Source organism: Spermophilus citellus (assembly GCF_964194105.1).
Source record: "Spermophilus citellus genome assembly, chromosome: 1".
NCBI lineage: Eukaryota > Metazoa > Chordata > Mammalia > Rodentia > Sciuridae > Spermophilus > Spermophilus citellus.
Genome location: NC_138182.1, coordinates 198,906,890 through 199,051,068, shown reverse-complemented (window position 1 = coordinate 199,051,068; position 144,179 = coordinate 198,906,890). Strand labels below are relative to the sequence as shown.

The window sequence follows — 144,179 nt, the reverse complement described above, 5'->3', positions numbered from 1 at the left end:
ATAGTTTTCTTGAATTTCATTACTGGACAGTGAGAAAAATTTTAAAATCAGATGCTCTTCTGGAACATTTAAGTTGCATCAAGAAAAGTATATTTTCTCTTTCAAAGGATCTATATAGTGTTCTATTGCTTGTCTCATTCAATTATCTTTTTTTTCCAAAACACTCTAATCTGTTAATTCAAATGGGAATCCAGGTTAGATCATTTCTCAAGTAGCAATCCATATGAAAATAGTGCCAATTTAAAAGGGTTAAATCACTTTGATGTATAATAAATAAATAAAATAATGAGAAAAATTAATAAAAGCATTTTAAATTTTAAGAAGATGAAAAACATGGGCTGGGGTTGTGGCTCGGCATTAGAGTGCTCGCCTAGCATGTATGAGGCCCTGGGTTTGAGCCTTAGCACCACATATACATAAATAAGTAAAATAGAGTCTCAGGGTAACACAACTAAAAAATATTAAAACACAAGAAGATGACAAACACAAGAACACCACAAAATAGAACAAAAATATAGCCCACATTCTGGGACACATATTTTTTTCTATTTTTCCCCACAGTATTGTTGGTGCATTATAATTACACATAATGATAGGATTTGTTGTTAGATATTCATACATGCACATAATATAACAATATATTTTGACTGATATGACTCCCTAGCATTTCTCCCTTCCATCTCCTCCTTTCACTCCTTGGTCCATTTCCTCTACTGATCTCCCTTTGATTTTGGGAAGTTTCATCCCCAATTTTGCTTTCCCTTTTCCTCTCTGGATTCCATATATGAGAGGAAACAAATGACCCTTCACCCTCTGAATCTGACTATTTCACTTAATATTATGATCTCTAGTTCCACCCATTTTCCTGAAAATGACATAATTTAATTTTTCTTTATGGCTGAATAAAACTCCAAATACCACATTTTCTTTATCCATTCATCTGTTGACAGACACCTAGTCTGGTTCCATGTTTTGGCTATTAGAAATTGTTCTGTGATAAATATGAGTATGCATATATCACTATAGTAACATTATTTTAATTCTTAGGAGGAGTAGAGCATATATTCTAAGTAGTAGAACTGGGTCATATATTGTTTCCATGCCTAGACTTTCTGAGCAACCTTCATACTGATTTCCATAATGGTCATACGAATTGGCAGTCCCACCAATAGTTTTAAAGTGTTTTTTTCCTCTCATATCCTCTCCAACATTGATTATTGTTTGTATTCTTTTTAAAAAATATTTTTAGTTATTGATGGACCTTTATCTTTGTTTATTTATTTATATGCAGTGCTGGGAATCAAACCCAGTGCCTCACACGGGCTAGGCAACTGCTCTACCAATGAGCTACAACACTGGTCCCTATTTGTATTCTTAACCACTGCCAGTCTGACTGTTGTGAGATTAAATCTCAAAGTAGTATTGATTTGCATTTCCCTAATTGCTAATGATGTTGACCATTTTCCATGCATTTGTAGGTCATTTATTTTTTACACTTAATTTTTAGTAATGGGGATTGAACTAGAGGTGTTTTACTACTGAGCCTCATTCCTGGCCCTTTTTACTTTTTTTTTAAATTTTGAGACAGGATCTTGTTAAGTTGATAGGATCACTCTAAGTTGCCCAACCTTGCCCGGAACTTGGGATTCTCCTGTCTCAGCCTCCCAAGTCATTGAGATTACAGGCAAGTGTTTGGCTGATGCCAAGTATTTTAAAAAAATCTTTATCTGTCATTGTTCAGAGTATCATATAATATGTTTTCTTGTTTGTTTGTTTTCCCATATTTCAGTTTCTGGGAACCGAACCCAGGGCTTTACGCATGCTAAGCCCATGCATGCACTCTACCTTATGCTCCTAGTCCTCATGACATTATATTTTCTTTTGTGAATTTTGAGTAGTTGATGCAGGTTGAGAGAAGTTTTTCAGACAGCTACATGGGGATAAATAACAATAATTTTACTCTGTGTACAAGTGACAATTAAACATTTGAATCTTCTTTCTTAGATGGACCCCAAAATATTTGTGGCCACTAAAATAGCATGACAGGAAATGAGAGAGGAATAAAAAACAGTGTTCTTTACTAAGTGGATGTTAGAATGGAAAGACATACCAGTTTTACTTCTGCCCATTTTACCAAAATGAAATGACCAATAAAATCCATGAATGGTCTTCTTTTAGGACTTTAGTAGGTATCTCAGACAACTGAAGGGCATTAGGTGGGTGGAGGCCTGGAAACTGAAGGGTCTTTATTTTCCCAGTAAATCTCCCTCTCACTACCTTCATCTTACTCACTGTACATGTCATGATTGGTTTGTGGTAAATAAAATCAAATGACAGTAATGTCTTCTTACCCCATTCCCTTAGTGTACCTGTTATATAAAACCCATAGTGGTTAAACACTAAAGTCAAAATCAGAACAGTTGTTATTTTAAGGTGATGCTGTAGGGAATTTGCTTTTCCCAGTAGACAGTTTTGTGGTTTAATGACTCATGCAAACATAGAGACAGGTTGAAAATAGTTTGCTCTTCTTAAATCACTGCTTTATACAAGAGATTTTTAAAAGAATACAAATTGTGAAGTAACACAATACATTTATGTATTAGTTTTCTCTCCATTTATTTCTGGTATAATTCTAAATCAACAGTAACATAAATAGAAACACACACACACACACACACACACACACACACAAGCTAAAGAACTGTGCCACAGATTTATCCTTAAAAAACTTTGCTTGATTGTGTTAGTCTCTAGAGCACAAAAGACCCAAATCCTCACCCTACTCCACTCAATTCTGAATCCCAATTGACTCATTTAAAAGATAGCCATCCTTTTAAGAGCTGGAACTAGACTCAAAACAGGTACTTATTTCTGAGTCCCAAAGCTATTTTCACCTCTGGGTCTTACTGAATAAAACACTGATGAAATCCATTGAAACTAATGACAAAGCCTGAGTTTGTTTACTATGCATATATTAGCTTTAATGGCCATGGATAAAATAATTTGTTAAGTAAAACCAGAAATTTGCAAGTCAATAAACAAAGAAAATAATTTTAGAATGTTTGCTAATTAATAACACTGGTATATTTGTCCCTTCCTCTCATAAGAATACTCAAGAATTCCAAGAATTGATTTTTCCTTTTTTTAAAGGCATCATGTAATTATTTTTATAATTTAGTTTTGCCTCAGACAACTTATATTATAATCTTCTAAGAATGTCTACTCTGACACATTTTGAATTCTTACACATTCTATGTATTAACAACCTGAAAATTGCTCCAATATAGTTATTTGCTTTCTTAACCAGCACAAGAAAACTGTATTCATACAAGATATTTTTAGCACTCGGATTTAGGAATTTCTATCTTAGGTTCTATTTAAGAGTTTCTAATTAACAAACTCACTGACACAATGTTTCTGAGAGGGAAAATTAAGAAAGCAAATGTTGAGGAATTATTCTTATGAATGCTTTATATTTCTTGCATGTATTATTATTGAGGCACCAATTGCATTTTTGTTCCCAACTATTGTTTCCAAGATCATTGCACTGCCAATAGTTCAGAAGGTAGAGACAGTGTCTTCTTCCAAAGCCAAGGACATGATATTTGTTTTCAATTATAAAACATTCATCTTCCCTAAGGGCAGGATTCCTCTTCTCTAACACAATCCACTGTGTATGGAAGAGTTGTCTTGCCCAGTTCAAATGTTCCTGTGGGAATCAGAGCTCTTTCAGGATTGTCCTTTCCTCCACTAACATCCATTAAACAGTGGCAGGCTACCTTATTGAGATAATTTTGTTGAAAAATCAAAACCAAATTTTTAATAAGAGGATGGTGGACAAAAATACATAAACTCAACAAACTATGCTTTATAAAATATTATTGCTACTGAATGTAACAATTGGAAGGTAATCCTGAATAAGAACACAAGGAGATACTAAAAATCAAAATTCAGTTTTTTAGATGAGTAATGAATTTCACAACAGAGCTAATACCTTATGACATTTGTTTGCTAAGCCAACTCTGAGGGCAAATGATTTTTAAAATAAAAAAAAAATTAACAACTGCTTCTAGCGAGTTTACATTGATTCATTGAAGAGTTTTGATGAGAAGAATAACTATTTTCCCTCTTATTTCATCATTATCATGTACTCTTTTATACTCAAAAGAAAGGAGAGGAAAACAGCAAAACTTTTTTACTTGTAAAATTTCACATGGCCTGTACCAAAAAATCAATGTGTACAATGCACACAGACATAAAAAATATACACAGAGACACAAAATTTACACACTCATGCAAACAAATACTCACAGAGTAGTGGAATTATTCATTATAACCTCCTAGGCACGATATTTGTCTTCCCATCATAACAAAGATGATAGTGAATAAACATAAGCTTTCCTACAAACACATAATTGCTTTTTAAATTTTAGTTTTAAAACTTAAAAAGTATTTATGTGCTACCTCTCATTCCCATTTATGATGATAAATACTACTCAGCTAAGCCAATATTATTCTATATCCCAACATGCGTATAACAATTGATAATGCCAACTGATCCTTTCTTACTGTCTTCTGTGGTAACAATATTATTTTATCTTTCAATTAACAAATATTTGGTCCCATTTATCATGGAAGCCATCTAGTGGCACAGAAAGTATCATGCCATCATAGAGGTTTATCTTAGGCCTGGAGATTTAATTAGGCTGGCTTGTCATTTAACCAGAGAATCCTCAGCCCATCAGTCCATTTCTTGGCTTCTTCTGGCTAAATATACCAATTCACCCAATTGGGAAAAAGATCAACTGGAAAGCATGCACAAAACGTCTTCTAGTATCACCATATGTTAGCTCCCATTTTTTATAACAAGTGTCATCTTCCTGTTTGAAAAGTATTTTTCACTAAAAGTAATTAATATTCTTCTTTTTATGTTGTAGTTGTTTGCATATAGTCAAATCTTAAGAGAAAATGGAGCCATGCTGGCTGGAGGGAAGGAAGTATGTGGAACATTATGATTCATGTCTATTTAATTAGAAAACAGATTGAATAAGGGAACTGTTTTATGACAAAAGAGATTACCCATGTAAAAGAAGCCTATTCTGTAAGTGACTACACTGAGGACTATTTTTTTAAACCTCATAATAACAAAAATATTGTGCCTGCCTGCCCTTCACTTTTATGCCCATCTATCTCCTCAAAAGCATATGTAAGTAACAAACATCTGATCCCTACTTTATATTGTCTGTATCCTGACCATTTCTTTCTTAATCTTTTACCCTCAGCTATGCCACATAAAATCACTGCAAAGGAAAAGACAAAAACAAAAGAATCAAGTGAGAAAATGTGAGAAATGATCAAATGATTTTCACCATGCAGATATTTGGGTAGTTCCCTTCAGTGACCCACTTTGTTATCTACAGGTGATACCCATGGCTATCCCTTAAGAAATGCTAGATGCCTCTAGATTAGTGAATGTTGCCAAACCTTTCATATTCAATATCAACTAAACATCATATATATATTTTTTTCTTTTAAGTAGGCAAATTGCAATTTCGGATGCTGGGGACTAAATAATTCCCAGCTGAGATGCTTATCTTAATCAGAATTAATTTCATCAGGACACTGAGTAATAATTCGTCAATTGAACCACAAAGAATTAAAGGTCCTTTCAAATCCTAAGATTGAATTAATTTTTATCTACTCTTTAAGAAATAGTAGATTGCCTGTGACAAAGAATAATATACATTTCCATCCTTTATAAGCAATTAGCTCTCAATTTTCAGTGACAATGGATGAGGAAAGTATCAGATAGATAAATGAATATATAAAGAAATAATATGGAAAATAACCAAAAGTCTTTGTTACTGAAGAATAGTATATATTTTTGTTTATGTTATTATAGTTTTCAGCACATGTTTATTTTCCTATTTATGGTTTCCTTAGAGCAATATTAAAATCAATTTACATTTCCTGAGCACCTTTCAATAGGTAACTAGAAATACTCTAAGTGGAATAGATAAAAGACTTTTATTTACAGTGAGTAGGCAAAATTCAATAGACAGTATTTATTGAAGTAAATTCTATGAAACTTATACATTCAAATTACCTTGAGTGCTTACTAAAAATGCAAGCTCTTGGTTAATATCCCAGAATTTCCTTACTGCATTCTCTGGGATTAGGATAAGTAATTTTCATTTTAACTTAATACTCAACCAATCCTGAAACATGCGAAAACTTGGCAACCTGTATATTCTCATAATACAGAATCAATTTCACAACTAGATTGTGCCATTGTTAGTCTAACAGTTAATAAAATTTATAATTATATTCTAAACATGTTTCAACTAACTCAATTCATTTATTCTCTATCATGTTCCTAACACTGTATTAGTCACCAGAATCAAGAAAAGTAATAAAAATAGTGACAATCTTCCAGAAGTTTGCCTTCCTTTTAAGAAGCAGAGCTGTTAGTCAAATATACATAATATCTCAACTTGAATAGTTTCTGTAAGAGCAGGTATATTGTGTTAGAATAATATAAGACAAATAATATGATCTGACCTTGTTGGTGAGGTCATTATAATCTTTCCTATAGAAGTGATGGTTTAACTGAAATATCAAGGATAAATAATGATTAGACAAAAAGTACATGAAGAGACATTTGTTTGGAGAAATTAAAAAAAATGGATTGTGTAAAGGTCGTGTGTAAGCCTTAGAATGGGTAACTTAGAAGAATTTGATCTAGTTTGTTCAGAGACAAGGCAGAGCCTTAGAATGTAGTTGTTTTTCTAAATGTGATTGGTAGTTATTAGAAGATTATGTCCAGATGTTATGACATGACTAAACTGCTCTCCAAAAATTGGCTTTGTGTGAGGAAAAACGTTTAGAAGGCTTGTATCACTAATCTTTTGTTGATCACATATCCTCCTTAAATGGCTAAGAACAACCATCATTTATTTTGCTATTTTGTGCATCAATAATATCCATTAGACTCAGTTGCATGTATATGCATTTAGGTTTGAGTCAGCTCCAGGGATCTATATCTGAATTAGTTGTCTGCTAACCATTGCAGCATGGACTTCTGGGTTATATATTATTCATCATTCAACAAGCTAGGTGGTGCTTATTCACATGGTGTCAGTGACAGGAAACTCAAAAACATAAAGATAAGATAAACCTTACTGTGCCTGTATTTTCCAGCCCTCTTTGTGTGACATTAGGCAACATCCCAGTACCCAAATAAAATCACATGCCAGAAACTCTAGATTGGAATGACTAAGCACAGAAGATTATATGACAAAGGGTAAAAATAGGAAAATCTTCTGTGACCATGTTACTATCTGTCATATTATGATGTAGTGGATATGGTTAATGAGGTAATACCAAAAGTTCACTAAAATGATTTGTTTTGAATAATGATTTATTTTTAGGAGAAAAAGTAGACCAAATTTGATAATAGATTGGTTATAGGGAGAGTGAATGACCCCTGAAGGAGAAAAAAATTATGTTTATATTTTGCAAAACTGAACACATGATTATACCACTCAATGAAATGAAAAAAATCTTGAAATGAGTTAGCTTTGAGATTTTCAAGTGGTCATATTAAATAGGTGTGCATGAAGTGGATCTGAAATTGATATTAGAAGGTCAAATTTTTGATAAAAATTTTGTGATCCATCAGCAGATAGGATGCAATTGAAGCTTTGTATATGCTTGCCATTGTCTAAATTGATAAAATCAATTGAGGAAACCACATTGCATAGATTTACCTCTTGAAGAAATATAATGGTAACTAATTAAGCGATTCTATTACAAAGATCAAAAAGTGGTGAGAAAGAAAGGAGGAAATCCAGACATCTTTGTGTCTTAGAAAGATCCTGATACAGGAGGATATTGGAATATTTCTAAAGTACATGTATGAAGACACAAATTGGTGTGAATATACTATGTATGTAACCAGAGATATGAAAAATTGTGCTTTATATATGTAATAAGAATTGTAATGCATTCTGATGTCATATATAAATTAAAAAAAATAAATAAAAATTTTAAAAAAGAAAAAGAGAAATAATTAACAGGCAGAAATCTACTAAAGTAATCATGTGAGTTGAAGAAAATCTCTTTTGAGTTTAAAATTTGAAATTCTCTTGTGATTTTATCAAAAGCTTCTTTGGTTGAATTTATGAGGCAGAATATGGGTTGTAAAAGACTGAAAAATGAGGATGAGATGAAATATCAGATACAGTTACTTTCAGGAACATTCTGTGTGTGTACACACAGAGACACACACACATACACATACATACACAACGCATGTATCATGGGCTCATGTAGTTGCATAAAGCAATATAAGGAATGGTTGAGGAATCTGAGGAGAATGGATTGAGAGGAGGTGATGAAAGAAGGGACCTAAAACAACAATAATAGTAATAATCACAACAATAATAAAACATACTAATTAAGCATTTACCATGGGTTTTTCATAGATGGAATTTCTTCTTCCCTATAAACCTACACAAGTTGAGAGAGTAAGATTCAGACAAAGTGCTTTTTCCAAGTAGAACAAAACAGATCAATTTCAGAAAGGATGACAGTTAATATTATTAATTATTATTCTGACTAATTACTCATATGTTTTCCTATTATACAGTGTTTTGTATCATGTAAAAACAGCAAACAGAAATAAATAGATGTTGTAAAAAGGTGTTTTCATAAGAAATCAGAAAAAAAAATAGTAGTAGAATGGCTACTTTTCTCTCATTATTGGAAACCTAATGGGCTATGGAGTCAAACAGCCTTCATTCAAATCATGGCTCTGCCCCTTACTGGCTGTGTGGTCTTGGGAAAGATATTCACCTTCTCTCTAAATCTGAGATTTCCCATTTGTATAGTGAGAACAATAGTTGCTTTCTTAGAATAAGTAAGTAAGGCAGCATAATACATTTGTAGCCATGGTATTTTTTTTACACAATAATAAAACTTTATTCAAAGTACTAGACAAAAACGTAGAAAGTCAAATTATTTTAACAAAAAAGAAAAAAAATCATTCATGTTTTGTTTTTCTCAAAGAGTTTTAAATAGGTATGATTTTTATTAATTTATTAACTTATAAATTATATAACAGGTAAGTCATAGAACATAAAATTGTTTCTAAATTTAAAAAATAAATATTTTATCATCAAAGTTCATGGATAATACATAAAAAGGAAGGTTGAATAAGTATTTTTTTTAAAAAATCACAAAATTAAAAATAAAGAGGTGAAGTCATCCCCACGATCATATAGAAGAGTATAAACAAAATTCAAAGAAGGAAACACAAGCGTCTTCACCAGTAAAGCTCCCTTTCCAAACCATGCATGAGATGAATTTGTTAACAAGAAATGTTAAAGGTTTATAATAGAAAAACTAGTAATACAGGAGCACAGGTAATAAGATAAAAGTAAAGCAGTATCTTACTTTTACTTTAGTATAGACAAATATACCTTTTCTTGGGCTGACCTCAACTAATCTCAGTGAAATTTTCCAATACCAAGGACATCTGGTTTCCAATCCCAAATCACTTTAAGCTCTTACTTTGGATTATATCAAATGACTAGAATAATTCCATAGTGTTAAGTTAGCATAAAATACCATTCATAATGGTGGATTTGTCAAAAATACTTCTTGAATAAAAGTTGGTAACTAAAGGTATGAAACATGTTGAAAGAATTCTCAAAATACATATATTTTACAGATAATAATTGTCTTTATTACTACTATATTTAGATTTTTTATTATTATAAATGTCTCATCTCATTGAACCATAAGAAATCTCTGGATTGATTATCATTTTTCAATGAGGAAATTCAAACTCCATTTCATTAAGCCCTGGTTACATTTATTCAGATAGAAAAAAGATTCAATATTGTAGTAGGGCATTCTGTTCCTGAACATGTCTTTTCAAAATTTTTTTTCTTAAACAATTGTAGGATTACATTTTGGAGTTTTTGTGTGCTTTGTTTCTTTTTTCCCTCTAATGTAGTTTGCTAGATTACCATGCTATGATGGTATCTTGTTCTAGAAGGCAGAGATGGCTTCTCTACTTTGTCCCTGTCACATATTAATAAAATGACACAGGAAGGGAGCCTCAGTTTACTTATATGTAACAAAAAATGTTTTATATACACTACACATAGATGTTACTAGAATATATTGACACTTGAGTAAAAGTGACAAATAAAGAACCCTGAGCAATCTTGCTTTAATCAACTCTTCATGTTCAGAATAAAATGTGTGATGTTTCAAGCTTGCTATCTCATTTAGAAATTTAAAGATAAAATCTCATATTTACCTGGGATTACTTGTCAAAGATTTTATTGCTTTTATTGTGAGGATTATGACAAATTTATTTGCTCATTAACAATATCAAAGATTCAGAAACACTTCTAATCTGTGGCAATCACGGTACAACCCCAGGAAGAGGAACCCAGACCTCTCATTTGGCATTAAGGGGTCATCCTGTCTGATCTTCAGCTGGGTGCATGATGGAATGTAAAGGACAGTTCCAAAATATCCATGGTCTCCTTTCCCAGCCCTTGGTTTTCTAAACCAGTATAACTTCAGGCTTTCCACATCATTTGACTGATCCCTAAGGAGCCAGATTCAAAGTCTGCAGGAAGAGCCTTGGTCACAAGAATTTACCTGAGGGAAGAAGGGAAAGGGAAGGAAAGGATTGAAGAGACCTTGCTTAAGGAAAAAAAAAAAAAGGCAGAATTAACTTTATAGGCTATATTTTATGGCATCTGGACAGCAACAATTGTTCCTTGGTTGCATGCTTCCCAGGAAGCCAAGTAAAGTATTTGTAGGAAAATTTCCCTTGTTAGCTTGTTTTTCCAAAGTAGAAAGTTCAACAAATGACCTCTTTCTGTGTCTGCCTTCATTTTAAAGAATTTTTTCCCTCTAAACTTTACTATTTTCTGTCATGTCCTCCTCTCCATGAGTCTCTCTCTCTGTTGCCCTCCCCTTTCCCTCCCCAACACCAACTCACAATCTGTTTATTTAAAGATAGCAAAGTTCTTTGAATTTAACAGAAAAAAATATGCCATGTAAATGGAAACAACAGCAAAAAACTCTTCTCCCTGGGAGCCCCAATTATACCATAAGGCAGTAGGTTTCTATAATAAGCTATAAATGTCTTTGTTAAATAATGTTAAGTATTTACTGTAAAGCCACATGATCATGGGAACATGCAATATTTGTTTGATTGTCTGTATTACATTGCACCCATGAAGAAAGGGTAAAAAGGTGGGAAAAAGTTATCCAGTAAAATAAGCCTTAATTGTTGCATTTACTTTGATTTTCCAGCCTCAACAAGTACAAAACATTACATATCAGCAGGGTTTTTTTTTTTTTAAATTTGTCTCCCTTTAAAAAAAAAAAAAAATGAGCAGCAGTGTATGAGTGGGAATGACAATTTGACATTTTATGATATACTCCAAACTAGGAAGAGTTCAGAATAAAATTCAGAGTTTAAATACATAATTTCCAGATGTCATAGAGTCAAATTTGACAGCTAATAAGTTGATGAATACAGTCACCCCAAATTCCTCCCTACATTGCTACCAATTAGGGCAAATAAAATTAATTCCGGAACTACGTGTTAAGTTTATTAATAAGAAAATTAAATTGTTTCTGTTTTTGTTAAACTATATAATTAGTAAAAAGGCACTAATATGCAATATTTTGTACATATTGTTGAGTGTATATGGAGCAAAGGACTTTCACCTGAAGGATATTTGGGACTACCTGGTAAAATGTTTGGTTGTCAACAATAAATAGGAATGCTGCTAGCATTTAGTCATACCAACAGTAGTTGTGCTAAACACACTAAATTAAGAAGACTGTACCCCATAGCCATTATCCAAGCAAAAATGTCAATCATTAGGGCTAGGGACAAGAACCCAGCTAAATTAGTTTATAGACAAATGCAGTTAGCTAAATGTAATGTATCACTTCTTTAGACTTGAAGAATTGCCAGAATGTTAGAACATTAATATGTTTTTAAATTAAGGTGCTAATATACTTCTCATTCCATAGTCAGGCTCCCAGGAAGAGTGAAGCTGGGTTTGGATTTGGCAATGACAATTCGGGAGCAGAATAAATTATAAAATGTTGAAGTGAATTAGAATTTTGGAGTTCATTGAGAACTTAGATATCATCTAATATAGTGTCCACATTTTGCAGATCAGGAATACGAGAGTTTAAAAGATAGACATGTAATATCATAATATTAAGTAGTAAAGTTAGTATAAATCACATACCTCCTACTTGTCCAACTATCTCTTTAATAGTACAAAAATTTTAATCATATATTTTTTTATAAAAACGTACATTGTAAGGATTCTAAAGTTAAAGGACATTAGAAACAAAAATATGGAGATTTGACATATGGACAATTTTAAAAAGTGTCTTTGGATGAGGTATTGAAATTCTCTTGACCTCATCTAAAAATTAGAAAAAAAATAAAACTTAAAAATAAGATAATACACCTTTTTGGACAAAAGAGAACAGAACAGAATTCACGTAGGTTCACTACAGGCCTAGAATGGAGTAACCTTGACATTATATTAACAATATATTGCAATTATAGCTCTCATAAATCTCATCTATGTACCCAGTGTACATTAGATACCAGTATTCACATCTGTTTGGTTGTGACTCCAGGCATGTTGATTAACCTCTGACATATCATTAAAAAATAATAAGATGTTCAATACTGACATGTACATTGAGTATTATACAGACTAACCTAAAGCCACAAATACTGAATTTGGGGATAATAATCAAAAAGGATTTTAGTGATTGAAAATAATCTCCAAGAGATCATCAACATAAAAATAAATAGAGTAATCACTTTAGAAGTGATAATTTATTCTTAGAAGAGGAAGCAGACTAAAGTTACAGTAAACAATTGGTGTAAAAATACAAATAAAAAATTGCCAAAGTTCTATGAATGTTCATATCACACACTGGATGAAATAGTAAATCAGCATTTCAGAAAAATATATATCATCAGACAGAAAATTCTGTTTTTTTAATTTGACTTTGTGTGACCACAAAGAACAGTTCAGCAAGGTAAGAGAATGTCATTTCCTCCTGCCAATAACTGCAAAACAGATTGATTTATATTATGCATATGACTCATGATCAAAGTCAGCTCATTTGAGAGCAAACACATCATTGTGCTGACAGAAGAGTAACAACCTCATCATTTACACTATTGCCTCAAATCATTTATTTTGCGCACATGCACACATCTATTTCAGACAACATACTATGTGAGTTTCTATAGCAAAAACATTACCATTATGCAATTATCAACATTCCATACACCTGAAACATCATGGGATTTTGTGTTCATCAATGTGTACTTATATTCACATTTCTAAAAGAATATTATTAAATATATATTCAAGAAAAGATAGAAAGTTAAATTTGGAGTAGTAGGCTTTCTTCTTCCCTTTCACTAGAAAACAAATGAGAAGTCCATAAAAATCACTTTTTTTTTAAAGGCCATCGAAGAAATTTGTGGGGTTTTTTTGCTTCTCTAATAGTGCCTTAACTGATAGAGCAAGAACTAAGATATTCATCTTTATAGATTAAAACAAAACAAAACATTCACAAAACACCATATGTGCTTTTCAATTGAATGCATTTCAATGTTTGATATACTGTAACGTGATAAGTAGTGCCAAAAGAATCCAAGAAGATCAATGATTATCACACAACCTTTTTTTCCATTCATTGTTGTGCATCTACCCCTGCCTATGTTCTGTGGTGGGATTGGTGTTTTCTGTGGGTTAGACACAAGTATACTGAATATTAATGTACAAGAAAGGTAGATTGTGGTCACAATGAACATTTAAAATTTGAAAAGGCTAATAATTGCTTAATACATTTTAATTATTTTTAATTAAATGTAATATTTATGTAATTCTAAATACTCTACAAAAATGAAGTAGTCTAAGATTTGGTTGATGAAGTAGCTTATTTTCTTATCCTTGAGATAATAGTTTTGTCATTCTCTGTTTACAGAAATGAAAATGGAAACAAATAGAGAGCTAATAAATTATCTAAGATCACATGGTATGTAAGGAATCCTCATCAGGTCCAGATTATACCACCTAGAAGTGCAGCTATATTTCTTTTTATACATCTTATGAGGAATTCTTTGTTCTGTTGAACCATGCCCAAAGGAAGGCATAAGTCATACTAAAACTGATTTTTTTCTGTTATCATTAAATATTTCAGTCTCTATTCACATAGAAATTACTATTCCAGACAAACCATCATAATTTAGTGATCCCAATGTGAAGTGGAAGAGACAGCTTTTGTTAGACTCACAAAAGTTAACCAGGAGGTTATCAGACTGTGAGTTAAAAATATGAAATAAAACCACATTTATTATCTAACCTCAGAAAATTGTGATTTCATAAAATAAAAGATTAATATATTTTCTTATCTTTCCAAGCTATTAAGCCCCCTTTCTATTTCATTAGTCAATTTTGAAGGGGTTTTGTATTCCCCATCTTAAATGTTAATCTGTGGTATGTAATTTTGTCAAAGCAAATGATAAAACAAAAGAAGATATAGAATATGTATTTTTTATTCAATTCAATGAATTTCTATCTTTGTAAAATTTCAGTATTACTGAACATTTATGCACTGCTATCCACAATTCCTGGAAAATAGTAGACAAAATTTGAAAACTTATCAGTCTCTGACATTCATGACTTTTAATCGGAAATCTCCTTCCAACAAATATAAATAGCCAGAGAACACATACCTGTATAATTAGAGGGTACAAAACTATCTGGAAAAATTATATAGGCACAGCAAAAATTTCTGCCATTCATCAAATCCCTACCCTTAATATTAATTGTTCACTGTTGGCTCAGGGCTCAGTGAACTCTGATTGAAAGGCACATGACATTTCTGATAAAAAGGAACACATATGTAAATTAGGAGTAGAAACAAAATTGCTGCATCCAGTTTCTGGGATTTTCTAGTATGTTTTTGGAAAAATTAAAGAATCTGGCCATGAACATTTCTCCAATCTCTCCCTTTCTTCCCATTTGTATGTATGTGTGGTTGTATATGTGTATGTATGTATATATGTACTAGACATATATATATATATATATATATATTTATATAAACACAGATATCTATATATAAACACACACACACACACACACACACACGTGATTGGAAGAAGGTAAAGCTCTGGGCATAGACAATAAATCGATATACTGAGCCCATGTCAATCAGGTTCTCTTGTGAGAAAATGTGAGGTCATGTTTAAATCATATGAATAAGGGTATTAGCACAATGTCCATCAAATTCTCCTGTAAATATACCTTGAATTGGCATATATCACAAGGGTTTTTATACCCTTTTAAATTTCTTTTCATTCTGAGTGATCTACATTCTTATAATAAAGTCTATTACCCCTCCATCCCCTCCCTTTAAGCTAAATTGTTTCTTGCATCCAGAGTTTCCTAAATTAGACTCCTGTGAATATTTTGAGAATGTGAAAAGAAGGTGGCAGCATTTGAACCAAGTAATCCAACAAGTGCACTCATATAAATGAAAACTCTCCCTCTGTTAATTTTCTTTTTATTTAACATACAAAAAGAGATGGAATTATGACTTTGATAGTCAGTTAATTGTAGTCCAACAATTTACAGAAGTGAGAATGAGGAGACTACTTTTTTTATGGTAGCAGACTATTATCTCTGAATCCCTAATTTGCATTTTATTCATTTCATTTTTATCATTATATCCAAGTTGTATGATGCATTTTCTTCCACCCTAATTGTTGCTATATCTGTATTGGTTCAGTAGATATTTGAACTCTTGGTTATTTAATTCTCCTTGTCTCTTTGTCCAGCATATTGCTCTTGTTGTCCTCGCCTGATAGAGAATAGTTGCATGGCTGCATACTGTGTTTCTGTGCCCCAAATATAAAATACCAAATTACAAAAATTAAGAAAAGAAAGTCTTTTGTGTTTAGTGAGCAGCTTTCACAGTCTCTGGATTAATGTTAGCTTTGAAGCTGCGTGATGAGCAATACAGTTTTCTCACCAGGATACTCATTAGCATCCCTTTGTGACTTGTAAGAAATAATTTTCACAGTACCAAGTTTAATGCTAACCCAAAGCTGCCTTGTCCAGTGATAGCTTTCTAATCACAATAAACTCATTTGCTTTTCTTTGATTGACAAGCAGGGTGCAAAAGAGATGCCCATTTCCTCCTTCTTTTTTTTTTCCTTCTGTTTCTCCTTGTTAGAATATCAGCTTGAAATAAGATATAGTTACTTGATTGGTTTACCTAGTACTTGACAATATTTTTTTAGATTGAAAATATATTTTTCAGAAACCAACCTTAGCTGTTTCACATTTGAGTATGTTATTATCTTTAAAAAATGACACAAAGCTGAAGCTTTTACCAGGCTACTGTTCACAATCATAGGACGTTTTACAAGATCACTTGCATGTCCCCCTTTTCTCTTCCCAGTCCATTATTCTCTCTTCTTCTTAGGTAAAACAATATAGACTTGTGTGTCCCCAACTTGCCTCTCCTTTCCTACTCTGAATTGATGAATTGCTCATTATTTGCATCTGTAATTGTTTGCGTGAAAAACCCAAAAGGGATTTAAAAATCTAATCAGATAGAATGAGGGAATATAATATCAATGCTTATAGTAACATTATTATAAAAAGCCAAGTAGCTTTTAATATTTAATCCATTTTAATCAGAAAATATGCAAAAATGCAAGAGTAACAACAATGATTATAATAAATCTAAAAAAACAAATACAAGAACAAGCTTATATTTTAAGATAGTACACTGGGCTCAGTGTGATCATACTTAGTAGGTATATATGTTAGTCTCCCTTTATGGCTTTTATACAATATCCAGATTTTTTTAATTAAAATGTTTAATTAATTATAAAATTAAAATAGGATAGAATAGATATGGAAGACTTTGTCTTTTACTTTTAACATTTACCATGTCCTAGAAATATGTATAGTATATCTACAGTGAACAGAATTGTCACTTTAGCATGCCATAGGATCTGAAGAAAGACACAGGACAATCCATGTCTCTTTTCTGACATCAAATACCTTCCTGTCCAAGATGAAGGAGAATGTAACCCTGCTGTCCCTTGCAGACACTTATGTAAGTGCCAGTTACACTGTGGCATTGTGAGAGACACATGAAGCAGCCAATCAGTTGTGCTTAAAGGATTCAGGGGTGAATGTGGCAATTCAAAGGTTAGGTGTTTGTGAGCAATGTGTGGAAAACAAGTTCCAATTCTTGCAAAAGAACTTACAGAAAAAATTAAGAGAGTGCTCTTACATGCCACAACATGGATGAACTCAAAAATCTTAGTGTAGTGGAAGGTACAGAGGAAAACATTGAAGCAGAGATAGAACAGGAACTCCCAATGACAACCTTAACAGAACTCATCAGGCACATATGCAAACAGTAGGAGCAGCTATAATGGAACAGCAAGAAAGCCACCCAAGTGTTACCTTTTTTGTCCTTAGATCCATGCAGAGCACAGTGGATTCCAGTTTCTATATCCTGGTACAATATCGAGAGCTCTACTTTAAAGAAATTAAGGAATCTTTCAAAGACACCTGAGGATCTAATATGGAACTGACATCCCATGTTTCATCCTCTTTTGTATTGTTGCATCTCAAGAAATACCCATCTCAAGGTAACATCTATAGAGAAAATTTTGCTTCCACATATATTGTAGAATAACACAAACTTCCATCAGCTATTCATAAGAATAAAATTTGGCTTTCATTCTTAAATATGGGTAGAAATCAAAGAGTTGCCAAAAATTCTGTAAAATCAAGCACCAATAAAAATTTCAGGGTAAAGAAAACAACTAATCTTGAAGAAACCCACTTTATAGAATATAGAACCTAAAATTTTTCTAAGTAATATTTTTAAAAAGTAAGAATATTGCACAAAAATTTAAAAAGTTCATTAAAAATAATAGCACTATTCTACAAATTGTATGTGAATATAATTATGTGTGATGTGGTCAATTACATTGTATATAAACATTTTATACATATAATGTTCAATGAATTCTCCCTGTCTGTGCAACAAGTAGAATAAAAGGTAACATATATGATTGCAAAGACAAAAGCATAACATAGAATGTCTAATGTCAAATTAGATATTATAAATAGAAATTTTTTAAAAAAGTGAAAATGATAATAAAATAAAAAGAACATATCTCAGGGCTAAAGAAAAACTAGAGTTTGGAAATTGAAGAATTCACAAAAGTGCATGCCTAAAATGGAATATTCAGCAATAACAATGGCCAGGTTACCAGTGCACACAGTAATATAGATCAATCTGAAAAGCATTATGTTAGGTAAAAGACATAACTTACCATATCATTCCATTTATTGGTCATTTGGGAAAAGTAAATATATAGAAAGACATCAGTGGTTACCAAGGGATAAGAGTAAAAGGAGGGCATGAATATAAAAGAGAAAATCCAAACAAAAGTAAAACCAGGCAAACTCTGCATGATGTTAGGAACTCTCCTGAAGGCTGGCATGAGTTACCAAGATTATGGTTTTTTTCCAAAATATGAATAACATCAATAGTCTTTTTGTGCTGAAAATTCAGTACCAACCACTAGAGGCCATCCAGTGACCTGTACTTGGCTGAAATATAACTGCAACCTTCCTAGTTTGAATTGCAATATTTCATTGCCTATGATCAAGGGTGATTTGGAATCAGTAACTATCTTTTTCCTCATACACCAAAAGCTAAATTCCTGCAAATAATCCAAGGTCTAAACCTATGCAACACCCATCTATTATAACATCTATAGAACTAAGACAACCTTTGAACACATACCATCTTTTCCCCAAATTCTATGTCTATGATAATCCAGTTATAAAAGTGAAATGCCATCACAAGCCCCTTTTCTTTACTTTTCAGTGAAGACATGTTATGACAAGACAGGGTGTTTATATTTACAGTTGTCTGTTCTATTATGATGTTGATATCTAAAAATGTGCCTTAGTGATTGGGCACACTGTCTTTGAAAGTCAGTTGATGTGTTATAAGGGACTAGTACCAAATGACACTGTGTAATATCTAAAGGAAATCTAATGATCACTGACTGTAAATTTAAATGGCATCATTAGCAAATTATAGGTAAGTGTTTGAGCCACTCCATGAAGTGTCTAATGATATAAGAGGCAATACAGGGCCCAGCATTGTGGCTCAATGGTAGATTGCTTTCTTAGCACACGTGAGACACTGGGTTCAATCCTCTGCACCACATAAAAATAATTAAATAAACAAATTAACAAAGAAATAAATAAATTAAATAAAGTTATTGTGTCCAACTACAACTAAAAACTATTTTTTTTAAAAAAAAAGCAATTCAGGCATTGTGAACTGAGATCTTCTGTGTAACTTAGGTAAAATTAGCACAAACCAGAATTGAAAGGCAAATAGCCAGGAAAGTAAAGGACAAAAAAAAAAAAAAAAAAGTAGATTACAGCATGACAGTCTGTGGTCTTGTTCCATTGATCTCTGGCAGAAGCTCATAGTATCCTCTTTTCCAATCATTTACTTGACCCAATGTTCTTGGACGCAATTTGTTTCTTCCAAAGACTGCTCAAGTGGAGTGTGTGTGTGTGTGTGTGTGTGTGTGTAAGGGGGCTTAAAAGAACCTTCAGCTTATTATCTCAGATATACACAATTTTGAAGGACAGCAATATGAATATATTTTATGTTTCTTTAATAGAGAGGCACAAATGTGTAGATAAAACCTTTGGATTTTCACTGATATTCTGCTTGTTAATACTACCTAATAATATCCTTCCCATCAGGAATCAAAAGCAGAGTTTTTCTGGTGTATTCAGAAAATTTAAGTCTCCAAGTTTTAGGTCTTTCAAAGATTATTTAGAAGAAATTTGAGAAGAAATTTCTTACAGCCAATGAAAATGAAACTGTATATTATGTTAAGTCTTTTGCAATATTTAATAATATTAGCAGGTAATAAGGTAGAATGTTGGGTTAGGGGAGACATTATTAGTCACATTGGACATTCAGTTATCAGTTTATGGGAAAAGCTACTAAGGATATATGAGGGAATCAACCTTATTGCTATTAAAGCAAATGAATAAAAAAAAACCCGGAAACTATGATATAAGCATAAATGATGAACTATCTGGCAATAAGAAAAAATAAAACACAGATAGACACTTTAATAAATTAATGAATATAATTACACTGAGTAATAAAATCTAGACAAAACATAGGACATACTGTGCAATCTGAAAAATTCTAAAAACTTAAGATGTTGTGATAAAAGTCTAGTGATTTTCTGAAGTGAAGAGTGAAATATGAAAAGGAAAGAAGGAAAGTTTAATATCAGGAATAAGAAAATCTTTGTAGGTGTTATAACTGTTCTCTATTTTATTTTTGTACCATTTCATGGGTATATACTTAAGAGCAAATATGTCAAAAGTCATGTTTTAAATGTGTACAATTTATTGTGTATTATAATACAATAATTTTTAATTAAAATATTAAAAAGACATCCATTATTATAATTTAGTTTAATATACTTTTCTAGCTCATAATAATATTTTTTTAAAAAAACTGTTTAGAACTTTAAATCATGAGAAATTTAAATTTAGTTTTATTTAGACAAGAAGAGGAGGTATGTTATCAAAGATTACAAACTCATTTCAATTAGTGCAAAGTTGTGCATATTTATTAGATATATTACATAAACTTAAAAATAAAATTTACAAATCTGAAGCTCATTGAAGAATCTTTAAGTCATTTGGGGATGTACCTCTTTTACCTTGAACCAAGGCTTTTTCTTCTTATCTTGTAACTATAGTAACAAAAACTATTATTGAAATTTACCTATTCACATTTATAAAGTGAAGAAAACACAATTAATATTTTTCATCTTTTTAGACATTTAAAACTGTTTGTCTGATTATATATGCCAGGAGTGTTCATAGAATGACAAAATGATTGCCTTTTCTGATCAATTTATCTTTAAAATTTCCTGAGAGAAAAAAAAAAAAAGAAATGACACAAGATCTTTTGGTTTTAGACAAAAAAAAAAAAAAAAAAAAAAAAGAAAGAAAAAGAAACAAACAAACAAACTGAATTTGCATGGATTTTCAGGAATAATTGAAAGAGGCGAAGAGTCTGTGGAGACTCATCTTGGCCGGAGATTGAGGAGAAGCCTTGAGGAGAAACCTTAAGGGGAAGCTGAAAAGCCAGGCAAGGTTATGTTGGATAAAGGCAAGGAGGAGGAGAAGGATTTAGGATGATCCCTAAAGAGAAGCTGTCTCAAACTTTTCACATTTTCCATTTACCTGCTTTGTGTCCTAGGGCATATGTAACAGATAGCTATGAACTATGTGGCTTAAAATAATGGAATTTCTCAAAGTTCTGGAGGCTTGAAATCCAAACCAGGGTGTCTGCAGAGCCATGCTCCACTACGGGGTGGGGGTGGGGCTTCCTGAAAACCCCTTTCCTACCCTTCCTGCTTCTCGTAGTTACCCACAATCTTTGGCAACCCCATTCATAGCTTCATTCCTTCAAACTTTGCTTTCATCTTCACAAGCTTGTCTTCCCTCTGTGTATCTTTGAATCCAATTCTCACTCTCTTCCCTAATGAACATACTAACTAATATATTTAGGGCACAGTATGACCTCACTTAACTTGATTGCATCTTTTATATATAAAGTCACATTTACAGATATCAGAGGTTAAGACCGAAAAACCTCCTTTGGGGGACTCATTTCAACCTGCCATACCTTGGCTAGGACTCTTAAGAAACCAGTGTTAGAATTTGAGTTGTTTCAGAAACTGTACCATACCATTAAGGAAAGTAGACATGATTTTAATTATAATGTTACTGTATTTCTCTTCTAAGGCATCCTATAAATGGACAATCTTGTTCTATACCGAAAATTTCCCCAAAAGGACACAATAATTCCAATTGCCCTTGACTGGATCATGCCATTTAGAAAGGTGAAGAAACAAATTAGCATAGCTGCATGAATACTGACAAAGGTAATTTTCCCATCCAGTGATGGGCAGGGCTGGGAGTGAAATACATAATGATAACAATGATTCTTAAAAAATTAACATACAGAATATAGTTGTTGTTGGTGATTTTTTTTTTTTAATAATCATCCCTAAAAAGTTTATGTCAGAACACTGAGCTAAACAAAATTTTTCAACCAAGGGGAGGTCTTACATGGTTTTGAATAAGTGACCCGAACCAAGTTTCCACATAGGTTTCCTGTCTAAAGAGAATGTATGAGCTGCTCACTTTCTAAAGCCTGATAAATGCTGATTATCAGACTCTGATGTATATTCCTTCTAATAGACAGTATATAAGATAAATGTGTACAACCAGAGCTTTATAGGACAAAATTCACAAGAGGACACCAAAAATGATCAAAACACCATATACTTTGAAACAAATAGTAAATATGACATGAAAGGGTCCATTGAAATCTTCAAAGCCCCAGTGAAGCATGATAATTAATCATATTAGAGACCCAGCATACCTCAATCAGCAGAGACACAAAGGAACTTAGACACACACACACACACACACACACACACACACACACACACTTACATAGTTCAGAGTCCTGGTAAACAGCAATAACAGCCTCAGGCAAATATTTGTGGGGCTTCCAAATTATTAAAACCGAATCATACAAAGACTACCAAGAACCAGCCAGCAGTCACACATGGGAGGTCTTTCCATTTTCTAAGGTCTTCTTCAATTTCTTTCTTTAGTGTTCTATAGTTTTCATCATAGAGGTCCTGTACCTCTTTTGTTAGTTTGATTCTCAAATACTTTATTTTTTAAGGCTGCTGTGACTGATATAGTTTCTTAATTTCTTTTCCTTAATAAAATTCAAGATAATCATTTTTGTTTTATGAGTTAGCATCCACATATCAGAGAAAACATTTGACTATTGGTTTTTTGGAATTAGCTTACTTCACTTAGCACAATAGTGATCCATTCACTATTTTTTGTTTTAGTGTTTAGAATTATAATCATTTTTAGGAAGATAATTAATATCAAATAAAGTACCAGAGTTAGAATAATGTTTGCAAAGGAGAATGAATAGATTATAAATCTAAACATAAAATATGTTACTGGGAAGATACAATAGAAATAGAGAGGCAGCAGATGAAGCAATCACAAAAGCACTAACAAATATTATAAAATCATTGGCTTTTAGAATTAAAAATTAGTTGAAAGGAGGAATATTGTAATGTCCTTCCTAAAACAAGATGAGGGACCCATAGAACATTACTCAGCTAGTGAGAGGAAAGAAACTGTTTTTACAAAATCTAAATTTCTGCTGAAGGATATTAGAAAAGATTTTATACTCCATTATTATTTTTATTATTCTATTATCTATTATTCTGTTATTTCTATTCTATTAAAATGAAAATCGGTTCTGAATTGATTTTTCTTCTTAAAATGGGACTGGGAGAAGTGGAGAGTAGGAATTTTGTGCTGGCATGAGGTAAGAACAGTTTAAAAATTGGATATCCCTGGGAATAAGTGGAAATAGCAAAGGGAGTCCAGCCTTGTTTGATTTGGAAGGAGTCCCTCAAGGAAGATAGTTAAGGTATCCTCAGCTTTACATTGTTGCCCAATCTGGTTTAAGGGAAGGATTGCTTTCTCTTTTTTGAGTTTGAGCTGATTTTCTTTTGTTCAATTCCAGAGAATTTTGGCTCTTTCAATTCATACTACAAAAAATAACAATTGGTAGAATTTTTTTAGATTTTTAAAATCATAATCATTTTTAGAAAGATAATCAATATTAAATAAAGAACCAGAGTTAGAATAATGTTTGCAAAAGAGAATGAACAGATTATAAATCTAATGATAAAATATGTTACTGTGAAGACATAATAGAAATAGGCAGCAGATGAAGCAATCACAACAGAATTAATGTCTTCAGTAAGGGACACAATAAATAAAGTTTTAGTTCTATTACTAAAATTCACAGTGTTAATAAGAATTTATATGAAGATAATACACATGGGGAAAGGAGAATTAAAGAATATATTTTACTTAGTTGAATCCACTAACTTTCATATCTGAAAAAAGAAGTATTAAGATTGATTAATTTATTTATGGCAAAGTGCATATTATAGCTACTTCAACCAGAAACTGACAGCTGAAATACTTACAGAAACTTGTGTTTGCCTTTGGGGCTTAAAACTACTGGAGAGTCTATATGGCATGAGACTTTTGCCTTTCTGAAGTTAAGAGTTTGTTGTGGTAATAGCTGCTTTCTATTGATTAACCCAATAATGTAGACTTTAATAATTTTTACAAAATAATATGAAAGAATTAGGTTTGACATTTCACTGAATGATTTAAATGGCAATTTGCATAAATTGGAAAAAAAGATTATTGTTAGATTTAAAACATCATTACTGAAAGATGTCAATTCTTTATATACTTATGTAAGCAGATAGAGTCCTAGACGCTCCTGAAAAATAATGACTTTTTATAAATATGTTTGTATAGCTTATAAATACTAAGCTGTATTAATAAAAATACATGTGTAGATACCAATAGGAGAAAATGTTAAAAAAGTGGATAGTTTTCCAAAATCAATATTAAACTTATACTGATTGAAAATATTTACTGTATTGGCACAGATGTTAATAAAAAATAAGGGTGTAAGAAAAAAGAACAGATCTTAAAAAAGATAAGGGGGTAAGAAAAAACCTATTAATATTCATATGTTCAACTTGCATTTCAAAATCACTACAGAAAAAAAATATGTTGTTTTCTAAATAGTGTTGTGATAAGTTCCTAGCCTTCATTAAATAATGACAATTGATAATTTTCTGAACTATTAACTATTATGATAAACAGGTTCAAAGAGTTCAATAGTCTAGATTTAAAGGAAAGAAAATATGAAAGCACTGCAGGAATATAATCAATTTTCTTGCACACAATCAGAGTATGATGGGTTTTGTAAATCTGCAATAAAATTCAAGACAATCATTTTTGTTTAAAAAGTGTTAAACAGCTTTTATTCTCCTCCTAATACACACACCATTCACATATCAGAGTAAACATTTGACCATTGTTTTTTGTGTGTGTGTGTGTGATTCGCTTGTTTCACTTAGCATGATAGTAATCCATTCTCTATTTTTTTCTTAGTTTTTAGAATTATAATCATTTTTAGGAAGAAAATCAATATCAAAATCAATATCAAATAACATACCAGAATTACAATAATGTTTGAAAAAGAGAATGAACAGATTATAAATCTAATGATAAAATATGTTACTATGAACATATAATAGAAACAGAGAGACAACAGATGAAGCAATCACAAATGTACAAACAAATATTATAAAACCACATGCCCTTGGAAAGAATGTGTTGTGCTATTGCTCGATGAGATGTTCAATAAATGTCATTGAAACCAAAAAAAAAAAAAGTGGCTCATACTTATATCCCCCCCCAAAAAAAAACATTGGTATTTGAATTAAAAATTCAGTATGAACAAAGAAAAAAAAAGGCTAAAATGGAAACATAAATTCCAGGAAAACTTTGTCACATTTATTTCAGAAATTACTTTTGGAAATCATCTATCTGTAATAAAAATGAGGAAAATAATAAGTGAAGGAGAAACATGACTTAGAAAAACTATTTGAAGTGCATGAAAGGGAAAAAAAAATACCTTGAAAGTAAATTTATTTTATTTACCATACAAATAGGAAAAGTAATTCACTTAGAATTTTAGGAAAGATAAAAATGTCATGATAGTAAATGGAACCTTACAAAATAGCGGATATCCAACCACTTTTAATCTATATATTTGCATTTTATAGGACTGAATCTAAATATCATTAGTTTTTGGAGCACAATAGAAATAGAAACACTAAGTTGTAATAAACAGTTTTTTAGAGAAAATTTGGCAGTATCTATTAGACTCAAAAATTATGGAATCCACAACCAAGAAATGAAAAAATTGGGGGTATGAATTCACTATTTATATATTTATTTACAAAAATTACTATATAGTACTTCACAGCAAAATAAAAATCAATTTTGGAATAATTTAATGCATGTGTCTAATAGGAATATTATTTTTAAAAAATAATGAGGTAAACTATAGATAGTTGGATAGTTATTCCTATATGAGAGAATTATAAAGTTTATAAAACATGATGTCAATATAAAATAATGTAACAAATATTTGTTTCATATACATTTATTTTCCTGGGGAATATTTGAAATTGAAAAGATGTGAGATTATCAGGTGACATTTTTTTTGTCTCTGAGGCAAGGGATTCAAACTTTTCAGTTTAAGTTATTTGGTACTATTTATTTTAATGATTGTATATAATTTTCATATTTTAAATCTTGAATTTTAAAGGTGTTATACTTATAAAGTTGAATCAGTTGCTATTTCTAGAATATCTGTGTTATCCCTTAAGTTGCAGCCTTTATTGATACAACATCCTCCAATTCTGATGTTATTTACAGAGTTCCTATTTTCTAATTCATCTTTTGAATCTGAAGTTATGTGTTACTTTCTCTAGGAAGGCTTCTATCACCCCTACATATTTATTCCACCACCCCCTACTTCTTGCTTAAATACATACTGTATGAAACATTGTATCCTTGTTGAATTTATATTTTTCCTAAATAAAACCTCTCTTTAAGAAAACTGTATTGCCATATTTGGAAATGTAATTCTAGCACTTAAAATAAATTTTAGAATATTATTTATGTTCAATAAAATATGCAGTAGTGATAAGAGAATTATGAAAAAAATATAAATGAGATCTGCAAACTATAATTAGAATGAGGAAAAAGGTAAAGGTCAGAAGAACCTAAAAAGTTAAATTGTCAAATTCATAATTTTGGCCAGAACTTGATTTTATTCTTAATTGCTAATGTAGGATTTTCTCACTCTCTGAAACACCATTACCAATAGAATAGTGAAAGCATTTTCAAAGATATGCCTTAAGAAATGTACCATAAAATGAGGCAAAAGAATATGTCAAGTATTTGGGAATATTGTTAATTATGAGAAATAAATTATTATGACAATCTTTGATTAAGTTATGTTGCAACAATTCTATATGGAAAGTAAAACACCTGGTTTAATAGAAATCTAGGTTCATTTTAGAAGAAATCCAGACTCTACAAAAAGAAATATACTCTATAAAAGAGTGGGAAGTAGCCTCTAGTGTGTAATTTTAATGTCTTCAACTATAATTTATGTCACTTCAGTGAAGCCATTACTCCATAATCAAAAATTCTTCCTTTTTTGTTTTACAGGAAGATTGAAATTGAAATTAATACCTTAATGTAGAAGCATGATGAACTACCTGTCAGTGAGGTCTGTGCTTGTACTTTTACAAAGTTCAATATCTAGTTCTTCTTGGGTACTATGACTCATCTTCATGGAAATCATTTGTGGCATTACAGAAAGAAAAGAGATGGCATCCTCTTAGTAGTCTATGAAATTTCTTGTAGGTTCACATAATATCTTCTGCAACTTTACAGCCTAAGACAATTTAATGTTCACAGTTATATCATTTATTAACCAATAATAAGAAGGCTAAATGAAAAAAAATGGATGTAACAAGCAAGTAAAAGAACATTTTTTAGGCTACATGAAGCTGATTTCCAAACCTGGATACAGATACTCTGATGCTACAGCCTATATCCTGTTTAATAGTACTCAAGTCAATATTTAATATTCTTGTCATCATTTTTTTTCTCAAGATTGGTGTTGCGATTGTTCAGAAATTTAAAGATGAAAATTTTAGTTGCCTATGCTAAATGAAATAACTATTCCTCCTGCAATATTGCCTTTTGAGGTGTTCTATCCCAGGTCTTCATCAAAACAAAGATGAAAACAGAGATTTTCCAATGCTTTATATATGTTTTCCTTAATATAGGGGCATAGTTTCTGGTACTTCTTTACTAGTTTCTAGCTAGGAAGGGATAGAGAGATGTTTTATGATTGGAAAGAAAATGCAGGAATAAAAATCTAGGTTTCCATTTATTTATTAATGAAAGTTGTAGACAACTTCTTTATATAAAGATAAAATGAGATGACATATGAAAAGTATAATCTACACCCATGTTTGTGTCTGTGTGTTTGTATAACTGTATATACATAAATGTGTATCTACACACATACCCCAACATTACCAGGCATATAAACTTCATAATTATTCAGAATCACTATTGATCATCTGGAATAATAGGCTTAAAGTGATGCCATCTTTTTTGTTTCCTCTAACCTTCTCTTTTTCATTGTGATTTTTTTTATCTTCTCCCTAAACTAAATAAAGACCCAAAGAAAGAACACATGTATCCCATTCTTCAAGTAGTACTACTTCTCAAAGTCTTATTAATCCCTTTATGTAGTTGTAGAGATTAGGGGTGGGGGAATAGGCTTCAAGGAAGGATATTTGGCTTTCCATTTACTGCTTTGTTCACATCACAAAATAAATTTCCCAAATATTAGCTATATCAGTTTTTTCCCCAAGGTTTTCTGAAATTATCACATAAAGAGGGTGTAGTACATTTAGTAAGATGAAACTGCAACCCTATGTACCTGCTATAATATGCCATGGGCACACACCTCTGTTCAAAGCATCTCTTCTTTAAGAAATATTGTCACATATCACCTGCATTAGAATTACCCCAGCTGTTAAGTTCCCACTACATATTGATAGCAATAGAAATAACAGAAATAGAAACTTGAATGCCATTTTAGTATGTTTTCTGAAATAGAAACCTGGTGTTGTCTTGTTCATTTTCTATTGTTAAAGCAAATCCTGAGTACTTTATAATTCAAACAGGTGTATTTAGCTCACAACTTTGGAGGTTGAAAGTCTACTATCAAGTTGCTTATTTATTTGTTCTCTGGTGAAGGTATCATTGCAGATGGCATCACAATGGCAGAAGCACTCACAAGAGCAATCACATGATGGGGTTGGAAGCCAGAGTCCTGAGGAGTCAGTCTTGCTCTTCTATAACAACTACTGTCACTAAAACTCTCCCTGTCCAAGAGACTAGCATTTTTCCCTGTCAAGGTCGGTGCCCCTGGTGACCTAATTACCTCCCACTAGGCCTCACCTCTTAAAGATTCCACCTCCTTGATATCCCCATACTAAAGAGTAATCTTTTAACACAGGAAACTTTGGAGAAAAAAATCAAAAACCATAATAGACATTAAGTAAAATATTGGCTAAACCACTTTAACGAACATAATTAGCATCCCAAAGTCATTACAAATGTAGTTTCCAACTACACTCCAGAAATTTCTTATCTAACAACAGAAAAAATTGATGATATTGATGGTGATGATGATAATGCTTCTAAATTAGTACATTTTGTTGTTAAGGATGAAAATATTACCAACTAGCATTTTGAATAGTATTTATTAGTGATACTAGATTTGAAATATATTTTCTAACTATGACTGCTGTCAAAATAGTACAAAGGTATGCTACACCCCAGATTGAATGCAAATGTCCATACCTTATGTTTGGAAATTTATCTCCTAACAACAGAAGCATGGCCTCACCCTGGCATCTCATTGAATCACAGTTAAGGCAAGAGCAATCCAACATTAGTACATTTCCCAGTATAAAGATTATTCAGGATCACACACATGTTCTGAGTTGAATTTCACCCGTTTTATAATTGTTATTCTGAAATGAGATGAAACTTATGTCTGTCTTATATTGGCTTATGGAAAAGTAGAAAAGACCTCCAAAATACAAATGAGAATTTACAGATTCCAAACACCAAAGAAAACCTTTTCTCATTCCCTGAACAAAACTACAAGCCAAATAACCAGAAAGGAATATTTTCAGAGATTCATCTCTGATGCAATTATTTTACTGAGGATTGAATTCAAGAACATTTTATCACTAAGCTCCTTCCCCAACCCTTTATTTTTATATTTTCAGACAGAGTCTCCCTCCCTAAGATATCGAGGTTGGCCTTGAGCTTGTGATCTTCCTGCCTCAGCTTTCGGAATACTGCATTACAGATATCAGACATGCAGAACTGTGCCTGCCTACACATTTTAATAGATTTCTTTTCTTTCTTTTTTTTTTTTATTTAGAGTTTTTCACTCAGCGGCAAGTGCTTAGGCATTTATTTTAATTTGTGAAAATACAGGGTACTGGCATCTTATTTCCCCAAAGACAGAGAAACAATGATCATTTCTATTTCTCTTACTCTACCTTTTTTCTGTTTATCTATATGCTTTTTTATTTTATTTTTAATCTTATATTATATCATATAGGTTATATAATCTTACATGGGTTATCCCTAGCACTCTCTAATAGTTAATACATATCAAAAGCAAATGATACATTAACAAATTCAAACATTTAATACAAAGAGAATGGAATACAAAATGTAAGTAATTATCAAAAATTATGTTATCATAAAAATAAAGGACAACCTCTTTTTATTCTAGGAACTCTTGAGATATAAGTCACATTCATAGTTGACATTACAATGGACTGTCCCAAGAGTAAAATTAGTATGTAATATAAGTGGATATAACTTGAAGAATAGAGATTATTAAAATGTGATTTGGAAATTCTTAGTTACTGGAATGCTACTTTAAAATATTAAGTTCCAAACTCAAAACAAAGGAAACATAGGCCTGTCTTTGACCTTATACATTTACCATAAGCATCTCAACATTTGCTTTAAACAAGAAACTCTTCAATTAAAATAAAGCCTGTCTTATGACAATACATAAAATATAATTCTGTTTTTATGTGCATATCATATGCCTCTAGTGTTTTTCAGAGTCTCACTAAACTTTCTTAGTAGTTAATTATAAATTATTAACATATAAGGATATTTAATGTGGAAGGCTCATGGGATGAATTCTAAAATAATTTCTAAAGAAAATTGTCTAACTTTTTATAGTGACATGAGTTCTATGAGACCCATAGGAAATGAAACTTTAAATTGAATATATATGCATTTATAAAATTGGAAAGATCAAATTCTATGTGTTCTCAATATGCTATATTATTTGAAAAATTTATCTTTCTTACACTATGAAAATAGGTACAGTAAGTACTCAGTTCATTTCTGTTTTCAATAAAATGAAAATATCTCAAAATGACTCCAGAAAAAAAAAATGTCCATTTTTTTATAACCTTGATATAAGTATATTGCTTCTGTTTAGGCCCAAGATGCATTGAAAAGACTAGAAAAACCTAAATATAGCCAAAGGAAAAAGTATAATTTTTCAGACAGTAATATAGAAAAAAACATTATTAATTATTATTATATTAACATTCAATACATTAACTCATTTATGTGAGATAACAAAATCATCTATAATTACATAACTGTATACTACATCATATAATTTCATATATTTCTGAATTTACTATTCTTTTTCTAGTAAATTCACACCACTTTCTCACCTAGCAAGTACAAATTTGAATTTTCATTGAAAGGAACATGAATAAATATTTTAAAACATTAGAGATCCCAAAATGTTGCAAATTTTTATAGAGCTCAAATGTAATTTGCCCATTCTTCTCATATTATGGGTGCATAATACATTTTCTTATAATGTTTTAAAATTAATTTAGCACTAAATAGTAATTTGGGCTATATTCAATTTTCTTTTAATTGTTGAGTCTTCTGAAATTGGAATATGTATGCTAATCATAAAAATAGTTTTTAAAAACCATAAATCACAGAAATGGAGAAACTATTTTAATGCCACAGAGCTAAATATACAGAGTTATATTTAATGGAAGTTTTTGGTGAATATGGAAGGAAACAATCCATCTACCCATTACTTATTAATAACTACTTTCTTTCCCTTTTAATAAATTTATGTTAAGGAATTAGCATAATGTTACCAATTACATCCCAGATCACTGCCTTTTTTAGCCTGGGAAACTATTTTTTTTTTATTTAAGGAAGGTATGCATTTATTATGATCCTTTGGAAACAAAAAGCACTTTTTTGGAGGCTGGGGTTGTGTCCCAGTGGTAGAGCACTTGCCTTGCACATGTGAGGCATTTGGTTCAATCCTCAGCAAGACATAAAAAAAAATCAATAAAATAAAGGCATTTTGTCTGTGTACAACTAAAAAAAGATTAAAAGAAAAAACACAAACATTTGTTTTATAATTGCTCCAATAAGAGGAATGCCATGTGGATTTTAACAAGGATTCCATTCCATTAATTTTTTGTGGAGAATATCCTGCAAGAAAACATCATCTTTGAACCAAAACTCTATGCCTAGACTCAAGGAATAAACTGTGGCTCACAGAAGCATATGCTGCATTTTATTAGCATTCCATACCAACCTGAAAATCCTAGGGTCGTTGGTGATTGCTTTCCTCCCTATTATACCACAACATTATAGAAACCATGTTCAGGATGGTTGAGTGATGATGAACACGTGGATTATCAACGTATGGGTAAGTATATCATGCAGTTGGACTGCAGTGCCACACTGAGAGGAAAACTAAGAAAATAAATGCTGGAAAGCATATAAACAGCAGGGTGTCTGAGTATAGTGCCAGTGAAGAGATCTAAAGAGGAAATCAAAATAAGTAGACAAAAGCAGACATCAGTCTATGTCTTTTAATCAGATGCCAGGAGCCAAACCACTGCAGGAGATAGAAATCTATGTCCATTTAATGATACACAGGGATCTCTGCATTCAATCAGGTCAGTCTTTATATTAACTGTTGTGGAAATCATTGAGGATGCACATTTAACCCTGGAATATGTATCAGCATATAAGAAAGTGTATTTAATTTATATTCACTCAAAGCACATATTCACCCAAACCAGAAAAGTGGAAAATGACAGCAAAAAAATTTAGTGCCTAATTGTTTGATTTTTTAGATAAGGTGATTTAAATTATATTCAGTATTTTAATGTCTTACACAAAACATAACTTAAACATAATGTTATTGCTTAAAACTGAGTTTTAAGGCAGCATAAAAAACTGCATTCCACAGAAGACATCCAGTGCTCAGTTTAAAAAGTATACAAGAGGAACTGGGGATGTAACTCAGTGGTAGAGTGCTTGATTGGCATGTAGGAGGGCCTGGGTTCAATGCCTGCACCATATAAATAAATAAATAAACAAATAAATAAATAAATTGATTGATTGATTGATTGAAAGTAGTTCAATAATATTGATGAATAAAACAACCATTTTTTAAAAATTTATGCAAGAGAAATATTAGAGAACAATTTCCCAAGGTGGAAGAAACAAGTCATAAACCCTCACTTGATCACCTTACCTACATTTTTTCCAGGGTAAAAGAAAGTTTAAATTCTCTGTTTAGTGAAAACCACATATAAGAAAGCTGCTTTTGACATAAGAGATCACATTGTTTTCCTCCAGGACTATGGTTTTGAAGCTTCTAGGTTTTCTATCATGCTTTTTCTATTATACATGATCCATTAACATAACATGATTCTCTTCTGGCATAAACTTCCTTTAATCTACAGTGTTAAGATGAAAATTGGAGTTTCAATTTTATTCTGGTGGAAAATGAAATAATCAGAAAATATAGTGAATTGTCAAACAATATAAATCTCTTATTTGTTAAAGATTTTTATGAAGAAAATTAATAAAGAGTAAAGAATAACAGTTGCAAAACTATTTCTACAGAGAAAATTATTCAGGTTCCATCAATGAAGTATGGAGTTGGAGTCCACAAAGTGCATTAAATGTAGTTGTAGTTTCATTATTTTATTGGCAAAAGTATAATGTTTACCTTGAGCAAACTGTCCAGGGAATATGTCTTACAAATTTGACCAATGTACAAAAATCTCATGGTAACCTGAATAGTTGAGTGCTTGGAAGACACAAGACCAATTATAGTATTTGATTAACATTTCCAAAATTTCAGCCAGCAATCCAGGCAAATTAACACTCACTTTTTATTTGAAAAGTAGATGAAGTTAACACTGCAAAAAACCATTTTTTCCTGTTTTTCATGTGGCTTATTTGAATGGCTGGAGACAACTGAATAATTCTTTTGACATAATTATCCAACTAAAGATGCTTCTGTGCTTGAACATTAAAGAATATATTGAATGACTAGAGAGATTGACACGTGTCATTTACCAATTCACAATGAAAATTTAACCCAATACACTTTAGCTTTATTGTTATCAACATAAAAATCTAGAAAATTAAGTTGAATCAAAGCATTTCTTGCACCTGCATTTACAGCTCCTCATTTGACTTAACCAGTATTGTCACTCTCTCTCTCTCTCTCTGGGACACATAAACTGATTCACAGGATGCTGAACACTGAGGATAGAAGGCTACTCTCTAGCAAATTAGCAAACATTTCCAAAATAAACTCCCCCTATCTTTTATTTGTCTTCTATGGTTTCCTTTTGTTTCAAAGCCACTTAATATTTTATTAAATTATCAAATCTTCCCCAAATTTATTGCTTCTTGTGTTTATGTTTCACAAATTTACTTGGAATTCATCTTTTCTTGTGAAATATTGAACAATTTTCACTATATTACATCATATTTTGGAATAGTGAGGAAAGGACACAGAATGCAATAAGTCTATAAGGCACACTAAGTAAATAAGTGGCATTTATTTTATTTATCTGTGTTACTCCTTTCTTTGCATTTCCTATGTATTTATCCAATTGATGCTCCCATTTTTATCTGCAAGATGATCATACTTTTTCCATCTTGACTTATTCTTTTTCTTTGAGTGTGTTTAAGAATAGTTCCCCAATAGGAAAGTTTGAATGCTAATTTCTCTGCTTTACTTTCATATGGCTCATCCTCAATCACCCTCTGGAGCTTAAATGGTTAATACAGTCTCAAGGAATGTTTCCCCACCCTACATTCTGGATCAGTCTTTTGTTTTATACATTCCCTTATCCATCAGAATATCTTTTAATTATATAATTATGGACATTATCAATATTTGTATCTTTATTATTTTAAGGTTCTTTGGAAGGGAGGAAGTAGTGGCTGAGATTTGAAAAGGCACTCCTAAAATATTCACTTTCTGGTGTCACTTTTATCTCCCAGAGCTGATATCACTGCTCCATACCCAGGGTTTTCTTCCATCATAGTGGAGACAGGGCCCAACCCTGCCAAAAGGCTGACACAATTATTTTTAAACATTCCTCTACCCCACTAAGTAATTTTTCTCATCATCATATCTCCATCTGGCAGTCAATATATTCTCCTGATAATACATGAGTGAAACAAATCAATATAAGCCTGGCACAAGAAGGGTTTAATTTTAGGCAACTTTCCAATGTGTCTTTACATTGCTAACAAAGATAATGTCAACAAAGTGTATCTCTCATTCAAACACTTTCCATGACACTGCTGGCTTGATGCATCTACTTTCTTTGGAAACACTTTTTATTTTTTTGTGATCTGGATGGGGAGCATGTTTCTCTCTTATAGGAGACTCTTTCATAAAGCAGAGTTTTCCAAATTTATTTATAAATCAAAATCACGAAAGCAGTTAAAAATTCAACTTCCAAATGTTCAGTGGCAGAGAACCTGCCTAGCAAGTGTGAGTCCTAGATCTGATCACTTGATCACTTGCTCTGATAAAATAAAAAAATACAATAATAATAAAATATAAATCTGACACAGGTGAACCAGAATTATAGTACTCAGTTTCTTGTTAAATGTCCTTATGAACTAAAAGACTATCTTATTCTACACCCTAATTTTAGTATTTCCAAAATATAGAAATCACACAGCTTTGACTCTTAAACTACAAAAATTTATATTTTTAAAACTGACAAAGCAGATGGTTTAAAGGGTTTTGTTTTTGTTTTTGTTTTAATGTAGCTAGCATCTCCTCACAAATCTATAAACTAACAAATTACTCTTTGGATTATTTTTATTACTTTGACTAGCATATAATATTGATAATATTATAATGTCTATTACCCCATACAAATGCAGACATATACTACACACATGTGTGCTTGCTTTAACTTATCTGTGCAATGGACATTCTGGTTGCAATTTATATATTTAAGCACACACATGTATACACACATACTTTTATAAATTATTTTTTTAATTGACAATAAATGTACATGTTTATGGGGTATACCATGATAACTTGACACATGTATGCAATGTGTCTTGATCAAATCATTTACTGTCATTTTTCATGTCTTCAAAAATTTAGCTTTCCTTTGTACTGTGAAACTTAAAACTGCTTTCTTCTAGTTATTTATAAAATATACAATAAATTATTATTACCTATAGCCACCCTATTGAGTTTTGGTAATTTATAATTCATTCCTCCTATGTAATTGTATTTTAGTGCTCATTATCCAACTGTTTGTAGTATTTTGGGAGAAAAGTGTTAGCTTCTATGATGCACATTAATTTAATATGATATTCTAAGGCTTCAAACTTTATTATAATATCAAGGAAAGAGATCACACTTTATAAAAAAAATAATTAATTCAAAGTAAAATGCAAGTCAAAGTTATTTTCCAGAGATTAATATCCAAGTCTAGATATCAGTTACATTTACTAGCTCCCAGGAGAAGGAGGCACTGACTTGTAAGACTTTTGTACCCATCTGCAGTCATTAAATGCAAGTAATAAACATGAATATGCACCAAAGCACATTTCAGAATTAGCAATCAAATTAGTGCCACTTGCATTCATAGCAGATTTTTAAATGCCTTGAATTCTATTAGACATAAAGAAGAATAGTTTAACGCTGCTATGAATGTCCCTTTAGGATGTAAAGCTGAAATGGAATTCCGGTGATGAGGCAGACTCCAAATTGTCTAAATCTGTAGTCCTCAAATCATTGTATCCAAATCATTGTATACAAATCATTTAGAAATGGAGTTAACCTATAGCTCTTCATATTCAAATGCTCCTCCTAGAAAGTGTGAATTCTAGCATTGGGTGTCAATATACTTTCACACCAAAAGTTTTAAAGTCAAAGAAAAAAATATATGCAAAAATGAATTCTGAGCTTTCACATTTGAAGAATCAAAATATGATTAAACATTTTTTTCAAGCAAAGCTTTATGAATGTAATGTTGTACTACAGTAATTAAAATCCTAATTACTAATATTGTAATTATAAAAAATTGTTTCTTTAGATATAAATTTTCTTAGAATAAATTAAACAAGACACTTTTAATATTTCCAAAAGTGTAAAGTAGCAAGTCTAGGAAAGGTACATAGCTATCTTGCAAGTAATTAAGAAAGGTGAATGCAGACAAAAAGAAGACAGATGTATTACTTTGAGGGAGGTAATTTGGAATTGAAATTTGAAGTAAGGGAATGTTCCTTCTGTCAAGAATGTGCAGAGCCTGAGATTTTACCTGACTTGGCAAGCTAACAAGTTAATCTATGTGAGTTTGATGAACTTTGGCAGAAGACATGAGACTCCTGGATCAGAGACAAAGGACTGTTTATTAATCATAGTAATAGCCATAATCAGAGTTTTAGAATTTCCTATCCTGATTTCCCAAATCCCTAATTTTTAGGAAAGTAAAAAGAAGGCCAGATGTTATCCATATAGGCAGTGGGGGTTGCTATGACAGTAAGCATATTTGTCTTCTCACTGGAAAATATCAAGCAAACTACTCAGAGAGAGACAAAAAAATGTGCCTATCTTTCAAAGCTATAAGCAAACCTGTCCCATGTTCTGAAGGGTGACAATTACCCTGTATTCCAAGGCTATTCATTATATCCCCTTTCTCAAACAGATATTCCAGAAAAAAAAAAAAAAAAAAAAAAAAAAAAAAAACAGTGCCTCTACTACCAAAGCATTCAGAGTTGTGACAGAATTTATGGAGAATTTTTCCTCAGTACTCATGAACTTAAAGTTCATATTCAACCTAGAGCCAAAGTAGGTAAATATGTAACCCCTGATCACTTTTCCAAAACACTGATGCTCTGAAAGGAAGGAGCAAGAAATAATCTGTAGTTCTCAAGGTATCCTTAACATATAAGCTTACCATACTTTCTCTGGTACAAGTCCATGAAACTATTGCTATTTAAGTAATTACTGTTTTGACATAAATGACCTGTTGACTTCTCTATACTTCTGCCATAGGTTTAAGGGCATAAACATGTTTTAAAAGAAAATAAAAATTTCAGATCACTCTTGTCTATCTCACTCAGTAATTTATCAGAAAAATTTGATTTACAGCACATTATGCATAAAAAAATTAATAAAACACCACCTCTTTAAAAGCCTAATAATATGGGTTCAGGTTGTAGATCAGTGGTAGAGTGCTTGCCTAACACATGTGAGGCACTGGGTTCAATCCTCACCACTGCATAAAAATAAATAAAATACAATAAAGGTATTGTGTCCATCTACAACTAAAATGTTCTTTAAAATAAATAAATAAATAATCCTAGTAATCTGATTGACTTAGAAACAAAAAAATCACAACACCCAGATAGAGCTCAGTACAGCCAGTATACTTAATATTATTCAACACTGTAAAGAATGTTAGGGTCACTATTTCCTTGGTCTAATTTGGAATATCTGGATAAATATGAAGCTGTTATCCAAATTAAAAAAAATATTTTGCTATTATGAGACAATCCATATAAAATTGGATTGTACACTTTTCTCTATTTTAGAAAAACAAAATAAAAACTATCCAAGAAACATATTTTATGCCATAAGTAATTAATCACTGTGGAATGATATCAGCTAAAAAATTATTCCCAACTGCAAGTGTTATGGAAAAACCTATGAAGTTCTGAATCAGAATCTTCCATTACTTGAGTCTATCATGCTGCACAGAATAATACTTAACTGCCCATGCTAACAGACTCTGAAAAAATTCAACAATTATTATGTCATACTTAAACTATGAAGCATATTGTGGTATATTAAGGCCATGAAGATTCATATAATATAAATAAAAGATTATTCAGAATTCAGATTTTGAAATAAAGAAGCATTGTTATGAATTCTTCTAACAGGTTTCTTTGGTTCTGAATGAGTATAAGAAAAAATATAAGAAGTCTCAGTTGTTTGGACACTTTAGGTAAAGTTTTTTTTTTCCTTCTGACCAAATATATGTTTATTGTATTATTAAAATCTATGAATATTTATTAACTTCAGAATATTTCAGCTTTCAGACATTTATGATGTCTCATAATGCACAAGATTCAGTAAATCGTTGAAGACAAGACTGTAAATTTTATAGGTGCAGTTTATCAATTTTCAAAAACAGGCTTGGTGTAAAAATATATTGCCTACATATGGTAAAAGAAAGTTGTTAAACTTTGATTTATTAGTGGCATATGCACTTTTTGTGCTTCTGTTTATTCAGTACTGTTATCAGTTATATTAATTTATTTTTAATGCGAATATATATCCTCAATTATTTAAAAAAATTTAAAAATAAAATTTATTTCACAAAGAAATACTGGTATAAAAATTAGTAAAAATATTATATAGTTAACATCAATCTTACAAAACACTACATTCTATGGATTTTAAGTACATCTAGTTTACCTATCTCTCATCTCAATAATCTAAAGCTACAGAGTAAATGAACATAGTTTCAATGTGACTGTGCTTAGCAAATATAATAATGCCACCTTATAGAAAATATGTATATAGAATACAGATCATTGACACATTACATTTATGAAATCTCAATGAAACAACAGTGAAACAATTAAAAATTTATGAGTGAGAACAGAATACTTGACAACTGTTGACGACAAGTTGAAGAAATGAAAGACAAATGGTAACCAAATTTTAGACTGAAGGACATTGAAGTCTAACAGGCAGTGGCACAAGAAATTGTAAAGAGAGAGAGAGAGAGAGAGAGAGAGAGAGAGAGAGAGAGAGAGAGAGAGAGAGAGAAGAGAGAGAGAGAGAGAAAGCAATTAATGTCACTAAAACTGAAATATCCCAGGTATTAGAAGTCCTTGGTATTGGTGAAGGCCATGGTATAGGGATTGGTAAACAGAATTATTATGTAGAAGCTGGAAGGCAAATTTGATCCCTTTTCCTGGAATATGCAAAAGGAAACTGGCCTCCCTTTTTCCATCACAGATGAGAGGCAGGACTCAAAGTAGGGACTAGGAGCATTCAAAAAACATCTGGTGAAAATAGAGTAGTGAGAATACCTGACAATTTACCTTATTCATTCTACTCCCATAATCCCTGAGAACCTAACTACAATTACCCCAATTCTCCTACCATCTCTCATACAAGCAGCATATCACAGGACTTCTCTTCTCTGGATAAACTGCCAGAGAAGTTTAAATTGCCTGAGAGGCAATACGAGAAACAAATGACATTTTTTCACTCCCCATTCAAAGAGCTTGAGTCCTACAACACAGGACCACAAATGGGATGCACTGATCATAAAACAAAACTTCCTGAGATCTATTGAAGTGGTGGTTTCCAGGGCTTCAAATTTGAATGTGAAGTAACAGCAAATATTCTATACAGTTGAACAAACTCTCAAGGATTAAAAAAAAAAAAGGTGGAGGGGACAAACAAATGCAGAGGGTAAGAAAAGGCAGATTCACAAAATCCTCAAAGGGTATAGAGTAAAAAAAAAAAGCATTCATATATTCATATATATGTTTTTGCAATATAGTCACTCTCCATGCCCATTGATTCTGCATCCATGATTCCATCAATACTGGAACAAAAATATTTAAACTAAACATCATGTCTGTACTGACCATATATAGACTTTTTCTCATTGCTATCCCTGAACAATACAATCACCATTTGAGACACCATTTTATAGTATATTATATATTGTAAGTAACTGGAGAGTGTTCAAAATTTATAAGAGGCTATCTGTAAGTTATCAAGTTCTAACCTATTTGAGTATCTGTGGATTTTCATATTGGTTGGGGGTCCTGGAACAAATCCTCCAAGAATATCAAGATATATATAATATATATATTCTATATAGTATGTGATTCCAAAAATGAAGAAGAATGTATTTCTTGTTATAAGAACAAGAATAAAAAATTCTATTTTTTTTTAAATTCAGAGGACAAGAGTACACTTCTGGAAACTAAAAATACTATGAAAGAAATAAAATTTTAAATTTATACTATGACAGATTATAATATACAGTTGAAGATTTCTCTCCTATAATAGAAAAAAATTAGACTATGAAAGTAAAATAACAGAAAATATATCTACTATTTCATTATAGCAAAAAAAAAAAATAAACAAAATAAAAGAAAGTATAAAGAAGAAGATAAGTTATTCCAGACTAAAAAATATGCATATGAAGACAGAACTTATAGGTTACCAAATTAATGAAAAAAATACTCATATATATATATATATATATATATATATATATATATATATATGAAATTCCATGAATTCAAAAAAATGAAAAAAGCTAAATGTGTTGGGTGGAGAGAGGCTATTTATGAAAGATCCAGACACCATCAGTATTTTCACAAGCAATTCAACAGCTAGAGACAGTAAAGCAAAAGTTAAAAAATAACTGGGAATTTTATTTTCAGTTTGTACCTGTGGGTCCAAATAAGGTTTTCTTTATATAAACACATTTTAAGTCAAGCAAATTCGTTAAAAATAAATAAATAAATATATGAAAAAGACATGTCTTCAAGCATTGGAGGGAAAGGCAGAGTTTTGAATGCTTCAGGAGGAATTTTGGAGTTGGATGAATGTTTTGTGGCTGAATTCAGCTATACTGGGGAGGACAGGCGCATATTTTAATGAAGACAATTGCTTTAGGGTGGAGGGATTGGGAAAGGATATATGGAAGAATCAATTGTGGAAATAATTACATAAATAGAATAATGTGGAAAAAATATCAATATAAGTAGAAAATATGACAGAGTAAAAGGCATGATGTGGGAAGAAAAAGAGTGTGTCCTGAGGGGTGAAGGCAAGAGGACATTAGGAAATAGTGGCACAGACTAACAAAATCCCTTCTTCCTACAGTGGATAACCAACAGGAAATGTCTGATCCCAACTATGAGTAGCAGTATCATCGATGTACTATTTTAAAATAGAGATATGTAGTTGAAGACATAAATATAATTTGAAAATTATGGTACAAATAGTCCATCATGAACTGAAAGACAAGAGGACAGGGATTAAAATTTACATGTTGATTTTATTTCTGAATTGATTTTTCTAATAATATGAGTTTGCTTTTATGTTACCAAGGCAGCTACATTTCTTAATCAAAACCAGATCATACAGATATTTAAGTAAAAGATCATAAATATTACCAAGAATACACTGAGAGGTGGGATGAAGTTTTACTTTTATGATAACATTATTTCACATCATATCTGGAAGAACAGACACACAGAAGGTGGACACAATAGTGTTATGATTTCTATCTGTGGAGTATTTTCTGTATTCCAACACATGGAAAGGAGACATAAATTACTAAAAGATAAAAGACATAGGTAGAATCAGAAGAAAAAAAAAAGATAACATTTCAATAGACCAAAACTCAGTTAGGTTTAAGTTACAGATACAAACAACCATTATGCAGGTCTATAAAGCAGTCAGTGACAATCTAAGTGTCTGAGGAAAAATAAGCCCACTGGTCCATCAGTAGACAAGAGTATGACTGATGAAAGAGGGGTATATCCTGAAAAGTCAAGGATATATCCCTTGACTTTATTATAAGCCAATAAACTCCTATTCTCAAACACATAATTAAATCTAACACTAAGAAGCATAGCCCAAAATTAACTTGAGATGAATTAATTTTATGAAAATGCTTTTATAAAATTCTTAAATGTGCATTAAGGATGAAGAAAATTATAAATGAAATACTTCTATTTATAATACAATGACAAGAATAATAAAACATACATAGGCAAAAATGAAACAATGATAAAGTGATTATAAAATAATCCAAGAGTAGGTGCCATTCGTTTTTGCTCTGTACAGTGTAGTCTCTTTTTTCCAAGAGACGTAGAGAATGTTTGAAACCAAGGGTAGTACTAAACTCTAATTATAGTATGATTTTTCCTATTTATAATGTTATGATTTAGATATGAGTTGTCTCCCTAAAACTCATGTGTGAGATAATGGTTCAGAGTTTAAATGATCAGATTATGAAAGTTATAACCTAACTAGTGTATTAATCTACCATTCTGTATTAACTGAGCAGTAACTGTAGGCAGGTAGGGTGTGGGGAGAGGAAGTAGGTTACTGGGGATATAACTCTGGAATTTACATTTTATCTCTGGTGAGTGGAACTCTCTCTACTTCCTGACTATTGTATCCTGGTTTCCCTCTACCATATCCTAGTACCATATTGTGCCTCACCTTGGGTCAAAAGTTACTACCAACACACCTTGGTATAAACCTCTAAAACTGTGAGTCAAAATAAACTTTTCCTCTTCTAAGTTGTTCCTGTCTGGTCTTTTGATCATAGTAATAAAAGGATGACTAAAACATATGCCTATCTAAGATAAATTTTAATTTATTAATTAGACACAGAAGTTAAGAACAATAATTAGTAATAAAATAGGAGAGCTATAACAATATAATTTAATAAAAGTTACATGAATGTTTTTTTTTTCTCTTGCTTGAAAAAGCCAAGACAAATATTAAAATTTGGACGAGATGGCTTCAAGTAACTGAAATCAGGGTATGTAAAATAACAGATAATGATAATGCAATTCATTATTATAATGTATACAAAATATTTGCATATGAACTTGTAAAAATATCTGTGAATTTATGAAAACTGTGCAAAATACATTAAAACTTAAAAACAAGAAACAGAGTAAAAACTATGGAAAACAGTAGTAATAAATTTAAAAACTAAATAGATTATGTGTTCCCCATTTGACATATTGAGAATTGAAAACACAAAAAAATAATTTTTAAAGACCCTATAGAAAACACAAAAATTTAGCAGTTGGGAATTCAGTAGTGACTGGAATGTATGATGTCAAGTAAGGATTCAAGAAGAATGGAAATAAGGAAAGAGGATAATGCAACAATGATTCATTTTAAGTAAAAATAAAAATACATAAATCAAGGTTAGTTGTGAAAATAAAATAGGCAGAAGTATCATATGAAATTATTATAAGTATCTTCATAAAGAAAAAAATTGAAAACCCAGAGAAAAAGAAATATTAAAAATAATATTCAAATTAGCAAAATTGAAGAATAGATGATCCTAGTAAAAAACACATATTAATAAAATTAAAAGTTTCTCTCTTATATCTAACAACAACAAAAAAAATGGGAAAGATAATGATATGCCAAGGAATCCTTTATTAGGATCTCTAATAGAACTAAGATGTTGCCTAACACATCTTATTGGGATCAAACACCTCTAGAAAGAGCAGTTGGATGGAACACTACTGCCTAATACTGAGGTGATAGTAGGTGAACTATTAAAAGCACTGCCTTCCTGGCTGAACACATATTTAAATAATTCAAATCTTAAAATTATATTTTACCCCAGTGTTTTTTTATTTGTTGTTTTTAGATATACATGGCAGTAGGGTATATTTTCACCCCAACTTTTCATAGATGAAAAAACCAGCCATGAAAATTTCTCAAAGAAATTATTTTCCAAAGACTTCTTCAAGACTTTGTAAAGATAATAAACATCTGAAGAGAATGGTGAACTGGGAAACCACTCTCAGAAAATAAAGAAGACCTCAAAGAAAACAGTATATTCTCACAATGGGGGAATATGAGCTTTCTGTAGCAACATTGCAGAAATGCAAGAGAACTTCTGGTTGTATGTTCCTCTTATTCATCCTTTTCTCAATAGCGGTGCTTCAGTGCTTATAACAATTATCTATGCTGTGTGTGTGTGTGTGTGTGTGTGTGTGTGTGTGTGTGTCTGTATGTGTGTGTGTGTGGGTGTGTGTATTTGGTTTATTATTTGTATTTTTGGTTCATTTGTCAAGGCAGAGGAACCATATCCACATGGACATATGAGATCCTAGATTTCAATCTGATGCTTGAGAATATCAGATAATATTTTATGGATGTCTTGGTGAAGAGTGTGAGATATTCAGAGTAATTGTGCTGGGAAATCAGGAGGGAGGGGCTCTGGTCAATGCATTACATTCATGACTTTGATTCTATACTGCATTCTATATGCACACTCTTTTTTCTAGTTTTTTAATGGTTCTTTTTGGTTATATATATCATTGGGATTCACTTTGACATAATTATAAAAACATAGAGTATAATTTTCTCAAATTCAGCTTTATGCACAATCTTGACATATGACTTTGCAGCTGCTTTCACTACAAGGGTAAAAGACTGTTCTCTGTTCCCTTCACTTTGCTCTGAATTTGAGTATGTGACATATATTGGCTTTACTTAGATAAACTTTGTTTTGATATGCTTGAATTTTTATTCTCAATGAAAAAAACTTTTATGAACTTTCTCTCTACCTCATTTAGAGGCTGAACATGAAAAGTTGTTTTATTTTCTAAGCTATAATATTCTTTTACTTTCCCTCCAATGTCTCCCCACTTCATTCATTTTTCTGAGTTTATATCCTCCAATTAGCAAGAGCACCTGACTCTTTATCATTATTCATGGGAATCTGTTAACTCACAATTCCAAAGTTTATTAGGGATGGTAGGATGGTGCACACCTCTAATATAGTTGACTGAGGTGGCTAAGGCAGAAGAATCACAACTTGAGGTCAGTCTCAGCAACCTAGTGAGATCCTATCTCAAAATTAAAAAAAAAAAGAAAGAAAGAAAGAAAGAAAGAAAGAAAGAAAGAAAGAAAGAAAGAAAGAAAGAAAGAAAGAAAGAAAGAAAGAAAAGAAAAGAAAAGAAATAGGGATATAACTAAATGGCAAAGCTCTGGGCTTTGCCTAGGGCTCAACTCCAATAACAAAAAATAAAATAAAATATTTCAAAAGTTCATTAGATATGTTTCTATTTTTTCCTTTAAAGTTGCTGAGGTAACATTTTTTTATCAACATTTCACATCTTCATGACACAGATTATCATTTTCAGCTATTTTTAGTAACATATATATAATTTGTCCAGTCTAAAGCTAATTCCACATATTTTAGATTTTTGTTACAGTTGCAATTTAGTACAAATATAATAGTTTCACATAATAACACTACTTCAAATAAAACTAAAGATAAATTAATGTGGCTTAAGTTAACATGCAAAAATTGACCATATAATTTTATAAATAAAAAATATGAAGATGAGCTGGGCAAAGTGGTGCATGCCTGTAAGCCCAATGGCTAAGTAGGCTGTGGCAGGATGTTCACAAGTTCAAAGCCAGCCTCAGCAACTGCGTGGTGTGAAGCAACTCAGTGAGAACCTGTCTCTAAATAAAATACAAAATAGGGCTGGAGATGTGCTCAGTGCTCAAGTGCCACTGAGTTCAATCCCCAGTACATATATACATATATATATATATTTTTTTCTCTCTCTTCAAATGTTTACTATCTTTACAAAGTCTTGAAGAAATCTTTGGAAAACAATTTATTTGAGAAATTCATGGCTGGTTTTCATCTATGAAAAGTTCGAGTGAAAATATACCCTACTGCCATATATATCTAAAAACAAAAAATAAAAAACACTGGGGTAAAATATTATTTTAAAATTTGAAAAAATATATATATATATAACTCATAGGAAGGAAATCTGTTTGATCTTTGTAAGTTTAATACACCCATGAAAAACATTCATTCTCTAAAGGAAAAAAATCAAATTATAATAAGGCTCCATCATAAACAAGATTGTCATGAATAATAAATACGTTAAATTTTGAAGAATTTATGACATTCTTCACATATTACAAATACAAGAGAGAAATTATTTTGTAATCTTTTGTTATTATTATTTTGTAAAGAACAATATTGCGGCACCAAATATATAAAATTTCATGTAGTAATTTCACTTCTACTTATTTCACTGAGAGCAATTTTTATACCAAATGCTCAGGAAAATAAATGGAATAATTTCATGTCAAAATTGTTTGTAAAAGGAAAAGAATTAAAATCTACCACTAAATATGAAAACAATAAATTAGTTATTCTGTAATCTCAATATGCTGAATTAAAATAATTAAAATTATGTCTCAATTAAAATTATATATTTCAAAACATTGAACAAAAAGTACTAGCTATGAAATTATATGTACAATAAGCTATACATTTTTAAAATGTATAACTATATTGTGCATTTTTCCTATTTATGAGTCCATGTTTGGTAATTTCAGATAATTTTTATTTTATATATTATATTATTTTGAAATAATTTCCTGTTCTGTTCTTGTTCCATTGAATCAAACTTATTCATAGACTCTACCATGTAAGAAGAGAATCTATCCCAGTTTATATTAGGAATCTCAGGTGACTTGTTTTGTTAATGAAAAACTAATACACATATAATTAGTTTTTCAAACTGAAATTTTAAAAGCTAGTTTCTCTTTTTCCATGTCTTTTTCCCTTCTGTCACAGGACAGGTTTTGTCTCATACAAGAGCTGCTTTTTCTGCCCAGACTCAGTTAACATATCCAAGTAGTACTATGGCTCACCTATGATTAATTTGCAATGTGACAAATAAACTTTTGAGTTATAAGCCACTTACATTACCCATTTGTTATCACTGCATAACTTAGCCTAAGCTGATTGGTATGATTCATGAGAATGATGAAGAGGAAATTCAAAATAATGGTGACCTCATTACAGGGGAAATGAGAAGCGATGACAGGAAAGTTCACAGGGTGCTTTTGCCTCTCTGCTATTTTAATAATTTGAACATTCTGCAATCTGCATTTGGGGTAAAATTGGGGGTTCATAACCCACTTCAATCTAATGTATGAAATATGATATGTCAAGAGCTTTGTAATGTTGTGAACAACCAATAAAAAATTTAAAAAAAAATAATAATTTGAACAAAGCTGTAAGCACATATTACACAATGTCAATATTTTGCAAAACCATAAAATGTTTATCTGAGTCTTTTCATTATGTTATGCTCTATGTTCCTGTTCTAATTATTCTGTAAGAAAACAGTTCTCAAAATAAAATAAAACAGGGCTGGGGATGTTGCTCAAGCGGTAGCGCGCTCGCCTGGCATGCGTGCGGCCCGGGTTCGATCCTCAGCACCACAAACCAACAAAGATGTTGTGTCCGCCGAGAACTAAAAAAAAATAAATAAATATTAAAAAATTCTCTCTCTCCTCTCTCACTCTCTCTTTAAATAAATAAATAAAATAAAATAAAATAAAACAAAACAATAAAAGAGAGGCCCATGAAACCCTACATATCAGCATATTTCTAAATATATTTTGCCATCAATTCATTACTAGAGTGATATATAAGAAATGCCAATTAAGAAAATACCTCCTTTGATCTGCTTTTGTGAAAATTATTAGATTTTTATTAAAAAAACAATTAGAATATTGAATTACAGTAACTTTTTCATTGCCCAAAGTAGCACAAAAGCAAACCTCAGAGTTGAAACACACTGTGTCTTCTCAACTCGGAATGAACTACAGTTATTTCACATTGACTACTGAAAAATATAACTCTGTAAAAATATAAATAAATTAGGTGAATTAAAGCAGGTACAATTTACAGAGCCATTATTATATATCAGTGTTTAAAATTGAGATTAAAAGTTGTCTTGGTGATTATTATTATTGACATTTTTGTCACTTTAATATTTAGCTGATGTCCACAGCAAAGGAACATCTAGTCTGCATTGTATTATACCCACCCTCCAAGAAAGAACAACTAACATTTCTATTTGGGGCAGTATGTAAAAGAAAATGAATGGTTTGTTTAGTGTCATAGTCTCTCATGTAAGTCTCCTAAATGTCTCCTAATTTAGAAAAGAGTTGAAGGTAAGCAATCAGATAAAACAATATTCTATTCTAGAAATAGATATTTCTATTAGTCTACATGATTAACCAGATATGGATTAGAAATATTTTCAGTAGTTAAAAAGGTTGATCTATATTAGTATTATGAGAATATAATTGAAGTGAATGCTTTTTGAATCCATACCCATTTGCACTCCACATTAATAATGCCTTCAATTGACTGAAACCTATCCAAAAAAATGCAATTAAGTGTCATTAGTTGAATTTAACCGAACTGTTTTTTTTTTTAAAGATTGTCTACCAAGATATTGGATTTCACTGAATATACCCTAATATTCTGATTTTAATTTTCAAGTCTTAAATTACTTGGTCATTTGAAATGCAGAATCTTGATAGCTGCCAAATTACATATTTTGTTAAATTCCAAGTAAATAAATAGATGTATGTATAAAAATCAAGGTGACATTGGCCAGAAAAAAAACAATAATCTATCCTAGATTAATTTTAAAAATATTAACATGTAAAATATCCCAAAATTCAAATTATATTCAGTCTTGCTTCTGAATGAACAATGGTTGTAGTAGTTTCAGACAATTTGGCTAGACATTCAGAGACAGTAAAGGGACCAACTTTTTCAGAGTTTCTTAAAGAGAATTGGCATTTCCCTTTGAACTCTCCAGCAGTCTTTTCCTCATATATGAATGCTCAGAAATTAGTAATGTTCTAAACACTCAAGAGTTCACTGAAAGAGAAATAAAATTACCAAAATTCTCTCAGATTTATAAATTTTCATGTGGCCTAGGATCACTGTCCCTGAAGGATGTTTACTTAGACAAATTGTGATTCTGTCTGCAACAAAGAGGGAATTGGTCGATAGATATTGGACCAGTAACCTACATATTTCTATATAAACAGACATGTAGAAACATTCAAACTCCAGTGAAGCAATAATAGTACCTAACACACATAAAAATGTATACATGCACATATACATGTAAACACATACACATTCACACAAAACTGCTTTAAATTAAACTGAACTAACATAAAATAATATAATATTATGAATCTGTGTAAGAACTGTATAATAACTCATGATTTACAACTGTATCAATCAGTGTTCTCCAGTAAAACAACAACCAGAACACACACACATACACACACTCAAACACACACAGGCATATGTACATGCACAGGCTCAAAGAGATTTATGTCAAAGAACTGGTTTACATGATTGATGGGTAAGTCAGCTGGTCAGTCCAACAAGCTAGAGAATCTCAGGCAGGAGGTGATACTATAGTCTTGGGGCATAATTTCTTTTTCCTTCTGAAAGTCTCACTTTTGTTCTTAAATTCTGTCAACTAATTGGATGAGGCCCCACCCATGTTATCCAGAATAAATTTTACTTAATCTTCAGTGACTGTAAATGTTAATAACACCTAAGAAAACCTCCATAGCAATACCTAAACTTTGACACATAAAACTATCACAGATACATTTAAAGAATGGTGGTATTTTGCTTTTTAATTGATGACAGAATGATTAAGTGATATATAAGGAGCTTCTTTGCATTCATAAAAGCATTTTGGTAAGATATGGTTAATTTCTATTGAGAATTATACTGACTGACTATATTTTAAAGTTATTTTAGTTATAAATTTTTTTTATAAAAACAGATAATATGCTAGATACCCGTTTACAATCTAGAACTTTTAATGCCAAAATTTTATTATAATTGATTTTGAATCTTCATTGTTAAATACATGAACTATTACATGTACATTGTGGATCTGTCTGCAACAAAGAGGGAATTGGTGGAACTATTACCCTATGAAGCTGTAATATTTAGACTGTTATATTTCATTCATTTGCATGATACACTATCATCCATATTATGCATGTAATCACATTTACATAGCTCTACATGTAGAATTGTAGACTGTGTTTTAATTTAACATGTTATCATATATATGCATTATCTTGCAACAGTTTGAAATCAGAATTAATTTCCCCAAATGTATTCATGTTGATACATCCATTCATATTATTCTTTTCAATATCTAAACATTATTGACATGTGTGACTATAATACCATAGGAGACTTTATTTCTTTGATTCTCTTTTTATGAAAGTGCCAATTTATGAGACTAGAAAAAAAAACATAGTGATCTTTTTGTACGTGTTGAGGTTCTTTAGTTCTTGTTAGTATAAAAATGTTTTCCTTAGTATAGCAGAAAAAAACATAAAATGAATCATTTTGCTGTCTAAAGTGGTTTGGTTTTATATATTTATTAATCATTCAACTTTCCTACTTGCTCATATTTATTTCCAACTTTTTAATCTATTGTTCCTGTTTTCATACAATATAGGGAGGTTCTCGTACACTTTGTACACAAATAGTTGTTTGGTTACTTCATCGTGTTCTAACTTTCTAACTTTTACTTTTCATATTTACATAATAAATTCACCTGGGCTTTGTTATGGGAAATTGTGTAAAACATGAATCACTTATTCATAGATGTAGCAAAGATACCTATAATATTTATTGCCTATTCTATCCATTCCTCACAAAGTCAGGGCTTTACTGTCATGTATCAAGTTGCTATGTGATTTGGATATCCTTCTGAGCTCTCAATTACATTCAGGTTTTGAATACCTCTACAAACATCATTTGATTCCAGTTACTAAATCTTTACACTACATATCAATATCTGGCATGCCAAGTGAGCCCTTTTCTCCTCTCCAAACAAAATTTCTTCTTCAAAACAGTTAGCTTATATTTGGCCTTTTATTCATCCATATGAAGGACTGGATCAGATTGTCTAATTCTGGATATAATCTTAATTGGGAATTTGATTTAAATTGCAAAGAATTTATAGATTAATTTGAGAAAGGACTGACACCAGTAATACATGTAGTCATCCCATATATGAGTACAGAATACCACTATTTCTGTTAATATGCATGTGTCCTAAAATAAATTTTATAATTTTAGTCATAGTTACATCAAATGTTTGTTTTTTCCAAATACTTTTGTGTCATCCTTATAAAAAAGAGGACAGATAATATGTCACTAAAATGCCCCTTTGTGCTCCCAGGAGCTTAGCCAAGCTTGGGGGACACTAAGAGCCGGCTCAGACCAGCATGTCCAGGTAAATACTATTATAAAAGACACTGACTTTCATATACATGAAAAAGACACATAGGGCAGACTAGTGTTTTCTGTAGCAACTGCTCTCTCGCATGCACAGCAGGACAACTGCTTCTTGGGATGTTGATCATACAAAGTATGAAGCAAACTGCTGCAGTCATTTCTTCTGTGGCCTACCAAACACCTCTTACTAAATAACTGGTGCCCATAAGAGTCCCATGGAAAACAAAGTGTTTGTCCATGGACAAAGCACAAAAAGAGATGGAGGGACTTTCTGGCAAAACACCAAATGAAATGGAGGCTCACCTGTTCAGCCTATCACCATCAGATTTTTATATCTGACCAACTCATTGCTACTGGATCTTCCATATAGACAGTTTTCATTAAGCCTCTTTTCTGTCTCTTATAATGTCTCCAGGTGTGTTTTTTTCTTTCTTTTTTTAAAATTATTTTTCTTTTTTAGTGTTGTTGGCAACCTTTTCCTCTGCCCTAGCACAATATTCTGTGGACCAAACAACCTTAGAAAAATGTATTATTCCGGTCCTCCAATACTACACTTTTAACTGTGTTGTTTTTTTTTTTTTCACAGATATGCATTTGCGTAAAGTTAAGATCAATCAAGTACTGGCTAACTCAAGTTTCTTCTTGCAGGTAAAATATATTAATTACTTTAAACTACTCCTTACATCTTAATTCATTAAATCAACAATTCTAAATTCTAAATTCCAAAATCTAAACAAATATCATCTAAATCAACTATAAGACAGATTTCAGGTACTGTTTATCCTGAAGCAAAATTCCTCTCTATTTGTGAATATGCAGAACTAGACAAGTTACGTGTTTCCAAAACACAATGGAAGTACAGGCATAGGATATATTTTTTCGTTCTTAAAAGAGAAACAGGAAAGAACGAAAAATGACAGCCCCATGCAAATCCCATACCTAATCATGTGAGTAACATCAGATTTAAAGCTCAGAAGTACTCCTCTTTGACTTTGACTTGATGATCTGCCATTTGGACCCCTGGATCAGTAGTCTTACCCACTTATCAGTAGTCTGCTGGGGTGTAGACCCTGTCGGTATGGCTCTGGCAGACAAACCCCCAAGGCTTAGGGTGGAGGCCTGAGACATTTTTAAAGTGAGGCAATGATGTCTTAGTCCACTTGAATTACTGAAAGAAATTACCATAAACTAGGAGTCTGGCAGATACCAGAGCTTCATTATCACAGTTGCAGTGACCCATTACCTATTTTTTAGTGAAAACTCATTTCCTGCCTTCTCCCAGTGTCCTCAAATGTTGTAGGAAGCTAGCTGGCTCTCTGAGATTTCTTTCATAAGGGCAGAGTCCTCAGTGACTTAAATCAAATTCTGAAAACCCCAGCTTCAGATACCACATCGTCTTCAATTAGGATTTCAAACTATGAATTTGGGGGGAACACTGATACTCAGACCCTAAGAAGCCTGATGATCTCAAATCACCTTTGGGGTCTGTTTCTTTTTTTCTCGAAGAAAAGTACATTTTAGTAGCCACAAAGCTCCATCATCCTAATCTGATAAATCCAAAAACCTTTTTTAATTACACTCTTCAGCTCAAACAGGCAATGTTTCTGCTATATAAGTTATAGTGTTTTCACTGTGTAATAGTCCAACCACACTCCTGCTTCTGTCTTTAGAAATGCTCTCTCTCTCTCTCTCTCTCTCTCTCTCTCTCTCTCTCTCTCTCTCTCTCTCTCTTTCAATATAGATAGGCCCAGAATTTTCTAAATACTGAAAAGTATTTATCTTTCCTCTTTGCCTAACAATTCCTTCATCAATTCATCTCTCTTTCTTATACTTTATTATAAGCTATCAGAAAGAATTCAGCCCCTCATTCAATGCTTTGCTTAGTGATATTCTCATTTAGAGGTGACATGGTCAGACTTTTCAAAATTTTTCTGAAGTAGCCTTTGTATTATTTATAATTTATTAGTATTTTTACCAATTACTGTGTGATCATATTTTTCTAGAGTGTTACAGTAAAATGAAAATGGAAGAGAGTAATTATTTCTATGTCCATAAGTAGTCTTCAAGAAATACAGTATTGGATATTAATATGATATACATATAGGTTTTTTTTACTTGACATTTTACCATGTCTATAATTTCAATATTCCTGTGAAATTGTGTTTTGAACATGTTTGCAATTTTTTATTGAAATATTTTAAAAACTTTACTCATTTTGAGTATTTTAGGAGATAATTATTATGTTTTCACAGTTATTATTTCTATTGCATATATACTTTTTTCTCTTTAGGTTTTGCTTCTACTTTATTTTCTTGTTATTTATTGCGTTTTTGTGTGTCAACCATCACATTATTATCTGTACCTTATATAATCTATTCTTGTATTTTAAGACTAGCCTATGTTCATAATATGCCTACCCACAGCATGGAAGTTCTAAAATTGATTATACTTCTATTCTACTACTAAAATTAATCTTTAAAACATTTAAATTACTTCTTACTGCTCTACCCCTGTAACTTAATTTTTTGTTTTGTTTTGTTTTTTTTTTTTTTTTAGAAATGTAACATTTCTCTGTGCCTGTGTATCTGTGTGTATATATGTTTTGAGGATGCTGTGACTTGGAAACACAATGGTGTGTAAATATACAGGTAGAAATAAAAGCTGCAGAGAAGAAAATCGAACTGTGTAAACTGCTATAATATTATTCTAAAAAACTTAAAAATAATTTTAAGAATTTTTCCCTTCACTAAGTCTACTTATTTTATCAAAAACTTGAGTTTTATTAATTTATCATCATGATATTCTCCTGCTATACTTGCCTCCAGCATTTAAGATATGTTCCTTTTTGTCCTGCATACAGAAGGAAAGAAGGCTTCATCCCCAACCCTTTGTACTAATTATTTTGTTGGACTAATTCAGAGAGTAAACAGATGAAGAAACTAGTATCCAGAACAAAACAGTCTTCAGTGGAACTTAAAGATGCCAAACTATAGTAACACTCCATGTATGTTTGCTATGTCAAAATATATTCTACTGTCATGTATAAATAAAAAGAACAAATAAAAAATTTTAAAAAGATGTGCTGCCAGGTAGAGTAGTGCATGTCTGCAATCCCAGAGGCTTGGAAGGCTGAGACAGGAGGATGGTGAGTTCAAAGCCAATCTCAGTAATGGAGAGGCATTAAGCAATCAGTGAGACCTTGTCTAAATAAAACACAAAATAGGGCTGGGAATGCGGCTCAGCAGCCAAGTGCCCCTAAATTCAATCCCTAGTACCCACCCCCTAATTTTTTTTATATAAAAATGCCAAACTATTTACTATTATAATTCTCAACTTGATTTCAAATTGCTATTATTTCCAATATTTTAAAATATACTAAAGCCTGTATCCCAACTCCAAGGATTCTGATTTTATCTATGTCAGTAAAGCCAGGAAATGAAATTCAGGTGATTATAATATGCTGACAAGGTTGAGAGTCATTTATATAATATAAAGGGAAATGAAAGAATCATGCTTTGCTTGACTAGTTGTCTTTATAAAATGATATTGAGTGTCTCCATAGTAGATAATACAAAAAAAAAGTCTTTGTCTAAAGATGTCTTTATTTTACCTTTACTAAATAAATGATAGAAGTCAATGTTAATATGTTTTCTCTGAGTGTAAATAAATGAAGTATCTTTCTTGTCTGGACTTTGGTGTCGCAAAGAACAAGACTGCTGTCAATAAAATTATTGTTCATTTCTACACATTCTTAAATTTCTTTACCTTGTTTCTCTGGTTACCTTTAGGGATGAATTTTTTCATTTTCATTTCAGAATTCCATTATAATTTTTAGATAATATTTCATCATTCTTTATGCTATTATACAATTTTCTTCTGTGATATTAAAACTAATATCTTTATGTCTAGACATCTCTGAAGTTATCTTTACATATTCAAAATTCATATATATATATATATATATATATATATATATATATAAAAGGAAAGTATTACTACTTTTTAATCAACTGTAATCAATAAACAGTGCTGTTATCAATAGCATGTGCATGTTTGTGCAGATTTACTAGGGCCAAATTTAATCCAAATTCAATCCTAAAACTTTATCTGGTTAAGAGAAAGTGTATTGGTTTTGTTGTTGCTTTTAAACAACAACAACAACAAAATCATATAAATTTGAATGATAAGCTACTAGTGTAGTCAAGTTATGAAAACAGCAGATGGCTATTTTTCCTTAAGTCAGAAGTTGTGGGAAAAAAATTGATGGATTATTTTCAAAGTAGAAGAGATGACCATAACTTGCTTTGTCTAGAGTTTTTTGATAAGGTGTGATTCTAAAATTCCAAACAAAACTCCAAAATTCCTTTTTGAAGAAAAGACAAAGTATTTATTCTGGCCAGGTCCAAGGGAGCACAAAGCAGACAGTTCTGCAGCCCAAGACGCTAAATGCAGGTAGAGGGGCCATTTAAACAGAAAAACCTCAAAGGAGCGGATCAGGACAGGCAAGTAGAGGCACAAGTACATTCTCAGAAATTTGCACCTCCTATACCTAGTCAAGAAGTAGGCTAGCACAAGCTCCATGGTTTAAAGAAACTGTGGCCAGGGTGCAAGTGGGTGGGGGTGTCAGCTTCTATGCAAATAGGCTTTTAACAGAAAGGGGACAACTCCCCAAGTAGAGTGAGTTGTTTGAGCAGAATGGGATCAGCCTGACTTGACTTCCAGATCAGCCCATAACATTTTCATGTCAATCCCCAATTACTCACAAAATAATTGTAGTTGTCAGTCCTATTCTTCGATGGAAAGTCAATAATCTTTATTTATATTGTACTTACAAGTTTGGAATAACTAGTCCAAAAACATAGTGGATTTTACTTTTCTCAAATTATTTGAAACATAAAATGCCTACATTGCACTCAACCTATCATGGTTTGCATATCTAGTGAATGGATCAGTGATATTCCATCATTCTGAATCCATGAGATTAGTTTGTACATTACAAACTTTTGTAGCAATTCTCTGATGTAAGCTTAGAGGAATTCTAAATTGGTCTTTTCATATGATTCAAACTCATGCAAAATTCCTTGAGTATCTATGCAAGAAATTTTCTGTATTACTTTCCAAGCTTCTGTCCTAAAATTGAAGCCTTAAATCATGAGGGATTCATTAGCTTGGGTTGAAAATAAAGATTAAAAGGGCCAAGTATAATGTGAATATTTTTCAGAACCCTGAACCATTCAGTGAACTTATAAAGTTAACTTTTGCTCTCTCTTCCTAGCCAAGACTATTTTGAAACCAATTTTTGTGGTTTGATTTGGGATCAGTGTCTAACACTAATGCCAGTTGGTAAGAAGGAAGAAATGAACTAAATCCTAGAGAAGTTTCCAAACCCACAGAGCTGAGCAAAGGGTAGAGATTTTATTTTGAGTTTCAGGTTTCCTAGGGTTTCAAATGAAAGGAAACCAAAGGCAAAATGCAGTGGACATGACATTTGTGAACAAAGGCCAATATAAAGTTTGCTTTAACTGATTTGGCATGGCTGGAATTACCTTCATCCTTGTTTCAGGAGAGCTTGATTTTCTTCTGTATTATCTGCTCTCCACAGGAATGAAAGGAAACCATGTTTCATTTAGCAACTCAGAAGGCCTAGCTTTTAAAACAATGATTCATTTGGCTCCTATGTTTATTCATTAAAACTACTTTAAACATTGTTGTTAGTTTTCTAGACTCGTAATCTTCTTCCTCTCTTGTCTTGTACTATAAATTTAAAATTCATAAATATCCAGCAATTTCATAAAATCTTATCTACTCATTTTCTAAAATATTAAAACACTTTAAATTACAGAAGGAAAGTTTTATAGAAAGAAATGTAAATATAGTTTTTACTTAATGAAAATAAAGAACCAAACAAAACATATGAAGCTTTGGCATATCAATTTCACACATATATTATACAAATAATACTTTGTCTTTATCTTTTGGGTGGTCTTTATGACACTCATCTTAATTAAAATCAAGGAAGATTACAAAAAAATCTGAAAATATGCATAAAGATATAATGAAAGATGAATCAATACACTGAAATTATGATATTTAAGTTCTTAAACATGGCAGAAAATTGCATTATCATTTTGATCATTGAAGAAGAGAGGTTACCTGTTGATAGGTCTCCTACAAACTGCTTAAAATACATCCTTGAGTAAAAGAAAGGCTTGTCCAAATTGATCTATTGTAGATTAACAGGTTTTTATTTAAAAATCAAAAATTTGTTTTAAAAAAATATACCTCAAATCAATTCAGTTTCTTTGGGAATCTAAGAGAATAAAGCAGAGTTATCAGCTGCCTCTAACAGCTGCTTCTTTCCTGTCATTTTTAGCTTTGTATTTTGTTGTTGTATGTTTTAACTTGTCTCCTTTGTAAATATCACACAACTTATTATTCAGACACTGACATAATATTCAAAAATTTGTCTTAGATATTTTTGGATTAGCTTGGCAGATTGAAGTTCCTTAGTAAACATTTTTTAAACACAGATGCTCTACTCAGGTCACATTAAATAACAGTCTTACCTTGAGCCCAGGGCAAATTATGTTTCTCTACATATGTAGATAAACTATTCCTTTTTAACCTGAAATTTCCAATCTACAAAATTGATTTTCCCCTCCCTAGTTTATTTTATTTTATTTTATTATAGTTTCCAAATCAGGGTTTTCTGTTTTGTTTTGTTTTGTTTTGGTGTTTTCATTAGAAATTTGTGATTTTTATCATTCATTGTCAACATTGATTCATGGATTTAAGAACTACTAGTCATGAATACTGAATTGGAAGTTTTGTTTGCTGTGTAGGCTGGCTTTCAGAAAGACAACATTTTCCTCAAAAAGGCTATAATTATACAATACCTCACTTTGTTTTTCCCTCTATCTGTTAGCAGGGAATTTAACTTGTCTTTGAGGCCTGTCAAATCAAAAACATAAACACTGTTTGCTTTTAACTTTGTTTTTTAATTTAAAGGTCAACTTGTATTTTTTCCACTAGAAAGAAATAAGCAAAAGATAATATCAAATGACATTTTTAAACTTTGCAAAATACACAGATATTTTATACAAAGTACACAAGGTCTAAATGCTAACAATGAAATATTGAAACAAAAATATATATTTCAAAAAACTTATTTGCATCTTTTAGTTTGACTACAATCCACTCTTGCATGATTTCCAAGAAAATTGAATTGAGCCTAATTTCTAAATTAACACAATTAGCATACTTGTTAATTAAATCTTGTTGGTATTTTAAACAATTAAGCTTGTATATTATATCAGACTTGAATTGAAACTAATTATGTAAATATATTTAAGAGATTTCTATGTATACTTTAAAATAATATGAAAGTCAAGCAAGCCTTACAAATTCAAATACATTATTTTATAACAGACACTAAAAACTGTATACAAGTCACCATGACAATTTTACTAAAGGGAAATGTTTAATTGGAAATAGGAATATTACAAGACTTTCCCAATTAAATAACTATTTTCTAGTCATTAAGCAAGCTGAGAGAAAAGGATTAGCTGTCAAATACACTAACATTTTCAGAAATTTGTGATTTTTTTGTGTGTGTGTGTCCAATTCCTAGGCTCTATTTTAAAGCACGGGAAATACACACACACACACACACACACACACACACACACACACACATATATATATATATATATATATATATATATATATATATATATATATATCCTTGATTCAAAATAGTGTAAATGAAAGAGATGTCATCTGGCAAAATGAGCTGATTATCCCAGCAACCAAACCCTGAGTTATTGTGCCTCTTTACTTTTTACTACTTTCCTAGGCTTTAATTTTCCTTTCTATTAAGGAATGACACCTGATCAGTTGACTTTTTTTTCTAAGAAGTATGTGCTTGACCTTCCAAATTTTTTCATTTTTTATTGCTGACATGATTTCAAACTCATAAATAAGTTGCAAAATATACAAAAAAAATCCTTTATACCACTTATCTTTCAGGTACCCTCAATTACACAAGTATGTGTAAGTTTGTAAAGATAAGTGTGCACATATTGAAATTTGGCATTTATATGGATATTTTATAATTTATATTCTGTATACTTAACATATGACTATTTTTTCCATAATCATTGGACAGTAACCTGAAATATCTCATAACGGCAATACTATTATAAATGTCAGATAATTAAATTGATGCAACACCTATGCTTTAACTGGCAGCCACAATTTAAATTTCATCAATTTATTAATTATAATTATATTGTTTATAGTAAAATTAAAATATTTGGTAATTATTGTACCCAACTCTCTTTTTTCTTTAGACTTGTTGAATTTGAAGCAATTCTGTAGCCCTTGAGTCTCAGTATATTGATATTTTTGAAAAATGCTGGACAGTTATTTTGTATCTGTCAATAGGATCCCCTCTTTTTATTTTTTATCATGAAGAGGTTTTGCAATTTAGGCTGGGATACCATGGAAGTGAGATCCTGAAGTGCTGTGGTACCCTCAAAACATAAGGTGGATATGAAGCAATTTTTACTGTTATTGGTAAATATGAACATAGAGACTTTATATAGGGTGGTTCTCTTCAAAGTTTCTGAACTGCTTTCTACACTGCTTTTCTCTTTCTAATTAATAAAGTCATTTGGGAAACTTTGAGACTATATTATTAACTCTTGAGTTAAACTTTCATCTACTTAGTCTCATGTCCTTTCTGTATTTACTACTTGACCATCTACTTGGAGAAAAACTTCCTTGTTTTCCCTAATTATTTTTGTTAATTTATTTCCTTCTTGGTTTATTTATTAAGTACGAGGACACTAAAATAGGACACTAAGTAGGACATTAAATCATATAGGTAGTGCTTTATACTGTGATTTTTACTTAAAAATAAATTCAAAATCACTTCCTGTCTGTTCATAGAACTTTTTATTATTTGTTTACATGGCTCTTTTAACTCTCCTTTGTGAATTTATTCAAGTATTCTATGATTTATTCAAGTATTCTTCTGTGTCTGAGCATATTGACTATTTTCAGTTGTCAGTTATAAATAATGCTACATTCATTTACATGATATATTTTTTCTTAATTTTCTTATATTGTTATGGGTATATATGCAAGATAAAATCCTGGATGTGATTAGGTAAATGTCTTTGTAAATGTGTTAGCTATTTTCAGAGTCCCTTTAATAAGGTAACCTCACTAACAGACTATATTATTAACTATATTATATCATTATCATAGCTAACTATAATAATTATATTTAATTATATAATTAAATATATTTTATAATTATATCTATATTATATAATTATTAACTATATTATTAATTTCTTATTTTTCCAATCAGATAGAGAAAACTGTGCCTCAATTAGTTTAATTTGTAATTCTCAGTTCTCAAGTGAGTTTGTACATCTTTTCATGAGCAATGTGTAAAACTGAATAATCTATGTAAAGGAAAAGGAATAGGGGAGAAAAGAGAGAAAGGAAAGGGGAAATAATGGGGATTGAATTGGAGTAAATTATATTCCAATATTTTGTAATTATGTCAAAATGAAGTCTAATATTGTGTATATCTATAATGAACAAATAAAAGTAAAGATTACAAAGACTGGTCTACAAAAAGTAATCATAAATTTGTTGAATCATAAAAATATACTTTGAATATAAGAAGACAGTCATAATGTAGTATATTATATATTAATCTATTTGCATAAATTACAAAATGCTTCAAACTGCAAGTCAGGACAGCAGATATCTTTGTCAAACCACAGCTACTGTAAGGGATACTTACTGGTGATGGTTTCTGAGATACAGACAATACTCAATTTTTTTGATCTGGGCGCTTGGTACGTAAACTGGTTCAATATTGATGGAAATCTTAGTTCTTTTGCTCAGCCTCAGGGAATTACTGGATTTTCTAGTTCCTAACTTCTCCTTTCAGCTTTTTTGCCCAATAGCTGCTGCCCCAAATCCTTAAATGAAGGTTTGGCTATATATCTGACAACTAGTTTCTGGAATTGAATTCTCAAAAGGCACAAAGAGTGATGCATCTCTCAAACACATGCATATTATGGTAAAGTTTTGTTTTAACAGAGTCCTCACCTTGAGAATTTTCAGGTTCTACTTTTGCTTCTAACTTCCTGATGATCCATTGATTGGCCTTGGGAGCAAAAAGAATTGTATACAAAATGAAGATAAAAAAAGTGTTATGTATAATTCTTAGAATCAAACTAGAATAACAGTAGGTAGCTATCATTTCATGCTTGACGTTGACCTTCTCTATGGCAAAAGATCAGAATATGCTCCTTTGGTGTACAGCCCTGAGTCTAGCAGAGCAGGGACAACAGCAATAAGCAGTGAAGACTCTTGTTGCTAGCAACATGCTTGTCAGCATTACAGAGAGGGATATGGTCATAGCAAATTATTACCTAAGGGAAAAGAAGCAAAAGAAATTACATTCCCAATCTTAGACAGCTGGGAGAGTAAAAGAAAAGGAAGAAGATATTATGAAATCAGGTGACATGGGCAACATCGTTATCTGAATGAGGCCCAAAATTTCTAAACTCAGTCAATTCAATAATATACTCAACAGTAATAACAACATCACCAAGCTCTTTTTATAACCCAAATGTTTTTATGGATGAGTGATATATTTTAGAAATTGCAAATGCATGGAACATGGCTTTTCCCATATAAAATTCCCCAAATCTGTGATTTATTAGACCCCGTTCTCCAACTGTAACTGGAGACCTTGTCATAATATATCCAAACACTACATAAATGCAAAGAAGGGTAGAGTTCCCCTAAAGGAAAAAAAAATATGTAACATATATAATATGACGTAGGTAACATATATAATATGATTTAGGAAAGAAAAATACTCAAAGTAGAGCATGAAATTAATAGCATATTGGCGATAACTAAGGCAACAGTGCATGGTTGTAAGAGCCAGCCTGGACCTGTGGTTCTCCTATCCTAGGTCCTGGGACATTCGGAAGCTGGGGCTGTTATCAGATTATGCCATGTTTTAACTCCAGGAATCACTGTACTTTTAAGAGGAAGACAGCTTATGTTTCCAGAATAGTATAGTTACAGGGTTCTTTTTCCTTTTTATTTCCCTGAGTTTAATTGAATAAATGGTATATTTTATGAAAAATTATTGAATTTCTTTGAAAAAGAAAATGAGTCAAGCAAAACCAAATTAAAGTTCTCACTCTATCCCACTACAGAGAAACTGTGTGTCTCTTCTCTCTCTCTAATATCCTGACTTGTATGTGTGTCTGTGTACGTTTGTTGCTGGGAATTGAACCAGAGACATTGTGCATCCTAAGCAGGTGCTCTATCTTAGAGCCATATCCCCTGCCCTCTGAGTTTTTATAGCCTTGATATATGTATAATCAGAAAAATTTTGAGACACTAGTGTTTCTGCCATTTGGAAATTTTTCCATTTCCAAGAGAACATGTTCAGGTTTCAGGACACTTTTACTGAAGAGCTGTCCTTTATTTTCTAAAGTTTAAAGCCATTGGGAGGGATGAAAATCAGAATAAATGGTGCTTCATTTGCTGAAAGAAATCTTAAAATGGAAATAACAGCCTAAGCCATAGAAGTCAATGAGGTCTGGATACTTTTCTGCCAATGTACTATTGTGAAGTCCAGATATTCTCTGGAGGGGCTGAGATTGTAGCTCAGTGGTAGAGCATTTGCTACAATGTGTGAGGAACTAGATTTGATCCTCAGCACCACAAAAATAAATAAATATAAATATTGTGTTCATCTACAACAACAACAACAACAACAAATCATTCTCTGGAGGCAAGGCTGCTCATTCACCAGGGAGCCAGCCTTTTCAATTTAGTCCTACAGATCAAGATTTTCAGAGTCCCACTGAGGCAGAATAACAGCCTGGAGAGAACCATGTGGCCCAGATCATAGCTGGCATTGAGATAACCAAGCACTGCCAATGATCAGGTGTGTGTTTCTACACTAGTAGCAACCTGGTGGTAAGCAAAGGAACATAGGTGAAAACTAAGACTGAATCTTTCATAAGGACTTTACAACATGAGGGTTTTGGAAGCAAAAATGAGCTAATGTATAGAGAAAGAAGAAATATTATCAGTAGATCAGTATTTCTTGAATGCTATTTATGTACTGGAAATTTTACTTTAAATTGTCTTTTTATTTAATCAGTTAGTATTAAACATATATTACATGCCAAACATTTTGTGTACCATGAGGTAAAAAGGAAAAAAAATTGAACAATTGACTATGAAGTTAAATTAATAACTAGATAATTTCCATAGCCAAATTTTAGTTTATTTCATAGTAAATTTAATATTGGTTTAATATTTAGGTAGTTTCTAACTTTCTTCCTCTATAAAACATTCTCAACTTAATGTATATTATGCAAATATCCTGTTAGTAAAAAGTAATTTAACTAATAAGACTTGGTTTAGTCTATAATCTTTTATTTTCTCAGGAAATCTTACTACCAGGGCATCCTTTTCCCTCAATCACTCTAGATCATTTCCTTCAGGTATATATTCTTTTGGTGTTCATGTACCTTCTGTATTAAAATTTTAAAAAATGACGAGAAAAATATAATCAATCTCCTTCTTCAACCCCACATTCCTTTTAGCAACACAAACATCTTCTTTTCCATTTTATTATTCTCTCTATCATAAAGGACTCCATTTTCAAACCTTTGCTTATTCCTCAACTCACTCCATACATCATGGTTATTCTAGTTCACTGGAACCAGTCATTCCTTGCTTTGACTCAATTGCTAACATTGATAACTTTCTGCTCTTTGGCACTCTCTCCTATGACCTGTATTTTCTCATAAAGTGGGATTTTTTTTTGGTGTTCTTTTAAACCATGGGATAGTTTGTTAGTTTCTGCTGTTCATGTTGGAGTCCTCCAAGAAATTGAGACCTTAGGTTTCTTTCCTTCCATTTTTCCCTTACTGTATATAATTTCAAGAAAACTCTCATTTATGTTCATGACTCTGATAATTATTAAATGCCCAGGAAACATAATTCTATCTTTATAGTAGTACTCTCCTCTGACTTTGAGCATTGCAAACTCAAGTGAACTAACAACATGATCTCTTATAAGTCTTAGAAGCAACTCTTTCATAGCAGTTGCAAAGTCAGCTGTCACACACAAGTTATCACACAGTGTGCCAAAACAATTCCCTCAATCATTGTCCTTTTACTCTTTTGATTGTAATCACTTTCTTCTTACTCATTTCAGCAAAACTTAGAGTAACAAAGAATTCCTCCCTCTCCTTCCTCAGCATTATGCTTTAGATAGTAGATGTTCTCTGAAAGCTCCAATGTAAATTCAGGAATGTTCAGAGGTAAATGATTAGATTTATGAGAGTTGTTACCTCATTGGTGAACTAATCAATTTAATGGATAGATAATTTGAAAGGATCTATACTAGGTGGTATAGACAGGTAGGGAATGGCTAGAGGAGGTGGGTCATTGGATGTGTGCCCTTACTCTCCTGTCCCCTCCTTCCCTTTCTCTGCTTTTGGGTACCATGAGGTGACCAGCTTCCTCTGCTGGGTCCTTCTGCCATGACATTCATTTTGTCTCACCCCTGGCCCAGAGAGATGGAGTCAGCAGCCCATGGACTGACCTCTGAAATTCTGAGCTCAAAATAAACTTTTCCTCCTCTAAGTTGTCCTTGTCAGGTATTTGGTCACAGAGAGCTGTCTAACATACCAGATCCAACAACCCACCCACTATATATATATATATATATATATATATATTTCACTTGAACTCATTTATTTCCATTTACCTGCCATATATAAGCCACAGTCATCTCCAATTTACAGGACAGAATCCACTTCTTAGCTGTTTATTTCAATACTAACTTAAATGTTACATTCTTAGAAGAAGTAATTCTGAAAATAAGTGAAGCAGCTGATATCATTTGTTCTTTAAGCTTATCAGCTCATAAAACTTTATTTGCCCCTGAAAGCATGAACTGTGTTTGACTGTGCTTAAACACATGGCCAGTGACTAGGAAATTATGTGACACAGCAAATGCTTAGTTTTTGTGGATGAGTAATTAATAAATAATGATATCTTTGTTTTTTTCCCAATGATTTCTTTTGAATAAATTTTAAAATTAGATTTACCATTTTAGAGACACTTGACATTTTAAGGCTTCTTACAAATTTTCTATTCTCCCCAATTTTGCCTACCGTTTTTCTTTCCTACATCCTAATGACCATTCTGGAATTATCATGATTATTTAAAAAGAGAAAATGTGTTAGGTTAAAGAAATATATATATATTTCTTTATATATATATATATTTGTATTATTTGTATATAAATATATTTATTTGTATTTGAATACATATAATACTGAATATAGAATTATTCATTTTGCAACTTTGCTCATCTTTTGTAATTTATCTGTATCTCTTACTTTTTTTCATTATTAGTGTCTTTATCTGTTTTTTAACTTTTAAAATTAATTTGTTGACTACTAACAACTGGAAAAGAACCATGAAATAGAATAAGAGCGAATTGAAACCATTTGGTTTTTGTTACAGTTCACAATTCACAAAGAATCAGAGATGCTAGTATTTGTAATCCACTTCCATTTATCTATAGGTTTCATTTAAATATTTATGACTATTAATAATTTCTAATAAAGAAAGGAAGTTAGAATCCAAAGGCAAAGAGGATGTAAGTTATTAAATTAAAGCGGTAAAGTAGATTTCTACATGTGAGTAACTTGTCTTTTCTACTACACATTTTTCTGCTGCATACGAAAAGGAGGAAGGTAGGAAAAAAGGGAGGAAGGAAGAAAGAAAGTAAACCTTCAGTTTCACTCAGTAACTTATTAGAATTCATAGCCACTCCTTGTAAACTTGTCAAGTTCTGGTTTTAAATCCTAGCTCACCTCACAAATGAAAATCACTTAAAAGGTTTGGGCAGCTTGTCCTCCTTTTCATCAGTATATGAAGTAAAAACAATTCCTATTTTGATATACATTGTTCTTATGAGGCGTAGACTGGTGAATACCAAATGAGAAAAAGACATCTGCTATTTTGTCATGAGTCAGACCTTGAATAAGAGAAAAAAGAACTCTGCTATGAAAGAAGATGTAGGTTCTCAACCAAAGTCTAGCACTAACCTGTTTTAGCTTCCTTTCAGTTTACTGGATCTTGTAATTCATTTTTGTACTATATTGACTCTCAAATGTGGGTGTTCCAAAGCAATAACTTGAGAGTATTCTTGCAATCACTACAGCAATAGAATCTCCAAGACATTTTTTGAGATTGCTGGGGTACACACCAGGTGTTTTGAATCAGAATCTCTAGGCAAGAGATTCCCCAGCATCTCACCAACACAAGGGCATTTGTTGACTTCTGGGTTTTTCTCCCAGCTCTAATTCTAAGATTCTAATTATTGGTCAGTTTCAGACAAACATCTAATGAAATTGTAAGAAAAGTATTTATTTTAAAAAATTTTCAACTGCTGGAATATCAGGGAAGAAAAAATAAGAACTTCAGTACCCAGGCCCCACCCTGACAATTTACTCTCAGTCTCATTAGGCTTCTTTCCTGGGCAGCATCACATTTCCAGGCTACTGGTCCTTATTTTCCTGCAAAAGTAACTTTTCTTTAAGCACCATGATTGCTGTGATATGTCTCGTCATAAACATGCTCAGAACCTCTTTTATGAATGTGAATGAATCTTCCATCTATACTTTCTTCTCTGAAAGTAAGTTATCATCCATGAAAAACTAATCTTTATATGATCTAAGTAAAATATATCATTTTGGTTGACCTGTAAATATATATATATATATATATATATATATATATATATATATATATATATATATATATATGTTTACATATATATATTTAATTTAAATATATATATATATTTATGTATTTAATTTATATATATATCCACCATTTTTATACACATTGTAGCTGTTGCCTTCTTATTTTACATAGTAAATAACTGATAAAACTTAAGAAAAACAGAAAGAAACTAAGGAGAGGAAGAATGACAAAGAGAGACACACAAAAAGAGAAAGAGAACAGAAGGAAAGAAAGAAGGAGAGAAGGAAGAAGAGAGAGGGAAAGAGGGAGACAAGAAAGATATAAGGGAGGGCAGGAGAGGAGAAAAAAGAAAGAATCGGGATAGATTGCTTTCTTTAGAAACCAAACTGTAGATAAATAATCTGAGACCAGAGCTTCAATTAAGAAGAAAATTATTGTGTTTCCAGAACTCCAATAAGTAAAATAAAAGGATTCTCATCTAAAAAATAATCCTGATTACTATTTGTAGCAAAAACAAAAATGACAGAATATCATATTTACAATTGAAAGTGCACTACATTGGGCCGAGGATGTGGCTCAAACGGTAATGTGCTTGCCTGGCATGCACAGGGCGCTGGGTTCGATCCTCAGCACCACATAAAATAAAAAATAAAGATGTTGTGGCCACCGAAAACTGAAAACTAAATATTAAAAAATTCTCTCTCTCTCTTTTCTTTCTGAAAAAAAAAAGAAAGTGCACTACATTATAGTTCAACATAATATGAACATCATATCTACCATCACCTTAGTATCATTATATCTATTTTTATATAAAGCAATTGAATTAAATTATCATTGTTCTTGGAATTATTATTATTGTTGTTGTTATTATTATTATTATTATATTTTGGTACTTGTTATTGAACCTAGGGATACCTTACTACTGAGCTACATCCCCATTCCATCGTATCTATCTATCTATCTATCTACCTACCTACCTACCTATCGATTTATTTATTTAGATATAGGATCTCCTTAAGCTGCTAAGGTTTTACTAAATTGCCTAGGCTGATCTCAAACCTGCAGTTCTTCTGGATCTCCAACCTGCAGTTCTCCTACCTCTGCCTCTCAAGTGAGTAGGACTATAGGCATGCAAGGACTTCAGGCATACCTAAATTCTAATACATAAATGATCAGAGAACTATTTATGTATTAGAACTTAGGTATAATTTTCCTGGCTTCAAGTTCAAAGCTATTTTCTTTTTCTATGGGTAGAATCCCTTGTCTTCGGTTACTTTATATTGCCACACCAAGACCTCTATCCACACAGGTTCAGAGCAGATGGAAGCCCCTAGAGGTGGTCTGCTCTTGAATTTACCAGCCCATGAGGAAAAGGCAAATCTTTACCTCACCACCACTGAACACCAAACTTAAAGCTAACTTACACAGAGTCCCATTCAGCTCTTACATTCACAGAAATAATGTAGATAATGCCATTCAGCTATTTTATAGGTCATCTAAAGTCAAAGAGCTGATTTACTCAGTTACCTCTTTGCGGGGGAGTGGGTATTATATAGCCCACAGTTTGAACTCTGAATGAGCTTTCCCAGAAAGCTTTGCTTCCAGAGATGTATTCCAGTATGATACCTTTCTGACTCAGGATGCTGTGGGTTAAATAAGGTATTGTTATAGACTCTGGAGATCAAGGTACCATTTTAAAAATTATTTCTGTAGAAGAGAAAGTCTTTAAAAAGTTTCTCCTTTAAATTTGAAATGAAGATTATGTACAATTAGTCTTGATTGCTGTGCTTATTATACATCACTTCAAATAATTTGGATCTGCAAAGGAATAGAGAATCAAGTCAGTCGTTGATACCCTTGTACTATGTCTATGAACAAATTCATAGCATTTACAAATATTAGGAAGGGAAAAAAAGACAAATAAAATGGTAAAAACAGAAGCAAACAGTAGGTTATGAGGATATGTATGTTTATATATATATATACATATTTATATATAATTATTTAAAAGATAGAAAATTTTTCTTATTGTCAATTGAATGCTAGTCTTTTACTATTTAAGTTGCCACAAAATAGTCAGACAAAGGAAAGAAAGGCTAAAAAGCAGGATATAAGAGACTGAATTTACTTGTATTCGAAATAAAACAAACAGAAAAGCTAAACAGGAATCTTACTCTTTCCTTTGTTTTCTGTTATTTTTTTCCTTTTTATATCTGAAGCACTTGGTATTTTTTCCCCATAAGAATCTAATTTACTGAAAATTTACATTGATTTTATCCTCACCTGTTGTTACTCTATTCAGCGGTAAAAGAACAGAAATATCTCTATCAGAACACATTTGCCTGGATTAATGTCTATCAGAATCCATGCTGGAAATTGAGAAGGAGGCACACGTAGGAATATGAGTCTAGATTATCCTGTTTCTACCAGTAGACAGTTAATTAAATACTTTATAAAGAATGAAATTGTGCACCCATTTGTTTTCTAGAGAAAATTTTTACCACCATATAGAGGTGGGTTGACTACAAATTAACATTGCACACTTATACCTGGAAGCTACAGATGTTAAAGCAGTAAAAAGGATGTTAAATTACATTATGTTTAGAATTGAGAGGTTGTACTTAAATTCATAGTTATCTGTATAACCCATACATAAACCCTTCCAGTTTTGAGGCCACACAAGAAGCAAAGTATCTTTACTTGCTTAAGCTAGCAGAAATGAAGGACCATTCTCTGGAAGTCTATAACTGTCTGAAAAAAATTCCAGGCATGCAGCACCCTGGTTGGCTGGCCCTGTAAATCTAACACCATGCTAAAGTCCAGGTAATTCATGTAAGAATGTAGCCAACCCATGTTCCTGGAAAAGCAGAGCAGCAGAAGCAAACACATGGAGAAAGGAAGGTGATTAATTTATATTTTAAACTTGTCCAAAATTTTATAACAAAATCTAGCCAGGTTTTAGAATGTTTAAAGATTTTGAATGTCATAATTAAGTATGTTCGATTACATATTAGGTGAATGGGGCTTTCCACAACCTAGTCTGTTCTTCGAACTTTCTAAATGCTTTATTTAACAACCCATATCATTTAGAAAATTATAGATGCTCAATATGTACCTGTTGAATTAATCAATATTATTATTCTTACCAACTAAGAGGTATCTTTTTTAAATTATTTTTTATTTATATGTGACCGTGAAATATAGAGCACAATTAGAGCACATATAGAGCACAATTTTTCATATTTCTGGAGGTATACACAGTATATTCACACCAATTTATGTCTTCATACATGTACTTTGGATAATAATGTTCATCATATTCCACCAATCTTGCTAGCTCCCTGCCCCCTCCTTTCCCCTCCAATCCCTCTGCCCAATCTAGAGTTTTATATTCCTCCCATGTTCCCTTTTCCTACCCCACTGTGCATCAGCCTTCTTATATCAGAGAGAACATTTGGCATTTAGTTTTTTGGGATTGAGTAACTTCACTTAGCATTATCTTCTCTAATTCCATCCATTTACCTGCAAATGCCATGATTTTATTCTCTTTTATTGCTGAGTAATATTCCATTGTGTATATATGTCACATTACTTTATCCTTTCATCTATTGAAGGGAATCTAGGTTGGTGCCACAGTTTAGCTACTATCAATTGTGCTGCTATAAACATTGATGTGGTTGTGTCCCTGTAGTAAGCTGTTTTTAAGTCCTTTGGGTATAAACCAAGGAGAGGGATAGTTGGGACAAATGGTGGTTCCATTCCCAATTTTCCAAGAAATCTCCATATTGCTTTCCATATTGGCTGCTCTAATTTGCAATCCCACCAGCAGTACATGAGTGTACCTTTTCCCCCACCTCCTTGCCAACATGTATTGTTGTTTGTCTGTATAATAGCTGCCATTCTGATTGCAGTGAGATGATATCTTAAAGTAGTTTTGATTTGCATTTCTCTAATTGCTAGGGATGATGAACATTTTCTCAGATATTTGTTGATTGATTGTATATCACCTGAGAAATGTCTGTTCAGGTCCTTGACCCATTTATTGATTGGGCTCTTTGGTGGTTTTTGTTTGCTTGTTTGTTTGGTTTGTTTTTTTTTTTTTTTTTTGGTGTTTAGCTTTTTGAGCTTTTTATATACCCTAGAGATTGGTGCTCTAGAGATAAACATTTGCTCCTAAGATGTAGGCTCTTTATTCACCCCACAGATTGTTTCTTTTGCTGAGAAGAAACTTTTTAGTTTGTGTTCATCCCATTTATTGATTCTTGATTTTAATTATTGTGCCAAAGGAGTCTAGAGACCCAGAATAGCTAAAGCAATCCTTAGCAGGAAGAGTGAAGCAGGTGGCATCACTATACCAGACCTTGAACTATACTACAGAGTAATAGTAACAAAAAAAGCATGGTATTAACACCAAAACTGACTGATAGACCAATAATACAGAATAGAGAACACAGAGACTAGCCCACAAAACTACAATTATCTTATATTAGACAAAAGGGCCAAAAACATGCATTGGAGAAAGGATAGCCTTTTCAACAAATGGTGTTGGGAAAACTGGAAATCCATATGTAACAAAATGAAATTAAACCCCTATCTCCCACCATGCACAAAATTCAACTCAAAATGTATCAAGGACTTAGAAATAAAACCATCTAATAGAAGAAAAAGTAGGCCCTAATCTCCATCATGTGGGATTAGGTCCCAACTTCCTTAATAAGAAGTATCTTAAAGGAAGTTTCAGAAATTACCTAGAGTGTTGAGTTTGGTAATTCTTACATTATGAACAACAGTGTAGTTTATTAAATATTAATACTAAAGAAAAAATAGGAGAAATGGTCATATACATCAACTCCATACATCTACATGGATGTAAAATGGCTACTTCTCTTTCAAGTTCATTCACATTATAAATCCATTGAGTGAATTTTAAGATTCTCACATTGTGTAAGTAGAGTCTTTCAACTCCAAAATCACCTGTCCAAACTTTTATGATTTTTGAACTTAGACTCTGTAAAATTATGTTTTCTCCTTGATTGGTGGCTACTATTAGTTTCAGCCAAAAGGAACACTTTGAGGAAATCAAAATGTTGCAGGCAGACACAGGGCTTTTCATTTCCAGTTTGCCTGCTGTTCCTGTGCTCTCACCTAGTCAGTGGCTCTCAATGCTTGAAGAAGCAGTTGGTTCTAGTTGCCAATAGTATTTTCGGGTTTCCCAAAACAGCCTCAACCCAACCCCTGCAAGGATCCAGCAGCAACACGGCCTTAGCTTCCCTTTATGGGTCTGCACCAGCTACTCAGGACCCTCCTACAAGTTCCTAGATAGCCTTTTATCCTCTACAGATGGAATCTGCTTCTTGCTATTAGCTTGGTGTTATCTGTAAATCAAATACTTGCAATAAGTCATCTCTGTTAAAATAACTAATATGTATTCTGTTTTCTTGACTCTGCTATGCCATATTACTGATTTGAACTTATATTTTTAATTGTTTTCTTAAAATGCTTCATCAGTTGGGGTTAGACCACAAGAGACAGATTTTATTTCTGATTGCCTAACTTTGAGTAGAATACAATGCCTTTTGATTTTGTTCATGAATGAAACATAAATAGTACATACATATAGGTATATGTATATAATATGCTTGCATGTTAACCATATGTTTCTGTCATCACAGGAGTATTTTGAAGGTAAAATGTGATAATGAATGTGGATGTCCTTTTAAAAGTCCTGTAAGTGAGTGACAATTGCCATTATAAAGCAGGCTTTTCAAGTGACCTAAAATACTGTTTCACTTGCTGCAAAAATTTTAGAATTGTGTGTTATAAAAAAAATCTGTTGATATGCATTGTTAAAATGAAAACCATACAGAAAGTGTACAATCAATCAATTAAAAATAAATAAAATTGGAATTAGTAAAAATATCTAAAAATTAGTAGGATTAGACTGGAAAGTTGTTATTTTTTTCCGTTTGTCCATGGAGATTCTGTATAGTGGATAACCATTTTTCATGAAATCATTATGAAATAAATCCTAATAGCAGTCAATGTATCTTCTTACAAACTGTGATACAGGTGTCTGCATTTTATTTTCATGCTCAATAGATTTTTTTTGCATCTACAAAGAAAGGCATAAAATAATGTATTTTACCACATACTTCCCTTTGGTTTTCAACTTTCTGTTACTCAGTCATAACTTTACTTCCTTCACAATGGTATGTTCTGACTTGCATCAGGGCCTTTGTTTCTTTAACAAGCTTACACCATCTTTGAAACAAGCTTACACCATCTTTGATGTTCAGTGGTTGATGGCTTTCAAAATTCACCTCTTTCCCATCCCCTCTGCCCATATCTGTATAAGTTGATAAGAAAGCTCCCATGGACCTCTTTAGCAGAAATGGGAAGTTTAAACCAACACAAGCATCAATCAACTTGTGTAGGGAATTGAACCTCCACCCTGCCACCTAACTATCATAAAACTCCAAGCCAGTCTCTTTTCCCTATTGTTGCATGCATTTTGTACCTGCTGGGGAATTAACCTGCTGTCCCTCTAAAGCCTCATTATGTGAATAATAAATCTTTTCATAGCCTTGTGTCACATGTGTTATCTATTAGTTTTGGCATCTGAACAAAATTTTGGCTGTGAAGGTCCATTCTACCTCTGTGAGGTGACATGATTATTGGCAAAGTGAAAAGGTGTTTAGGCAATGACCACCACAACTGGGGATCTTTTTCTTCTGCTTAAACTTGCTGACTCTTCTATCTGCTGATGAGCATTTTCTTGAGCTATATTACTGCCTGATGGCATGATTGCACTTTGATCTGTGCTGTTTTGTGTTCTATTTGTTGAATTACTTCTGTGTTATAGATTAATCCCAACCTAAATCAGAATGATAGTTGTTATTTAGGGACAAGAGTATATGGTACTGAGAAATATATTAAAGTGACTCTGGGACACATGCTTCTAACTGTGCATCTCAGAGTGAATAGTGTGTCTCTACTTTGACATAAGTCCTAACTCATACTGGGTTCTTAGGCACATCTCTCCCCTTGTTACTGTTGGTTGTGTATCTCAACAAGAGGCTTTTTTTCCCATTCTTTACTGGGCCTGGGGGAAAGAATGATATGCTGCGCAATACACAGGCCCACTAGGGTGTTTCCCTCTACCGAGGAAAAGTAGTTCCTATGTGGCATACTTTCTCCCAAAAGCAATGGCTTGCTTGAATCCCATAAAATGAATTTTCAGTGGCTAACAATGATGACTACTCCTCTGAGAGCACCATAGGAAAAAGCACCAACTCCTCAGGGTTATGAAAACACATCCATGCCATTTCCACAGCAAAGTCAAGGTGTTGATTCAAACTTAGTTTAAGTATAAAATCACAATTACCAAAATTAAAGTTCTCTACAAGAAGAAATGTTTAAATATAATCAACATGGGGAGAACCCTTTGTTCTACTGGATACAGGGAAAAAGAAATGAAAACTGCAATATAAGTTCACAATTTGATCCAATTTGAAATCCAAAATTTATTAAAATAACTTATGTAATAAAATGATTAGAAGACAATGATGAACTTTTGTGCCATGACAACAAAGGTTTTTGAATTAGCTTTAATAGCTTTCTAAATGTACTGACGAGTAAATCTTAATGGCCTTAACAATATCAGGGTTCAAATCACACAGTTTAACCCATGGATCTTATTTAATATAAATCAGATATCCTCTGCAATTTTAGAGATTTACTGCATATAAAAAAAAGAGGATAAATACATATGCTTTACATGGCTAATAAAAAGTCACCAGCTCTAAATTCAAAATAGCCAAGTGCCCAGGTGGCCTAAAATACCCTGTCATGCACCAGTATAATGAATAATAAATGAAAATTGATTGAGACATTTGGAACCTAAAATTAGCTTAAAAATTATAAGAATGGGCCTTTTACCCAGATTAAGTACTTCATAGAGCACAATAGATAATAAACGGACATGTAAGAAGGAAGGAACTCATTATAGCAGACCAATTTAGATGTTATGATCCTCACTTTTCCTCTGTTTAACTGGCCTGTTCTTACATACAACTGCAAAAATAAAATGTGTTCCATGATGGATTACAAAAATATTAATCTTCCTTCCAGACCCACCCATTAAGACTCCATTCACAATGTTATTGAAATTACTAATGCCTTCCAATCAGCAGTCATAGATATGGTCAATGTGTCCTATTTGGTGACTGAAAAGTCTTTCAGCTGCAATTTGCCTTCCTTTTGGCAGAGGTACCCTTACCCAGACATTTATTCAGAACTGCAATGCCCTACCACCACATACAACCTTTTCAGGAAAGATCTTCACCATATTTCTAAAAAGCACAGGTCTGATATCATACTAAGTCATATCATCTGACAACATTTGATGCACTCACTCATTCAGAATATAACACTCACAAAGGAGCTCACAGAAAATGAATGGAATATTGCCCCACACATAGTAAAAAGATCTGCTTCCTCAGTTAAATTTCTAAACATTGTTTGGCAATAAAGGTGTGCCCCATCCCTGAAACCATCAACAAACCGCATGCACAAAATTCAAGCATCTTTTATACCTTTCTGGATTCTATAGGCAACATATTTCTTAATTACATATTATACATGACTATGTTGTAACCTAAAATTTATTGACCTACTTGAAATGAGAAAGAAAAAGGTCTCTAAGAATTTCTTCAAATTGCAATACAATAGCACTCCCATTAGCATGCCATAAAGTCTCCATATCAGGCTTTAGAAACATTCTTGTATGCATCCTGGAGTCTGTGGATCACTCCAGTAGCCATGAATGGCCTAGCAACTTCTAGTATAAGAAATTGCTTTTCTCAGCCCCATGTTATTAATCATTAGAGGGGAAATTTCTGGTTACCATTGGAAAATTCTGGAAATGGTCTCTAATGTGTGCTGAGTCTATGACCCTCTTTCTTCATCTAGCTGCCATTTAGCTTCATCTATGACTATGGGTCATAGAAGCAATAGCCTGTAGGCTCATAATGGTAACCTTCCTTTAACTAAACCCAAAATTGTGCCTTAAGGAATATCCTTTCTATAAGAAGAGGTAGTTTTATAAATATATCTCAAAATTCATGTGTTGGCAGAATAATTCCCAATGCAAGCATGGAGCTTTTGGGGAGCAATTAAGAATTGATGCTGCTATAAAAAGTGCTTACAGGACTAAGCATACATTTTCCCCCTTCTACCATATAAGGACACAGAATTCCTCTCTATCTCTCTCTCGTTTTTTTCTTTTTTGAATTAGCAAGTAAGCCTATATCCTGTACCACTGCTTTGATTTGGGACTTAGCTGTTTCCAGAACTATGAGAAAAAATTAATATTTGTATAAGTTATACAATCACAAATATCCTGTGATAATGGCACAAAACAAATTCAGATAAGTAGTCTCTCTAGTCTTCATTATCTTGACAGATGCCTTGGTGTTGGACAATGAGGTCATCCCTGGTCCAACTGACTATGGTATGGACAGCAAAGGAAATCCATATATTTTACAAACTGTATTGAAACTACACAAGATGGAGTTTCCTGGATGCAGGGTTAAGGGTCTGTACTTTTTGGCCCTTAACTAGGATGTACCTGATTTAGGATGGACCTTGATCATCAACATAGTTTGCTGAACATCATACAATCTCTTGAACTCTGGATGCCCTAACCAACAATTAGCTCCATCTGTACCCTTTTGTCAACTCTTGAGCTATTATCAATGATCTGCTTATTTAGTCTGTCCAATAGCAGCAACAACAGTTTCTTGCTCAAGCTTGTCCCCAAAGAGTGTCTCACAGAAACCCTAGTATAAATGAAAGTCACATTTGATTCTTTGTATATATAAAACCATATAGAAGCGGGAATACATGGCGGGGATGTGGGGAAAAGGGTACACTTGTACACTGCTGGTGGGGCTGCAAAATGGTGAGGCCAATTTGGAAAGCAGTATGGAGATTCCTGGGAAAGCTGGGAATGGATCCACCATTTGACCCAGCTATCGCACTTCTCGGACTATTCCCTGAGGACCTTAAAAAAGCCCTCTATAGGGATACGGCTGCATCAATGATTATAGCGGCACAATTCACAATAGCTAGACTGTGGAACCAATCTAGATGCCCCTCAATAGATGAATGGATAAAAAAAATGTGGCATCTATACACAATGGAGTATTATGCAGCACTAAGAAATGACAAAATCATAGAATTTGCAGGGAAATGGATGGCATTAGAGCAGATTATGCTAAGCGAAGCTAGCCAAGCCCTAAAAAACAAATGCCAAATGTCCGCTTTGATATAAAGAGAACAACTAAGAACAGAACAGGAAGGAAGAGGATGAGGAAAAGACTGCAGTAAACAAAGACGAATGGGGGGAGAGAAACGGAGAGAGAAGGGAAAGCACATGGAAATAGTAGGAGACCTTCAATGATACATAGAATTATAAGAGGTTATGAGGGGCAAGGGGGAGGGAAAAAAGGGAGAGAATTGAACAACAGCAGGGGAGGTAGAGAGGGAAGATGGGAGGGGAGGGGAGGGGAGGGGGGATAGTAGGGGACAGGAAAGGTAGCAGAATACAACAGTCACTAATATGGCATTATGTAAAAATGTGAATATGTAACAGATGTGATTCTGCAATCTGTATTTGGGGTGAAAATGGGAGTTCAAAACACAATTTGAGTCAAATGTATGAAAGATGATATATCATGAGCTATGTAATGCTTTAAATAATCAATAAAAAAAATACAAAAAAAATGAAAAAAAAAAAGAAGCGGGAATACAGAACCTTAAATGATGAACTCATGAATAAGGCATTTCACAGAAATTTCACCTCACTTATGGTCTCAATGCAATAGTTACCATAAAAAATTATGATTGCTTATGCAAAATTTTAATTAAATGAAATATAGCATATTTTAGTCCTCAATCATTATGAATTGTGACAGTCTATACAATCATGTGTTGTAATAATATGACTCCTATTTTTTTTAATTTTTGAATTCAGATGACCTATAAGCCCCACAATTCTTCCTTCTCTTTCTGAACACCCCCTCTCCAAAGAAAGTCCAGATGATATTTCCTTTGATACTGTCAAGTAGAAATAATCACAGCAACCTCAGAAGCACCAGCCCACATTCAGAAGTCTAGACCTTGCTCCACCTCATAGCTACATAATACACCAAGAGAATCTTCACTTTTTTTTCAAACCATTCTTGCATCTGCTTTGGAGTCTATCCTGCTTTTTGCAGAAAGCTTCATTATTATACCAGTAGTAAACTTCTTCATGTCCCCTAGTGCATGTATGGCAATATTAGTTAGTGGCTAAATAGATTTGGGGTGTGGCAAGTCCATCCTACCTCTGCAAACTCATTATCATTATCTTGTTCCTACTATCATTGTTGTAAAAAGCACACACATAATATAGAATTTGTAAGTTTAACCATTTTAAGTGTACATTTTAGTAGTATGAAGTATACTCACCTTGTTGGGAAACACATATCCAGAAACTTTAGGTATTGCTATATGAAACTATATTCCAGTAAACAATTCCCCTCTCCCCTCTGCTTCCATTCCTTAGCAATCACCATTCTAGTTTCCCTTTCTATGAATCGAACTACTTGAGATACTTCATATAAATAGAATAAAACCTTATTGTCTTTTTTGTGACACACTTATTTCACATAGCATAATGTCTTCAAAGTCTGTCTACCTTGTATCATGTGATAGGATTTTCTCACTTTTTAAGAATGAATAATACTTGCCACATTTCACTTGTCCATTTATTGATGGACATTTGGGTTACTTCCACCTACTGTGAATATTCCATGGATGGAAAGATATCTCTTCAAGCCTCTGCTTTCTATTCTTTTAGATGTATATCCAGAATGAGATTGCTGGATCATATGGTAATGTAACACATAAGATATCTGTTTTTCTCACATCCTTGCCAGCACTTGTTATTTTCTGATTTTTGTTTTGTTTTGTTTTGATAGTTATCATCATTGGTCTGAGTTAATATGTTATCAAGACTTGCATACTCGTCTGATTATATCCTTTTGTTCATTTGTATATCATCTATTGGCTTACTCCTGCTTCAAACTCTAATTTAACTCTCTCCTCATTTAGTTCCCTTACATTTATCCTTCTGGTATGATAGCTATTGTATTTTTATCAAGTTTTTGGTAATTGGTATGCATCTCCTAACATTCTTTGTCTTAGTCTCATTGCACATGCAAATATTTAATGTCTACTTTATTTCTCTAATGGAAAGCTAAATAAAGAAGATACAACTTCTGCTCATTTATTCCTCTGTATGGCACATGCTTGATGGTCCCTAAACATTCTTCAATTTCTCACTTGATTGTATGAGTCAAGTGTTCTTTGCTATTTGCTTGGCTAGAGGCAATCTCTGCAAATAAATTACTAAAATCACTTTAAATTAATTACCATCATTTGCTTTTCCTGTGAGCATTCCTATTTTGGGGCCCAGAAGGAGAAAAATAGTATTGTGCTAGTGCTAATTTTAATTTAGCACTAACTATTTTTAGTTATGATGAGAAAAGTATTCTATCATGTCTTGATTAAAGATGAGAAATGAAACTTCAGAAGGCCACCAGCTTGTCCAAGAGAACACAGATAGTGTGCAGAGGAGAAATAGATTGTGTTAAGCAGTCTGGCTGCAAAGTACTGTTATGCTGCAGAGGAACAAATGAGCTGGGCCAGAAGAAATCTATTTTTTTTTCCCTGAACTGGGCATGATGCTGTGCTATAATTTCAGAACAGACAGTGAACAAGTGAGTTCAGTGTTTGCAATGCACTTAACAGCCAGAATTATAAGCTTCCCTGGAAGCATATTGGAGTATAATAAGTTTTATACATCTCTTTTAGGCTAAAACAAAATGTATGCATTCGTTCTCTACTAACTCAGCCTTTGAACAGGAGTATGTAAATTCACATTCTCGAGAGTTATTTCTTAAATCATGTGTACAAGACTTTTCTTGGTCTTTACATAAATTAAGAAAATCTGCTGTCCCTTTGTTTATATTAAATGTGATGGCTCTGGGGCAAACTGTGACTTTCTGCATTTTACCAACATATTTTGTCAATTCAGTAAGGAAAATATGTTCAATTATGAAAATGTTAATTCTCTAGGAAAGAGAAAGTAAAGAATTTATGATTCACACTTCAGATTTGGCCCATTGCTTAATTTCATAAAGTGCATGATGCTATCAGGGTTCTTAATTAATGCATTTTGCATGCTGCTTATCCAAATTTGATGATGTACTTTGTTTGAAGCAATTAATAATTGTTATTTGATTCACTCATTCATTTATTCATTTATGATACATGGAGATACCGGTTCCTAAACTAGCTTGATGTAAGATATTAAAACACATACGAAGCAGGAAAATTAAAATATAAATTTATCCAAAATCTAATTATGAGGAATAATGGCAGGAATGTACTACATACATAGCATGAAATATTTATGTAATAGGGTACAAAATTTCTCTATTTCCAGGTAGCCAAGATAAAAAAAGAAAACGTGCAGATCCTTAAAAAAATCAGTGATTACTAAAGTTAGTAGTTTCTTGTGAAGAGATTTTTTTTCTAGCAATATAATTTGAGGAATTTATCACCAATATTATTAATTGAGTGACATAATCTTTTTATTATATATTTGTGTACAACATGATGTTTTGATATACATATACACAGTGAACTGATTACTACTGTCAATCAATTAATGTACCCACCATTGCATGAAAATTACAATTTTTTTTTTGGGGGGGGGAGTTGTTTTTTGCAGTGCTGGGGATCCAACCCAGGGCCTCAAGCATGTTAGGCAAGCACTCTACCATAAAGGCACATCTGCAGCCTTCAAGTTATGTTTTGTTGTTCTTGTTTTGTGGGCAAAGAGCACCTAAAATCTTCTCCCTTCGAATATTGCCAGCATACAATACAATAACATTAACTAAAATCTTCATTCATCAGTGGCTCTCTATACCTATGATTGTATGTAATGATGTGTTTTTCGTCTGCTTTTTCTCATTCTCTCCACCCCACCTCCATTGCAGATAACAGGGTTGCACTATGTATTTGCTTCTTTTCTTATATTCCACATATAAATGAGTTCATAAACTATTTTTCTCTTTGTGACTGGATAATTTTATAGCATAATCCTTCAGGTTTTTATATTGTTCACAAAAAGAATGATTTCCTTTTTAAAAACTAAATTATATCCATTGTATATACATGCACATATATATGCACAAATTTATATATACATGTGTGTGTGTGTGTGTGTATGCAAACACACACAGACAGAAAGACTACTATTTATTTTCTAATTTGTTGATGGGCACTTTGGTTATTTTTACACTTTTGAAAGTGTAAAATATTTAACTGATAAAGATTGCATATATTCATGGTGTACTATGTGATGATTTGACCTACACACATTGTGTAATGATCATCAAAATCAAATTAATTGACACACCCATCAACACCTATGTTATATATTAGATCCTCAGAACTTGTCCATCACAAAACTAAAAGTTTGTAGCCTGTCATCAAATCTCCTCATATACCCTGACTCTTAGTACCTGGAAGCTATCATTCTCTTTTTTATGAGTTTGACTTTTGTAGATTTGACATATAAGTGACATTGTGGAGATATTTAAATTTTTGTATCTGCCTTAATTCACTTATAATAATGTTTCTGAGGCTTATGTACCTTGTCAAAATATGGCAGGATCTCTTCTTTTATGACTTAAAAATATTTCATGGTATGTAACATACTCTCCCGAGAGTCTTCAGATGAACACTTAGGCTGTTTCTATGTTTTGGCTATTGTGAATAATGCTGAAATGAACACGGGAATGTACATGACTATTGTTCCATTTCCTTTAAGGATATACCCAGAAGAGGAATTTCTGATATTAGTTCTGTTTTAATTTTTTTAAGGAAGTGCAGTATATTCTTCATAAGTGCTACTCTGCTCTAAGTTTGCAGTCCACCAACAGTATGCAAAGGTTCCACTTTCTCACAACCTCTCCAACTATTCTTACTTCTTGTGCTTTTGACTATAGGCATCGGGCAAGTGTGAAGTATTCTCATTGTGGTTTGTGAAGTATTTTCATTGTGGTTTTAATTTGCTTTCTCTGATGATTAGGAGTGATAAGGCATATGTGTGTTGGCCATTTCTATATCTTCCTTACAAAAATGTCAATTTGGTACATTGTCCATTGCTTAATGAGGTCAATACTTTATTTTCTTCTGAATTGTGTGAGTTGCTTATATGTCTTGGAAATTGAATCTTTATCAGATTATGTCTCGAAAATATTTTCTTCTAAACCAAAGTTATCTTTATATTTTTCTAATTGTTTCCTTTGCCTTATATATGCTTTTAAGTTTGATCCAGTCGCACTTGTTTATTTTTACTTTAATTGTTTGAGATATTGATGTCATAACCAAAAAAAAAAACTGTCACCAAGAAAAATTTCAAGTAGATTTTCTCCTCTTTTATGACTCTTTTATATTTTAAATCTTTATTCTATTATGAGATAATTATTGTACTTGTTGTAAGGATCAATTCTCACTGTCTTGCATACACATATTTAATTTTCCAAAAACTATTTATCAGGGAGGTATTATTTTCCCTACTGTGTTTTCTTGGAATCCTTGCTCAAAACTGGTTGACTGAGCATACTTGGGTTTATTTCTGTGCTCTTTATTCTGTCCCATTGTTCTTATGTGTCTGTTCTTATGTGTCGGCACCATACTTTTGTTTATTATGTCATTGGAATATAATCTAAAATCACAATTAATGAAAATGGGATATCTTTCTATTTATTTGATTTCTTTCATCAGTGGTTATTGGATAGATAATGAAGGAGGATTAATGATTTTCACAAATAAGCACACAAGCTCAGCCACAAACATGCACACACACTCACATTAAAATAATCTGTTTCTCCTACAGTAGTCATTAGAACAATGTTACTGCTATCTAGTCAGGTATTCAATTTAAAAATCTGTTCTTAACTCTTCTCCTGTCATTTCTCATATATAATTCATCCACATATCTTGTTAGTGTTGTACCAACAAGTATTCTGCACCCACCAACTTACTACTGATTCTGAACCAAACCAACATTACATTGAATTAGGACCATGATTTTTAGATTTCTAACTAGACTTTGCCCTGACTCAAGTGAATGAAGAGAGCAACAAGAATAATGTCTTTAACTTTAAATCAAGTAATCTTCATAAGACCTTACACTTGCTTCCCATTGAAATTGGTGTAAAGCTCAGCCTCATTCCAGATCTCTGATTTTACCTGCCCATTTTTTCCTAGTATTCTATATTCCAGATAATTTTTCTCAACTTTCTAAATAATCACTTTGCCTCCTCATTACCATTATACTTAAATATTACTCTACCTGAAATTCTATTTCCCCAGAGTACTGCAGGACTAGATATTTTTCTTCATTTATTTTTTAAGTTAAAATTTCAGCTGCTAAAATGAACCATTTTCTCATTATTTTAACAAAGGTGCATTCTACCTCAATTTGTAGTTCTCTAACACATTAACTTATGTTTACATCAATCTGTGAAATCATCTTATTATTTTCATATATAGTTATATCTATTTCCCAGTAAAACAGTTTCTTATGGATCAAAAGAGTTCAAAATGAACCAAAGATCTTAATGTAAGACCTGAAACTATGAAATTACCAAAGGAAAACACAGGGAAAGCACTTCAAGATATTGGCACAAGTAATGATTTCCTCATTAAAAAAAAAAAAAAAAAAAAAAAAACGAAAAACCAGAGATTGTGTCAGACCAGAGACAAGCCAGTTCCACCCCTCCCTTCGGACACTCTGGCAAGGAGCCAGGGGCCCGCCATAGCAGAGAGGGGAAGTCACCAAAGTTCGGCCAAAGAGATTACTTCCCAGCGGAATCTACTTTAGCAGGTGTGTGACTCCCACCCACACCAGATACAAACAACCGGGAAACTTCAAAATCTCTCCGTGGGCGTGACCATAAGGGCCAAAGGACTCTCGACCCCCAACTCCCCCTACTGCCAGTGACGTGGGTGTGACTGTAGGGGCAGAGCGAAGCAGAGAAGACTCCCCACCCCCAAATCCCCCAACTGCGAACTGAGAGGGTGTGACGGTAGGGGCGGAGGGAAACAGAGGACACTCCAGACCCCCAACTCCTCCTACCGCCAGCAGAGTGGTTGTGACTGTAGGGGCTGAGGGAAGTAGAGGGGATCCTCTGCCGCAGCCTTGGCTGGGCACAGAATCACGAGCCACTCAAGCAGGAACAAAACTTTATTTTTGAAAAAGCCGCCAATACTCCGTAGGCGCCGGCAAGCCAAACCCGGTCCTCCCACGCGGGCGTCTGCCGGAACCGCGCGTCTCCCGGAACCGGGGGGCCCGGACCTCCCCCGGAATTTCCTACTATCCTTCCCCAACCAATGGGAACTCTCCAGGAGTCCCGTAACATGAGTCCGGTAGCAGGCCAAGGTGAACAGCAGGAGCCCAATTTCCATATGAATGTAAATCTTAACATAATCATATCATCTCAGTGGCTAGCTGGCGTCACTTTACAACCAAAGGTGCCATGCATCATATTATTTGCTTGTGGCTCCTAGCATCTGCCCCCTTCTGTTTAATTAAGCAACAAGCAATGTGGCTAGGGACCGTGCCCTGGTAGGTTGTCCAATTCAACATATGGTTCTTACCCGTCATGGGAGAACTGACCTTTAGGCATCAGCTTCCTGTCTTAGGTTGAATCCACTGCAATCAGATCAACCCGTCACTGACTACCGGTCCAGCATTCAACCATGCTTGTGGATAGGCCTATGCACCAGTGGGGGGGTGAGGTTCTTTGCCTCACCTCTGTTGGCCCCCAAATTTTAGACCATCACTAGTAGAAGGGGGGAGGATACAGAAATGCCACGACACCAAGCCAATTGATGGCTCCTTTGGAAAAATTGCGTCACTGGTGACACCATCAGCAAAGATATGCCAGTATTACCACAATTAACATGGGGTGAGCTGGCAAGGAAATTGCATCACTGGTGACACCATCAGCAAAGATATGCCAGCAGTACCACAATTCGGTGCACCAGATGATATTTTACAATGTATGCAACTGATATATAGTCCAGGCAAGTTTTGCAAGCAGTTCAAATTAGAGGAGTCTATCAATATGTCCATTTCCTCCCAAAGTAAATCAAGTCCTTGATTGAGCATTACTTGTCGAGTTATATTCATTGATGCATCAGTTTATACAGTTTACTGTGATAGCAATCATAGAAGCTATAGTTTGGTTTTATCTCAGTCTTCACTGGAATTGGGATGGAGATGGAAATTCTGGCAATGATGCTAAAGAGACATTATCCTGAACAGAATTATTAAATATAATGAAAAGGAAAGGTGAAAGTAAACAAACAGATCTGTTAAACTCCTTTAAAAACAATCCTTAACAGCTGTTTACCTAATTTAAATTAGTAAACAAACAGATCTGTTAACCATCTTTAAAAACAATCATTAACAGTTGTTCACCTAATTTAAATTAAACCATATAAATCACATGAAAAAAGAAAAAATTCGGATCCATTTTTTCATGAGCGCTCCTCATATATGAAATATGGACATACACACATACAGACATACAACACAAAACAGAAGTGTGCACACAACATACAACACATAAGACAATAGTAAATAAAGGCCTTGTAGCTATACCTAAGTGAAATCTCCATTGCAATGTTTAAAAACTCCACAGTCAAAAAATAAAACACAGTCAAAAAATAAAACTGATCAGAAAAACATTAACCTAGGTTTGTATGAGCTCAAAAATAAAATAGAACTTTATGATGTGGGAAAAATGCAATAATAAAATAGATATTGAAAAAAGCACCCTGGTTAATCACTGTCACAGATGTAAGAATAGCCAAGCTGGAGCTCTGGATATCAGCTGTTATGGATTTGAGTCAAATCATCTTCTTTTTCTGTAGAAATTGTTTTAGTTAATCTCTCTGGAATCCAAATCGGTTGCTGTTCCTCCTGTGTAAAAACACAGACACAGCCCCGATTCCAGACTATCACTGGATCCGGGCCTTTCCATTGTCCTGTTAGAATATCTTTCCAAAGTACCTTAGGCTTATGTACATTTTTTGGGTACAAATGACTTTCCGCAGCACTAAGTCCCGATGAATCCAAATTTAAAAAGTTTAGAGTAAAAAGGGTTATTTTAAGTTTATCTTTGGGGGATATATACCCCTTTCCAATTCCCTCCTTTTGTTTTAATAAGTACATTTTAATAGTTTGATGAGCTCTTTCAACTATGCCTTGTCCTTGTGGATTGTATGGAATTCCTGTTATGTGAGTAATACCAAATGATGAGCAAAATTGTTTAAAAGAGGTGGAAGTATAACCAGGACCATTGTCCATTTTTAACTGTTTTGGAACGCTCACAGTGGCAAAATTTTGTAAGCAATGAGCTATAACATCTTTAGTTTTTTCTCCGGCATGAAGGGAGCCCATCAAAAATCTGGAAGAAGTATCAACTGTAACATGTAAATATTTTAATTTTCCAAATTCTGGCAAGTGTGTGACGTCCATCTGCCAAATATGGTTAGGTATCAGTCCTCTAGGATTGACTCCAAGATTAACTTGTGGTAAAAATGTCACACAATTTTGACATTGTTTTATTATATGTCTGGCTTGTTCTTTAGTTATTTTAAAATGCTTTTGTAAAGTATTAGCATTGACATGGAACCTTTTATGAAAATTTATAGCTTCTTCTATTGTGGAGAAAATATGTATGTCATGTGTAGATTTATCTGCTAGTTCATTGCCCATACTAAGGGCTCCAGGCAATCCTGTATGTGCCCTGATATGACCTATAAAGAATGGATCTTTTCGGTCCCAGATTAGACTTTGTATAGCGGAAAACAAAAAGAAAACTGTAGAAGAAGGTGAAATCCTACCAGCATCTTCAAGGGATACTATAGCATTAACTACATACTGACTATCAGAAAATAAATTGAATACAGAATCTTTAAACATCATAAAAGCTTGTAATACTGCATTAAGCTCTACCTTTTGAGCTGATTGTTTGGGTACTAAAAATGTAAAAGTTTGATCAGGAGTAACTACTGCTGCTGTACCATTGTTTGACCCATCAGTGAATATATTTGGAGCATTTATGATAGGGGTTTTTCTTGTCATTTTTGGAAAAACTACAGGATGCTTAGACCAAAAAGACAACAAAGGATTAGATGGTAAGTGATTATCAAATGAAACACTAGTTTTACACATGATTATTGCCCAAGTATTTAACTCATTAGCTAACTCATCAATTTGATCCATAGTATATGGAGTAATAATTTTATTGGGAGAAATCCCAAACACTTCCTTTGCTGCTTTTATTCCTTTGAGTATTAATAGTCCTACAGCCTCAGGATATCTAGTAAGAATAGTGTTAGGAGAATAAGATAAATGTATCAACAATAATGGACCTTCTTGCCAAAATACTCCTGTAGGAATATTTTTTGTTGGTAGTACAATAAATAATAAAGGCAAACTTATATCAATTCTATCCAAATGCATATTTTCCATATATGTTTCAATGATTTTTAATGTTTTACTTGCTTCAGGCGTTAACATGCGGGGTGAATTTGGATCTGATGGACCTTTTAGAATATCAAATAAAGGTCCTAACTCTCCTGTTGGTATGCCTAGATAAGGCCTTATCCAATTTATGTCTCCCAATAACTTTTGAAAGTCATTAAGTGATTTGAGTTGATCTACTCGTATTTGAATTTTTGGTGGACGGACCATAGTTGAGGATAATAGAACTCCTAAATAATTAATTGGAAGATTTAATTGTACTTTATCTATTGCTATCTCTAGATTATAATTTTTCAATAAGTTTGTAAGTGTGGCATAACATTCTAGTAATGTGTTTTTATCTTTATGTGCCAATAACACATCATCCATATAGTGAAATATTTGTAGTTCAGGATTTTGATTTCTAAGTGGCTGGATTGCTTTATTAACATAAATTTGACACATAGTTGGGCTGTTAGCCATCCCTTGAGGGAGTACTTTCCATTCATATCTCTGATCAGGACCTTCATGATTCAGTGCAGGGATAGTAAATGCAAAATGTGTACTATCCTTGGGATGAATTGGAATTGAAAAGAAACAATCTTTAATATCTATAGCTAAAACATGCCAGGTTTTTGGTAAAGCAGACAATTGGGGAATCCCTGATTGAGCAGGTCCCATAATAACCATCTCATTATTAATGGCTCTTAAATCTTGTAATAATCTCCATTTACCAGATTTCATTTAATGACAAAAATGGGAGTATTATGGGGGGATACGGAAGGTTGTATATGTCCTTCCGCAATCCTTGACCCCCAACTCCTATTACCACCAGCAGCGACACCAATGGTCTTAGCTGTCAGATTCCGAAGGTGTGCCCACCAAAGGGGTCCGGAAAAATTAAACAATTGACTCCCAGACCACAGCTCCACAGCACTGGGGCTTAGAGGAATGACAGCGAGAGTGCTCAGTAGTTAGGGAAATAGAGCACTCGGTGGGGCTGAAAGTGTAACCAAATCCTTGGGGAACTGCCTCCAGTGAGCAGGACCTGGCTGGCTGGCAGGAGGAAGGGGAGGAGGGGCCATAGAAGTGAAACGGCTCTGGACGAACAGGATTGAGAGACTCCCAGGAACCGCCTTACAGGGATTGCTGTTGACATATTGAGGGCAAAACTCAGCCCGGAGGGCACAGCTTTGCCTACGGGAAAAGAAGAAAATGGATCTCTAAGACCTAATTTTATTTCCTATTTCATTTTAACTTTTTCTTTCCCTTTTCCCTCTCTCTCTCCCCTTCCAAGTTTTACGGCTCTTTCCATTCTCCTCTATGCTATCTATCTCCCTCTCCTTCTTTCTTTTCAAGAGCACCTACCTTCCCCTTCCCCCCAACTTTCATCCCAAGCATTACGTCCTCCATTTCGCGTAACTGTCTAAATACAAATAGGTGTGCGCCCTTCCCCCGCGCCTGCAAGGTAGCCGGACCTGCAACCCACCAGAAGGTCAGGCCCAGCAACCTGGGAGTGGCAGAGCCGCCCCATGTGCCTGCAAGGTAGGCGGACCTGCGACCCACCAGCAGACCAGGCCCAGCGGCCTGCGGAGGGGCAGAGCTGCCCCCTCCCCCCGCGCCAGCAAGGTAGGCAGAACTGTGACCACCAACAGAACAGGCTCAGTGGCCTGCGGAGGGGCAGAGCTGCCAACAACACCTGCAAAGTAGGCGGACCTGCGACCCACCAGCAGAGTAGGCCCAGCAACCCGCGGAGGGTCAGAGCTGCCCCACGCGTCTGCAAGGTAGGCGGTCCTGCAACCCACCAGCAGATCAGGCCCAGCGGCCTGCTGAGGGGCAGAGCCTCGCCCTCCCCCCACGCCTGCAAGGTAGGCGGATCTGCGACCCACCAGCAGAGCAGGCCCAGCGGCCTACTGAGGGGCAGAGCTGCCCCCTCCCTCCGCGCCAGCAAGGTAAGCGGAACTGTGACCATCAACAGAATAGGCCCAGTGGCCTGCAGAAGGGCAGAGCCGCGTCCCGCACCTGCAAGGTAGGCGGACCTGTGACCCACTAGCAGAACAGGCCCAGCGGCGTGCGGAGGGGCAGAACTGACCCCCCCCTGCGCCTGCAAGGTAAGCAGAACTGTGACCACTGACAGAACAGTCCCAGCGACCCGCAGAGGGGCAGAGCCGCCGCCCGCGCCTGCAACGTAGGTGGACCTGCGACCCACCGGCAGAACAGGCCCAGTGGCCTTCAGAGGGGCAGAGCCGCTGTCCGCAACTGCAAAGGAGGCGGAACTGCGACCACTGACAGGACAGGCCTAGCGGCCCGCAGAGGGGCAGAGCCACCACCCGCGCCTGCAAGGTAGGCGCACCTGCTACCAACCAGCAGAACAGGCCCAGCAGCCTGCCGATGTGGTAGGCACATTGCCCCAATTGGAGGAGGAGCAGAGCCCCTACCCACACCTGCGCGGGAGACTTTGCAACTATACAAGAGTAATACAAATATATAGGGGGAAAATTCAATAACACAACAGTCTCAGTAAGCAGAAAGAAACGCGAACAGTATGAAGAGACAAGGAAAGAAAGGACCACAAGCAATGCAGGTCAACTCAACGTTAGAAGAGGTAATATCTGCAGCAGATGGAATGTCAGATAAAGAATTCAGGAGATACATGCTTCAGATGATCTGGAGTCTCAAGGAAGACATTAGACAGAAAAATCAGACAATGAAAAATCTCTTCAACAATGAAGTACATAAACAAATCAAGGAAGCAAAAGATCAACTATACAGGGAGATAGAGGTTATAAAAAACAAACAAACAGAAATCCTAGAAAGGCAGGAAGCAATAAACCAATTTAAAAACTCAATTGAGAATATTACCAGCAGAGTAGTACACTTAGAAGATAGAACATCAGACAATGAAGACAAAGTATTTCAACTTGAAAAGAACATAGACAGCTCAGCAAGACTGTTAAGAAACCATGAGCAGAACATCCAAGAAATATGGGATAACATTAAAAGACCAAACTTAAGAGTCATTGGAATACAGGAAGGCACAGAGCTCCAAACCAAAGGAATGAGCAATCTATTCAATGAAATAATTTGAGAAAACTTCCCAGACTTGAAGAACGAGACAGAATCCCAAATCGTAGAAGCCTACAGGACCCCGAATGTGCAAAATCATAAGAGATCCACACCTAGACACATTATAATGAAGATGCCCAACATACAGAATAAGGAGAGAATTTTAAAAGCTACAAGAGAAAGGAAGCAGATCACATTTAGGGGTAAACCAATCAGGATAACAGCTGATCTCTCAACACAGACTTTGAAAGCTAGAAGATCTTGGAATAACATATTTCAAACACTGAAAGAAAATGGGTTCCAACCAAGAATTGTGTATCCAGCAAAATTAAGCTTCAAGGTGGAAGATGAAACTAAAACCTTCCACGATAAACCAAAGTTAAAAGAATTTGCAGCTAGAAAACCATCTCCCCAAAAAAATCCTCGGCAAAACATTACAGGAAGAGGAAATGGAAAATAACAATGAAAACCAACAGTGGGAGGTAGGACAGAAAAGGGGGGAAAAAAATCAAAAAGGAAAACAAACCATATTCAGTAACATAAATAAACAAATATGGCTGGAAGGATAACCCATATATCAATAATAACCCTAAATGTTAATGGCTTAAACTCACCAATTAAGAGACACAGGCTAGTAGAATGGATCACAAAACATGACCCAAGAATATGCTGCCTACAGGAGACACATTTGATAGGAAAAGACATACATAGACTGAAGGTGAAAGGTTGGGAAAATCATATCACTCATATGGACTTCGGAAACAAGCAGGAGTGTCCATACTCATATCAAATAAAATAGATTTCAAGCCAAAGTTAATCAAAAGGGATAAAGAGGGACACTACATAATGCTCAAGGGAACTATACACCAATAAGACATAACAATCATAAATATATATGCCCCCAAAAATGGTGCAGCTATGTTCATCAAACAAACTCTTCTCAAGTTCAAGAGTCTAATAGACCACCGTACAATAATCATGGGAGACTTCAACACACCTCTCTCACCACTGGACAGATCTTCCAAACAAAAGTTGAATAAGGAAACTATAGAACTCAATAACACAATTAACAACCTAGACTTAATTGACATATATAGAATATACCACCCAACATCAAGCAGTTACACTTTTTTCTCAGCAGCACATGGATCCTTCTCAAAAATAGATCATATATTATGTCACAGGGCAACTCTTAGACAATATAAAGGAGTAGAGATAATACCATGCATCTTATCTGACCATAATGGAATGAAACTGAAAATCAATGATAAAAGAAGGAAGGAAAAATCATGCATCACTTGGAGAATGAACAATAGGTTACTGAATGATCAATGGGTTATAGAAGACATTAAGGAGGAAATTTAAAAATTCTTAGAGATAAATGAAAACACAGACACAACATATCGGAATCTATGGGACACATTGAAAGCAGTTCTAAGAGGAAAATTCATTGCATGGAGTCCATTCCTTAAAAAAAGAAAAAACCAACAAATAAATGATCTCATACTTCATCTCAAAATCCTAGAAAAAGAAGAGCAAAACAACAGCAAAAGAAGTAGAAGGCAAGAAATAATTAAAATAAGAGCCAAAATTAATGAAATCGAAACAAAATAAACAATTGAAAAAATTGATAAAACTAAAAGTTGGTTCTTTGAAAAAATAAATAAGATCGACAGACCCTTAGCCGTGCTAATGAAGAGAAGAAGAGAGAGAACTCAAATTACTAGCATACAGGATGAAAAAGGCAATATCACAACAGACACTTCAGAAATACAGAAGATAATCAGAAATTATTTTGAATCCTTATTCTCCAATAAAATAGAAGATAGTGAAGGCATCGATAAATTTCTTAAGTCATATGATCTGCCCAGATTGAGACAGGAGGATATAGACAACCTAAACAGACCAATATCAATTGAGGAAATAGAAGAAACCATCAAAAGATTACCAACTAAGAAAAGCCCAGGACCGGATGAGTATACAGCAGAGTTTTACAAAACCTTTAAAGAGGAACTAATACCAATACTTTTCAAGCTATTTCAGGAAATAGAAAAAGAGGGAGAACTTCCAAATTCATTCTACGAGGCCAACATCACCCTGATTCCTAAACCAGACAAAGACACTTCAAAGAAAAAAAAATTCAGACCTATATCTCTAATGAACCTAGACGCAAAAATCCTCAATAAAATTCTGGCGAATCTGATTCAAAATCATATCAAAAAAATTGTACACCATGATCAAGTAGGATTCATCCCTGGGATGCAAGGCTGGTTCAATATACGGAAATCAATAAATGTTATTCACCACATCAATAGACTTAAAAATAAGAACCATATGATCATCTCGATAGATGCGGAAAAAGCATTCGACAAAGTACAGCATCCCTTTATGTTCAAAACTCTCGAAAAAATAGGGATAATAGGAACATACCTCAACATTGTAAAAGCAATCTACACTAAGCCCCAGGCTAGCATGATTCTGAATGGAGAAAAATTGAAGGCATTCCCTCTAAAATCTGGAACAAGACAGGGATGCCCTCTCTCACCACTTCTTTCAACATAGTTCTTGAAACACTGGCCAGAGCAATTAGACAGACGAAAGAAATTAAAGGCATAAAAATAGGAAAAGAAGAACTTAAATTATCACTATTTGCAGATGACATGATTCTATACTTAGCAGACCCAAAAGGGTCTACAAAGAAACTATTAGAGGTAATAAATGAATTCAGCAAAGTGGCAGGATATAAATTCAACACGTATAAATCAAAGGCATTCCTGTATATCAGCGACAAATCCTCTGAAATGGAAATGAGGACAACCACTCCCTTCACAATATCCTCAAAAATAATAAAATACTTGGGAATCAACCTAACAAAAGAGGTAAAAGACTTATACAATGAAAACTACAGAACCCTAAAGAGAGAAATTGAAAAAGATCTTAGAAGATGGAAAAATATACCCTGTTCATGGATAGGCAGAACTAACATCATCAAAATGGCAATATTACGAAAAGTTCTCCATAGGTTTAATGCAATGCCAATCAAAATCCCAATGGCATTTCTTGTAGAAATAGAGAAAGCAATCATGAAATTCATATGGAAAAATATAAGACCCAGAATAGCAAAAACAATGCTAAGCAGGAAGTGTGAATCAGGTGGTATAGCGAGACCAGAGTTCAAACTATACTACAGAGCAATAGTAACAAAAACAGCATGGTATTGGTACCAAAACAGGCGGGTGGACCAATGGTACAGAATAGAGGACACAGAAACCAACCCACAAAACTAAAACTTTCTTATATTTGATAAAGGGGCTAAAAGCATGCAATGGAGGAAGGATAGCATCTTCAACAAATGGTGCTGGGAAAACTGTAAATCCATATGCATCAAAATGAAACTGAATCCCTTTCTCTCGCCATGCACAAAAGTTAACTCAAAATGGATCAAGGAGCTAGATATCAAATCAGAGACAAGGCATCTGATAGAAGAAAAAATTGGCTACGACCTACATACTGTGGGGTCGGGCTCCAAATTCCTCAATAGGACACCCATAGCACAAGAATTAATATCTAGAATCAACAAATGGGACTTGTTCAAACTAAAAAGTTTTTTTTTCTCAGCAAAAGAAACAATAAGAGAGGTAAATAGGGAGCCTACATCATGGGAACAAATCTTTACTCCTCACACTTCAGATAGAGCCCTAATATCCAGAGTATATAAAGAACTCAAAAAATTAGATAATAACATAACAAATAACCCAATCAACAAATGGGCCAAGCACCTAAACAGACACTTCTCAGAGGAGGACATACAATCAATCAACAAGTACATGAAAAAATGCTCACCATCGCTAGCAGTCAGAGAAATGCAAATCAAAACCATCCTAAGATATCATCTCACTCCAGTAAGATTGGCAGCCATTATGAAGTCAAACAACAACAAGTGCTGGCGAGGATGTGGGGAAAAGGGTACACTTGTACATTTTTGGTGGGACTGCAAATTGGTGCAGCCAATTTGGAAAGCAGTATGGAGATTTCTTGGAAAGCTGGGAATGGAACCACCATTTGACCCAGCTATTCCCCTTCTGGGTCTATTCCCTAAAGACCTAAAAACAGCATGCTACAGGGACACTGCTACATCGATGTTCATAGCAGTACAATTCACAAATCAAGACTGTGGAAGCAACCTAGATGCCCTTCAATAGACGAATGGATAAAAAAAAATGTGGCATTTATACACAATGGAGTATTAGTCTGCATTAAAAAATGACAAAATTATAGAATTTGGAGGGAAATGGATGGCATTAGAGCAGATTATGCTAAGTGAAGCTAGCCAATCCCTAAAAAACTAATGCCAAATGTCTTCTTTGATATAAGGAGAGTAACTAAGAACAGAGTAGGGAAGAAGAGCATGAGAAGATGACTAACATTAAACAGGGATGAGAGGTGGGAGGGACAGGGAGAGAGAAGGGAAATTGCTTGGAAATGGAAGGAGACCCTCAGGGTTATACAAAATTACATACAAGAGGAAGTGAGGGGAAAGGGAAAAATAATACAAGGGGGAGAAATGAATTACAGTAGAGGGGGTAGAGACAAAAGAGGGGAGGGGAGGGGAGGGGAGGGGGGATAGTAGAGGATAGGAAAGGCAGCAGAATACAACAGACATGAGTATTTCAATATGTAAATCAGTGGAAGTGTAACTGATGTGACTCTGCAATCTGTATACGGGGTAAAAATGGAAGTTCATCACCCACTTGAATCAAAGTGTGAAATATGATATATCAAGAACTATGTAATGTTTTGAACAACCAATAAAAAATTTAAAAAAATTTAAAAAAACCACAGGATTTGATTGCATTAAATTTAAAACCTTCTGCAAAAGCAAAGGAAATAATTGATAGTAGGAAGAGACAACCTACAACATGTGAGAAAATATTTCCTAGCTATTTATCTGACAGAGTATTAACATCCAGTGTTCATAAAAAACTCAAAAAACTTAAGAACAACAAAAAAGAATAAGTAACCCAATTTGAAAATGGGCAAATGATTTGTATAAACATTTCTCAAAGAAAGAAATTCAAATGGCTGAGAAATATATGAAAAATTGTTCAATGTCATTAGCCATCAGAGTATGCAAATCACAACTACATTGAGATACTCTTTTACCCTTGTTAGAATGGCCAGTCATACATACATATATACATACATACATACATACAAATACTGGAAAGGATGAAGGAGAATGCAACTCTCATATAATGTTCAATGAAATATAAATTAGTATAGATGCTATTTCAAACAAATGTAGATTCCTCATAAAACTAAAAATAGAACTACCACATGATACAGACATCCCATGCTTATTTATATATCCCAAGAAAACAAAGTTAACATATAAAGGGTATACCTTTGAGTCTGTATTTATTGCAATAGTGTTCACTAGAGCTAAGATATGGAATCATCCTAGGTTCCCATCAATCAATAAATGAATGAATAAAGAGAAGATGGAGTATTATTTAACCATAAAGAAAATTGAAATCCTGTCATTTGATACAAAAAAAAGGATGGAACTAGAGGACATCATGTTAAGTGAAAGAAGCCACACACATGAAGACAAGTGTTTTCACTCATATGTGAAATCTGGGAAGGGAGCAATATAAAAGTAGAAGTGAACTAAGGAAGAGGAAGGGAAGCAGGATGAGGGAGGAAAAGGTAAGAGAGGGTAATGGGGGTATGATCAAAGTACATTATAAACATTATAAAAATGTATCAAAGAAGTTAATTCTGTATAATTAATATGCACTAAAAATTATAATTTTGCCAGCAGATATTAGGAGAATGTATGGCTCTTTTATTTCTTTGTCACTAAAACAGTATCTTTACTTTCTAATGTAATTGATATATAGTCAAGCAAACATTAGCAAGCACACACACACACAAACACACCCTCACAAATGAACAAGAGATAGGAAAATAAGGGTACCTATCAAAGAACAGAGATACTTATAAAAGTGAAAGAAAAAACTTCAATGGAGAAAAGCCCTGAAATTTGTGAAGATTTGGGGTAATGTCTTAAGTTGATAAGTTAGTGGAGTAGAGAATACCTTTTTATAGTGAGAATCTCATAACTTAAGAAATGCCTGGTACTAAATGCTTAAGCAAATCTAAAGTTATTTAATGTTACATAAAATTTCCTATCTTTGTGCATGTCTGTTCTGTGACAAATAAATGCACAATTCCCAAGAAACAGTACACCACAAATGATGACAAAGAGAAAAATCTGATACTCAGGCACGAAGGAAATCTATCATAGCTTTTTATCCTGTAATATATTTCAACTCCAATGCCATATGTTAGCCTATAGTTAAAGTAATCTGTTAATACCAGAACATGTTTTATTTTTATTTTCTTGTTCTAATTAGGGTTTTTGATAGATTCGTATACACATGTCCATGTACATAAGACCTTTGGTAATGAGCATTACCCTTATCTATTATCTCATAAAGAGGAATTTTCTCAGATATCCATTAATTTTTACTGTGTCCATAAAAAAATAAATAAATAAAAATTAGGGTGTTGAGACTATACTTAACTCAAAGACTGCCCACCTGTCTTATATGTTTACATATAAGAATTGATGTTTTCAATTCTTCAACATCAGCATATTTTCATGGCCAGTGAAATCTTCAGATTCAAAAGAATCTACATTATATTAAGGATGTTGTGCTCCTATTTAGATTCATATTATCTACCTATAACTCTCTACATATATGAATATTGCTAATTCTTACGCAATAAAACATTAGCATCTCCTCTAATTTGAGAAAACTATGGAAAAAGAGAGTTGGCAGTCTTTGTGCTTTTTCACTGATAATTTTCTATTTTCAGAATTTCTATGTTATGATTCTGTAACTCTTGTTATTCAGATATATACATATATATATATATATGTATGGATATATGTGTGTGTATGTATATATATATATATATATATATATATAATTATATATATATTATATATAATTTCTAAACTGCACACACAGAGACATATATTTTCTATTTTACTTTGGAAATCTGTTGAAAAACAAAGCATATCTGATACAAAATTTTATTTCTTCAATGACCATTGAGTGTAAATGACTATATGCTTACTGGCCATTTGGTTATTCCTTTATTCATTGTTCTACTTGCTTTTCTCTTTAATATTTTATATTGAATTCTGAGGTTTGTCATGTATTTTGATATTAATTTTTTGTCAGTTAATTACATGATTTTCCATTTTTTGCTACATTTTAAATATATTAAATATTTATTTATTACATATATTTTTATATTTTTAACATTTTTATACACTCACATTTGGGGTTTTTGTCATACAATTTTGTTGGTGTAATCTTTGTTGAATTTAGTCAAGTACAACCATCTTTGTGTTTATTTGTTTGAATATTAAAATATCTTTCTCCAATGAATGATTTAATATTAGCTTCAATGAAAGCTATATATGTTAATTTTAAATTTTGTTAGAGCCATATTAAAAATATAACCAAAACAGGAAATAAATTTTAGTGTTATATTTTATTTGCCCTAATAAGTCTCAGATCATTTTAATATTTAATCACTATATAATTATTAATAATGTATTTAACTTCTTTTTTATTATAAATTTTTGGAATCTGGTTTGCATTTCACATTTCCAGTAGACTTCAGTTTATATTAGTAATACTTTAAGTGCTCATTAACCACGTCAGTGTAGGACCTAGATAATTATAGTGATTACAATATTCTGAAATCTGTCTGTTTTCCAAGTCACCAGTAGTATTTATTAAGGAAGTTGCAAATATGTACATTTAGCCCACTTTTCATTAATTTTTGTTTCTTTGTTTATTTTTTGGATACTGAGAATTGAACTCAGGAAAAGTTGATCACTGAGCCACATCCCTGGCCCTATTTTGTATTTTATTTAAGACAGGGAGGGTCTCACTGAGTTGCTTAGTGCCTCACTTTTGCTGAGACTGGCTTTCAACTCATGATCCTCCTGCCTCAGCTTCCAGAGCCAGTGGGATTACAGGTGTGTTCCAGCCATTTAGCCTACTTTTGACTCCCACTTTGGAAATGCTGGTAACTGTGTCTGATTATAGACTTTCCCAGTTCTCTCCTCAGAAATACTTGATTAAGATTAATGGTAGGTAAATTAATTGAATTTGTATCTTTCCTGACCTTTCATTTATTTTTTATAATTTACATGTAAAATGGAAAAAATGGTTCAGTCTTTTCCATTTTAAAATTGAAAGATTTCATGGTTATGTAATATGTTTATTTAACATGGTTATTTAATATGTCCCTATTAATGCTTTCATGGATTTGTGTCCACATTTTTCTCCCTTTATAATATTGGCAAAAGACTGCCTGCTGTAGTAATTTTTTATGAGGAATCAGCTTGTGTTCATAATTGTCTGTACTATATACATTTTCTACTTATCTAATTTTTATACTTCTTTTATTATACCTTTACTAGGGTTTTATTATACTGTTCCTTTCCTAACATCCTCAGTGGGTTCTTCTGCAAATATTTTTCCATCCTTCTGTTTCAATTTAAGCTATTTAAAGTTATAAACATGTTGTGAACCATTTATTGTCACAATTCCTATTTACATCTGAGCATCAGTAATATACATACATTATAAGTATTTAGTTCAGGAACCTACAGCATTTAGCTAACTACAGCTAACTTCAACTGCACTTTGCTCATTTAGGGTGCATCTTCTCTTGCATCTGTGTCGGTTTGGTCCTCTAAGTAGTTCTGCTGTGCCTGCCTGAGCTTGCTCACATGTCTGGAAGTTGAATAGCTTTTGGCAGATCTTAGATGGCCAACTCCTTCACCACTGGGAGACCTGAGCCGAGGTCTACTTCCCTAATGTCTCTCATCCTTTTTCTGGGACAAGCAGGCTAGCTTGTGAGTACTTGACTCAAGGTTTATGTTCCTCTAGAATTGATATACTGAAATGCTAGCCCACACTGTTATGGTATTAGAAGATAGGGCCTTTAGGAGGTAACTAAGTCATAGGACTAAAAGGAAAAGAGAAAGACAGCCATCTGCAAACCAGAGAGTGATTCATCACCACACACTAGAACTGATGGCACCTTGGTCACAGACTTTCCAGACTCCAAAACTGGGACATAAATTTCTGTTGTTCGATTCACCTACAGTCTGCTGTTTAATACCCACACTGGTCTATGATATTTTGGGGACCACACCCGTAAAGGCCTAAGATATTATGCAGATTCTCAAAGTAAAAACAGAGGATGAGAGCACACGCGGAGATGATCAAATGCTTTTTGTGATTCTGCCTATATTCTTACTATCTTCCTGTTCACCAAAATGTTATAGGTTAACAACTTCAGATAGATAGGGAGTAACACAACATTACCTTTTAGAGGGCCCAGACACAGAGGAAAAAATGAGATATACCAAAATGTCTCTGTTACTACTTTTTTGTCTGTCATTTCTCCTATAAAAGTATTCACCGACAAGTAAATAAATACTGCCACTTGATACCTAGAAGCATGCTTCATATTTTGTATATATTCGTTTTATTTCTCTGTGATTTCTGACTACAAAAGGGATTGAAAACATGATTCCTCAAATTATGTTCACCCTGTAATCCCAGCTGCTCCGGAGGCTGAGACAGGAGGATCGTGAGTTCAAAAAGCCACCCTCAGCAATGGTGAGGCACTAAGAAATGCAGTGAGACCTTGTCTCTAAATGAAATACAAAAACAGGGCTGGAGCTGTGACTCAGTGGTCAATTGCTACTGAGTTCAAATCCTGGTACCAATAAATAAATAAACAAACAAACAAATAAATACATAAAATTAATTATGCCACTTTGTCTTACTGAGTATTTTGACCTGAAGTCACTTAAGAAATAGCTAGGCACAGTGGCACACACCTATAATCCCAGTGGCTTGGGAGGCTGAAGCAGGAGGATTGTAAGTTCAAAACCATCCTCAGCAATTTAGCAAGATCCTTGGTAAATCATCAAGACCCTGCCTCAAAATTAAAAATAATAATAATAATAATAATAATAAATAAATAAATAAATAAATAAATAAATAAATAAATAAATAAAACAGAAATAAAAAAGGCTGGGGATGTGGGTCAGTGGCTAAGTGCCAGTGGACTCAATCCCTGGTACCAAATTGAAAAAAAAAAAATAGTGGATGCAGATAGGGTTCTCTGACCTCCTCCTTCCTACCTAAAAGTAGGTCATCAAGTTTCCAATGAGAAAGTGTTTTACCTAAATACTGCGGATTCAAGAATTAATTACTTATATATGTATGTGTATCATTAATGTCTAGATGTTAATTGTAACTGTGACAATAAATAACTTAACAAGATGTTTATAACTTTAAATGACTTTAATTGAACTAGAATGGTGGAAACATGAAAAGAAGACAAGAATGTTTTTATCACTGGAGACTGGGAAGTAATTCCAAAATGGATTTATACAAACAAACCTACTAAATGAATGCTTAGATTTTATTAATTTATCATATATGTGTATGTGTGTGTGTGTATATATATATATATATATATATATATATATATATATTCTTCTAGAATTCATATACTGAAATGCTAGCCCACACTGTTATGATATTAGAAGATAGGGCCTTTAGGAAGTAACTAAGTCATATATTTTAATATATATATTTTAGTCAGTTTCCCAAGTGTTATTACCCCTACCAGCTTAAATTTAATTTCTTTTTTCGGTTTTCTCTGCAAAAGTTTTATATTCCTTGTTTAAAAATTTATATTTGTTTTCAAAATGTTCCTGTGCACATGCACATTGATATTAAATAAAATTTACTTGCTTTTTCTTCTGTTAATCTATTTTATATCAATTCACTCATGGTGGTCGAACACCATATTGATTCTTTTTCAAATTAATGATATGATTGAAAGGTCCAGACAGTTCAAAGCAAATTTTTATTTATTTATTTATTTTTAATTCTGCATTTGGGGATCTGTGTTTTAGGTTCATTATATATCTGACATTTATTAAATTGTCATGTTATTTAAAACTGTGATTCAAATTGTCTTATTTTAACTTATTATACTTAGATGTCACATACATTCACAAATATATAGATGCATAATATTTTCTTTGTGCTTTTAATTTCTCATTTGTCATAGTATTTCTAACATTCTTTTTTTTTTTCTAGCCTCTGGTTTATTTTGGTTGCTTTATTCAAATTTACAACCTGTGTGCTTGACTTAAAAAGCCATAAGAATGATCAGTAGTTGCTTAACACAAGCCACTGAGGACACTATAAATCAGATCTTCTCCTACCTGTGTTTTACATAATTTATATCTGCTATTTACATTAACTTCAAATAGTATACTTCCCATTTTTTATAATCAATATTATTTGTATTCATTGTTCATTTCAATTTACCTACAGATAACCCATTTTTTTCTTCACTATGACATTTTCATTCATATTTTCTTCTGTGTTTTTAAAATACATCCTGTAGGTGTTCTCCTAACATGAATATGAATAGTAAATTTTTCAGTCTTCTCAAAGAATAATTATTTAACATCTATGTTAGAGTGATTCTTCAGGAGGCTGTAGTTGACAACTTTGGCAAGTTTTTTCTAGTCATTTTGAAAGTATAATTATATTGTCTACTGGACACATTGTTGCTATACTGATGTTTAGTGCCATTCTAATTTTTAAATAGTTAATCTCTTTGCTGTGTTATTTTTAAGAGCTATTTCTTGTCATCATTGATATACAGGTTCATCAGGCTTTTTTAAATTATAGATTTATATTAATTATAATGTCAGAACTTGAAGTGAAACTTTACTGGAAATATTAACATAGTCACGAATTTCAAAATACTTTTTAGCCATTGACTTACCACAAATTCCTTTCTATATTTTCCTTTCGAGTGTTCATTTTTTATTTATGTTTGAGTTCATCATGCTGTCTTATATGACTTGAAATTTTGTTTTGTGTTTAACTTTCTTAGAATTCAGGATTTTTTTTTCAAATCTAGTTTCCCTTTATCTACTTCTCTCTCTAGTTACATATAATTTAATGTTTAACATGTTTCTTCAGTTGTCATTTGTAGAATTTTGACTCAGTAGTTTTTCAAATCACTTTGGTCATGCTGTTTCCATATAGTTTTGCTTCTTCGCTTTATATTTGTAATACAAAATTTGTATACATATATGTGTGTGTAAATATATATATTTCATCTTCTCTTTTAAATGTTTCAGTTTTCTCAATTGAAGGACAATTCTTCATCAGATTCTGAAAAGTTTGTATATGTGAGACAGATGGTACAATGTGAGCCTTGGTAGAGCAAGACCCTTTTGTCCCCCTTGATCAGTGGTGGAACAAAGGAGAGGCTGGGGAAATCATGAAACCCCTTCTGTGCTCCAGAAAACAGAGGCATCAGCAGCAATCACAGAGACTTGTCACAAGTGAGAAGAGCCAGCTCTTGTGTATTCTGAAGCATATAGAATGTCAACTCCATTTTAAGGAAGACGATACAAATTTATAAATGCCAAATCAAGAATGTGTTCAATTATCAATTTGAGAAGCTGAGAAATACCACAATTACCACAAAGTTAAAAGATTGAACAATATTTGACTATGTGCCTAACAGACTTTTAAAATAAACTTCCATATTTTTCAGTTTCAATTCCTTCTTGACGTGACAAAAATTTTGTAGTGTTCTCTAAATAAAGAATATGAAGTTTATTTAGTCTTTTCCCTATTATTGTAGACCAACCATCTTCAGTTGGTATTTATCTTCACATCTCATTATTAGTAATACAATGTGGATTTTTAGGATTATCAAAGAATTTTTAAAATGTCTGTTTTCAAGTTTTATTCACTTATGAGCTTCTATGTGTATTACCACTGTTGTTGATACACTACAGATTTATACTCTGTAAAATGCTAGAATTTTGGTAAATTCTCATATATGAATTATCCATGAAAGAATTCTGAAGTATTTTGTAATAATAAAATTTGCATTATTGAGTATATTTGCATAAGGAGTTAATTTCATTTTTACTAGCCACTTAAAACTGTCAGAAGATTATTGTTTGTCTTTGTAATTTTCAAACTTCATTTCATTTTTATACCTGACCTACTTCTGTGAGTCCTTCAACATAATTTTGTTTATGATACATACTGGACATGAATTGAATTCCAAAAAATATATTCTAAATACAAACATAAATTGATAATGACAATTAGTACACTATAAAATTTTTTTTCTTAGTCAATTTTAAGGATTGTAATTTATTTTGTAATTTTGTAAAAACTTGAAATGTATTTGCCTACATACTATTTAAGAAAGGACTGTATTCAAACTTTTTGTTTGTTTGTTTGTTTGTTTTTACAAATAGAGTGGAAAAATCACCAAATGTGTTTGGTTGCCCCATTTTTCATTCTCTGGCAACAAAATAATCCTTCAATGATGGACTTCAAGTTTGTAAAAGGAGATTATAACAAAACAGAATAAATGTGTCTTTAGAGTTTTAGTTATAAACATAAAATAAAATATAAATATATGTACACTATTGTACTTTTATAAATATATTTAAATAAAAATGTGAATTTATTTAAGAAACAATACAATTTCAGAATACTGTAGCCATTTGTAGACACTATTTTTCAACAAGTTATGTAATCTATATAGATCTCAGATTATGTGATTCCCTTTAAAAAATAAACCATACAGACTGGTAAATTTGATCATTTAAACATTAAAATGTGAATAAATTTCAGTATCCAACTTAAATTTTGTGATTTTTTAAAATTTTTCAAGTGTTGTTCTGGCATAATTTTAACCATATTTTATGTACAAATAATATATTCTACATGTGCATAAAATTTTTGTTGAAAGAAAAACAAACAAATGTAAGAAAAATGTGACTTTAACAAATAAATCAGCACTGAAAATTATGTATTATTGGAATTAAATTATTTTGACAAAGAAATTTAACATATGTTAAATTTATTACTCTTTTATTTAAATCAAAAAGAGCAAATAAATGTTTGTTCATGATAGTCTTACTTACTTTTACTTTTTTAAATTTTTAGTATTTTTATAAAATACTGATGAATATTTGATAATGCTTAGGTTAAAAGTAAAATTTTACTTGGAGAGTAATTTTAATCCAGCAGCAAATAGAAAATAATGATTCTTTGGATAGATTAATAATTTTACTTTCCATTTTGAAGGAATCCAGAGAGCTCTAATCCTCAGGAGGCTGGCCTTCAACTTTGTCACTCCATAGCAATGACTTTCTCCAAGTTCTCAAGTTCCAATAGACATTTCAAACTGGTTTCACTTGACCTCTCGCCTCTAGTTAACACTGTTTACTACTGTTCTTACTGAAACCCTTGATCTCTCTTGTTTTTGTATTGTTGCAACCATCTCTTTATGTACTGGTCACTTTTCACACTTTCTCCTCGAAGTAATATTTAACTGTTACAGTTCAAAACTATAGTAGAGGATAGGAAAGGCAGCAGAATACAACAGACACTAGTATGGCAATATGTAAATCAGTGGATGTGTAACCGATGTGATTCTGCAATCTGTATACGGGGTAAAAATGGGAGTTCATAACCCACTTGAATCAAAGTGTGAAATATGATATGTCAAGAACTATGTAATGTTTTGAACAACCAACAATAAAAATTAAAAAAAAAAAAACTAGGTATTCTTTTCATCCTATTGACAACTATAGTTGTAGTATTTATTCAAACCCACATCTTATTGATGGCTGTATGGTAAGTACTATTCTTTTTAATTTAGGCACATCTTCCAGCTTCATACTCTTATATTACATATTACTGAAAATAAAATGGAATTTCAGGTTTTTTGAACAAACTTGGAAATAGAAGTGTCTGTTTAACACTTCTTCCACACCCACTCCCTATACAATTTAACTCTAATTCCTTTCTTATTTATCTACTTAAATGCATCCACTCTTTATTTGACTGCATGTTCCCCTACTCAGTTACCTCTGTCTTGTATCTGGTATCCTTTTGTGGCCTCCTACAAGTTCTTTCCATGTTGACTTTTGTAATTACCTCTCTATTGTGTAATGATAAGACTTTTAAAAAGAAGACAATGTCAGCACTTCACTCTCCAATATAAAATATTTTACTAGCTTAATTTTGCCTTCTGGATAAAATCTGTAATCCTGCAGACCAATAGGGGTATTCATATCAAGGCTCTGCTATTGTTTGCAACCGCCTTCTTTAGTTCAAAACTCTGTGATAGAATTACGCTAGTCTTTCTCACTCCTTGTATATGTGTCATTTCAACAACCAGCTCTATCATTGAAAATGCCCTGTCCTTATCCATTGCTAATTTATCCTTATTTACTCTTCAGATTTATGAAAAAAATATTTTCAGACTCTCTAGCATTTCAGGTGCTTCTACTTTTTCCTCACGAGGCACTCTATGTTTCCCTTTCATATAATTTATGATCACTCTAATTTTACAATTATGTGTATGATTTCTTAAACTGCTACTATCTCACCCATCAGAATTTCAGCAACACAGGGTATATGAGTGTGGCTAACTATCATGTGAATAAATTTCATTCCATGCTTAGCACACTGTAATTTCTCCGTAAATACTAGTTTAACTAATAAAAACATTTAAAAACAAATTCTGTTGTAAAAAAGACTGTTAATGAGGGGCTGAGGACATAGCTCAGTAGATATAGTGTTTGCCTCACATGTACAAGGCCCTAGGCTCAATCTCCAGCACCAAAAAAAAAAGAAAAGAGAGAGAGAGAGAGGGAGTCTCTCTCTCTCTCTCTCTCTCTCTCTCTCTCTCTCAGAGAGAGAGAGACTGAGACTATTAATGGCATGAGTCAGATGATGGTTACTCACACTCAAAGTAAAATAAATATGTTAAACTATTAAAATATTTTAAATCAAAAATTATATATTAAACTCTTAAAAAGGGTATTTTGAATTCATATTCAGTATCATTAAGATATAAAAATTGGCTTAATAAATCCTGTTCATCTACTATCGGTATTTTACACAGGAGTGATGTGAGTTTTGTTATTTTATACTATGGTGACAATAATAGCTTTCTTGAATGCCGCAGTCTTGGCTGGGCACAGAATCACGAGCCACCACACAGCTTTGTAGATTCAAACAGCAATTCTTTATTCCCGAACTCACACCGGCCTCCACACATGTTCTGGGGCAATCCCAGTTCTTCTGCCACCCAATTCACCTACTCCACGAGGCTTTTTTCCCAAAATCCTCTCTGAATCTCACAAGAACTCAAAGGGAGCTCAGGTAGCAGGAACGCCCTATTTCCAGCAGCAATAATCCTCAACCTCCAACTTCCCTAAAATCCCTATTGTTTTAAACTGGGAACGCCCTAAACCCAAGGACCAGGATACTATACTTCCTCAAACTGCAGGATACACCCTAATCCTGGATCCACCCTCGTCCTTGAGTAGGGTCATCTTTCTCAAACACACATGCAATGTCAACAGCGAAATTCCAAGGCAAGTCCATTTAACATGGGGTACGCTGGCAAGGAAATTTCGATGCGTCATTCCTACTTGGTAATGGCCCTCAGCACCTGAATAACTCAAAGTAAGGTAGAATTGGTTTATCTCAACATACTATAAGAATCTCTGGTGCTCCTATAAAAATATACCTTGATCTTTTTATTCAGAATGAGGTAGAAATATGAGATCTTTGCTAAATGAGTTATACTATTAAGTTAAAAGAAAGAAGGGCATGATTCTTTGCTTTTTAAATATGTCTGATGAATACATATACAAAATTGTTCAAGATTTAATTTTCTTCTTAATGGGGCCATTTACATGATGTAATAGAAGGTTACAGAATAGATTGCCTAGGGCTGGGGTTATGGCTCAGTAGCAGAGAACTCACCTAGAACGTGCAAGGTGCTGGGTTCAATCCTCAGCACCACATAAAAATAATTAAATAAAATAAAGGTATTGTGTCCAACTACAACTAATTTTTTTTTTTTAAAAAGAATAGATTGCCTCAATCTTCTGATAGCAATGTTCTCACCTAGTATAATTAAGGAGTTAAAACTTAAGAAGCAGGAGTATTTCTGATATGTAAAGGAAGAGAAGCATGGTCTTCAGAGAAAAGAGAACTCTCATGTGTATGTAGATCTAAAACAGTGTCATATTCATTGAATCAAACTCACATATTTGAGAAATGGTATGTAAGTCGGATAGAAAAAACCTAAATTATGACAGATCTTGAATTTACATTTTATCCTTTAGGCAATAGAAAGTCATTAAGTATCTTAAGTAGGAAAGAGGTATGAATAATTGGAATAATTATCATGTTAGAATAATTATAACAACTATTCTTGTTGAAATAATTATTCTTGTGACTGTTTTAAAGAGAAGAAAGTCTAAAGAAGGAAAAAGAGCAATTAGTAGATTGATGTACTAGTTGACTAAGGCTGCTGTAACAAAGTACTTCATATTTGGTTGCTAAATAATGAAACTCTCTTTCATGGCTCTACAGGGTAAAAGTCTGATTCGATTAAAATGTTTGGTGCTCCTTAGAAGCACCAAAGATAGAAGGAAATGAATCTCTTGGAAATGAATCTCTCAATCTCTTTCTTCATTAACACATAGCAATTTTTTATTTTTGCATTATCCCAAGTCTAGGTTCCTTCTTTTAATTTAGATACCTGTCATATAGGAGTCAGAAGCACCCCACCCTATCAAACTCATATGTCCTTAATAATGATCTGCAATGATTCTATTTCCAAATAAGGTCCTTTTCCTCTGATACTAAATTTTAAGACTTTAAGATAGGAATTTGGAGAGAAACACTATTAAAACCACAAAAGTTGGCAAACAATAGTATCCTGCTTGATCTAAGTTAAAGGGGAAGTGGAGAGAGTACAGGATAAAAAGACATTCTCTTAGATTATATTATAGAGGTATCAATATTCCTTTTCAACATCAGGATCATTAATAATGTTGATCAGTCCAATGATGTTTCTGTGCAATTACTCCATCTCTATTGAATCTACATTTTAACAAAATGTAGAGGAAAGGAACACAGTATATTTTAAAGCTAACCACACTGAAATTTATTTTCCACCTTTGTTTTTATTTTGAAAAAAAATTGTGGTGTTCATAATTTATCAACATCATCTTACTTAGGTAAAGTTAAATCTACTGACTAGACAAAATAGTCCTAGTGGTCAATTATGTTTTGATATTTTCACCTCACATCTTTATTTTGAGTTGCATACATACAGGTTCAACTATACCCTAGACATTTCTACTTGGTAATCTAAAAGAACCTGTAAAAAGAATTCAATATTCTCCTTCATAAAACTAGTCTTTCTTAATGTCTTCAATTCCAGGAAATATGACTTCAATCAATTTTTCATGGAGGTGAAAATACACTTTGAATATGCTGTATGATATGTTAACTTTATTTTAGCTACTAATGGTATAGTGATTTAAAAAGCACTTCCTTTAAAAAATATTAGTGTTAGCCCAGCATGGTTACAGGAGGCTGGGGCAAGAGGATTGCATGTTTGAGTCCAGTCTCAGCAATTTAGCAAGGAATTTAGCAACTTGGTAAGTCTCTGTCTCAAAATAATAAAATAAAATAAAAAGGGCAGTTGATGTAGCTCAGTAGTTTAACATCTCTGGGGTTAAATCCCCAATAGCAGAGAAAAAAAGAAAATTAAAATAATAAAAATATTGAGGTCAAGGGGTGGGAGATGGGAGTAAGGAGAGAAAAATCAAAATAAATACACATCATGCAATGAAGGAAATATACAGGATGATATGATAACATGGCACAGCTAAAACATCTTTAAAGTGGATGCAATAGAAATGAAATGTGAATGTTAAATGTAGAAAGCCAAGGAAAGATATTCTATATACAAGGACTATTAAAAACAAATCCCTGGTGGTAAGTATGAATTAATTTAAAAAGAATGAACAAAGTATTTGAAAGACAGTGAAAGAAGAAAATAGTGTAAGATGGATTTTCAAAGATAAGCAGGGGCCAGGCCATGTTACTCTCACCATAACAAATGAGAATATCATCTTAAGAGCACTGAACTGGAGATAGGGACAAAAAGATGTTGAATAGCAATGGCTAAAGGCAGAATGGCTTTGTGCTTGTGTGCTTGTGTGTGTGTGTGTGTGTGTGTGTGTGTGTGTGTACGCGCTTGAAATGATAATATATGAAAAATAAATGATTGTGGTTATGATTTGACAGATCTGAGTGTATAGAATATCATTTAATTGTATGAAATGATATCCCAATAAAGATGTTTAAAATGGAAAAAAATAACTGTGGAAAGCCATGTAAGATTCCGTGTAGAGAGATCAGGACTCCTTGTACTGGAGGATGATTTTGTTTTAGGTATGTAATTGTGAATTCTAGAGGACAGATTGGTAGACTACTGCAGTAGACCAGGGAAGAACAATGATGGTGAATTAGAATAACTGTCACTGTGGATGTGGCTGCTGGTGTTCATTTTGGAGATAGAACTGATACAAAGTGATGATTTGATTTTGGCTAGTCAAAGAGAGGGACAAATTACAAATTATTCCATGAATTTGGCTTGAGCTCTGGTAATATTTCAAAATTTGCAAGAATATTAGGTGTCTTTTTGAAGAAGGCAACAACAAAATTAAGATGTATGAAACATCAAAATAGAGATGCAGAATCGCTTGTTGGGAAGCCTAGGGGATCAGCCATATTTGGGTACATCGCTGAGTCATTTTCAGAACACCTGATGAAGTGAACACAGACAGAAACTGCTTGACCCTCCCTCCTTCATGGGAAGATTTGTTGATCCAGCTGCTGGCAGTGCTTTAGCAGACAGCCTCCAGGGGAAATTCCCTGCAGGCGCTGCTTCTGCTTAAAAAGTCTCTTGCTTCCAAAAGCATACATTCCCAGAGCAGCAGACATCCAATAACCACCTGCAGTGAAGACACAAAAGCTAGTCCTCTGAGAGACATTGTGGCACTCCCCTCTCTAGTGTTTCTTCTGTGGTTGGCAAAGGTTTTGTAACTTGCACTGCAGCCTCTCTTTCATTTCTACCCAATCCTGCTAGGTCCCCTCTTATCCACAAGGGTTGATCCTTACTAAATATCTGGCATTATATCCAGAGAACCCAAATTTGATAACAATATTTGACAAAGACTTTTATGTAGTGAAATATATACAGAGGGAGAAAAAAATAGAGGATATTAGTAGGCTTGACAAAAAAAAAAAAAGAGGGACTAGGAGAAAGATATGAAAAGATAAGAGAAGAGAAAAAAAATGAAAGCAGTTCATTGTGTGGTTGAAAAGAATATCTTTGTGTGTGTGTGTGTGTGTGTGTGTGTGTGTGCGCTGCTGGGGATTGAACCCAGGGCTTTGTGCATGCAAAGCAGGCACTCTACCAACTGAGCTATCTCCCTAGCCCTGCATTCTGCTGTCATATATAAATTTAAAAAAAAGAATAAATTAAAAAATATGAGCCTTATGTAAAAGAAAGAATAATAAAAGGCAATGTATAGGCAAAAAAAAAAAAAAATTGTTGAGGGTATAGTTTATGGCCCAGAAATGTGATGATCTATTTTGGTGAATATTCCATATAACCTTGAGAAGAATATGTGTTCTGTTATTGGTTAATGCCATCCGTAATGTCAATCATGTCCAGTTGATTGATGGTGCTAATTTAACAATTTCCTTATTTAAAAAAAAAAAACTGAAAAAAAAAAGAAAATGAAAGGAAAGGAAAGGCAGAAAAGAGAAGGGAAAGGGACACAGAATCAAATCCTGATCTAGGACAATTAAAAAAAAAAAAAGGTAACTTTTAGGAAAAAGACAAAGTATCCAGCATTCATATCACTGAAATTCATTTCACTGAAGCAGTAACTCAGAGATGCTATTACTCAGCATGGCAACCTGAAATATATTCTTGACACTTTTATCTTTTCTCAACCCCTTGTTTCCTAATTATGTGTGTATGTGTGTGTGCATGTGTGTATGTGTGTGTGTGTTTGTGTGTGTTGTTTTGTTTTTGCAGTATTGGAGTTCAAGTGCAGTACCTCACATGTGCCAGGCTTATTCTACCACTGAGCTACACCCCCATCTCTCAATTTTTATTTTTTAGGATGTATTTAATGCCAAGAATTCTTCCTATTTTTATTGTGTTCTCTTCTCCAAGCTCAAATCTTTTCCACCCAGACTGTGCAGTAACATGGTAACCTGTCTCCCTATATTGTGTCTACCTAAAGCTTAATCTCCACAAACAAGAAACCTCCTCCAGAAGCAAGAGGTTGTTTTATTTTTTAATATCTTTATTTTTTAGATAGTTTTACATTCACAGTAAGTTTTAGAGTTAGGTAAAAATAATTCCTGTGCACTTCCTGTCACCCCACATGCCTTCTATCTTCCTTTGTCAAATTCTCTCACCAGAAGAGGATATTTATTACAATGGATGAACTTACATTGACACAATATAATGTCATGAAGTTCATAATACATATTAGCATTCACTCTGTTTTACATATTATGGTTTTTCACAAATGTATAATTGTACATGTTCATCATCATGTTATACAAAAATTTTCACAGCTTTAGATATCCTCAATGCTTCACCTATTCTTTCCTCCCTGCTCCTCTCACATAATTGCTGCCAGACAATAATTTTTTTTTTATCTCCACAACTTTGCCTTTCCCAGAATGTCATATAGTGGGAATCATATGTTATTTACTTTTTTTCAGATTCTCTTACTTTCATAATATGCACTTAAATATTCCCATGTGTTTTCATAGGTTAGTAGCTCATTTCTTAAAATATAGAATAATGTGCTATTGACTGTGCTACAATTTATATATCCATTCATGTATTGAAGCAAATCTCATCTACTTCCAAGTTACGACAACCATGAATATAGCTGCTATAAACATTCATGTGCAAGTTTTTTTTGTGTGTGTACATAAGTTTTTAACTCCCTTGGATAAATACCAAGGAATATCATTGCTTGATCATATGGGAAGAACATATTTAATTTTGTGAATAATCTCCCAAAGACAATTTGTGACTGTTTCATTTTGCATTCTCACAAGCATAAATGAGACTTCCTGTTGCTCCAAATTCTTGCCCAGATTTTGTGTTATCAGTGTTTTGAATTTTGGTCATTCTTAGATGTATATAGTAGTATTTTATTGTTGCTTTAATTTGTACTTTCTTCCTAATATATGATGTGGAATATATTTCATATTCTTATTTGCCATCTGTGTATTTTCTCTGGTTGGGATCATTCAGGTCTTTGACCTTTTAAAAAATCTTTTAATTTTTAATGGAAGCATACATTTATACATACCTATGGGGCTCAGAACACAAAGTTGTTACATGTATACACTGTATAATGATATAATCAGAGTGATTAGCACTTTTATATCCTCAAACAATGATAATTTCTGTCTATTGAAAAACTTTGTACTCTACTAGTTATTTTGAAATACCTAATAAGATTTTTTAAAAAATTATTTTATTGTTGGTTGTTCAAAACATTACATAGTTCTTAATATACCATATTTCACAGATTGATTCAAGTGGGTTATGAACTCCCATTTTTACCCTGTATACAGATTGCTGTGTCACATCAGTTACATTTCCATTGATTTACAAATTGCCTTTCTAGTGACTGATGTATTCTGCTGTCTATTTTGTAGATTATAGTTATCCAACTGAGCTAGAGAAGACTATAATTAATTCCTACTAACTAGATTTTTGTGTCCATTATCTCCTTCTCTTCTCCTTTCCTAAAACTTTCTAGCCTCTAGTCACTACTATTCTACTATCTTCAGTGTAAGTAACTTTATTAGTTTCCATAAAGGAGTGAGTGCATTTCTGTTTTGGCCATAGGAAAGACAGTAGAATGAGTCAAACATAACTTTGCTATTTTCATATATGAATACATGACCAGTGAAACTCCACATTATGTATAACCACAAAAATGGGTTCCAAATTAGGATAATTTATACTCTGTGTATGCATAATATGTCAAAATACACTCTACTGTCATGTATACCTAAAAAGAGCAACAAGAAAAAGAAATGTGCTGTTTAACATCCATTTGTTTAGAGGTTTTACATATATGTTTTAATATAAATTTCTAGATAAATACTATGGTAATCTGATAAAACTCATTGTATAATTTTTATTTTTAAATTTTGTTAAGGTTTGCTTTGGGCTCAGTTTTAGAACACCTCCATAAAAGTTCCATGTGACCTTGAGAAAAATGTGCACCTTTTTGTCATTTGATGAAATAGTCTATATATAGGACTTATGCCTGGTTTAGTAATTCTGGAGGTCAGCTTGGTCCTTCTTGCTGGATCTATTTCTGATAGAGGGAAGTTGATATCTTTAAATATGACAGTGGATCTACATCCTGCAGTTCTATCAATTTTTATCTTATGTACTTTGTCATGCTACTGCTAGGCACAGACATCTAATAACTGTTACAACTTTTTCAAGATTGGACTACTTTATGATTCTTTACCTGGAAAACCCTAAAAGTTCCACTGGAAAACTCCTAGAACTAGTAAATGAATTCAGCAAAATAGCAGGATATAAAATCAATACCCATAAATCAAAAGCATTTCTGTATATCAGTGATAAATCCTCATAAAGGGAAATGAGGAAAACTACCCCATTCTCAATAGCCTCAATAAAATAAAATAAAATAAAATACTTTGGAATCAATTTAATGAAAAAGGTGAAAGATCTATATAATAAAAATTACAGAACCCTAAAGAAAGAAAACTAAGAAGATCTTACAAGATGGAAAGATCTACCTTGCTCTTGGATAGGCAAAATTAATATTATCAAAATGACCATACTACCAAAAGCACTATACAGATTTAATGAAATTCTGATAAAATTCCAATGACATTCCTCATAGAAATAGAAAAAGTAATCATGAAATTCATCTGGAAAAATAAGAGAACCAGAATTAAAGAAATCTTTAGCAGGAATAATGAAATAGGCAGCATCACTATACCAGACCTTAAACTATACTACAGAGCAATATTAACAAAAAACAGCATGGTATTGGCACCAAAACAGACTGGTAGACCAATGGTACAGAATAGAAGACACAGAGACTAACCCACAAAACTACAATTATATTATATTAGACAAAGGTGTCAAGAACATGCATTGGAGAAAAGATAGTGCTGGGAAAACTGGAAATCCATATGCAATAAAGTGAAATTAAACCCCTATCTCTCACCATGCACAAAACTCAACTCAAAATGGATCAAGAACTTGGGAATACAACCAGAGATCCTGTGTCTAATTGAAGAAAAAGTTGGCCCTAATCTCCATCATTTGGGATTAGGCCCCACCTTTCTTAATAAGACTCCTGTAGCTCAAGAATTAAAATCAAGAATCAATAAATGGGATGGAATCAAGCTAAAAAGTTTCTTTTCAGCAAAAGAAAGAATCAGTGAGGTGACTAGAGAGCCTACATCTTGGGAGCAAATCTTTACCCCTCACACATCAGATAGAGCACTAATCATTAGGGTATATAAAGAACTGAAAAAGCTAAACACCAAACAAACAAACAAACAAAGCAAACAAATAACCCAACCAATAAATGGATCAAAGACCTGAAGAAACACTTCTCAGAAGATGTTTTACAATCAATCAACAAATATGTGGAAAAAAAATGTTCATCATCACTAGAAATTACAGAAATGCAAATCAAAACCACTCTAAGATTTCATCTCACTCCAGTCAGAATGGCAGCTATTATGCATACAAACAACAATAAGTGTTGGTGAGGATGTGGAGAAAAAGGTACAATCATATACTGCTGGTGGGATTGCAAATTGGTGCAGCCAATATGGAAAGCAGTATGGAGATTTCTTGGAAAATTGGGAATGGAACTACCATTTGACCCAGCTGTCCCTCTCCTCAGTCTATACCAAAGGACTTAAAAATAGCATACTATAGGGACAGAGCCACACCACCTAAGTTGGTTCCACAGTTTGGCTATTGCGAATTGTAATGTCTATAGCAGTACAATTCACAATAGCCAAACTGTGGAACCAACTTAGGTGCCTTTCGATAGATGAATGGATAAAAAAAATCGTCGCATATATACAAATGGAATATTACTCAGCAATGAAAGAAAATAAAATCATGACATATACAGGTAACCAGATGGAGTTAGAGAAGATAATGCTAAGTGAAGTTATTCAATCACAGAAAAAAAAAAAAACAAGTGCTGAATGTTTTCTTTGATATCAGGAGCTGATTCATAGTGGGATAGGGAGTGGGAGCATGGGAGGAATAGACAAACTCTAGATAGGGCAGAGGGTTTGAAGAGGAAGGGAGGGGGCATGGGGAAATTAATGATGGTGGAATGTGATGATCATTACTATTCAAATACATGTATGAAGACACTAATTGGTGTGATTATACTATGAATGCAACCAGAGATATGAAAATTTGAGCTCTATACATGTAATAAGAATTATAATGCATTCTGCTGTCATATATAAGTAAAAAAATTACATAAAAATTATACTTAGCTTCATTTTCTCTGCAAATTGCCATTGCTTAGAGAATTGTTCTGTCTGAAATCATTATAGCTATTTTTTTCCTTTTTTTGATTAATGTTAGTGTGGTATATTTTTCTCCATCCATTTACTTTTAATTATAAACACACTTATATTTAGTGTTGGTTTCTTGTACAGAATGAATATTAGGGCATTATTTATTGATCCATTCATAAAATCTGTGTTGCTTAATGAGTACACTTAGAACACTGATGTTCAAAATGGATTAATACCACATTTTAGCTATTTTTGTTCATAGCACTTGATATTTATTTCTATTTTTGTCTTATAATCTTTCTTTTTACTTTTAACTGAGAATTTAATATTCTATATCCCATTTCTTCTTCTTTTTTATTATATCAATTACATATTATTACTTTTTATTTTAGTTTTTACTGTAGAGTTTGTAATATCCATTTATAATTAATCCAAGCCCACTTTCAAAGGACACTATAACATATTATGGGTAATGTGGGAACATTACAGTAATGAAATAATCCTAATTATTTCTTTCCATCTCTTTTATAATTATTCCCACTAATTTCACTTGTAGCCAGGTACACTGGTGCACACCTAAAATCCCAGAGGCTTGGGAGGCTGAGGCAAGAAGATCACAAGTTCAAAGCTAATCTCAGCAAAAGTGAGGCACTAAGCAACTCAGTGAGATCCTGTCTCTAAATAAAATACAAAATAGGCTTGAGAATGTGTTACAGTGGTAGAGTACCCCTGAGTTCAATCCCAGATACCCCCATAAAGATTGTATTATGTATTCAAATATATAATACATACTTGAGAATATATCGAATCAAATATTTTATAGTTATTGATTTAAATAAACTGTGACTATTATATTAAAATTAAAATTCAATTAAAATTATAGTATAATAAGAAAATTAAAGTTTTTAAAGAAGTTTTTATCTTTGCTTTTTTCAGTACACTTCACTTATCTATCTAAATAGGAATATTTACCATATTACTATTTTTCTTCATAAAGAACTTCATGCCTTTCTTACAATTTAGGTCTACAAATCCATTCAAGTTTTCTTGAGAAAGTCTTAATTTCTCCTACACTTTTGTAGGATGCTTTCACAGGATATAAAATAATGCAGTATTATGATTAGATATCAATCTTCTACAAAGTTTATGGCAGTGGACTTTGAAATTCCAAATGTTTCCCAGGGTTTTCGTCCTTTTTTAGTTAGTGCTAGGTAGCCAGAGTGCTTTAGAATTTCATATTTCTCTTATAGAGTGAGCTGGAGTTGGATATTTCCCTTCAACTATGTCATTTAGGTTCTGATAACACCACAGCAAGTTAGGCCCTAGTTCAATAGTTTCTCTTGAGAGTAGAATAGTTAAGAACAAAGAACTCTGGAGGATTTAAAAATGGTTCTTTTCTACAGTGTGTGCTAAGAGAATCATGGAGCTTCTGAAATACAATTTAATTCATCCAATACAGTTCATGTTTTCCTACCCAGGCTCTGCCTTCTGTGTTTATGTTTCTATTCTGGCAAATCATAATCCCTTCCTGTACTCTTGAATTTCTTAATCTTGGGGACAACATCTGTTCCTATATTTTTACTACTCTTAATGAAACCAAGAAGTGTTGATTTTTTGATTCTTTCAGCTTTTTACTTGTTGATAGGATGTAGTAGTAACTTTCAGAATCCTTACATGTGGAACCAAAAACTCTTCCTCAGCCTGAAGCTTTTAATTGTATAAATGTGACCTAATAACAAAGAGGTCATTTATTTCTTTTGAAAGCAACCTACTAATCTTATATAAAAATCCTTTAGTATGTGTGAAATGTCATTTTTCACTGTAGTGTGATGTTAACTGCTTTCTATATATCTCTCAGGTATCTGGTTTCTACAGCTACTTTTCATTACCTGAATGACTTGTGTCTTCCTATATCAAGGCTTTAATACATACTTCTGTCCATTGCTATAACAATTCTGTTCTAACTTTTATCTTTTAAATATGTGCTTCAGATGCCTTCTTCAAGAACATCTTTCCTATTCAATTCAAGGTTTTATGTTAAATGCACTCCTTTCACACTGTATTTTTCTCCTTCTTGAGTTTTTCCCAAGAATAAATTAGCATGGTTTAAATGTTGTTCTCAGGAGGCTCTACACTTCATGAAAAGAGGGGCTTTATGTAATCCTAATCCTTAAGAGACTGCCATGGAAATATTGGATGCTCCTTAAATATCTATTTAATGAATGAATAAAAGAATAATTTTCACACTCTGGCTTTACTAAGCAGATGATAGCAATTGAATCGTTTTGACAAGATTTTCTAACAGATGGTTGAGAACAAGCATATTTCTTACTCTGTATTCTCTTCTGTCGTCCTTTACCTTTCCTGGCATCATTTTAATTATTTAAACTTTTATGATACAATTAACACTTAAGTTTATTATCCTATAATATTTTCATTTGATTAATTAAGCCAATCAAACTTGTTGGATGTAATGATGAAACTCAAAGTAGTGATAAAATGTCTCATGATAAAATGTCATGGGAATTCCTTTAGATATATAGGCTAAGAAAATTAAACAATGTATACTGTTTAGAACTGAATGTACTAGGGCATCATTCAAAACATAACTTTATTAGTATTTTATTATAAGTGAAAGAGTCATTAGATGATTTCAGGATGCCAAATTAAATTAAAATTTAGTATTCATGAAATGTAGTCAATCTCTCCTCACACACACCCACACTAACAATTAAATTCTCAGTCTAGAGTGTTTCTTGAGAATAAATATTTCTTCCCCACATTGCCAACAAAATAGACCTTATTTGATAATGTGTGTGTTTATAAGGACAATGATACAAACTACCTGTATTAAGGAATTACAAATAAAGCCATTTTTCACATTTCTTCTATTGTGCTGTGAGCAGAGAAATCAGAATTGATGATATAATGATTTTTATCCATTACTAAATACATCCCCAAAGATGCTAATACATGAAACTGGTGGAGTTACATAGTAGCATATTTTCAAATTACAGGTGAGAATTGGAAAAGTATTACTGATTAATTTGAAGCATTGCTTCTGCCTCAGGAAACCTTCCATAAGTACTTTCCAATATTCTCTATTTGTGAGAGACTTCCCCAAAGATGGACAACTATGGAAAAAATGAAGCTTAATTTACCATGAGAATAAATATTTTTCTAAAGTGCAATTAACATGGAAAATATATTTTAAAAATTCACTAGAATTCCTTTTTGTGCCATTGAATTCCTGGTTTTTTAATCTGAACTAAATGGCTTTAGATTCTGCATTCACTGGTCATATCATTGACATATTAAACATGCACTCACATCCACCTAAGAATTATTTGATGGAGAAAAACTTACTTACTCTTTATTTGGGGAAGTTTTCAAAGTACTATTTCTGAATAGATGGTTTGTAAGCAGCCAGATCTTAAACTTTTAGAATAAGGCTAACACAGAATAGGACTGATCTGTGATTCTGAAATGGCTTAAACTCACAGTGAATTTTAACCTTGCATTTAATTTTCATGAGCTACTGAAATCTTCTTTAACAAACGTTAGCATGATGTGCTTCATACATATCAAAAATCTCCCAGGTGTTCAATTGAGAAATGAGAGACAGATTTAGAAAAGTTCTTGGAGAGATTGGCAGAGTCAGAGGGGAATGTCTGGAAACATTGATTATAACATTTCACCCTCAGTCGAAGCAGCTATGACTCCTTTGGCAGAGAAAATGAAGGATTATTAAGCATTTACTTTTTTATTTTGGGTAAATATTGTCATGTCTGAGTAGCATGAAATATTCTGTCTGTCCTGATAAATAAATTATATTCAACATCTACTACATTTTTAATTGTCTAAATGCATTAAAAGTTCTGAGAATAATACATATATATATTCTATTTTAGGTAATAAAAATGTTGAATCTTTGGGAAAAGAAAGGTAACCTAGCTTCACAGAATATTAAAATTTTATTTCCAAAATAGTCTCTTTTTCCTCATGATCAAATTACCTTGCCATTATGGCTTTTTTATTTACATCCTGAAAATTCTAAAGTTATATCTTAAAATATAACAATTCTAAAAATGAAGAGAAATTAATCTAATATTAATTCTAGACTCATATACACAATTTATTGAATTGTCTGACCTACCAATGTGATTTCAAAAATTGGGGTTTTTAGAGTTCTTGTTTTTCTACTAAAGTTATTTAATTAGTTCACTTAGAATCTTTTGTTCTTCCCTGTCACTGGAATCTGTCAGATTGCAGCAAGTACCAAGTAAATGCACACTCATCCACAATATGGTACAGATTCAAGAAAACTTCACTTCTATTTGGTGTTTCCACTTGTATATGATTTGAAGAAAAAATAAGCCCACCCCTAATATGAGTATATTGTCTAAATCAAAAGTATAAATGTGCATTACATAGTATGAATCCATAAACTAAAATGAAGCAAGATAAATGCTAAATTAAATACATGACTTAAAATAAGCTTCAATAAATTTTTTAAGTACAAAGTTATGATTTTTGCATAGGTAATCAAAATGCCAAAAACAACTCAATTTGTTATTGCCCATGTTTGTGTATTAGGCTTATAGGTAGGGAATGTTTGGGTATTAAATAAATGAACATTATAATTTATTAATGAATATATGATTTTTTCCTAAAAAGTTGACTATTGGTTTTGTTAAAAAGATTTTCATGTAATTGTCCACATATTTAAAGTGATAATCTAAAGAGATAAACTATTATAATTATACTCAAATCACTCAGGTTTGAATATGGTCTCAATAAACATGAATTAATGTAAAAGAAAACATAATATTTTCATGTTTGCAAGAGTTATAGTCTCAAAATTTAAATTTGTCTGTTAAAATTAAATAAAAATACATATTATATAAGTTTACACTAAAATTTTAAATCAAAATAAAATTTTAATGAATATTTTCTTTGTTATCATATTGTACTAAATTTTATTTTTGCTTAAATAAATAACACCTTAATCTCAGCTTTAAGTTCTCATGCATTTGCTAATGTAAATAAGTTTATGTTTCATGCATTTACTTTTGGACCTTCACATACAAAAATATAGGGCAATATAAATTATTACATACTATACTCAGTCACATATACTTGTTACCAAAAATTGTGCTAATTTATGACTAACCCTGGAAAATAAACTAGTGTATTGTAAAAATAAAATAACAACAAAACAAGAGAATGAATGCCTTGATGAATTAATGATAATGTTTTTTTAAGCTAAAAATAAGTTGGCCTTTTTAATACATTAGAGAAATATACTGACAAATTAATGTATTTTACCTTCTGTAAACACTCTCTTACTCAGGTTCTTTTCTTATTTTAAATCAATGCCTACTCCCATTAACATAGGCATGGGCCAAATGCCTTTTTATTTCTTTGAAGACATAAAGATGGGGTACACAGCAATATTTCCCTGAATACTTTAAAAATTTATTTACTTAAACAGGTGAATGGTACAATACTACTCTTGAATCCTGAAACTGGGCAAAAAGGCCTTCATTAATTTATAAATAAATTTCTATAATATACTAAACATTGTAATACTTATGATATGTGGTATCCTCCAGTGCATGAAGTCCATGGCATGGCTCTTATTTGTCTAGTCATAAAAGGAAAGAAGCATTAGTAAAAGATTAAATTTCCATACATATCATTAATATACCCCTCCAGTCAAAAGAATTTTATGCAAACAAATATCTGTCTTTTAAATATTTTATTTGAAAGCATATTGTTTTATACAATATGCTTTATTAGTGACAGCAATGGTCCACACGCCAGACAGTACTAAAGTCAATATACCATGATCTCTGAGAAAGAGTAGTTATGGTGATAAGATCCTCCAAATGTTTAGAAAAAAGATTGAGATGTGGAGAAAATACACAGGAAATGGGAAAGAGAGAGATGTTAGGAAATGAGAGAACATAACATATCTTTCAAAGGCCAGAAATTGATAAAGGTGGTGCTTACATTTAGGGTTGCTGTAAAGTTCACGTCCCTTACTATTGCACAGTATTAAGTATTTGGTGTACTACATATAAGCCTTGATGCTAATAACAATTGAGTTGTGGTATGACCATTTAAGATTTACAAAATATATATAGCAATTAGGTAATGAGTGCAGAATTGTTATAATGAACATGTAAATACTTTAATGCTAACCTGATTGCTGGCAATCTGTAATTTTGGGTGTAGGAGTTGAACAACATCATGGTATATTTTTCAAGATGGTGCTTGTTATGGTTTGGATGTAAGGTGTCCCCAAAAGCTCACATGTGAAACAATGGAAGGATGTTCCGAGGAGAAATGATTGGGCTGAGAGTCTTAACCCAAGCAGTGATTTTTCTATATCCTGATAAAGATTAACTGAGTGGTAACTGAAGTGGTAGAGGGAGACTGGAAGGGTTGGGAATAAGGGTATGGCTTTGGTGTAACTATTTGTATCTGGCTAGTTGAATCTCTCTCTCTCTGCTTGCTGATCTCATGTGAGTGGCTTCCCTATGCCACACACTCTACCATGATGTTCAGCCTCATCTTAAACCCCAAGGAATGGAGTCAGCTTTCCATGGACCAAGACCTCTGAAATGGTGAGCCTTCAAATAAACTTTTCCTCTTCTACAACTATTTTGTTCATGTGCTTTAGTTATAGCAGTGAAGAAAGCTGACTAAAGCAGTGCTCTTCAACTTGTCTAAATTTATTTTCTTCCTACTTTTAAACCAAAGATTTTTTATTCCTTTAGTTTGAGGACATGATTCTTAAACTTTTGTATACTTTTAAAATTGTCTAGGAAATTCAACTAAAAAAAAAAAAAAAAAAACAAGCATATGGACCTTATATGAAAATCCTACAACTGAAGGACCATATTTTAAGAAACACTGATTTGAACAATTGCTTCTTGAAAATTTCCTTTGAACAGAGTATTAAACTAGAATTAAATATTTTGGGACAAGAGAAGAAATCAGATCCCAGAATTAATGGATTCTAATTGAAAATATGGGATCAGAAACAGTTCAAGAGTGGGAAAAGACAAAATACAAACACAAAAAAACTAGCAGGTAAAGTTAAGATGGAATGGTTTGGAGTTGTGAAGAGCAAATTTGGATGCCCACCTTAAAATTAAAAAACAAAGTCAGGTTCATTGTGAATTTACAATTTAGCTATGTCAAATCAATTCATTGTTTTTATTTCTGTCAATTATCTTGTTAAATGGTGAGACTGCACTTACTTGTAAACAGAACACATTCTATATTTTGCCAAGCTTTCCTCTAGGGGCTATGCTACTCCATTGCAAATAAGATGCAAAGCCTGGTCATATGTTTCAAATCTGTGGGATCGCATGCATTCAGTAGCAATTCATCATGCACATCATCTGTAAGAGTGTTACAATTTGAAATGAACAACTCAAATTATTTACAAAAAAAAAATCATTACTGTGAAAAAATTTTTTGCTATGAAAATACATATTATCATAAAATTCAATCCAGATTTCATTTTACTGTTATTCTTGGTTTTGGCAATTTCTGTTTTATAACAAAGTAAAATGGACAAAAAAAGTTGATGAAGATATTGACTAGGATTTGGGCAAAGATAAAATCAACAAATGAGCAAAATCAACAGAAAGGAAAAAATATGGATTTTTTAATGCCTAACATGATCAATTTTGAATTCAATTACCTAAAAAAAGTGATAGTCTATATCACACAATGAAGATGAGCTTATCAATTTTAATTCAAAATAGACAAGAAGACACACAATTCTAAAAAGATTAAAGCAAAGTAGTTTCATTACCGTCAAGATAGTACATGAGGTCAGGCTGTTGGCTCTTTGCCCTGTTCCAACCTTGAGGATTTCATAGAAGAAAAATGGTTTTAAATGGACATAAAGAATCAGCACAGGGGCTGGGGTTGTGGCTCAGAGGTAGAGCACTTTCCTGGCATGTGTGAGGCACTTGGTTCGATCCTCAGCACCACATAAAAAATAAAATAGAATAAAAATATTTCCACCTATAACTTAAAAAAAAAAGAAAGAAAGAAAAAGAAAAAAAAAATCAATACAAGGCCACAGGAACTTCCTAAGAGAGTGATTGGTGAGTGAACATGAAAGCCTACGATACTGGTGTATACTACTATAGATTTTATAAACCCTGAAAACTTGTCTAACAAAAGATTTACATAATTTTTTCTTCAATTAATATTGCCTTGCTAGAACTTTTTTGCTTTGATTTACATTTGTTTTAAAAATGTATTTATTATTAATGCATTGTAGATACATATAATATTAGGAATCATTGTGAAGGAATTATAAAAGCATGGATTATAATTTGCTGATTGTAATTCAGTCCCCAGTACTATCTCTTATGTTCCCCTCCTCACTCCGCCTGTTCCCCTTCCTCTATTATACTGATATTTCTGTTATTTATTTATAATGCTTTTTTAATTAGCAGAGGTGAAATTCACTGTGCTATTTTCATACATTTATGGAGGAAATTTTGATCAGTTTCATTCCACTGTTCCTCACTTTTTTCATTCCTCCTCTCTCCCTTTAATTCTCTTTTTCTACTCCACTTTATCTCTCAACTTTTTTACTTCATAAACATTTATTTTTTTGAACATTTTGACTCTTTGTAATAACACTTGGCTTAAAATAAACACATTGAATAGTTGTACAAATACATTTCCTTTTTATTTTACTATTATTGTTTATATTCTTAAATATATATATATATATATATATATATATATATATATATATATATATATTACTTTAAACTCTTTGTTCAAAACTGATACATAGTCTTTTGGCCCTCCACAGGGTCAGGATCAATTATATTGTCTTACATCTGTACATCTATCCCACTGGAAGGACAAAAGGAAGTAAGGTGCTTGGGTTTGTCATTTGTGAGGACAGCAAACCTCCTTTGTGAACACCTCCTGAAAGGACCTGCATAGGGGTTTTTTGGATGTTTTATGCCTTTTAGAAAAACACCCATAGTGTTTTGGTTGGTTTGTCTCTCTTTTTCACCATAGATTTTCTTGTAAGCAGATAACACATTATGAACATTCCTCTGTAGTAACAGAAACATTTTCGTGTTGGAGTTTTTAAAATTTTGAGGAGCTTTGTGAGGTCTGCAAAAGCTTCTGCTAAACCTTTCACTGAATTTTCTTGGGGGTTCCTTTTCTTCTCCTGCAGCCTCTGTTTCTTTCACTTCTTCAGCTAAAACATTCTCTAATGATGGGAAAATTTCAGCTTCTTTATAATCTTATGAAACACCATCATGTTGAAATGTTCTTATCCTGTACATCACTGATTGTGTACACATGTACACATACACACATATATATCTTGTATGTCACACAGACACACATACATAGAGAATTACAGCATAGCTTTAGTGGACTAAAGATAACACACCAATCAACCTTTATTATATAATGGACAAAATAAGTTTTTTAATGCATGCTAAAAGCACATCCTCAATCAAATGGGAATATTGGCAACATAGAAATGTATTATGCAAAATAGAGAAAACATCACTGAAAAAATATAACAGTTGAAATGAAAGAACCATAATTTAAGAAACTAGAAAAGGAAATTGAAGATCATCTTGTGTGAAATGTTAGTGAGAAATGATATTAAACATAAAAAGAAAAAAATGGCATGATAGTAAGTATTTTTCAAATAAATTTAAATATCTTAAACCAGGAATTAATTGGAATAAACCTTTGTTTCATTTCTTTTTATACTATCTTTTCATGATGGTTTGATAATTTGATCTGCTCTATGATTACATCAAGATTGTGGCCTACACTGGGGTAATTTTTTATGAGCATTGAATTTCTTTAGAATTATACTGCTATTATTTCCATTTGATTATTATTTGATTTTATTCTGGCAAGAACATTTAATATGAGATATACCCACTTACATTATTATTGACCACAGGTACTATATTGTATTTCAGATGTCTAGAGCTAATTCTGTTTTGTTGACTGAAATGTATACCTAGTTATTAGTAACTTGCCATTTCCTACTTCCCCTAAATCACAGTAACCATATTCCATACTGTGATATGACATTTTTTAGATACTTTATAGAGGTGGAATTGTGTAGCATTTTTCTTTCTGTGCCTGTCTAAGTTCACTTAATGTAAGATACTCAAGGCCCATCTGTGTTGTCTCATATTGCAAAATGTCCTTGTTTAAAAGACTTAAAACCACTCAATTATATGTATATATAATTTTTTATCCATTAATTTGTCAGTTGAAATTTAGGTGGTTTCCACAACTTGGTTACCATAAGCAGTGCTGCAATAAGCATAAATACATATTAATATGTCTTCAGGATCCTGATTTTAATTATTTTGGACAAGTATCCAGAAGTGGTTTTACTTGACATTATGTTATTCTAGTTTTCATTTAAAATATTATTCTATTTTTAATTTTAAGTGTTAAATTTTAAAACAAATTTTTTATTGATTTTCACAGTGGCTGAACCATGTTGCACTCCCACCAAGAATTTCCAAGTATTCCAAGTTCTCAATACATTAAATACTGCTGCCTTGCTTCTTGAATCCTCACATATTTGAGGTAAGGGTTCGTTGTAGTTTTGATTTTCATTCCCCTCATAGTTACTGATGTTCACATATTTTAACATACATGTTGATAATCTTTATGTCTTCTTTGGATAAATGTTTATTCAAGTGCTTAACCCATTTCTAATCGGGGAAAAAAATCACTTTTTCTGTGTGGTGCTGGGGATTGAACCCAGGGCCTTGTGCATTTGAAGCAAGCACTCTGTCAACTGAGCTATATCCCCAGCCCTTGGGTAACATTTTTTTTTTTTTAATATTCTGTTTCAGTTTTGGTTTTGTTGTGTCTTGTTTTGCTATTGAGTTCTAGGAGATCCTTATTTACATTGAAGATTAACCTCATATCAAACCACTCTATCAGTTCACATTTTCTAGATTGTTGATTCCTTCCGTTGTTATAGAGAAGATTTTTAGTTTTATGCATTTCTAGTTTTTTAGTTCTCATTTTGTTGCTTTGTTGTTTTATTGTTGTTGTTGTTGTTGTTTGGTTGGTTTTTAATTGTCATGCATCATTTCCAAGAACACAGAAATGAAGCCTTTCCCTGGTATTTTCTTCTAAAATCTTTATAGTTTCAGTTCTGCTTTTTAAATTCTTTAGTTCATTTTGAATTGACTTTTGTCCATGGATAATATAAAAATTTCATTTTATCATTTTGAATGTAGAGATCCAGTTTTCTGAAAATCATTTGCTGAGAAGATTATTCGACTCTTATGTATTTTTTAATGACTCTCTAATAAATATCAGACAACTGTATATGCAAGAAATTATTTTTGTACTTTCTTTTCTATTGTAATGACCTACTTGCTCATCATTATTCCAGCATATTGTTGTGATTCTTTGCCCTAGCATTGCAATACGATTTTAAATAAGAAATTGCGATGCCTCTAGCTTTGTTCTTTTTTATCAAGATTGATTTACCTATTCATGCTTTTTTGTGGTTCTATATAAATTTTAGAATTATTTTTTGAACTTTTATTGAGAATATCATTACAACTTTGTAAATATTTCATTCAGTATAAATCACTTTGGGAAGGATGGACATTTTAACGATATTTGTCTTTTAATCCACAAACACTAGGAAATATTTTTATATTAAAATTAATGAGATTTGCCTACACTTCTTTTCAGATACTTCATTGTTAGTATATAGAAAAGCAACTGATTTTTTTATGTTGATTTTGTATTCTACAAATTTTCTGATTTTTTAAAGTTATTTCTAATAATTTTTATAGAGTCATTAGTGTTTTCCACATATAAGAGCATTATTTGGAAATATATTTTACTTTCTTATTTTAGAAAACTTTATTTCTTATTTTTCTATTTCTCTGGATAGGCTTCCACCACTTTCATAAGTGGTGAGAGTGGATATTTTTGCTTTTTTAAAAGTAGAGATTTCAGATTTTCATCATGACATTAACTATAGACTTTACATATATGGCCTTTATTAGGCTAAAGGAATGTCCTATTCCTGGTTTATGGAGATTTTTTTTTTTAATTATTGAACAGTGTTGAATTCTGACAAATTTTATTTCTCAATCTTTTGGGAACTTCATGTGATTTTTAAATCCTTATTTTGTTAAAGTGCTGTATTAAGAGAATTGATTTTTATTTGTTCAACTATCCTTGCACCTTAAGAATAAATCTCTTTCACTTGTAGTTTATTATTATTTCAGTATGCTGGTGCATTCAGCATTGCTTTCAGTTTTAAAGCACAATTTTAATACATTTAATGCATAAACATAAGTTTATTTTTGTTGAGATTTCTAGGCATGTAGATTGCCATATTTTATCTTTGGTTTTTCTGTCTTTAAGTTTTACTCATGTCACACACAAATGACATGAAATGCTAATTGTTTTACCAGAGCTGACAATCTATTTTTTTTCATGTGTGTTTGATTTCCTCATATTTATTATTTATTAACATATATGGACTTGTTTCTGTAAGAAGATAATTTTTCAGTGGCCTCTAATTTTTTATCATGTACTTAAAGAGGACACACTGACTACATTTTTTTTCTGTCCTATCCTCCAAGAATGTGTAGTAAACAGACCTGGTGTGGTGGTCCATACCTGTGATCCCAGAGATTCAGAAGACCTGAGGATGGAGTATCCCAAATTTAAGGTCATCTTCAGCAATTTAATAAGAATCTATCTCAATAAAAAAAAGTTGAAAAAATAAAGGAGTGGCTATGTAGCTCATGTAGCTCAGTAGTAAAGCACCCCCATGTATAATCCCTAGTAAAAACAAAGCAACAACTGCAAACAACTATAAATAGCTTTGACATAATGTTTCACCATGGAGCAAAGGGGAATAATGCTTACAGCTTACTTTAATGTTCACAAATTTCCTAATCTGGGAATTCTTTCCTTAGAACAAAGCACATTTTATGTGAATTTATTACATGATTCTACAAATCACCGTTCAGGAATTGAGATTCAGTGTTTTCTTTTAATATCCATGAAATTGTGGCAGATCATGCTACCTTACAGAAGAATCTCAGACAAATCACACTTCTTGATGTTTCTGATGATGTTTATTTTGTGGCATAGCATCAGGACTTTCTGGGAAAGAAAGAATGAGGAATTCATGCCCCCCAATGCATTTGTGAAAAGTCCAAGGAATTAATAGCAAAAAAGTTGACTCACTTTCATGAAGAACAAAACAATAATTTGTACCCCAGTGTACTTCCTATTAAACTGCCAAAATCAGGGGGTGGTTTGCAGGCAATGTAACCAGAGGTCAGTTCACACACAGCTCCATGGACAATGACATGGTTGATGACAATTCTCTTCCTGGTAGATGAGGCTTCTGATGGTAAACCTCAAACCCACCTAATTTTATCAACTAGTACCAAGAATAAAATCATGAGTAAAATTAAACCTTTCCTCCTTTAAGTTGTATTTTGTTAATATTTACTTTTTAGTTGTAGTCGGACACAATACCTTTATTTTATTTATTTTTTTAATGTGGTGCTGAGGGTCAAACCCATGGCCTAGCACATGCTAGGCGAGTGCTCTACTGCTGAACCACAAACTCAGCCCTCCTTTAAGTTGTTTTTAGCAGGTATTTTAATAACTGTGACAAAAAGCTTACTTACTCATGGCCTAAGGAAGTGTAGATAAATGTTTGTGATCATCCCTACCACGTTGAAAACTTCCTTGGTCCTTATGAAACTGGGTATTAAATTTAGAGAACTTAGTAAGGGAAAATTAGATCCCCCAGATTCCTGTGGACTTAAAAAGAAGTACCACTTTGTGTGTCAAACTTAAAATAAAATAGTGAATATGAATGCTCTGGGCACAGCTGAAAAACAATCTGGTCACAACTATTTAATTCAGGTATATCCAAAGCTGAACTAGATAGTGTCATTAATGAAGTTGTCACTTTCCAGTGTTGTGTTTGGGGAAAACATGAAACAATGGAAGCTCCACTTGATGGAGCTACTCAATGCTGTAACATTGCTTGATACAAAAGAAAATGTATATTAGTAATTAGTATGAAACTCCTTTCACCCTACATATCCTTGATCCTTCCTCTATTAATTTTACTTCTAATTCCAGTGCCATGAAACAAGGCAATTAGGGCTAGGACTGAAATTTTCCTGTCACTCAGGAATATCAAAATTTACATGCACACCTCCAGACATGCTGGTAACATCTCTAGAATGAAATGATACACACTTCTGTGGCATCATTGCCCACATGAACCCAAGTAATCCTCCTCCTAAGCTCATAAGTAAAGGATGTAACTGAGTTCAAATGATAGCATTGAAAATATTTATAGTAATAAAAGAAAAATATTGTTACTGGTGGGAAGGGCCCTGTAGGACAGTTTGGTGTATTGCTTTTGTGGCTTTTACTACTAAATTATCATGTGAGATGGGCTTTTGATGTTTTACATGCTTTCTCTTCTCCATCTCATAAATATACAGGGTTTCTCCTGAATGAAAAGAGCTGATATAGAAAATTGTTGTTATTCGGTAGATCATTATACAGAAAAACCCTACAAAACTTTGAGCCTGAACTCTTTAAAACCAGATATCATAATGACTGAACCAAGGTACCTTCTTCCCAGAGGATCTCCTGAACGTTTAGGAAGGACTTCTTTGCTCCTAGACATGGCTACTAGGTATACTAATTAGAAAGCATCTATTCTCAACTGGCCTTTTGGAATTGAATGGGTAACCCAATGAAGAATCTGTGGAACTGTGAATTAATTTTGTGAGTGGATCAATTGAAAATCAATAAAATTTAAAAATTTATTTATTATTATCTATATTTAGAGTTCCTCCTCTACAATATAATAATACACTGTGCTGATGATTCCAATGGCTATAGTATTTTTATATTATGGAAATTTATCTTATGGTGCAAACTTAGTTCTGATCATGGATATGGTATAGTTATTTGTCTCTGAACAAGGAGTCTCATATCATTTTCCAACATCAAAAAAACTGGGAAGGATGGTAGGACGTTGGGTTTGGACTCTGTAACATCCAGCTTAATCCTTACCACAGCGTAGAGGGTACTGTCCTGTGGTGGGTCCAGGCCCCTGTGAGGCCTGGGTATCCCAATGAAACCCAGCATTACTGGGCTAGATCATGAAGAGATCAGGCTCTGGGGGCCGAAATTGAAGTGATGGGGTCTATGAGGTAGACTTAGCCGTGGGTGAGGTTAATAAAGCTTTCTTCCTTCTTTGGGGCCAAATGGAGGTTGTTGTGCTTGAAGCACATGGGACTGGACCACATTTTGCAGCCACAAGATCGCTGTGTGTTAGCAAGGAGTTAGAATCAAGTTGGCGTGGGATTCCTCAGCTGCAGCTGAGTCAGTGAGGCAATTGGGCCATTTTGGTTCGATAGGTTTTGTGAATGGTGTGTTTACTAGGTGAACGTTCCTAAGACCCGCTGGATGTTCTGTAAGAAATGCGGCAAACACCAACCCCATAAAGTGACACAGTGCTAGAAAGGCAAGGATTCTCTGTATGCACAGGGAAAGCGGGGGTATGACAGGAAACAGAGTGGCTATGGTGGGCAGACTAAGCCAATTTTCAGGAAAAAAGGCTAAAACTACAAAGAAGATTGTGCTGAGGCTTGAGTGTTTTGAGCCTAACTGCAGATCTGAAAGAATGCTGGCTATTAAGAGATGCTAGCATTTTGAACTGGGAGGAGATGAGAAAGGGCCAAGTGATCCAGTTCTAAGGTTCATTGTTTGTTTTGTTATGAATCATAACATAATAAAATGTTGAGGTTAAAAAAAAAACTGGTAAGGGGGCTGGGTTGTAGCTCAGCAGTAGAGGACTCACCTAGCGCATGGGAGGCCCTGAGTTGGATCCTCAGCACCACATAAAAATAAATTAAAAAATAAAGGTACTGACAACTACAACTAAAAAATAAGTATTAAAAAAAAACTGGGAAGCTAACTAATTACATAGATTTAAAGTTGTGCTCAACCTTTCACTATTAATAGCACTTGAAGGTCTCTAATTGTACTTTCTGTTGATTCCAATTTTTAAGTAATTCTGCATTTTTATTGTTTTAAGTTACCGAGTTTGGGATTTTTATGTACTTAAATTATTGTCTTAATTTTATTATATCTAATAAGTAACTCTTAATTTTATTCTCTCTTGACCCATCAACATTTGACACACTTGCACTTCTACCTCCCCCAAACACTGTTTGATTTCTGCTCTACCGCACTCTTGATTCAGATACTCCCCTCTTGAATATTAATTCTGATATTAATTTTGAAGTTTCATTGTTTTTCTTCTTCTGAACTTATAAATGGTATAGTGTCTCTGATCTTGATCAAAACTTTGTGTTGTTATTAGTGTTTTGTTTTTCACCCTGGCTTCCTCCTCGACCATCTCACCTAATATTAGAGTTCTAAACATCTATAAATAAAAACCAACTAAATTTATAGCTCCAAAGATGACTTCTCTTCCAAACTTCAGCATCATTTAACTATCTTTTCAACATTTGCCTTTGGATATTTAATAGACATTGTTATTTTTAAAAGAGATAAAATGAACTCCTGACTTTTCTGAGTACTTTCTGGGGCCTTTCACCTACAAATTAATGACAAATCCATCATGCAAGTTTTTCAGTGCCCAAAACTGCAATTATGCAGAGATCCCTTCCGTTTTAATATCACCATTGTCTTATGATTCAGAAAACATTATTCACTCTATCACTACAGTCAACCTACGAACACAATCATCATGGTTTCCTGACTGGGTTGTATAAATGGATCTACTGGTCTCCTGCTTGCACCCCAGGTCTACAGTTCTCAATTCAATAGCCAGAGTAGTCTTATTGAAAATTTAATTGAATTTGACTCATTCATCAACTCTACAATCATTCTAATTTTACCCTAATTCTGAGTAAATACAGCCCTTACAAACGTCACCAATAATCTAGTGCTTGCTGAAATCTTTGACCTCTTCTTTCAATTTCCTCTCCTCTTTAACGCAACAGTCACACTAAGTTTATTAATATTTCTTGAAAACTCTAGGCACGATTCTTTAGAGCCATATCACAACAATGTATTGAATGTTATTCTCTAAATATTGACTTGTCTATCTTTTCATTTCTGCCAAACCCTAGCCTTAGGCCTAATGATTAATTGTGTACTGCTTATTATCTAGATGTCAGTTCACAGGTAAGATTAATTTTTTGGTGTGTGTGGGGGTTCTCGTGTGTCCCAAGTAAATATCAAAATACTTACAAAGTAGATATTCAATAAATATTTTACAATAAGTAATTCCTTTAATTATTTCCCTGAATGACTGTTTTGGAAGAGATATACTTTATTCCTAACTCAGTGACAACTTCAAAATTTCATCATGTGTACTTAATTAAGTAACATCTTAGAACATTACTCAATATCTTTCCTAACCTCTGAATATAACATTTTCTAAATAATTTAACTCAAATAATTTGTTACATTCAGACTGCCTCTTACTTATTTTTATTTAGCCATAGAAAAGAAATAATTCTCCTTACCTTCCTCCATCTTTTACTTCTTTGTATTAATATTGCCTGTATAGAAAATGTTTTCTCAAGTACATTTACAAAATTTTTACTACACCTTCTTCCAATCCAGATTGTCCTCAATAAATTAGTTAATCAATATTCTTCTATAATATCTCTTCAAAATTTATTTAACAATGATAGCTTAGCTGTAACCATTCTTAGTTTTGCTTATCTGAAAATATATGCTTTAAAACAGCATTGTTGGGTACACAATACAGGCTATTTTATTTTAACACATAGAAAATATTTTTCCATTAGGATTTCACTTTAATTGCTGCTCTTTTGTAGTTGTCTAATCTCCATTCATTATACATAAACTTTTATGTATCTCTCTCTACTGTTTTGTTTTGCTCTGATTTGGTAAAATGCAAGCGATTGAGCCCAGAGGCTTGTGTATGCTAAGCAAATACCCAGCCCTTCTCTCTACCTTTAAAATCATGTACTGAATGTACCTGGATTAGATCGCTATCCTCCAGTGAGCAGCTTCCAAACTTGGCACATGCTCTGTGCTGCCCTCTACAGAGACATGATTTAAATAAACTTTATAAATTCCTAGAGAAAAAAAAATGATCCAATCTAAACATAAATGACACCAAATATGGAGAACTGTGTTAATTAATATGATACATTCTGAAATTAAAAGATAATCTCAGTGACAAGTAAGCTCAGATGACTTTATCACTCAATTCACATAAATATTTAAGGAAGAAATTATACTAAACTTATTACATATGATTTTACAAACATATAAGAGATTACAAAATGTTTTTTGAATCCAGCACAATTTGATACAAAAGCCTTGACAAGGCTATTAAGAACTAAAAAAAAATGTACTCCAATAAATAAAAGAAGTTGTGAAAACTCTAAGCAATGTAGCAAGTCCAATCCAGCAACATATATAGAAACAGCATAATATATGATGTTCAAGTTAGATTTATCTCATAAAGGCACTATTAAATTAACATTTAAAATGGTTTTAAAATGGTAGTGAATGCAAATTTATACCTTTCAAAATCTTACATTGTAAAATAATGATTATTTAAATCAATGATATAAGCTTATAGCTTAAGAAACTAAGAAAGGACAAGAAAATTAGAATAAAAGAAGTATTGGAAAGGAATACAATAAATGAGCAAAATCAAATGAGATTTAAAACAAATTATAGGCAAGAGCTAGTTCTTTGAGAAGATCAATGATGCTGTAAACCTGTATCAAGATAAAAGAAGAGGAAATCAGAAATGAAAGAGGGCACATCAATATATGTCCTGCAGGCATTTAAAAGATAATTAGGAGATACTATAAACATGGAATTGACAAATGCCTTTGTACTGTCCACAACTCAATTGTGCTAGGGCAGTGGGTTTGGTTGAAAGAGACCAAAGAAAGTGCCCAGAAATGACAATGATGACATAAATTATATTGAAAAATCTCACAGGGAATACCCAGTGGTGACAGGCTGGATAGTACCTTCATCTCTCATGGTGCTTTACCAAGTAACACCTTCATCCCTCACAACTTTACTCCAGAAAATAATGTCTGTACCCCCATGGGACTTTTTCCAGTGGTGGCCTCCTGGATGACAGGCACTGATTCTTTCCACAGCCCCTCAATTCTGCACAGTTACCAAAGGGAAGGAGATTTTATAGATTAGGCTACCAGGTTACAGAGGCAGTGGCATCTTTAGTGAGTGTTCCTTGTTTCACTGTATGACCAGCATCCCAAGGAATTTAGCATCCATAAAGGAAAGCTGCTTCCCACGGATTGTACTAACTCACTGTAATTCCCAGCATATGTGAAAATCAGTTTCTTTTGAGATATTATTTATCAAGACATTCTGGTGCAGCAGTCTCCCTCATTTCTCTCTCTCTCTCTTTTTTTTTTTCCTTTGTTAGTTCATTTTAGTTACACATGATATTAAGAATATTTTGACATATTTGTACAAACATGGAATGGATCTTATTCTAATTAGGATCTCAGTCTTGTGGATGTACATGATATTAAGATTTACTGTGGCATATTCATATATGTATGATTATGCAGGAAAGTCATGTTAGATTCATTCCACAATCTTTTCTATCCCTATATCTGCTCCATTCCCTTCATTCAATTTTTCATTTTCCTTTGACTAATCCACTGAACTTCTATTCTCAACACCACCACTTGTTGTGCCTTAGCATCCAAATTATTAGAGAGAACATTTGACTTTTGTTTTTTGTGGATTTGCTGATTTTTATTATTCTCTTAACTTCGCTAGGTTTTTGAGAATGAAGGGCATTTTGGAGACATGGTAGTTTATTGTTCTCTTCTTTTTTCCAAGGATAATACAGCTTTAATTCACAAATGAACAAAAGAGTGACATGAAATGTCATCTTTTATTAAATGAGAAAGAAGATGAAATAGAAAAATTGAACAGCTCCACATATATTAAAAGTTAAATTCATTAGCAATATTGGAGTTACCTATATAATTCCAGTCATATTGATTTTGGTAGTAAATTTTATCAAATATTTAAGAAAAGACAAAACACCTGTTTTCTGAAACTTCCTTGAAAAACAAGAGGTAAGAGAAACACATTTTAACTCACTTTATGTGTTCAGTGAAACTCTGATTCTAAAACCTGAAAAGAATATTATAAGAAAAATATTGAACTTTCTCATATAAAAGTCACTAACAAAACACTAGCTAATAAAATTCTATAATATATAGAAATAATAATAAATAGTGACTAAGTATGATTTATCCCAAGAATAAATGATTAAAATTTAAAACTTGAGCAAAATTGTTTCATAATAATAATTTAATAATAAAAAAGAAAATCATATAATTGTCACAGAGATACACAAAAGGCATTTGAAAATCATTTATATACATCACTGGAGACTTTCATAGATACTATATAATTAACAATAATTAATATATAAATATGTAACCACTAATAAAATGATTAACATGAAAAATAATTGGCAAAATATTTAGAGATTCTTCACAAAGAAGATATATTAATATGCAAATAACACATGTAAATGTCATTAAATTGCTAATAAATGCAAACTAACAGGCAAATTACATTAAAAGTGAAAATTAAAATATAATTTAAAATTGTAAAACCTTATACCATATAGAATACCTCAATTAAGATTAACAAAACAAATTTCAGCAATACATGGACCAATTGGAACTTTCATGCATTGGTATAATTTTTTTTGAAAAATTGTTTTGGCATTTTATATAAATTTAAATTCATTTCTGCCATATGAAACAGCAAAAAAAAGTATAGAACAGAGATAAATAAAATGAAAAATAGAAAATCACTAGTAAACAAAATTAAACCAAAATTGGTTCTTTGAACACATCAACAAATTTGCAAGTCTTTAGCTAGATGGACTAAGATAAAAAGGAATTTTTTTTTTGCAAGATGTGTAAAAAATAATTTAAGAGCATTAATCAAAATGTTCTTTGAGGTAATAATTTTTGTATGTAACCAAGAAAGTTTTTTTTTTTTTGTTTTTTGCTTGTTAGTTTGTTTGTTTGTTTAACCAGGGAATGGAAGGGAAATATTTAGTGAGTGCAGAAGAAGAGATATTGTAAAAACAATAATTAACAATTTAAATAGAAATACTAATAAATCATGGAAAACATACAAATTGAAAAAGTTTAAATATTAGTAACATTTATAATGTGATTTCATTTGTTTGAAAATTTAAAGCTTTCCCAACACATTACACATAACTCATTAGTACATACATGAGCTATATTGGAGTAGTTACTCAGTGGGTTATTGAAATGTATATAATGAACTAATACAAAAAACGGAAAGTAAAATAACAGGTCATATTGGCCCAGAGTGATGGTAGCAATGCATTATGAATGGAATTATTTAACACTCAGCTCTCTTAACCTATTCATTTCTTTAGATCTTCATACGCAAAGAGCTCAATCACTTATGCTCTGAAATATTAAGCAATGCAAAAATCCTTCTAATCAGTTCAACCTGTGTCCCACAGACTTGCTGTGATAAAGAAAAGTGATATAGTTTTTGGGAGAGCGGTGAAAAGCATAATGGCTGCAATATGGTAACAGGTGTAGAAAACCAAGATGGAAGAAAGATTAGTAAAGTATGCATTGTTTTGCAATATTGATCATAATGATAAATTAGGTCATATGCCATTTTAAGGCAGATTATGTCAATGAATGTATGTGTATGTGTAAATGTGTGTAGCTCTACACTCATACACACACACACACACACACACACACACATATATATATAATTATATATGTTTTCAATTAGATATATGCATAATGTGTGTTTTTTCCTTTTCTTCCTTTGTCACTTCTTAGTGAAAATAACTCATTTGTTGTTGTTTAAGATTACATTAACCATTTGACATCATATTTAATGTTGTCCTAATGGATTTTATTTATTTTTATCTACCATCTGACAGGATTAGAAAGAAAATCATTTTGTAGAAAAAAGAAAACATCAATTCTAAAATATATATTTTATATTTTAACTAGTTTATATGAACATGTCAGCACAATAATACTTGGAGGCACAAAATTAACTGATGTAAGCAATACACATATGTATGACAGGTAAAATATAACATAGTGCTCAATTTGTGATCTAAAGAGAACGAAAAGTGGCATAACCTGAAAACTTAGTGAAATTTTTGAATCCAAACCCCTAATCTAGTCCTACTAAATGGAAGTCTGCATTTTTATAAGATCCCATATAATTGTGTGAAAATTAATTTTTGAAAAACATCAGCATGAGACAATAGGTACCTGAAGTGATTATTGTAAATACAAGAAAGCACAAAACATTTATAGCTAACAAATTTAGCTGTTCAGGTCTAGGATTATAAAGATTTTGTAAGTTTTAATGCAAATTTCCAAATTGTATGTTGTAATCATTTCAAGAATAAATTTAAATGCTTTCTGCAACTCAAAATATTTCTACTTGTTTAATTTTGGAGGAGGCAAAGGCTTTTGCATTATCCTCTAAATTTCCATGTTTGTCCTAATTCTGAAGAGGTAGTGACAGCTGACTCTGAGTGGTTACATAAGGCACATATGGGGCCAGAGGGAGAGGAAAACTCAAGGATATTTTCATTATTGCAAGCCGAATGCAGAAATTAGGTAGGAAAGATACTTAGGAGTGTAAGCTTTTAATTCATACAGTTTTAGTTTGAGTCCTGCTTCCAATATTTCTAAGGTGTGCTGCTTTGAGCAAGTAATTTATTTAATATTTGTTTGTTTTATCAGCAAAACACATGAAGTAATTTCTGCTGGGAGGATTAAATAAGACAATGCAAGTTAAAAGGTTATCACAGTAGCTCTTTTTATATCTTTTTAAAATTTCATGCTAAGAAGAGATATTTATTTTTTCATTCTTACTGAAGTTCCTTTAAATGAAAATTATTTTTATTTCTCTCTATGACTCGGATATTATTTTCAAATCATATTTTGGCTTTATGTTTATATTCAGCAGATTATGAAACTATTGTATTACTGCATATATTTATATTTAGATAAAAGAATATATAGGAGTAACCAATAAATAATCTTCTCCCAGCTCAGTCACAGACTGTTTCCAAGCCTCTAGAATAAATAGGTTTTTGCTTGTTTTTCTGAGAATGAGCTTGTGTTCAGCTCTTGTTCACATCAGTTTTCTAAATGGCACTTTCTATATGTGTGTTTGATCACAAAATTTCTACACTTTTTCTTTTGAGCAAATCATTCTGCAATGGGGAGTTAACAACATGTTGAGATATTCTAGATCTTTAAAAATGTATTAAATGGGGCTGGGGATGTGGCTCAAGTGGTAACGTGCTTGCCTGGCATGCACCAGGCCCTGGGTTCGATCCTCAGCACCACATAAAAATAAAATAAAGATGTTGTGTCCACCGTAAACTGAAAAATAAATATTAAAAAATTCTCTGTCTCTCTCTTTAACAAAAATGTATTAAATGTGTTTTTATATAAGAAGATCCTAATCACATCCCCTAAGAGCATTATTGCTGTAATGCATTGTAATTACACAATATCTATAAAGGGATCTGTGGGATACTTAATAACCAATTCTGTTTGACAGACACAAAGAAGGTAGATTGAAAATGGAACTCTCAGCATGATGGGATGCAGGTGTTTAGTTGAAGAACAATGTACTGGGAGCAGTTTGGTGTTCTAGGTTACCATCAATACCAGTCAAGCACAGTCCTTGAGCGCAACACAGAAGAGTGGGCTGTGGCTTGGCCTGTACACTCTTCATGCTCAAACGTTTTCTTGCTTGGTTGTTTCTTATGTTACCGAAATATATGATTGAACCATTGTTAAGTTTTTCTTCTTATCCTCTTTCTGGAGTTCAAAAAACATTAAAATAGATGATCACCATTACTTAAGTGATAATTAGAGAGATTAAATATAATTAGAGGGAGTAAATATAGGCAAAGTATGGAGACAAGCAATGAATCATTTTAACCACAAACCCCAAAATGCCAAGTTTTGGATGAAATTCCCAGATAAAGATAATCAGCAGCATTTCCCTTTGTTTGAGTTTTCTTTTGCTTCAGAAGAGAATTTATATGCATCTTAGTTTCTTTGGGCAGAACAGTTTGCAGTTTGATAATATATTTTGTGGTATTTCTTTTCTCCTTGATATATATCTTATTAGTAAATATAAATAACATAGTATTTTCATCTTCATGTTTAGGGTTATATATTACAAGATCTCAAAGCACCAGCTATTTTGTTCAGGTTACATCAATACAATTTTATTTGACAGACTTAGATTCTGGTATTGAAAATAAATTAGTGCTCTTATTTACTCAATTCTGGCTTATTTTTTTTTCATCCTCTTTATTTTTTTTCTAAAAGTAGTGAGTTTTTCATACTACTTTATTTCTTAAAAAAAAAACAACAACACCTTTTATTTTAAACTACTCCATTCTCTTTACTTAAGCAGTTGTTATTCCTTGTTCCCTTCCTCCTCCCCTCCCCTCCTCCCTTCCTTCCCTCCCCTCCTCCCCTTCTCTCCCTAATTGCTAGAGATGTTGAGCATTTTTTTTTTTTATAAATTGGTTGTACTTCTTCTTTTGAGAGCTGTCTGTTTAGTTTTTTTCTGCCTATTAATTAATTGGGTTATTTGATTTGGGGTGTTAAGTTGTTTTGTGTTTTTTTTTTTCATTAATTTTCTGGATATTAATGCCCTAACTGAGGAGCAGGTAGCAAAAATCTTACATTTTGTAGACTCTCTCTTCACACTCTTATTTTCTGTGCAGATTTTTAATGTGATTCTATCCTATTTATTGATTTTTTTTATTTTATTTCTTGCACTTTAGGGGTCTTAAGAATGTCCTGTGCTGACTTGTTGGAGTGTGGAACCTATATTTTCTTCTAGCAGTTTCCGAGTCTCTGGTCTAATTCCTAGGTTTTTGATCCACTTTGAGTTGATTTTTGTGCAGGGTGAGAGATAGGTGTCAAAATTTATTCTTTATGATTTTTAAAAGCTAAGAGGACCAAAAACTCTTGCAAAAAAAATATAGTAATTCTTAACATGACTCTTATTTGACCTATTATTCTCTTGCTCATGTGAAAAAAGATCTTCAAGTCTCTTGGTTATTTATTTGGTCTTTGTATCTGCATCTTCACATAATTTGATAATGAGTTTTTTTAAGTAATAAAATTTGCACATTATCTAACTTTTTCTCATTTCAGGATTTTGGAGGGGTGTGTCTCTTATGTTATCGTCCACAGTTCTTTCTTTACTATAACTTGTTGGGGGTTTTAGCCCCGTCTCCTCCTGACCAGCAGGAGAAGCAGGAAAAGCACGCCCCAACAAGATGAGCCAAGAAAGGTAAAGGTCGACTGGCCGCGCACACCTCGCCCGCCCTCCTGGGAGGACAATCAGACATGCCAGGGAGAACAGTCCAAGCAGGATCTCATTTAATGAGGAAGTACACACAGCTTATATACTGCACAGGAGCCAATCAGAATAAAGGTCAGAGGGCTGGAGCAAATTCACATGTACACCCATCCCGTAGTCTGTAAGGGAAGGCACGAGCTGTCCAGGAGGGCGGAAGAGTCCTGGACCTATCCTGGAGGTGGTTCGCCTCCTCCTTCACCGCCCACAGCACCACTGATCGCCAGGAGCCTTCCCAACCACATATGCGGCATCAAGACCAGGAAGCGGGCAGCCATGCCCTATAATAACTCTTAACAAAAATTTGGATGAAATTTGTATTTTGTAAGTCAAACCAAATCTATTCAGCCTTATTAACAAACCCTCAAATTGCAGGAAATTAAAATAGCATGGGTGATTTTCATGTAGGTTGTGTTTCCAGTCAAGATGTGGAACATTAGAGTGATGCATTAATATAACCATTATACTTAGTAAGAGAAAAGGCATAAACTACACAAATTTAATTGTGTAAATAATTCAATCAGTAAATGAGCAAAGTAACTGAAGAGGTATTTCACAGAAGAAGAAATAAAACCAACAAATATATCAAAAAATATTCATTATATCCAGCAATTAGAGAAATGCATATTAAAACTACACTGAAATTTCATCTCACTCCAGTTATAATGCCAACTATCAAGAATATAAGTAACAATAAATTTTGGCGACAATGTGGAGAAAAGGTTCACTCATACATTGCTGGTGGACTGCAAATTGGTGCAATCACTCTGGAAAACAAGCAGTATGGAGATTCCTCAGATAACTTGTAATGAAATCACCATTTGACCCAGTTATCCCACTCCTTGATTTATACCCAAAGGACATAAAATTAGCATACTACAATGATGCAGCTACATCAATGTTTATAGCAGCTCAATTCCCAATACCGAAGCTATGGGACCAATCTAGGTGCCTTTGAATAGATGAATGGATAAAGAAAATGTGCTAATATACATAGTGGAATATTATTTAGCCACAAAGAAGAATGAATTTATGGCATGTGCCAATAAATGAATGGAACTGAAAACTATTGTGCTAAGTGAAATAAGCCAATCCCATAAAGCCAAAGATTGAATGTTATTTCTGATCTGTGGATACTAACACATTGGGGGGGTGGGTAAAAATTCATTGGATTAGAGGAAGGAATGATGGGAAGGTAGAGTGGATGGGAATAAGAAAAACAGAAGGAATCAGACATTAGTTTCCT

General features: G+C 32.8%; 1 pseudogene across 1 annotated transcript; it reads left to right on the top strand.

Moving 5' to 3' along the window:
- The first annotated feature begins 131,263 nt into the window (after window positions 1-131,263).
- On the top strand, window positions 131,264-133,176 carry LOC308655282 (large ribosomal subunit protein eL42-like; annotated as a pseudogene). Its single transcript has 2 exons — window positions 131,264-131,317; window positions 132,863-133,176. The product of its transcript is annotated as a large ribosomal subunit protein eL42-like (transcript).
- The last annotated feature ends 11,003 nt before the right edge of the window (window positions 133,177-144,179 follow it).